Here is a 124,027-nt window from a genome sequence, read left to right as displayed (position 1 = left end):
ATCGGGCAGGTGATTCAGGTAAGACAGCATCTTCCCAAGTCTGTTTCTGCCACATTGCAGAATCTTCGCTGGGAGGCCCTTTTACAAACATGGTTCCGTAGGCAACCACAACATTTTCGCATGACCGTCTTGTCTAACGATGAGATTATTAACAGTTATGCCGCTGACTTTTGACGTAATAAACAATTGACGCCGGCCATTGTGACCGAGCGGTTATAGGCGCTACAGTCTGGAACCGTGCGACCGCTACGATCGCAGGTTCGAATCCTGCCTCGGGCATGAATGTGTGTGATGTCCTTAGGTTGGTTAGGTTTAAGTAGTTCTAGGGGACTGATGACCTCCGATGTTAAGTCCCGTAGTGGTCAGAGCCAGTTGAGCCAAACAACTGACTTACTTTTTTCCGTCTGTTTCTTTTTCATTTGATTGCCCATTGTAGATAAGACACCCGCTGGTAAACTCAACACTCTCGATCACTAAGTCAAGGACTCGTAAGATAATTACTAAATTATTTAAGAGCGCCAAAAATTAGTAAGATACTGTAAACCTCAAATACACTCCTGGAAATTGAAATAAGAACACCGTGAATTCATTGTCCCAGGAAGGCGAAACTTTATTGACACATTCCTGGGGTCAGATACATCACATGATCACACTGACAGAACCACAGGCACATAGACACAGGCAACAGAGCATGCACAATGTCGGCACTAGTACAGTGTATATCCACCTTTCGCAGCAATGCAGGCTGCTATTCTCCCATGGAGACGATCGTAGAGATGCTGGATGTAGTCCTGTGGAACGGCTTGCCATGCCATTTCCACCTGGCGCCTCAGTTGGACCAGCGTTCGTGCTGGACGTGCAGACCGCGTGAGACGACGCTTCATCCAGTCCCAAACATGCTCAATGGGGGACAGATCCGGAGATCTTGCTGGCCAGGGTAGTTGACTTACACCCTCTAGAGCACGTTGGGTGGCACGGGATACATGCGGACGTGCATTGTCCTGTTGGAACAGCAAGTTCCCTTGCCGGTCTAGGAATGGTAGAACGATGGGTTCGATGACGGTTTGGATGTACCGTGCACTATTCAGTGTCCCCTCGACGATCACCAGTGGTGTACGGCCAGTGTAGGAGATCGCTCCCCACACCATGATGCCGGGTGTTGGCCCTGTGTGCCTCGGTCGTATGCAGTCCTGATTGTGGCGCTCACCTGCACGGCGCCAAACACGCATACGACCATCATTGGCACCAAGGCAGAAGCGACTCTCATCGCTGAAGACGACACGTCTCCATTCGTCCCTCCCTTCACGCCTGTCGCGACACCACTGGAGGCGGGCTGCACGATGTTGGGGCGTGAGCGGAAGACGGCCTAACGGTGTGCGGGACCGTAGCCCAGCTTCATGGAGACGGTTGCGAATGGTCCTCGCCCATACCCCAGGAGCAACAGTGTCCCTAATTTGCTGGGAAGTGGCGGTGCGGTCCCCTACGGCACTGCGTAGGATCCTACGGCCTTGGCGTGCATCCGTGCGTCGCTGCGGTCCGGTCCCAGGTCGACGGGCACGTGCACCTACCGCCGACCACTGGCGACTATATCGATGTACTGTGGAGACCTCACGCCCCACGTGTTGAGCAATTCGGCGGTACGTCCACCCGGCCTCCCGCATGCCCACTATACGCCCTCGCTCAAAGTCCGTCAACTGCACATACGGTTCAAGTCCACGCTGTCGCGGCATGCTACCAGTGTTAAAGACTGCGATGGAGCTCCGTATGCCACGGCAAACTGGCTGACACTGACGGCGGCGGTGCACAAATGCTGTGCAGCTAGCGCCATTCGACGGCCAAGACCGCGGTTCCTGGTGTGTCCGCTGTGCCGTGCGTGTGATCATTGCTTGTACAGCCCTCCCGCAGTGTCCGGAGCAAGTATGGTGGGTCTGACACACCGGTGTCAATGTGTTCTTTTTTCCATTTCCAGGAGTGTAGTTTTTAAAGACGCCAATATGTAAAACAAACAGTACAAACATTCAAAACTTTCTTTTCAAAGGATCTGTGTGCCTTTAGCTTAGTAACTGACAAAATTTCATAACAAACTTTAAATTATAACCCACAGCTTATTTACAATCCCAACAATAGGGTAACAGACGAAGGACGTCGAGGACTTATCCTGGAATACTTTGTTCAGTAGCTGGTACAAGCATATTTACATTCTCACGGGTTCCGACAGACCATCCCACCAGATGTATACAATAAAACAGGTTTCAGAGCTCTAAAACAGAAAGAAATAATATTACTGCACCTGCCGTAACGTCTTAAAACAATTATACACTGAAGTGACAACAGTCATGGAATAGCGATGAGTACATACACAGATGGTGGTAGTATCGCATATACAACATATAAAAGGGCAGTGCATTGGCGGAGCTGTCATTTGCACTCAGGTGACCCATGTGAAAAGGTTTGTGGCCACACCACGAGAATAACATACTTTAAACGCGGAATGATAATTGGAACGAGAAGTGTGGTACATTCTCTTTCAGAAATCGTTAAGGAATTCAGTATTCCAAGATCCACTGTGCCAAGTGTGTGTGGGAAATACCAGTACCAAAGATGAGACATTACCTCTCACCACCGACAACGCAGTGACCGATGGCCTTGACTTAACGACCGAGAGTAGGTGCGTCGGCGTAGAGTTGTCAGTCCTAAAAGACAAGAAACGTTGTGTGAATTAACTGCAGAAATTAAAGAGGGAGGCATCACGGAAGTTTCCATTAGCACAGTGCTGCGAAATTTTGCGTTGATGCGCTATGGCAGCAGACGACCGAAGCTAATGCTTTTGCTGACGGCACGACATTGCCTGCAGCTCCTCCCCTGGGCTCGTGACCATTTCGGTTGGACCTTCGGAAAACTATGACCTGGTTAGATGAGAACCGATTTCATTTCGTAAGAGCTCTTGGTAGGATTGGAGTGTGGCGCAGTCCCCGTGAAGCCATGGACCCAAGTTCACAACAAGGGAGTGTATAAGCTATTGGTGGATCCGTAATGGTGTGGGCTGTGTTTACATGGAATGGGCTGGGTCCTTTGGTCAAACTGAACGATGACTGGAAATGGTTATGTTCGCCTACCTGGAGACCATTTGTAAGTGTTCATGGACTTCATGTTCCTGGACAAGGACGGATTTTTTTATGGATGGCAATTCGTCATGTCATCCAGCCACAATCGTTCGTGATTGGTTTCAAGAACATTCTGGATCATTCGAGCTAGTCATTTGGCGAGCCAGATCGCCCGACATGAAACCCATCGAACATTTATCGAATATAATCAAGAGGTCCATTCGTGCGCAAAATCCCGGACCGGCTACACTTTCGCAATTAGGGACGGTTATAGAGGCATCATACCTCAGTGTTTCTGCAGGGGAGTTGCGACTTGCTGAGTCCACGCAGCCGGCCGGAGTGGCCGAGCGGTCTAGGCACTACAGTCTGGAACCGCGCGACAGCTACGGTCGCAGATTCGAATCCTGCCTCGAGCATGGATGTGGGTGATGTCCTTAGGTTAGTTAGGTTTAAGTAGCTCTAACTTCTAGGGGTGTGATGACCTCAGATGTTAAGTCCCATAGTGCTCAGAGCCATTTGGATTTGGAGTCTAAGCGGCGTCGAGATGCTGCACTAATCCGGGCAAAAGGAGTTTCGACAAGATATTGTGAGTATCCCATGACTCTTGTGACCTCAGTGAGAGAAGGTACCGGAGTTGCGCTTTTTTCATAACTCAGCAGCGCACACAAATTACCAAAACAAGTTAATGTTGCGGCAAGATCCCATGTGGATTGCGGCGTTTGGTTCAAATAGCTCTGAGCACTATGGGACTTAACATCTGAGGTCATAAGTCCCCTAGAACTTACAACTACTTAAACCTAACTAACCTAAGGTCATCACACACATCCATGCCCGAGGCAGGATTCGAACGTGCGACCGTAGCGGTCGCGGACTTCCAGACTGAAGCGCCTAGAACCGCTCGGCCACAACGACCGGACCACCGATCAATAAACGACCTCCTTCATGAGGCTATCAATCCAAGTCTGGAAAGGACCTAGGAACGATATTCGCCTAGTGCGCCGCCTAGCTAAAGACGGGTGGTGCGGTTTATTTTAACAAATTGTTGGGCACAGTGTAAGCCCGGGCAAAAGGTTACTACTAAGGTGCTCCCTCGTTTTCTGGGACCGTGTGACGTCGTTATGGTTATCTCCACAGAGAATTCTCTGGTCCAGGACCGAGCCACTAAGAGGCAACTCAGGACGCATTTGAGTAAGCTCAAAATTAGATATAGCAATTATGCTAAAGCACAAGGTGTCCCAGCGTCTTGTACACGTCAGCCTCCCGCCCAGGTATGTGTGGGGAGGGGGGAGGGATTGAGAGAAGCGTGTGACGACATCGAAAACTACGGCTTTTTTCGTGTCCCGGTGGCCACCACCGACTCGGGGCGGCTCGGTAATGAAGCTCTGCTCCGCAAGGGACTTTAAGCACTCACACAGCTCAATCAAGGGCAGCTGTGACTTTGCTGTTTAGATGGAACCTTGCGTAAGATACCGTCTTGTATCTCGTAGCTGGGGTGGTTGCTTATTGTGTCTGCACAGTTGATGTTTAATTTGCGGGCCGAGCTGTCGGCTATTAGGGGCTGTAACTTTACCGTGTCTGTCCTGCTGCCTTGAGTGGTTGATGTGGCCTCATACACTATCCTCGATTTGCATCGAGTTGATACAGGAACTATGGCGAGCAACAATGTTTATTGAGTGTTGGTCGGGATCAGCGAGACAACGTCCCCTGCCTGTACAGTCATTTATGAGTGTCGTGTGTTATTTTGACATTCAACTGATTCATGTCACACCACTGGTCGTCTTTGCCCGATGCCTTTGTGTGCATCAGTATCTTGGCGACAAGAAGCTGTCTAAGACAAATATTCGTTTAATTACGAGAGGGAGTCAGTTTCAGTGGTTTTTTTAAGTAAAATTTTAGTGTTTGTTGTATCCTGTATTTATGTGCCTCTCAGTACTTATCTTCTTTTGATAGCGGCGAACCAACTCAGTCCATTGTTTCTCTTTTATTCTGTTGCTGTGTAAATTTAATTTGTACTCTGGTGCATGTTTTAGAATTTGTAGAGCAGCTGCCTGGGATGTTAGGCGAAATCGAGACGTTACTATATTTGCCTACCTTGTATACCTCAAGCCCTTCGTTTGCCTGAGATTTCGTTGCTCATAAATGTTAGAGGGTCACTCCAAAATAAATTCGAACTATTTTTGTAAAAATATAGTTTTCATTCTGCACGTGTGAAAGTTTTACAGTGTGTAGATACATCCTACCCACTTGTTTTCAAACTTAGTTCAACCTGTTCCCGTGAGTGGCGCCGTCACAGTATGTCTTCAAGATGGCTGCTACACTTGACGTTCGTCAGAAGCAACGTGCTGTCATAGAATTCCTGTGCTGTGAAAACGAAACAGTAGGAAACATCCACAAGAGATTGAAAAAGGTATATGGAGATGCTGCTGTCGATCGCAGTACAGTTAGTCGGTGGGCAAGCAGGTTACGTGATGAAAGCGGGCACGTCAATATTGAGGAATGTCCTCGCAGCGGCAGGCCTCGTACTGCACACACTCCAGACAATGTGCAGAGAGTTAACGTATTGGTGACTGCTGACAGACGCATCACAGTGAACGATTTGTCACGCTACGCTGGGATAGGGGAAGAAAGGGTCTGCAGGATACTGGAAGTGTTGGCGTTAAAAAAGTTTTGTACCAGGTGGGTTCCCAGGATGTTGACAGTGGCTCACAAAGAAACAAGAAAAAAGGTATGCAGCGAACTTTTGGAACAGTACGAGATGAATTTCTTGGAAGAATTGTGACAGGTGATGAAACATGGCTCCATCATTTTTCACCAGAAACGAAGAGGCAATCAATGGATTGGCATCAAGCAAATTCACCCAAGAAAAAAAATTCAAAACCACGCCTTCTGCTGGAAAAGTTATGGCTACATGTTTTTTGATTCCGAAGGACTCTTGCTTGTGGACATCGTGCCTAGTGGAACCACCATAAATTCTGATGCGTATGTGACGACACTGAAGAAACTTCAAGCTCGACTGAGTCGTGTTCGACCACATCGGCAAAATCAGCATGTTTTGCTGTTGCGCGACAATGCACAGCCACATGTCAGTCAAAAAAGCATGGAAGCGATCACAAAACTCGGGTGGACAACACTGAAACACCCGCCTTACAGTCCTGACCTGCCTCCATGTGACTATCATCTCTCTGGGAAACTGAAAGACTCTCTTCGTGGAACAAGGTTTGAAGATGATGACTCCCTTGTGCACGCTGCCAAACAGTGGCTCCAACAGGTTGGTCCAGAATTTTACCGTGCAGGTGTACAGGCGCTGGTTCCAAGATGGTGTAAGCTAGTTGAGAGAGATGGAAATTATGTGGAGAAATGAAAATATTGTTCCTAAAGGATGTATATACACACTGTAAAACTTTCAAACACGTAGAATAAAAGATGGATTTAAAAAAAATAGTGTGCATTTCTTTTGGAGTGACGCTCGTACTTAGTGAACCCCCCAGTTTGCTTCACAGGCGAATACATGTTAAATTTTCATGTTCTATGATTACGCATATCGGTGAAATAGGCTGTTTTAAAATTGTATGTGTAAAGTCTTCTTCACAAATGTGTACATTATGTTATATGCATATCAGCGAAACCGCAAGTCCACTTGGCTGCTTCACAGTAGAGAACATAAAGTTTTAAAACTTTAATATTAATTTTCCTATCTGAGGATTGATTTCATTTGTAGTAAAAGTCTGATTCACAGACGTTGACATAAACTCAAGTTTCTGCCTTCCCTGACTGTCCGAACCGGTTAAATAACTATTGTTATTTGCCTGTCCTTTCAGCTGTGTGCGTAATTTTTTAAATTTTGTTGGTATGTACTCAGACGACTGTCTCATCTGTTTCTTTTATGTGGCGAGCCAATATTAATTGCTTCTGTAATTAAAAGTCAGCCTTTGGCGTAAATAATTTTACTTCTAATATCACTTTTTTCATCTCAGTACTTTACTACTCGCAGTTCCTAGCTCCCGACCGGTTCAGTTGTGTGACTGCCTGTTACGTGTTTTACACATACAACGCGTTAAAGCGACCAGGGCTCTCTTTCAAGGGAGTGATTAATATCTTTGGTCTGATGAATTTAGCAACAAACAAAAACAAATAGCCGTATTCAAAAACCTGTGAATTTTATTTAGATCTACGTATATATTCAGCAACACACCGCACAATACACAGCGCAGGATACTTCTTACTAACATTATCTGATTGATGTCCTATTGCCTTATAGTAGAGACTGAGAGAAAACTGACTCTGTGTGCACGCTCGTCTGTTTTTTCTCATTCTCATGACACGTTCGCGATATGTACAAGGGTGATCGCAGAAACGATTATAGCCTTCCTCACAATCCGATTCTCTAAATTTACCTAACAGGGTTCCGAGAGAACTTCATTTTGCAAAGGTTTACATTTAAGTTAACTGAACATACCTTTTACACTTTCGTACGAGCTCTTCTGACCTGACTCTCATAGCTGCACTTTTCTGAATTCGTTGGATATCTGTCGTCATACCTACTCAATAAGGGGCGGTACAGTGTAACTGTTCAATCTAGCGATATACTTTAATAGATTTTCTGAACTTTCTGATAAACCCTTCCAAAAACAGTAAGCCTTCCAATTGCTTTGTCGACTACTGTTTTACCCGGCCGTTGTTTGTGGTTGTCGTCATGAAAGTGACTGTATACAAATAAAATACAACATACAACTGAGTCCCGTTCACTGGAACATTTCGCACTACGATAAAGCCAGGATTCTTTAATGAACGAATGTGATTCGAATTGATGTCGAATTTAAATCATTGTGAGGAGACTTGGTGCAACATAATAGCCGGCCGGTGTGGCGGAGCGTTTCTAGGCGCTTCAGTCTGGAACCGCTCGACCGCTACGGTCGCATGTTCGAATCCTGCCTCGGGCATGGAAGTGTGTGATGTCCTTAGGTTAGTTAGGTTTAAGTAGTTCTAAGTTCTAGGGGACTGATGACCTCAGATGTTAAGTCCCATAGTGCTCAGAACGATTTGAACCATTTTTTGCAACATAATAAATGATCCTGCTGGTAATCGTACATTTATAAAGAGTGATACAGTGATGATCTTATAAAGTTTCAAGATTTGTGGAGAAGGGTAAATATATCAATTTGTGGCAAGAGAACCTGGTCCGGAGATCACCGAGTCTAGAGTTATAAGGAAAATTCGCTCCGATACCTCCGAGAGTAGAATAAATATTCCCTTACTGTATTTGCTGAAATTGTAGCGTAGGCAGTTTTCGGAGGTGGCAGTATGGACCAAAACAATCAAAAAATATCTAGTAAACACGGCCTCTAAAATGCATAACTTAAAACCTATGACCACTTTATCTTCGTTTCTGTGATATACTTCCCTCATGTTGAACAGGTGCCCATAGTTCTTAAGGTATGCATTTAAGAGCCAATGTTAACTAGACTTTTTTGTTGTTTTGGTCCATACTGCCACCTCTGAAACTAGGCTACCCTACAATCTTAGCAGCAGCAGCACCGGTACATGTATTCCAGTATCAGAGCTATCAGAACGGTTTCCGCTTATGACTTTCGACTCTGGTGTGTCCGAACCAGAGGTTCTTACCTCAGATTGATACATTTACAATTTACCTCCTTGGAAGTTTGTATCATCGTCACGGAATAACACGAGGAGATAAATCTTTGTTGTTACGTACCTCGGGTAGCGCTGATCACTGGCCTGCATTTCCGCTGTCTGTCGAGTCGCTGATTAACAGGACATTTCTTGAGCCAAGGAAACTTGTCCGTGATCGACCGTCTAATGTGGCGAATGTGCGCTCCGTTTTCGTCAGAGGTTTCCGCATCTGCGAATGACTTTTCTCGCCAAGACCGGTTACACTCTAGAAGCACCTTCTCCTTCCTAAATCCATAAGTGAAGCGCACACAACCCGTCTGGTCCTCATCGAGGCGGCCAGCACCGGTAGCTCGTGACTTGTCGGAATTCACCTCCTCGATATTCATCGGCAAACGGAACGGAGAATTTGGCCCTTGCAGCGCCAGCGCGCAGACCAACCACGCTGTCGCCAGTCGATGAAACGGCATGCCGACAGCGACGAAGTTTGGTCCACTGCGGAGACGCTCAGGGCAGAATGCGCCAGGCAGTTATCTGCGTCTCTCGGCTAATCGCCGGTAGAGTCAACTGCCGGCGGGACGTGACACAACAGCCAAATACCTCTCATCGGAGGCGACAACGCAGTTTTTAGTGGCACGTAAAAATGAAGTAATCTATGAACGTAATATCTTTCCTGTGCCTTTCTTTTCATTTTCGTTCGTACACGAGACTGATTAATATTGCGGAATGAGACGAATTTTAGTTTTTCACTTGTATTTTGTAACCTTTTTTATCATTACTTCTATAATTCCTGTTCTACAGTACTTGTTGCTGGATGAATTTGTACTTTTGTTGGGATACGTTCAGTTGATACTTTTACTGGGACATGTTATTTTACTAACTACACTGAGGTGACAAAAGCCATGGGATACCGATACGCACATATACAGAAGGCAGTAGTATCGCAGTGCACAAGGTATAAAAGGTCAGTGCATTGGTGTAGCTGTAACTTGCACTCGTGTAGAAAGGTTTACGACGTGATTTTGGCAACACGGTGGGAATGAACAGGCTTTTAAGGCGGAGTGGTAGTTGGGGATAGGCGCATGCGACTTTCCATTTCGAAATCGTTACGGAATTCAATATTCCGAGATCCACAGCGTCAAGAGAGTGCCGTGAATACCAACACCAAACTTCAGACATTATCTCTCACCACGAACAACAAAATCAGCGTCTTAACGACCGAGAGCTACGGCGTTTGCCTAGATTTGTCAGTGCTAAAAGACAAGCAACACTGACTGAAATAACAGCAGAAATCAATGTGGGACGTACGACGAACGTATACGTTACGACAGTGCGGCGAAATTTGTCGTTAATGAACTATACCAGCAGACGACTTACGCGAGTGCCTTGAAATACAGCGTGGCGCATGAAATGTGTTACCAATTGTTTTTTTTCACAATTTACGACGCCCATTAGATATCCCGCTGGGATCTCTACAGCAGTACCAGCAGAGCTTGGAAAAACAAATGAGTTACGAAATGACGTGTAATTCACGATACTGTCGCTAGGAGACTAGTAAGCATCAATGGCTGACAATAGAAGACTGACGACACAGCAACGATCGGCAATTGTGTTACTTTTTCATGAAACGAAAAGTCTTGTTGTGACTCAGAGGCGTTTTGGGCAACAGTTTAACACACGATGGGTCGCTTGCAAGAAGACCATCCACAGGTTGTACGATAAATTTGTACAGGAAGGAACAGTACTGGAAGCGAAGCGACCTCGGCCTAAGCCTGTTTGTTCGGCAAGAGAATATTGAAGAGGTACGAGTTGCTGTACAGAGAAGTCCCGGGAAATCGTGTAGAAAGGCAGCAGTGAAACTGGGAATATCCAGACGCTCCGTTCAACGCATTCTTAAAAGTGACCTCCATATGTACCCATACAAGATTACCTGTGCACAGAAGCTCACTGGAGAACACAAGCAGCAGACACTACTGTTTGCTCAGGGGCGGAGGATAGGGAAGAAACTCTCAACAACGTTTGGTTTTCAGACGATGCGCATTTTCATTGTAGACGGTGTGGTTAACAAACAAAATGTACGCTTTAGGGCCACTGAAAACCCACAAGTGCTTCATGAACGACAACATTATGCTCCGAGGATTACAGCGTGGGCAGCAATTTCCAGTCACGGACTTATTGGACCCTTTTTCTTTGAAGAAACCGTGAACAGCGAGCGTTGTTTGAGCATGCTTCGCAAAAGCTTCATTCAACAGCTTCTTGCTACTGCCTTGCCCTTCAACACGCAGTGGTTCATGCAAGATGGAGCAAGGCCACCTACTGCAAACACTGTGTTGGAGTTCTTACACGAGCTTTTCGACATGCGGATCATTTCACTCAGGTTTCCAGGTCGCTTCAATGACGGACAAGATTGCCCCCCCCCCCCCCCCTAATAGTCTAGACCTCAATCCGTGTGACTCTTTTCTTTGGGGGTACCTAAAGGAAAAATTTTTCCCGAAACGTCCGCGTGATTTAATGGAGCTCAGAAGATTTATTCTTCAAGCTTGCAGTGAAATTACGGAAGAGAAGTGCCGTACGGTAATCACTAACTTCAGTGTTCGTTTGCAGGGAGTTAGGAAACGAAATGGTGGACATATTGAGCATATGCTGAGTTAGAACAAATCTCCATTGACGGCTCTTCATTGTAGTGTATGTTCCTTTCAGATTGTATTGACAATAAAGTTTATATTCAAAAACAAAATGGTAACACATTTCATGCGCCACCCTGTATGATAAGAATGTTAATGTAAACTAAACTGAAACTATGATATTATAAACGATTTATGTCTCTGATAGGCTTTATAAAGCAGATCGCTGATTTTGCACGGCCGCAGAGTCAAAGATACTGTTTCTGGTCTGAGATTGTAGTATTGGAATAGGAGAGCGCTGGGTGCACAGTTGTAGGTAGCTGTCTGTGAGCGAAAGAGGACGGAGTAGCCAGTTTTTGTGCTTTGTGACACCACGAAGTGTTACATTGATGTAGGTATGTCAATATTGCTGAATATGGAAGCAAAATGTTTCATACAAGCAAGGAAAGATGTTAAATAATTATGATTTTTGTTTTGCCAGCGCGTTAATAAAGATGAGTTGGCTGATAATTTGTAATTGTTGAGTAACCGCAGAATTTACGTAAACTGACTTGATAAAAGGCTAGTTAGATGTTTCACTTTTGCAATGTTTCTAAGATTTGTTAGCAGAGCTATATGTAATTTGATGATTTGCATTTATGCTGGTTTAGTGAGGTTAGATAATACTTGGCTGCATAAATCTCATTGTTCATGAATCACTTAGTAAATATGATGTATTTTTCTGAATAAATTCAATTGTCAAATGTTTTGAAAAGACAAGCTTAACTTGCAATATAATTTCGCTAAGAAAATCAGTGTTAGTAATTCACCACAGTCAGTACAGCCTCCCTGCCCAGGTCATGTGTTTTTCTAAGAAATTGAAATTTTCTCAAATGTTTTCATTTATCAGCCAAGGGAATTTCATGTGCAATTCAAAGTATTACGGCCAGCACTGCACACCGCTGAGACTGTGACTAGCATATTTTTTCATGAGAGTCCAGAATAAATCGCTTTCCATTGTTGCTGATTTAGAGGTAAGACAAATTAATTTATTCGTATCTGCACAGGGACCAAAGTTCCCAGTTTTGAACAGGGCGAGAGGATTCAGTACCTAAGGGACTGAATGCAATTTGCAGTGACTATATTCCTTTTTTGGTATTGGGAGTTGCATTGCCCAAACTGTTCGTCTGAAGGTTTTGCTAACAATAACACAGAGTAAGCACACCACTTGCACTTACAACACGCTAGACGATAATTCAAGTTCGGTACCCATTCCACAGATCAGACATTCATTAAACGTAATCGTAAACTTTTGTTTTTTAAAGAACGTTGTAGCCTCTGCTAACAACAACAACGCTTGTGGGACCTCTCTCGGGCTTGTGACCATACCGTTTGGACCCTTGACGACTGTAAAACTGTGGCGTGATCGGATGAGTGCCAGTTTCAGATGGTAAGAGCTGATGGTAGGGTTCGAGTACGGCGCAGACCCTACGAAGCCATGGAGCCAGTTTATCAACAAGGAAGGAGCTGTGAGGGGTGGTGCTGTCTCCATAATGGTATGGGCTGTGTTTATGTGGAATGGACTGCGTCGTCTGGTCGAACAGTACCGATCATTGACTGGAAATAGTCATTTTCGGCAACTAGAAGCCAATCGTGGACTTCATGTTCCCAACAACGATGGAATCTTGATCGATGTCAATGCGCCATGCCACCGGGCCACAATCCCACAACTGTTATCGACTGGTTTGAAGAGTATTCTGGACATTTCGACTGAATGATTTGGCCGACCAGATCAACCGAGATGATTTACATTTTCGCTACCCGTGTTCTAGAGGTAGCATCATTGATTAGTACTGAAAATGTCTTCGGCCTCGGGTTCGAATCCCGCCACCGCTTAAATATTGGTTAATATGCATCATTGGCCGCCGAAGACTTCCGGGATAAGAGCTAACCATCATTCTATCAACGGCTTCGTGGAAGAGGGCAATGTAGAGGGTAGAGGTTCGGGGCATTCTCTTGTCCTTGGGGTGGAAAACTGCCCGTGAAGGCGGAAGGATCAGCAATGATCAACTGTATCAGGATGCAGAAGGCAACGGCACCACTGCATTAAAGACACATAACGTGTACCCACAGGACATGTGGCCTGTAATTGAAAAAGGGTCGTGATGATCTCTCCATTGGCAAATGATTCCGGAACAGCCCTCCATTTGGATCTCTGTGAGGGGACTGCCAAGGGGGAGGTGACCAAGAGAAAAAGTTTGAATAACCAAAGAAAGGATAATGCTCTACGAGTCGGTGCGTGGACTATCGTAATCATGAACGTGGTAGAGAAGCTAGAACAAGCGAGAAGGGAAAGAAAAAGCTTAATGTAGATATAGTAAAGGTGAGTGAATTGAAATGGAAAGAAGACAAGGATTTCTGGTCATATGAGTATGGGGTAGTATCAACAGCAGCAGAAAATTGTATAACGGGAGTAGGATTCGTTATGAATAGGAAGGAAGGGTAGAGAGTGTGTTACAGTGATAGGGTTGTTCTTATCAGAATCGACAGCTAACCAACACCGACAAAGCTAGTTCAGGTATACATGCCGACGTCGCAAGCTGAAGATGAAGAGATAGAGAAGGTATGAGGATATTGAAAGGATAATACAGTACATAAAGGGAGATAGATATGTAATAGTCAAGGGGAACTGGAATGCAGTTTTAGGGCAAGGAGTAGAAGAAACTGTTAAACGACAATATGGGCTTTGGACAAGGAATATGAGGAGAAAGACTAATTGAGTTCTGTAATAAATTTGAGTTAGTAATAGCAAATACTCTGTTCAGGAGGATACGGGTAGATTTGAGTTGTAGTACATCATGGTCAGACAGAGATTCCGAAATCAGATACTGGGTTGTAAGACGTAACCGGGAGCAGATATAGACACAGATCACAATTTAGTAGTGATGAAGAGTAGGCTGAAGTTTAAGAGGTTACTCAGGAAGAATCAATACGCAAGTGAGATACGGAAGTACTAAGGAATGAAAAAATACTCTTGAAGTTCTCTAACATTATAGATACTGCAATAAGGAATAGCTCAGCAGGAATTACAGTTGAAGAGAAATGGAAATATCTAAAACGGGCAGTCACAGTAGCTCGAAAGAAAAGCATAAGTGCAAAGAAGGTAACTGCAAAGAAATCATGGCTAACAGAAAAAAATACTTCAGTTGATAGATGAAAGAAGGAAGTATAAAAATGTCCAGGGAAATTCAGGAACACAGAGATACAAGTCGCTGAAGAATGAAATAATTTCTGCTCCACGAAGTAAAATGGTACAGGATGTTCGAAATTCTGAGAAAAATAGTGGTAAGCTGTAGGGAGAGACGGGTAATGTACAATATGTACAAGAGCCAGGAGGAAATAATAAGAATGGACGACCAAGAACGAAGTCGAAAACTTAACATCAGGATTGATGGTCACGAGGTAGATGAAGTTAAGCAATGCTGGTACCTAGGCAGCAAAACAATCAATGACAGACGAAGGAAGGAGGACATCAAAAGCAGACTAGCACTGGCTAAAACGGCATTCCTGGCCAAGAGAAGTCTACTGGTAACAGGCGTAGGCCTTAATTTGAGGAAGAAATTTCTGAGAATGTACGTTTGGAGCACAGTATTGTAAGATAGTGAAATATGGACTGTGGGAAAACAGGAACAGAAGAGAAACGAAGCATTCGAGATGTGGTGCTACGGACAAATGTTGAACATTAGGTAGACTGATAATGTTAGGAACGAGGAGGTTCTGCGCAGAATTGGAGAGGAAAGGAATGTATGGAAACCACTGACAAGAAGGAGGGGTAGGGTGACAGGACAATTGTTAAGACATCAGGGAATAACTTCCATGGTAGCAGAGGGAGCTATAGAGGGCAAAAACTGTAGAGGAAGACAGAGGCTGGAGAACACCAGGCAAATAACTGAGGACGTAGGTTGCAAGTGGTGCTCTAAGATGAAGAGATTGGAACAGGAGAGGGTTTCGAGGCGGGCCGTATCAATCCTGTCGGAAGACTGATGAATCAAAAAAAAAAAAAAAAAAAAAAAAGGACGTAATCGAGAGGTCAGTTCGTGCACAAAATCCTGTACCGGCAACACTTTCGCAATTATGGATGGCTGTAGGGACAGCATAGCTCAGTGTTTCTGCAGCGGACTTCCAGTGACTTGTTGAGTGCATGCCATGTCGAGCTGCAGCACTAGGCTGGGCAAAAGGAGGACCGACACGGCATTAGGAAGTGTCCCGTGACTTTTGTCGCCTCAGTGTAAATACAGTCCTGGATGTTATTCAACCTGCATATTGAGCGGGTGTACAATGAAACCAAAGACAAATTTGGAATTAGGGGAATTACAGTTCAGAGAGAGGAAATAAAGACACTGGGGAAAACCGATGGCATTGCACTTCTATCAGGGCCGCGCGGTATTAGCCGAGCGGTCTAGGGCGCTGCAGTCATGGGCTGTGCGGCTGGTCCCGGCGGTGGCTCGAGCTCTCCCTCGGCCATGGGTGTGTGTGTTTGTCCGTAGGATACTTTAGGTTAAGTAGTGTGTAAGCTTAGGGACTGATGACCTTAGCACTTAAGTCCCGTAAGATTTCACACACATTTGAACATTTTTTTTTTTTTTACGTCTATCAGAGACGGCAAAGAACTATGAAGATCGGTTCACCGGAATGAGTAGTACCTTGAAAAGAGGTCATGAGATGAAAATCAACGAAAATAAAATAAAGGACAAAGTATTTCATACTTCGGGCATCCGCAGCTGTTGAAAAGCTTGATGTTAAGGATTCCGCCGACAGCTGATAAAATTCTTGTTTTATTGATAGACGACCGGTTTTGTGGCCTAAAGTCGCATCATCATGTGCGACGTACTTGGTAGAGAATAATATACGGTGTCTCAACCTCGTGGACATAAAAATTAATGAAGATGATATCTAAAATATACTCACAAAGTTAAAAGGTCGAAGATTTATTCATCGCTCCTAGTCAAGATAGATTATTCAGTGAATATTATCTACTTCGTATTGAAAAACGAAGGGTGACAAAGACACGGTCCATCAATTTCATAAAAATGCTGGTGAATGTATCAAGTAATTATAGACACAAGTTTTAAAATTTGTCTGCTTGTATAAAATGGTGAGAGGACACTAATTTTGTTTTAACACGCAGTTAGAATTAAAGCACTGTATCATTCTGGCTAACTTTGATTAAGTATTAGTATGTAATAAAATTCAGTATTAATCAGGTTTGTGAAGGCAGCGACACAACGCTCCAAGTCGTGATTATATGACGTCACTCCGTCCACAAGATAACCTTGGTGCCCCCAGTCTGTCAGTCCGTTCTCGTCGGTCGTACAGGCCGCTTCTACCCTTCCCAACACCAGTTTAATCTGTTGTCACACTTATAGCACACTGTAATTTGCTTTGTGCCCCAACTAATCACATTAGTAGTGATTATTTCTTATTGTCAATCCGTCTTTTTTTTTAAATGCGTCCTCTCACCATAAAATATTTCTCCTTGTTTTAAATGAAGACAAATTTAAATTACATTTAATATTCACTGAATAATATATCTTGACTAGGAGCGATGGGTACGTCTATGACCTGTTAACATTGTGAGTACACGTTAGATATCGCCTTCATAAATTTTAACGTCCACAAGGTTGAGACACTGTATATTACTCTTTACCATTTAGGTTGCACTTAAAGGTGCGCCTTGAGCTGTAGCAGCAGGTGAGTAAGATGAGTGTTGGTCACACTACTGCGCGGTCTGGAAATAGCTTGCAGAGCGCAGAGGTAAGGATACAGAAGATACTGAATTTTGGAATTATGGTTCGGTAATGTTGATTCGAGGATTATGAAGATATTCAGATAATGTTGTTGCTGTATTGCTTCCCCGTGATTAATTTATTATCTGTTTGGAAAATTGAAAATTGTAATGGGATTTTTCTTTAATGGCTCAGCTTATTTTGTTGTTCAGATTTGAATAAGGAATGTTATTTGTCCATGTGACTCGCATCAGAAGTTATAGATTTACTATTCCTTTACCATTTCAATAATTAACTTCATAGGAGAATCATATTTGTAATTAGAAGTAATTTTTGTAAAGATGATGACAGCTGTTAAGGTAACAGAGTTTCAATATAGTTTTTGGATGCTAGTCTCTTTTACATTATTCATTAAGTGCAATATCTACCACCGTCTCCTTATTAATTTTATTTTATGATTATGTATGTTGTCGCTTTGCACTTTTTAGAACACAGTGACACAAGCACAAACTGCTTAACATAGCTGCACGTCCTTGTAATCAATTGCCCAAGGTTTTCTTTCCTTTTCAGCTGGTTTTTCTGCTGCTCTGCATTTTTTATGTTCATTACTTTCGAGCAGTACTGAGTTTCCGTTGCCACGGGTAAGCCATGAAAATTTATTAGGGCCAGTTTTACAGTAGAGTCAAAACAATAATATCATTCAGAGTTAGGCTCTGCATTTCAAAATTAATATCAGGTTCAATTTAGGTAAAGTTCAGTTCAAATTACATTTATTACGAAGGCATTCTTATTCTCACAGTACAGTGTTACATTCTCCTGAATATTATTTAATGCTTAACATTTCATTTGATCAGTTTGTTTACATAAATTCACAGGGCGCTTTAAGAAAAGATTCTGGTTATTTGTTCTTTCAAAATTCGTTTCATGAAGTATTTTCACCCTGTTAGTTTTGTGTGTGGGAATTGCAGGTCACTTTTTGTGACGTCGTGCATTGTAGCACTGTCCACTGTACCGCATAATACACAGTTTTACGAGACAGTTAATGAAACATACACTTTGACGTTTTCTAATTGTTGTTGTTGTTGTTGTTGTTGTCTTCAGTCCTGAGACTGGTTTGATGCAGCTCACCATGCTACTCTATCCTGTGCAAGCTTCTTCATCTCCCCAGTACTTACTGCAACCTACATCCTTCTGAATCTGCTTACTGTATTCATCTCTTGGTCTCCCTCTACGATTTTTACCCTCCACGCTGCCCTCCAATGCTAAATTTGTGATCCCTTGATGCCTCAGAACATGTCCTACCAATCGGTCCCATCTTCTTGTCAAGATGTGCCATAAACTCCTCTTCTCCCCAATTCTATTCAATACCTCCTCATTAGTTATGTGATCTAACCCATCTAATCTTCAGCATTCTTCTGTAGCACCACATTTCGAAAGCTTCTATTCTCTTCTTGTCCAAACTATTTATCGTCCATGTTCCACTTCCATACATGGCTACACTCCATACAAATACTTTCAGAAACGACTTCTTGACACTAAAATCTATACTCGATGTTAACAAATTTCTCTTCTTCAGAAACGCTTTCCTTGCCATTGACAGTCTACATTTTATATCATCTCTACTTCGACCATCATCAGTTATTCTGATCCCCAAATAGCAAAACACCTTTACTACTTCAAGTGTCTCATTTCCTAATCTAATTCCCTCAGCATCACCCGACTTAATTCGACGACATTCCATTATCCTCGTTTTGCTTTTGTTGATGTTCATCTTATATCCTCCTTTCAAGACACTGTCCATTCCGTTCAACTGCTCTTTCAAGTCCTTTGCTGTCTCTGACACAATTACAATGTCATCGGGGAACCTCAACGTTTTTATTTTTTCTCCATGGACTTTAATACCTACTCCGAATTTTTCTTTTGTTTCCATTACTGCTTGCTCAATATACAGATTGAATAACATCGGGGAAAGGCTACAACCCTGTCTCACTCCCTTCCCAACCGCTGCTTCCCTTTCAAGCCCCTCGACTCTTATAACTGCCATCTGCTTTCTGTACAAATTGTAAATTTCCTTTCGCTCCCTGTATTTTACCCCTGCCACCTTTGGAATTTGAAAGAGAGTATTCCAGTTAACATTGTCAAAAGTCTACAAATGCTAGAAACGTAGGTTTGCCTTTCCTTAATCTTTCTTCTAAGATAAGTCGTAGGGTCAGTATTGCCTCGTGTGTTCCAAAATTTCTGCGGAATCCCAACTGATCTTCTCCGATGTCGGCTTCTACTAGTTTTTCCATTCGTCTGTAAAGAATTCGCGTTAGTATTTTGCAGCGTGACTTATTAAACTGATAGTTCGGTAATTTTCACATCTGTCAACACCTGCTTTCTTTGCAATTGGAATTATTATATTCTTCTTGAAGTCTGAGTGTATTTCGCCTGTCTCATACATCTTGCTCACCAGATGGTAGAGTTTTGTCAGGACTGGCTCTCCCAAGGCCGTCAGTAGTTCCAATGGAATGTTGTCTACTCCTGGAGCCTTGTTTCGACTCAGGTCTTTCAGTGCTCTGTCAAACTCTTCACGCAGTATCGTATCTCCCATTTCATCTTCATCTACATCCTCTTCCATTTCCATAATATTATCCTCAAGTACATCGCCCTTGTATAGACCCTGTGTATATTCCTTTCACCTTTCTGCTTTCCTTTCTTTGCTTAGAACTGGGTTTCCATCTGAGCTCTTGATATTCATACAAGTGGCTCTCTTTTCTCCAAAGGTCTCTTTAATTTTCCTGTAGGCAGTATCTATCTTACCCCTAGTGAGATAAGCCTCTACATCCTTACATTCGTCCTCTAGCCATCCCTGTTTAGGCATTTTGCATTTCCCGTCGATCTCATTTTTGAGACGTTTGTATTCCCTTTTGCCTGCTTCATTTACTGCGTTTTTATATTTTCTCCTTTCACAATTAAATTCAATATTTCTTCTGTTACCCAAGGATTTCTACTAGCCCTCATCTTTTTACCTACTTGATCCTCTGCTGCCTTCACTACTTCATCCCTCAGAGCTACCCATTCTTCTTCTACTGTATTTCTTTCCCCCATTCCTGTCAATTGTTCCCTTATGCTCTGTCTGAAACTCTGTACAACCTCTGGTATAGTCAGCTTATCCAAGTCCCATCTCCTTAAATTCCTACCTTTTTGCAGTTTCTTCAGTTTTAATCTACAGTTCATAACCAATAGATTGTGGTCAGAGTCCACATCTGTCCCTGGAAATGTCTTACAATTTAAAACCTGGTTCCTAAATCTCTGTCTTACCATTATATAAACTATCTGATACATTCTAGTATCTCCAGGATTCTTCCATGTATACAACCTTCTTTTATGATTCTTGAACCAAGTGTTCGCTATGATTAAGTTATGCTCTGTGCAAAATTCTACCAGACGGCTTCCTCTTTCATTTCTCTCCCCCAATCCATATTCACCCACTATGTTTCCTTCTCTCCCTTTTCCTACTCTCGAATTCCAGTCACCCATGACTATGAAATTTTCGTCTCCCTTCACTACCCGAATAATTTCTTTTGTTTCATCATATATTTCATCAATTTCTTCGTCATCTGCAGAGCTAGTTGGCATATAAACTTGTACTATTGTAGTGGGCAAGGGCTTCGTGTCTATCTTGGCCACAATAATGCGTTCACTATGCTGTTGGTAGTAGCTTACCCGCACTCCTATTTTTTTATTCCTTATTAAACCTACTCCTGCATTATCCCAATGTGATTTTGTATTTATAACCCTGTATTCACCTGACCAGAGGTCTTGTTCCTCCTGCCACCGAACCTCACTAATTCCCACTATATCTAACTTCAACTTATCCATTTCCCTTTTTAAATTTTCTAACCTACCTGCCCGATTAAGGGATCTGACATTCCACGCTCCGATCCGTAGAACACCAGTTTTCTTTCTCCTGATAATGACGCCCTCTTGGGTAGTCCCAGCCCGGAGATCCGAATGGGGGACTATTTTGCCTCCGGAATATTTTACCCAAGAGGACGCCATCATCATTTAACCATACAGTAAAGCTGCATGCCCTCGGGAAAAATTACGGCTATAGTTCCCCCTTGCTTTCAGCCGTTCGCGGTACCAGCACAGCAAGGCCGTTTTGGTTAGTGTTGCAAGGCCAGATCAGTCAATCATCCAGACTGTTGCCCCTGCAACTACTGAAAAGGCTGCTGCCCCTCTTCAGGAACCACACGTTTGTCTGGCCTCTCAACAGATACCCCTCCGTTGTGGTTGCACCTACAGTACGGCCATCGGTATCGCTGAGGCACGCAAGCAACGGCAAGGTCCATGGTTCATGGGGGTAGGTTTTCTAATTAATTTGGTAAATGTCAATTCAAATACAGTTATACAGTTTGAGATAGTTTTGGTGAATGATTCTTATCAAACAACATTTCCGTAATTACACTACTTGCATTGTCCAGGATTACAGCACGGACACACACGGAGTTTACGCAAAAGAGGAAAAAAGGGAAACCAGTTCAGTCCAACACAGTTATAGTTCACACTATTCAACATATTCTTTATTTTTATTCAGAAAACTTACAGTATTATATCCAGTTCCGAAGAGCGTTAAATAATTAGCGTAACTTAGGTTTTTTATCGGTCAATTTCACTTGAATAAATGTGGAATTGTTGCGGGACATCGTAGAATATTCCCGGTCCAGCCGCTATAGTTTCATGAAGTTCAGATGGGTTTCGGAGCGTTCCAAGCAGAATACTACCATTGAGTAGATATTCATATGCACTTGCAGAATGTCAACAGAGACCTGGCAGTGTACAAAAGCACTGTGAGTCGTTGGGCGAGGCGACTGTCATCATCGCGACAAGGTTGAGCAAACCTGTCCATCTCCCGCATGCCAGCAGGCCAGACACATCTGTGACTCCTACAATATAACGTGCATTCACTCTCACTCGAGGTTACGGCAAGAAAGGAAGAATGAATTGATTGTTGGTGTTAATAACGATCATCCTCCTTTACCTCCTCTGCATTACTGCAGATGACGTGTCACTGAGCACATTTGTTCTGATCGTGCAGTACACGTGAGGCCCCTAGTTGTTTCCACGGCACTGTGTGGAATACGAAGGTTCTGTTATAGTTCACTAACCTGCTGTCTTCAAATTGATGTCCCCAGCGCAGAAAACAGCACGCAGGTCGTAGGTTCTCTATCTTGAGGCTGAAACTGACTTTTAGCGAGGTTCTGTTCTGAAGTAATGTATCACTTCTTTGGGATGCCACTCGCGTATTTTAACATAGCCACACGAGAAGAGTACATGATCTTAATACAATACCTTCTCATACAGCAAAGTACATGATCAAACACAATGTTTACGAAAATATATCTTTACAGTATTTGTGGCACGTGTCTGTGCCTCATGACTACCGGAGTGAATCTTTTAATACTGAATACTGGCAAACACATCCTGCCACAGACAACATGACTGTACATCTCCACTGCCGAATCCAGAGTGACGAATAGGAACTTAAATAAAAATTGGAAACACATCCTACGACAGGCAACATGTCTGTTCTTCTCGAGTGCCTAATCCAGAGTGACGAACTGCCCGAAACACTTCGCGCGTCATACCAGAAAAGGCGTGACCCGAACGCTTCCGAAGTGCTTCGTCTGCAATTTCGTCAGCCTTTTGTTTTTGATTTAAATTGTTTCTAATAATTCTAAAATGACTGATTGATAGTCAGCAGTTGAGAGATATTTATATTAAAAAGTGAAGTGATTCCAGTGAGTAGTTTAACTAATAATAATAACTATATTTTAACGTTTTGGCGCCCTTGCTCCGAACACAGCAGCCAATCACAGAGCAGAAGCATTATGCAGGCGGTCTTTCTCACGGGAATAGTACCGAATCTAACATCTGTCACAGGTACCTCAGACCACATTTCGTCATCTGTATACTTCTTGCATCTGCACTGCTGTGGGAACAGCTTCTGAGAGCCTAATATGATGGTTGACTAAGCTATAAACATTAGAAGGTGATCGACGAACCCCAATCAAACATCTCGATGTCCGAATGGACGTCTCTGTTGATAGTGCTGACACACTCTTCCACCAACTGGGGTACGCAGACATGTGTGCTCCCTGGGATCTTCGGTTCTTCGGCGCTTATTAGCATAAAGAGCAACGAAGGACCAGCTGTGCGAAGTAGCTTACGCATTACGAGACTGATCACGACAGTTTTTGCCGAACATCACCACAGGTGAGGAAACATGAGTTCATCACTTCAAATAGGGAAAAAAATCTGTTATCTATGGAGTTGCGCTACATCACCTCTCCTCAGAATAAAAAGTTCAAAGCCACACTCTGAGCCGGTAAAGCTGTGGCGACGGTCTTCTGAAAATCTGAAGGGGTTATTCTGTTTGATTTCTTCCCTCATCGTGCAAAGATCAACTGTAAAGTGGATTGTGCTGCCCTCGGGAACTGAAAAAGCGACTTCAGCGTATTCGTCGTCGCAAAAACGCAAACGGTCGTGTCCTTCTTCACGACAACGCAAATAAGCCGTGCTGCGGCTCGCGTTGGTGCTGTTGTAGGTTCCCACGCTCTGTTGGAGGTCGGACGGTATCGTAAGTTGGCACGGTTGCGGTTGTTTGTCTTTTCCTCGTGTTGACTGGCGCCACTCGGTTTAGCTTGTGTTGCCAGTCCGCTAGTGGCAGCAGTGGCGGTTATCGATATGTAGTAACTGTCGCCCTATCTTTGGGGCGACGTCATCGTGTGTCCGTGTCGTGTGAGTCTGGTAGTTCGGTTGGGAACTCAGGAGGATCCAGATCCGCACAGTGCGGCAACACGCCGGGACCGCTGGCGGCGCGCGTGTACTGCCAGATCGAAGGGCTGTGGTCACGAGGACGCACGACCTCGTCGTAAATAGGATCCTGCAAGCCTTAAATTGAATGCATTTCAATTCAAATAAAGAAACCTCCACCATTGTGAGATCTCGCCATTCTCCAGTGACTTGGGTTTGTGTTGATCCTCGTAGCGCTGCCGAGGCAAAGAGCAGCGAGTGGAGTGCTTGGGGAAGGCGTATTGATTCGTTTTCCAGGACTCCTAATTACTATTTACTACCTTTAGCTTGTTACAATTTGTTAAGTTCAACCAGCAGTATTTTTCCTGCCTGGTGGCCGCTAACGCCCCCGTTACCTGTCCTGGGGTTTACTGTATGTAACTTCATTGTACGTTTCCTTGCCTTGCCGCTCCTGTCCGGTAAGACCTGTAGTTTTGACAGCTTTCCTGATTGTAGGCCGGTTGGTTATTCTTCTACTTTGGTGGTAGTGATTCCTTTCACGTTCCAGGCGCTCTGAGCACAGTATTCTGGGAACACAGTGCAGACCGCCGGTTCCGGCTTTGGCGTAATTTCCAACGTTGCATTTGGTTTTTCGGACGTCAGGTGGCTATTTTATTTGCTTTTTTACAGTATGCTATCTTAAATATTTTTATATAATTGCCGCTCTTGGCGTTACAGCAGGTTTTTAAATGGTTGTGTTACCGAGTTTACCATCATTTTATCTCCCCCGTTTGGTGACCAGTTGCTTGTCCTTTTAAATTAACCTTGCTACTGTATTTGCTGTTTTAGAGTATGTTTTTAATTTTGTTATGATTGCCGTTCTTGGCCTTAAAGGCCTTCAGTCGTGACTGTGGTTACTTGCCTTAAAATTCTAATTTAGGACAACATTGGCTTGTTATTAAAATATTATTTTCTGTGTTTGTATTTTACGCTGATTTGCTAGATTGCAATGCACTGACAGCTCTGATAATTACACAGTTGTTTATTCCTTTATTAATAACGTGCGATATTTTTTATTTATTGCTGAGTCTGAAATGACCGTTTTAAAATAAATGTGTGTAATTGCAAAAGTAAATCAACAGTAACTGATTACAGCTCCATCCACAATCGTAACTTAATCCTGCCTTCCTTGGCTCCCAGGTCTCAGCAAGGCCTCAAACAAGTCTGCGCATCCGAGAGGAGCTGACAAAACTTCACTGGACTGTTCTTCATCCTCCCTACAACCCGGATTTCGCACCTTGCAGCTTTCATACATTTCGCTCAATGAAGGACGCACTCTCCAGGAAGCAGTGCGTAGATGATGTGGACGTTATTGATGCCGCAAAACGTTTGCTCCGACGTCGACCAGTAGAGTGGTATCATGGGGGGGTATAGGCCCTCCAAGTAAGATGGTGTAAAGCTGTCGAACTGAATGGAGATTATGTTGAAAAATTGGGTTTTGTATCCAAAAGAGTGGGGGATAATATGGTGTATTGGAATCCTGTACATAACAACCTGCTTTCACAAAGAAAAAAAGAAAAGTGTTACATTACTTACTGAACGCCCCTCGTATTTGCGTGGGTTGATTTTTTTCCAACTGTGACTCACGGATGTTATAGTCATAGGATACTGTATTACGTATTTTTCTTTTTGTGAAGTGCAGAATTTTAAATTTAAGAACATTCTAAACGAGATGCCAAAGCATGCACCGCTCACATTTGTTATCAAGGTATGACAACATCCGTGCAGCCTTTTGTCAGACTGTATTTCATTGCAGGTAACTATTAATATTGTATGATAGTTATTAATATAAACCGTGGACAGCAAGGGTTTCAACACACTTTCCTGGGACATGCCGGGAAATACCGTCTGCTAGCACATCGTTTATGTTTGTCTTCTTTAGACACTGTTAGTTGTGGTCTAATTTTTAGTTGTTTAGCAAAACTGTGCATTTCTTATGTTTTTCACACCACACTTTTTCGTACACCAATGTTTACAAACAGTGATGTGCGAAAAAATGCACAGTGCTGCGGAACAACTAAATATTAGACAAAACGGTAGACCAATTAGTTTACAAACAGTGATGTGCGAAAAAGTGTGGTGTGAAAAACATAATAAATGCTTAGTGCTGCAGGACAACTAAAAATTAGACCACAGCTAAGAGCGCCTAAGAAGAAAAACGTAAACGATGTGCTGGCAGACGGCATTTCCCGATGTAAGCGAGAAATCAAGCGAAAATACCACCACTGGTGATGCTTTACCTCAATAAAGCGAAACGCATGTGCTGAAAAAAAACACACATTTTTGTAGTTGCAACGACAGAACATAAATGCCCTCGAAAATTGTAAAGCAACTGCGGACAACATGGCCATACAAATGAAGACTTTCATTTTACTGGAATGACGCATTTGAAATAATGAAAAAATATCTAATTAAATCCCAAAAGAAACCAATTGTGTACTTAGTGAAAACTTTTCACTGAAACTCAGTACTGAAGTTACATAACATCACGTGCTATGTCTTGAAATATTCACAAAGTAAAATACTTCTCAACCTTGAAGAAAATAACTGTTTGAAATTACCTTCACTGTTCGCTGTAAACTGCTCTGCTTACTTAGCACAACGTCTGAAAATTCTTTCTACGTATTGTTTGCTCAGAAGAATGCATAATGGGATCAAACGCAAAAGTAATTTAACTCCTGCTCAACATGCCAAATTATGTGTGGTGTACTGACGTTCACGAAAGGAAATTGAAGTCAGCAAATGCAGCAGCTAAAGAAAAGTAGTCTACTCACTACTGAGTTTTTCTTTGCTTGTCAGAAACAATTTGTTGCTGCGTATGGCATAAGGTGCAATGCACACATGACAAAATATATGAAACTTTACTAAAAATGATACGATCGAGTTCTTGAAAAATTTCTGATTATTGTCAGAGAAGACTGTGTGCAACATAAGAAGACTCTAACAATTACGAAATTCGATCATTTTAAAAATTACAGACATCTAAACCATTTGCATTATTTACGACGTAATGAAAACAAGATCAAATTCACAATAGTCATGAATATTATTAGTTATCTAAGCGACAAAGACTTCCTTCAATAAATAGTTAATTCTTGCACGTGCGTTCGTTATCTTCAAAGATTCTTCCAAAAATCTTCTTCATGCATACAGTCAAGAAAATATCTTTACAAACAAGTTTTCATCTCCATAACAAGGTAACCAGGCAACTTCTCCCAGTTTCACAAATATCAGATCCCCTTCTTTAAAACTCAACTGCTCGCTACTTTGTCTCTATTAAGAATTCCCTAGTGTTGCACAACTGACTGGCGATCAAGCGCACTACAGATTACATTAAACTCAGAGTTAAACATCTTTTCCGCTATTCGTGCAGCGTGCTCATGCATCTATGTCCCATCACAGTAAAGGTGAAATATTTACAATGACCCACTACGTTTACATGAGACACATCTCCCAGAAGACAAAAACTGAATTTCGGAGACCATTTTTCACTGTTGTTTTACACCTTAAGGTATGAAGCGGATTTGCTAGCCCAGTTAAATATGACACCTGGAAAACCGCTGTTACAGTTTCTGAATTTGTCAGCACAATCGCTGTTTATCTTCGATTAGACGAGGTGCAAACAGCTTCAGTCTAATATTTCTACTTGTCCTTCACTGCACAAAACGCCATTCCGCCCACATTAGCCGAAAATTTGTAAAAACAAGACGAGACCTGACAGCCCAAGCACGTTTAAAAACCGGTTGCACTTACATGGGAGCGAAAACTAATTGTGGATTTGGAAAACCATCAACCAGGAGCGGATATCCAGAAACGATTTTGAAGTTTTTACATGACCGCCCAGAAGGGCTATTGGGAAATCCATTTACGAAATTCGGTTTTGGGGGACCCATGGAAACGGAGTGACAGAAAACTTATGGAAACCTTACAGCGAGTAAGAGACACTGTGGTAGATCAGCATTTAACGTATGTTGAGAATTTCGTACACCTTTGTTAAAACGATCAGGTGCAACTTGGAGGAACTGGATACTTATGCAAATAGGCGTTGAGTGCCATAATGGTCTAATGCATGTGCTGTGTTGTGGGTCACACATTTTTATCGTTAATAATAATCATTCTCAGGTAGAATACAAGTTATTGAACCAAAATGGTAAATGAAGTAGAGCTTAGATAGGGAACGTTTGGTTGAAGAGACTATCTGACAGTCACAGTGTCAGCAATCTAGTGTCACTATGGCATATAGTCGCAGGACATGAACTACATTTTTGTCAGTCGAAAAGCTACTACCCTTCTTCTACACTCCTGGAAATTGAAATAAGAACACCGTGAATTCATTGTCCCAGGAAGGGGAAACTTTATTGACACATTCCTGGGGTCAGATACATCACATGATCACACTGACAGAACCACAGGCACATAGACACAGGCAACAGAGCATGCACAATGTCGGCACTAGTACAGTGTATATCCACCTTTCGCAGCAATGCAGGCTGCTATTCTCCCATGGAGACGATCGTAGAGATGCTGGATGTAGTCCTGTGGAACGGCTTGCCATGCCATTTCCACCTGGCGCCTCAGTTGGACCAGCGTTCGTGCTGGACGTGCAGACCGCGTGAGACGACGCTTCATCCAGTCCCAAACATGCTGAATGGGGGACAGATCCGGAGATCTTGCTGGCCAGGGTAGTTGACTTACACCTTCTAGAGCACGTTGGGTGGCACGGGATACATGCGGACGTGCATTGTCCTGTTGGAACTGCAAGTTCCCTTGCCGGTCTAGGAATGGTAGAACGATGGGTTCGATGACGGTTTGGATGTACCGTGCACTATTCAGTGTCCCCTCGACGATCACCAGTGGTGTACGGCCAGTGTAGGAGATCGCTCCCCACACCATGATGCAGGGTGTTGGCCCTGTGTGCCTCGGTCGTATGCAGTCCTGATTGTGGCGCTCACCTGCACGGCGCCAAACACGCATACGACCATCATTGGCACCAAGGCAGAAGCGACTCTCATCGCTGAAGACGACACGTCTCCATTCGTCCCTCCATTCACGCCTGTCGCGACACCACTGGAGGCGGGCTGCACGATGTTGGGGCGTGAGCGGAAGACGGCCTAACGGTGTGCGGGACCGTAGCCCAGCTTCATGGAGACGGTTGCGAATGGTCCTCGCCGATACCCCAGGAGCAACAGTGTCCCTAATTTGCTGGGAAGTGGCGGTGCGGTCCCCTACGGCACTGCGTAGGATCCTACGGTCTTGGCGTGCATCCGTGCGTCGCTGCGGTCCGGTCCCAGGTCGACGGGCACGTGCACCTTCCGCCGACCACTGGCGACAACATCGATGTACTGTGGAGACCTCACGCCCCACGTGTTGAGCAATTCGGCGGTACGTCCACCCGGCCTCCCGCATGCCCACTATACGCCCTCGCTCAAAGTCCGTCAACTGCACATACGGTTCACGTCCACGCTGTCGCGGCATGCTACCAGTGTTAAAGACTGCGATGGAGCTCCGTATGCCACGGCAAACTGGCTGACACTGACGGCGGCGGTGCACAAATGCTGCGCAGCTAGCGCCATTCGACGGCCAACACCGCGGTTCCTGGTGTGTCCGCTGTGCCGTGCGTGTGATCATTGCTTGTACAGCCCTCTCGCAGTGTCCGGAGCAAGTATGGTGGGTCTGACACACCGGTGTCAATGTGTTCTTTTTTCCATTTCCAGGAGTGTACATCCCTGACATTGCCTAGAACTTATTCGACGTTCCTGTGCTATGGGAGGAGCATTTTCCATTCTTTATTCCCAAGCTTCACTTTATTATAATTTTTTCACTATCAAGCCAAAGTTTGACAATCGATGATGATTTTTGTTGACTCCGGTATAGTTTTTTTTACCGACTTTCGAACAACGTTGTTTATATCGTGGCAACAGATAAGGCTTTCACAAAACAACAGGACGACCATCAATTACATGTTTTCGTCTACCATCTTACAAAATTTGAAACGATTCGCACAAGTTTGAAACACAGAAGTGGCACGCTTGAAAACCTCCCAGAAAAACCTGTGTTTTCCACGTAATATCCAAAGGACGAACAATTTCTTCAAAACGTTAAAACTTGTCTGAGGCCGAAGTCCGATACAACGGTGGACCAAATATGAACCATCGGTCTCTTTCCAGTCCAGAGTTAAAAGTGTGGCTATTTGAGGGCATAATACCCGAACGGTGCATATACGAATGGTGCCATTAACTGAGCATCAATTTGAGCCCAATTAACATCTTTTGCAAAAGAAATTAATAGACTCGCATGAACTGCTCGAGCGCCAACTCCGGTTGGTTGCTAGAACCTTTGTTTAACATACTGTAAACACAGCTACAGGAATACGTATGTTGGTATGGCTATACGAAAGGCAGCTGGTTCGGGCTAAAGTAAAAACATTTTACCCCAAGTTCCCAGCTCAAATGGGAACCGACCGCCAAAGTCACCTCCTAACGGCGATCCTTCACTGGCCCTTTTCATATATACTTGTTTCAGCGCATTCGCACTGTAACGATTGTACCATTATTCACAATAGAGACTTTCCAGAATGATATTTTCACTCTGTAGCGAAGTGTGTGCTGATATGAAACCTGCTGGCGGATTAAAACTGTGTGCAGGACCGAGACTCGAACTCACGACCTTTGCCTATCGCGGGCAAGTGCTCTACCGTCTTTTTTTTTTCATTTTGTTCGTTACTGTTCGTTGTATTTGGTCGTATTGGACGTCACACGACATCGGTTGAAGTTCGTTGTTGATCCCTGCACTCATTTCCTGTTTTTTTTTTCGTTTTTAGAGGCCAGCCAGTTCTCTGACCGAACACGTTGAGTGACAGTACCGACGTCAGAGCTACCCAAGCATGACTCACGCCTGTCAATGAAGATTTTCTCCAGGCACCTATTGGCTCCTGGAGTCATACAAACTATAAATTATTGGTTGCGTTATTACTGATCTTCTGCGTAAACGTCAAAAAGAAAAATAAAGAAACATTTCTCCGTCAAACTGCAGGAGTGGAAAATTTAACGGAACGACAGAACGTTGTGTTTGGTATACTGTGTGCTTGGTCTCGACCTCCTACGATTACGCTCTCAAGAATTCCGGGAACTGTTACGTCTCACAAAGGGGCAACGTCGTAGAGAATCTTCTACTGAATAACAACGCAGACGATACCGCTATCAAAATAAGCAGTTCCAAGGATAATTTAGTTTCCAGCCAAAGACACGAAAAGCAACGCTAAGTGTTTTGAGACGCAGAGGACGAACACGTTGAGCAACATACGGTCCTCACGAGAGATCGATGATACAGGCAGGTCACGGCCCAAGCGCTTCGGAGAAGACAGATTCTCGGTAGCACACTATCGTGTGTTTACTACCAGTTTTATCGCGTAATAAATTTATTATGCTTTTTTTTTTAAGAAGCGATCATTTTGAAACGAAGAATCCCGGAAACTGTCAATGATTGTTGATTCTCGCTTCGTTTCATACGTCCTGCGTTTTACAGAAAAGACTTAGATAGCACTGTACAGCACTAAAACAGAGTAAGTGTTGTTTTCTTGTCCATGGATGAATAAAAATATGAAAATATTTCAACATAACACGTTACCATGCCTAATACGGTGTAGGAAAACCGTTGACTTTCTAAACAAATTCCGGTCGTCTCGGAATGGATAAATATGAGTCGTGTATGATTTTCAAGCGAATGCTATACCGTTCTTCCTGCAAAACAGTGGCGAGTTCAGGTAACGATTATAGTAGATAGTGTCGGAAGTTCCATGCGGCTTTTCGCGGATGATGTTGTAGTATACAGAGAAGTTGCAGCATTAGAAAGTTGTAGCGAAATGCAGGAAGATCTGCTGCGGATAGGTACTTGGTGCAAGGAGTGGCAACTGACCCTTAACATAGACAAATGTAACGTATTGCGAGTACATAGAAAGAAGGATCCTTTATTGTATGATTATATGATAGCGAGACAAACACTGGTAGCAGTTACTTCTGTAAAATATCTGGGAGTATGCGTGCGGAACGATTTGAAGTGGAATGATCATATAAAATTAATTGTTGGTAAGACGGGTACCAGGTTGAGATTCATTGGGAGAGTCCTTAGAAAATGTAGTCCATCAACAAAGGAGATGGCTTACAAAACACTCGTTCGACCTATACTTGAGTATTGCTCATCCGTGTGGGATCCGTACCAGGTCGCGTTGACGGAGGAGATAGAGAAGATCCAAAGAAGGGCGGCGCGTTTCGTCACAGGGTTATTTGGTAAGCGTGATAGCGTTTCGGAGATGTTTAGCAAACTCAAGTGGCAGACTCTGCAAGGGAGGCGCTCTGCATCGTGGTGTAGCTTGCTGTCGAGGTTTCGAGAGGGTGCGTTTCTGGATGAGGTATCGAATATATTGCTTCCCCCTACTTACACCTCCCGAGGAGATCACGAATGTAAAATATGAGAGATTCGAGCGCTCACGGAGGCTTTCCGGCAGTCGTTCTTCCCGCGGACCATACGCGACTGGAACAGGAAAGGGAGGTAATGACAGTGGCACGTAAAGTGCCCTCCGCCACACACCGTTGAGTGGCTTGCGGAGTATAAATGTAGATGTAGATGTAGATGTAGAGGTGGATAGCGATCACGCATCCTTCTCTCGGAAGCAGACCACAGAGGCTCAGTGATATTGAGATCTGATGACTGGGGTGGCCAAACAAAGTGAGACGATTAATTCTTGCGCTCACAAAACCGGTAACGGACGATGCCAGCTGTGTGAACAGGAATCCTGTCGTAACACAGTATCATTATTGGGGAACAAACATTTTGATGACTCGTTCCACAGCATTACGATTCACCGTGCAAAATGATTCATGGAACATGAAACTAACTAACTGTCATTGTACCAGGGGATGGACTTGATCGCCGCGTGGGATTAGCCGAGCGGTCTCAGGCGCTGCAGTCATGGACTGTGCGGCTGGTCCTGGCGGAAGTTCGAGTCCTCCCTCGGGCATGGGTGTGTGTGTTTGTCCTTACGATAATTTAGGTTAAGTATTGTGTAAGCTCAGGGACTGATGACCTTAGCAGTAAAGTCCCATAAGATTTCACACGCATTTGAACATTTGATGGGCTTGAGCAGTAAAAATGGTCAAATAACGCTTGCCAGTAATGCGACCTTGTATGGTGACCAAGGATCCAATGAAATAACATGATCTGGCCGCCCAGATCATCACCGAACTCCCGCCATGTTTCATTCTTGGGGCGTAAACTCGCCCGAAAGATAGAAACAGTGTGATTGGTTGGTTAATTTGGGGGGGGGGGGGGAGGGGAGGGTGCCAAACAGGGAAGTCATCGGTCCCATCGTGTAAGGGAAGGATGGGAAGGAAGTCGGCCGTGCCCTTACGATGGAACTATCCTGGCATTTTCGTGGAGCGATTTAGTGAAATCACGGAAAACCTATATCAGGATGGCTGGACGCAGGTTCGAACCGTTCTCCTCCATAATGCGAGTCCAGTGTGCTAGCCACTGCGCCACCTCGCTCGGTGAAACAGTGTGAAACTTAGCTAATCCGACAAAATGACATTCTTCCAATACTCCATAGTCCAGGTTTTTTTGTCTTCGGCTCCACGTTTTCACATTACGGGCATCTGCGTCACTGAAGATTAGTTTTAGAATTCAGGGTTGTCCTTTAATTCCTTGTTCCTGTAGCTCCCTTCGCATAGTTTCGGTTCTGACAGACTTCTCGATTGCGACTTCCAGTTTTGGAGTGACTCCTACAGCTGTCGCCCTGTTATTCTTCGTCACACTCCTTTACAATGACCGTCCTTCTCGATCATTCAACAGACACTTTCGTCCCCAATGGGACTTGGCGGATGTTCCTCCGCTTTCGCTGTATGCCACATACGGTGCAAAACCAAGCACTTCGGCTGCCTTGGTTACGGAAGCACCCATCATGCGTCCATCAACAATTTGCCCACGTTCGAATTCAGTAACAGTATTTTACGGACTATAAAATGCACTGCTTTTCTTCGAAAAATTGCGCACAAAATTCAGGTGCGCCTTATACTCGAAATTGATATAAAAATGCCCAGTGTTTGATTTAAAATTCCCGCCAGTCTTAACCCATTACTGGCCATTGTCCCTTTTTTGGGACAGGTATATTTTACTTATTTCTACGTAAGCAATGGAGCTTTTAGTCTTTATTGTTGCACCTGTAGGTTTAACTAACTGCAATAATGCCTGTAAATGTAAAATAAATAACTTTTTTCTAAGTACTTCACGTCAGGAAAATTATAAATTTGCCGATTTTTTGTTCTCGCGCTTGGCAGCACTGTATGTCTGCTGGTAGTCCCTGGACGACAATGAGCTGTGATTTAGTTGTCTGGGCGTGTTTGTTATGAACATATGGATGTCCATGTAAGATTAAGCATATTTCAGATTTTTTCAAGAAAGTGCCATATCGATATATTTTATGGGTCCCAATAATGGGACAATGGCGTGTTACACAATCATTTATTGTTGATGTACCCTATTCTTGTATAAACGTATTATACAGAGATGAATTGCATTTTACGTTCTTTATATCTGATTTTTTTCATATTCTATTCGAATTTTACGATTGCAACAGGATAAAAACATGCCACGTGGACTTACACTTGAAGAAATTCTAGCAGAACTAGAGAACCATCAAGAGCGTGACGATGAAGATGATGACGTAGAATTGGCGATTATTCCACCGATGCAGATGTAATAACAGATGAAGACATTGACGAAAATGTACTGAACAATGAATCTGTCTTACAAGATGTAGCCGGTACTTAAGAGCTCATAACCAGCCGAGATGAAGCTAATGCTACAGTTGTACCACCAGAAGCCTAAAGAAGGAAAGCGTTAGGAGATGGAGCAGAAAGTGGTATGTTATCTACAAAAAAATATAAATGTAAGTGGTATAAATGTCAACCAACGATCACAAACACTAGTGTACCAGGGAAGAGCAACGAACATTATGTTGCAGAATGTCTAGTAAATAAGACAGTGCCCCAGGTGTTTGAGGATTTTTTTCTGAGAAACTAATGGATACTATTATTGAACAAAGCGAAATCTATGCTTGCCAACATAACAAAATAAATTTTCTGCTAACCAAAGAAGAACTAAAACCATTTATTGGCAACTTTTTCACCAGTGTTAATACACTGACCACACTCGGAAAGAGTAAAATGAAAGCTACAGGAACAATAAGAGAGATCCGAACTAATGCATGTCCTGTGATTGACTCGAAAAGAATGGCAAAAGAAAAGGAACGAGGATTCTATGACTACATGTTTGACAAAGAGAACGAAGTTCTGGTTGTGAAGTGGAGTGACAACAAACCAGTATGTGTAGCGACAGATTGCAGTACTATTACTCCTCTGAGTTCTACTAAAAGATACTCACGGGCAAAGAAAAAGGAAACATCTGTTACAATGTCACATCTCATTGAAGAATACAATGCCCATATGGGTGGCGTAGATCTACTGGACAAGCAGATATCACTTTAAAGGACGAGGATAAGGTCAAAGAAATGGTGGTGGCCAATATTCACACAGATGATAGATATCTGCGTAGTAAACACATGGCGTATATTCCAAATTGCTAACTCGAATGAGAAGCTCTCACTCTTGGATGTCCGACGGAGAATAGTGATGTTTTACCTGTCAAAGAAAACAGGATCAGTACCAAAACGCAGAGGACCACAAGGAAGCAAATTGATAGGAGGACGGGTGAGCACAGATGTACGACTAGATCCAGGAAATAATTTCGTTGTGCCACGTAAAACACAGAAGAGATGTGCTTACTGCAAGAAAAAAAAAAAAAAAATTTGTGATAGGTGCAATGTTGGCGTACACGACAAGTGTTTTGCTTCATTTCATAATGAACAGACATTCAATAATATTAAAACATTCTTTATTTATTGTTTGTGTTGTTTCTTACTACATTATGCATGGAGAATAAGGTTGTGAATTTGGATAGCGCATTTGGCCAATGTCCCAAAAATGGGACGGTCTGTAGTTTTTGTTCTAATAAACTGAAAATTTTCAAAACAACTTTTTATTCAGTTAATCACTCAATGTAACGTATTTATGTATAAAAGTTAGCAAAAAATGATCTGATAGAGTTTTGGCCAGTAATGGGTTAAAAATGGCCTTATATTCGATGCTGCGGCAAACCTATATCTAGCAACAGTGGATTCAACTGGCAGCAGCTGTGCATCGATGCGACGAACATGAGTTTCCGGGGTTCACAAGCTTGCTAGCACTGTCACCCTCCCACCCCGCCATCACAAACACAGAAGACTGTCTAGTCTATGATGTGTCATGGCAGTCTACGCTGCCAGTGAACTTGAACTGAAAGTGATTTGTGTTATCGGTAACAGTACAAAATTTTTGTTAGCAGTTAGTTTTGTTATCTAAAAAAATAAAAGGTTTTCTTGTGACGCTGGCTGTAAATTGAAAGTAACAGCATATCCAGAAGAACATGGAAACAGAGCATCTGGGCGGCATTTCGGTTCTCCACCAACAGAGAAAACCATTCGCGATTGGCGGGCTCGTAAAGAAAAACTGGAAAAAATGAGGAAGGCTAAATGCGCTAATGGAGGACTGAATGCAGAATGGCCAAAACTAGAAAATGACATATTGAAATGGATTCAAGGACACCGTCAAAATGGCATTGGGGTTACTACAAGAATAATTCAAATACACGCTCGTAAGCTAGTGGTACACTGAAAATTAACAGAGATTAAGGTTGGAATTGGTTGGTGCTACAGGTTTATGAAACGGACTTAGCATGTGAACCAAAACCAAAATATCTCATAAATGCCACAAGAGTATGCAGAGAAAATATTTCCATCGCTTTATTATTCAACATCGAAAGAAAACCAGTGTGGAAGTAAGCCAAATAGCGAATGTGGACGAAACTCCTCTGACATTTGAGGTGCCGAGTAACAGAACTGTTGCCATGAAAGTTGCTAAATCTGTAACTATAAAAACAAGTGGACATGAAAAAATGCACTACACTTTTGTCCTTTCACGTTTTTCTGACGGTACTAACCTTAATCCACTGACCATTTTGAGGCGCAAAACAATGCTAAAACCTTCTGAAATAGCGCCAGGTGTTGTTGTTCACGTGCATGACAAGGGTTGAATGGACGAGGCTGGTATGAAATTACGGATTAACAGAGTATGGAAGAGAAGAAAGGATGCTCTATTGAAGAAGAATGATCTTCCTGTGCCAGATCAGTTTAGTAGTCATTTGAAAAATTCTCTCAAGGAGAAATTGAAACAGGGAAACACAGAGCTTGCTGTTTTCCGTGCGGACTTACTTCACAACTGCAACCTCTCGCTATCTCGATAAATAAACCATTCAGCGTATTTATGAGAGAAGAATGAAACAAATTAGTGATGGATGAAACGCAACATGAATTCATTCCGAAGGGAGCTTAAAACGACCTACAATCAAACAAGTGTGTCAGTGGATAAAACAGTCGTGGTCTAGAGTGAGAGAAGACATTATTGTTAAATCTTTAAGACGTGCGGCATAAGTAACTCTCTCAAAGACAGTGAAGACAATCTTATATATGAATAGGAAAAAAATGGTTCAAATGGCTCTGAGCACTATGGGACTTAACATCTGTGGTCATCAGTCCCCTAGAACATAGAACTACTTAAACCTAACTAACCTAAGGACATCACACACATCCATGCCCGAGGCAGGATTCGAACCTGCGACCGTAGCGGTCACGCGGTTCCAGACTGAAGCGCCTAGAACCGCACGGCTACACTGAACGGCTATGAGTAGGACAATGATGACGATGAAGAGCAGAAAAAGATGAAGAAGAAGAAGAAGAAAGTTCAGACGATGAATGTCAGGGATTTTTAAGGTCAGCTGCGTTTTTTAAATTAAGATTTTTTAGTCTGGCTTCGCATTCTAATAACAAAAATGGTAAAAATCTTACTTTTTTAAAAAATTGTTTAAAATTTAATGTGCGTCTCACAGTCCGTAGCGTCTTATAGCTCTTAGAATACGGTAGCTCCAACACAATGCATTCGTAACTACACAGAACACTGTTCTGACCATGGCTGACACTTGAAACTTCTTTATAACTTCGTACAGGTGTCGTTCGTGGTCAAACACAACAGTGCAACTTGCACATTTGACTAACATCTGCTTTTATGTCAAGCATGCATTACTTGCGGTGTATCTACATTTTTGTCGAACCCCTGTACGTGACATGCACTTTCTGCTCAGTTCCACGTTCAGTACTCACAAGAAAGGTAGCTAGATTTCTTCCAGCATAATTGTGGATCAGATGGAGAAATGTCACCAAGAGTTGGTACACATATTAGCCTACCGGGAAAATCTTATGCTTTTGTGTGTGTGTGTGTGTGTGTGTCTGCCCAACAAGCCCTAGGGGTGCGAGTGGCAAATGAGGAGTGTATGCAGCAGCTAGATTCACGCGTAACTTTTTTTGTGGATAAAAGACTGGAAGGTGAGCCATTGCCAACACACGCTAAGAGAGGGTGGAAGGGGAACTGGAATCTGCGGAATAATTTTAACCAAATGTGATTCACTTACTGACTGGATATAACTGCTATGATGAGGCTCTCATAAGGGTTTTAAAATGTAGAAACTGTCGTAAACGAGCGATGTTAGTGTCAAGACACTGTGATTCTGTCAAAGACGACAAAGGATTTGCAAGATCAGTTGAAAGGAGTGGATGGTGTCTTGAAACACGTTGTGAGATGAACATAAAAATAAAGCTTGGGTAATGAAGTTTTGTCAAGTAAAACCAGGTGATCCTGAGGGAATTTCATTAATAGGATACCAATTTTCCTATTTTGGGCAGCAAACTACTGACGTCGGAAAATTCGCCATATTGTCCATTGTAGACCAACGATAATAGCACCACCGGGTATTAGGTTGGTGTGGGTACGTTTTGGTGGCCCGTCTCAGCTGTCTCGACGTTTATACGAAGATATGATGAACCGGGGCAAGGTAGAGAGACATATCATGTACCATAGTAAGTTGCCACGCCTAGTGTAATATACACACGCAAATACGAGAATAGCTACATTTGTTCACGTTGGAATTTGTTTAATCTTGGTTATGGTGGAGAAACTAAAGAAGTTCTTTTTAACCTAGTTTTTTGTTATATTAATACTACAGTGAATTTTCTAAAAGCTCTTACTTTATAGTATGTACAGTGTCCTTATACATTTGAAAATGTTTAAATTTCTTGACAGGTTCGGCGACGTAGCCGGCAGATGCAGAACAATGGCTGACTTTCGACAAGCAAGGGGTAAGGATTTGGAGTCAATGTGTCAGAAGAAACAATTGAGGTCTTCCATAGCCAACTAAAACCACTCATGGATATGTCGGATTTCTGATATCACTCAGTCCGAATACATTTCCAGAGTTTGCTAATTTCTTTCGAGATTCAATGTCTCTATCCCATGATGCAAGATAATAAAGGAAAAAAATTCAATGAAAATCTTTTTATGTAAAAAAAAGTACAGATGCAGTTTGTGACGCTGGTTAAGGCCATGAATCTGCCTCATTCTTGTGGCACCGTCAAAATTAAATTTCCTCTACTGTCAGACAGTAAACTGTTGCAGTTCCTTGAATTGACTGTCTCATGTGAGCTGTGAGGTACTTATTGCTAAAAATGTAACCGACAGAGATTAATATTTGTAAGTGCTTTCTTCAATTTCAAAGTATACAGACACGCAAAACGAGTGCTAGTACTCTACTGGACAACACACTGCTATTCATAGTTCAACTCAAATCAAGCTACAAAGTCACATTCCTATCACACACGTATTAACAATATCTCATACTTTCTAGTAAACATTGGCACAAAATTATGGTTGCTTATTCAACAGCTTCCATCAGGCAGGACAGTGCAAATCAGCCGATATCTAACAACGTACTTACTGTACAGTGTGAGCAAACTATACTATGACACTGAAATATAGTGCACTTACATTCAACTAACATTACTATTTAGTAATGACCACTCTAATATCTCTTCCTGAAACGAGAGGGTACAGAATCACAGTAGGCTCTCAAACACAAGAAAGAACAAATCGTAAAGGACAATCATTGGTAGAATGTCTAAAAATTTGAGACTATTTATTACGTACTCAGATTTCAGACATTCTTTATACTAAACACATGATATGAATATCCGTTAACCCAATCTTTAGAGCGATCCACATAGACGGTCTAACCCCATTACGAGACCTTCAAAAGAAAACAAAAATGTAAAACTTTTACGAGGTGCTGAACTGGATTTGGATCAATACGGTTCAAATATAAATCTGACAAATCTGTCTTGAAACATTAGTTGGTATGGGGCTCCCACTATAGGTAAGTTTCACATCACATTATGTATGAATAACCAAAAACTAAAAGTTAAACAAGCATGAATTTATAACAGGTCCTAATCGAAAGGAATCATAGTTCACTTGTCCCCCCCCCCCTTAAAGAAAACTTAAGGGCGCTTGGCAAGCTCAAAACGGTGGCCATAGAATCGTCCTAAAGTGGAAGAAACTTTGTAGAGTACGCGCTTCTGATGTATGCAATCCATGACAACTAGTATCATAGGATTTCTGCGATTCAAGGTCCAAGGAAAGAAAGTACTCTTTTGGTCTGTAGCGGACCTGAATATGGCGGAAGCATTGTGACGAAACTAATTGTTTGCAATAAATGTCTTTGATGATACGGCTTTGGGATGCACGTCTCCTTTATTTATATGAACAGCTGCCGTCTTCCACAAAAAAAAATTCTAACGTGTTGTAGACTATAATAGCATTCAATGACGGGACAAATAACAGGGAGTAATGAACTTTTGTAACAAGTGCGGCTAATTTCAGGGTACTAATTGCCTCATTTGTTTATGAGTCTTTAACTGTTTAAGAACAAACTTTCATTATCTTGATCGCAATTCACAGTTAATAGCTGGCTGTTTGAAGTTTTAGGTGACTCATTTGCATATTCGAAATAAACAATTACAGTATTATAATGTCTTTGGACGTTTGTTTACATTTATTGAATTTGTTTGCTTTTCGAAAAATATGACTGATTCTGACAACATCCATTTTCTTGGAAATCAGTTTAATGTTGATGAGGAATTATTCTTGTTATAATGTGCAATTCTGTAGACACACCTTTTATGTGTACGTCATTTTCACATTTAAAATTCTTCTGACAACATTTTATTTGATTTAGATTGAAGTTTTTTGTGCACTAATTCTTAAATGCTCACAGCTTTTACACCGTGCTTATATTCACGATTGTTTATCATTAGAGCGCCATTTTATAGTGTCGCATTTCGCTGTATGGATTGTAAAGATCGTACTGATTTTAGTTTTAATTTTCGTAGAATGACTAGCTGATTGTTAAGGCCATATATGTAGTCTTTAGCGTATGATTAGCAAAAAATTAACAAAATTTTATGTGGTGGCCGTTTTCGCAGCAGCTGTATGCAGAGTGCAGTTATTTAAAAGAAAAACGCCTTCCGCATGCTGCACATTATTTTTTTTATTACGGGTCCTTGGCCGTATTTTTCTTTTAAATTAACAAAAATTAACTTTGACTCTTAGCTTAATTATTGATAATAATCGTCAACATTAGTAATTGGGCGTACCACATCTGGTTCCAGGCGGGAGAGAATTTGTCACAGCATTCGGTATTAGTGTTTTAATTCAACCCAAAGGAGAATTAAACAAAGTTCATCTGCGCTAGAGGCAAACAGCACAATACTGCCAGTAACAGGAACTTAATTATTGATAATAATCGTCAATATTAGTAATTGGGTGTACCACATCTGGTTCCAGGCGGGAGAGAATTTGTCACAGCATTCGGTATTAGTGTTTTAATACAACCCAAAGGAGAATTAAACAAAGTTCATCTGCGCTAGAGGCAAACAGCACAATACTGCCAGTAACAGGAAGGAGCTTCTTCCGTTAACACGAATTCGTTTATCGTTTTACCACCTTAAATATCATCAAAATTCTACGTTGTGTACTGAGAGTAGATTCTACAATACGGTATTTCCTTGTATGCGGTCTCTTTCTGTTCTAAAACTCTCGCTGTCCTGATTGTGTGATTCTTGAACTTTTCTCAGCGGATTGAGTATTCCATGAAGTTTCGGAACTGCAACCGAATGACGTCGACATCTTGCCACGATATTCTGGCTTGACATCCATTCAGCCTTTCGGTCATCCGACAGTGTAAACCTCACGTGAAGATAACTGAATGGCTGTCAGCCGAAATATCGTGGCAAGATGTCGGCGTCACCCGGCTGCCATCCCGCAATCTCATGCAATATCCTCATGACGTCTGATAGCTACTGCAGCCTTGATCTTCACTTCTTTCAGCACACTAACGAGCACTAAGGTGACAAAAGCCATGGGATACTTCTTAAGATAGTGTCGGACCTTTTGCAAAGCATAGTGCAGCAGCCCTGACTCGTTCCATGACCATGGAGACTTTTCCTTAATTTGGTCCCACGGAACAATAAATAAATAAGCAAGCAGTTGGAAGTCCCCTGCAGAAACATTGAGCCATGCTTCCTCTATAGACGTCCATAATTGCGAAAATGTTGCTTGTGCAGGATGTGGTGCACGAACTTACCTCTCGATTATGTCCCATCAATGTCCTGTGGGACTCATGTCTGGCAATCTGGGTAGACAAATCTTTCGCTCGAGTTGGCCAGAATGTTCTTCAAACCAGTGGTGAACAACTTTGACCCGCTGATATGTCGCATCGGCATCCATAAAAATTCCATAGATGTTTGGGAATATGACGTCCTTGAATGGCTGCAAGTGGTCTCCAACTAACCGAACATCCAGAGCACCCAGTCCATTCCATGTGAACACAGCCAACATCGTTATGGAGTAGACACCAGCTTTCACTGTGCATTGTTGACAACCTGGCCTCTGGTTTCGTGGAGTCTGTGCCACACTCTAAGGCCACAGTCATCTCTTACCAACTGAAATCAGTACTTATCTGACGAGGTCGAGGTTTTCCAGTCGTCTAAGGTCCAACCGATATGATGACGAACCCAGGAGAGGTGCTGTAGTAGATGTCGTACTGTTAGCAAAGGCACTCGCGTCGGTCGTCTGCTGCCATAGCCCATTAACGCTAGATTTCGCCGCACTGTCCTAACGGATACGTTCTTCATACGTCCCACATTGATTTCTGCGGTTATTTCACGCAGTGTTGCTTGTCTGTCAGCACTGATAACTCTACCAAAACTTCGCTGCTATTCGTCGGTAAGTGAAGGCCGTCGGTCACTGCCTTGTCCACAGTGAGAGAAAATGCCTGAAATGTGGTATTCTCGACACACTGTCGCACTGTGGATCTCGGTGTATTAAACTCCCTAATTATTTCAGAAATGGAATGCGCCATGCATCTAGCTCTAGTTACCATTCCGCATTTGGAGTCTGTTTATTCCCGTAGAGAGGCCATAATCACATGGGAAACCTTTTCACGTGAATCACCTGAATGTAGATGACAGCTCCGCCAACGCACTGCCCTTTTATACCTTATGTATGCAATACTACCGCCATCAGTATGTGTGCATGTCTTTATCCCATGACTTTTGTCACCTCATTGTAGTTTTGAAGCAGTGCCCTGCTTTTCAAGTGGTGTTAGTAAGTTGTATAATACTGGTCACGATTAACAACTGATCTGTTGTGTTATAGATTCCAGAAAAGCCCATTTGTTATGTTTTATGCGATTGCTAATACTTTGAAAGAATATCGTGTACACTGTGGAGAGGAGGCAACATCTGAGATCCCATGATAACCTGTTACTGATTGCCATGTACTCTGAACCTGCTATTATTTGATATAACAACCATTAACCATTTATATTGAGCATGTACGATAGGAGCAGTCATGCTACTGCAGCTAATCGTTAAGAGCCAGATGTTCAAAATACTTCCAAAAGACATATCATTATTAGATGCTTTTGAATGTGGTATGTGCTCAATTATGGTCTTATTTTTTATAATTTCATGAAAGGTAAACCAGATACGTTGGATTTCCAGACCTTGCTGGCTTCACTCTATAGCTTCCACATAATAAAATATTTTTAAAGACATTTATGTGGAATGTCCTGACATACGGATGTGAAACCTTTGATATAGGTGATGGTAAGTCATTGTTTAAATCAATGTGCAGAGTAATGCTTGACTGGAAGGACTGGCTGTTAATTTACATTATGTACAGAACTCAAAGTACTGAACTGGATGTTAATGATGGTAAGGAAGAAGCAACTCTCAGGACAGGGGCACCCTCTATGAAAAACGTTCGTTTTTGGGGGTGTCCGTATACCTTTGCTCACATAGAGTATGTGGAATGTCGCGATATGTGGAAAAGAAAGCTAGACATTAGATAAGGAGGAGAAAACTCGCCTTGAAGCTGCAAAAACTTGCTTCTGAAGGAGAATTACAGGAATTACCTGGCCCGGCAGAGAAAAGAGTAAGATGGTTCTACAGGAGACAGGAAAGAGGAAAGGACTACTGGAAGTTACAGGTCAACGCCAAGTAAAACTTGACACTCAACCAGACACGGTATTATTCTGTAAAACATTTTCGAAAGCAAATTTATAGGTAAGAAAATGAGGAACGACCGATAACACCCCGTTTAAAAAAATATGATCAGTTAGATAGGATGTTCTTCATACACGTATATGAAGAGCTAAAGAGAGGAAGCTGTGGCTGCAGAGATAATGCTTAGCGTTCTGCACCTTAAAACAAACCGTCCTTTTGGTAGCAGTCATTTTGCAAAACAAAGTATAACGTCCGCCTTCTTCTGTTAGGTCTTTTTCGGAACACTTTTGTTCAGCCGTTAACCCTTTATCTTTGTCCACTATTGCAGCATATGCCCTGTGTTGCACCTTCCTTCTTTAACCAATGTGTCCATTGCGTCGTAGAACGTGTCAAAGCAAGAGAAGCGAAAGTACCACAGTGTGACAGCGTTCAAAAGTTGGAATAAATCTGTTCATGTAGACACGTCCGTTCATTTCAGTTCTCCGTAAACTGACATGCGTAATGAGCACAATAAAGTTTAATTAATTTCCACGACATAGTGCACCAAATGTTGGAACTTTTTCGTGACTGAAGCCTTCTTTATTTGTAATCTTTGTGCTGATTTTCGTAAAGCACGCTACCAATTCGTCCTTCATGTTTACTTTTTCTCTAGTGATTTACTTTCAACCTTTCTTACCATTCAATACTGAGTGGAAAATAATCTGAATTAAGACCTGATTCCACAAAATTGTGGTTTGTCGAGAGTTCAGTCTTCTCTGTTGTTCACGCTCGTTCAGGCTAATTCTGCGCTGATGCAAAAATTACACCTCAGAGAATACGATACAAAAAGGTTAAAATACCGTAGCATACAGAGCAAAGTTTACACGATTCACAGACGGTTTCCCACCCTTACGTTACGTTGACGGCAATGGCGTTAGGGAGAGCATCCGGCCACAAAGTTAACTAATAAAATGAAATTTGTCAAATTCTGAAAAAGCAAACCTCTTACTAGGTGGGATAAATGCTATAGGAAACACAGTAGGACAGGTACGAAGACAAACAAAGGTAAGAGATCAAACTAAATTCAACTATACTGTAACGAACCACAGGTGACCGTCTCCTGCACAAAAATACGCAGAAAATATCGCTGAACATGTTCCGCAATTTGTTTGGGGTTGTTCGGGATCAGCCTGTACGAATGCACGTTGATGGCTGCATGAGTCCATAGTCAGGTGCTTAGTAAGGAAAAATTCTTACACAAATCAGCTATACACTTCTCATTCCGGAACACTGTTACATGTGATACCTCACAGCGGTACAACTAATTACACGGCGTCACAGAATTTTAAGATTCTGTGTGATGTCCGGGCTTCTGCGTAGTTTATTAGGTAGAATATTTTAATGCGTTTCCAAGCTGACTGGTTCCCTGTTACATTATTTTAGCTGTTGTGCTGTTATTGTCTATTTTAACAATAAAATTTTGGTCATCTGTGTGAAGGTATCAGTGCTAGTAGAGATAGTGTAACAGAGTGGCTGAGAATTATAATTTGTTCCAGCTGTTCCCGGCCACACACTGCTGTGGCTCAGTCTGATTAAATGGAATAGAAAGAAAAGATAAAGCATACGTTTCTAATATGCACGGGAATTTGATCTCCTCTCTCTTTGTCGATCTCCTCCCCTTTCCCTCCCTCCCCGTCCGTCACCTGCTCCTGCTTTCGCTGTCCATCTTCTCCATCCTCTCTCTCTCTCTTTCTCTTTCTCTCTTTCTCTCTCTCTCTCTCTCCATCTACTCCTTCTCTCTCTTTCTGTCCTTCACCTTCTCCCCCATTTCTCTGTTCATCTTCTCTTCCCTTTTTCCCTTCATCACCTCCTGGCCTCTCTCTCTCCACCTCTCTCTGTCCTTCAACTCCTCCCCACCTCTCTCGATCTTCTCATGCCCTCTCTCTCCTCCCATCTCCTCCTTTCTGTTTTCTATGTACATTTCCTTCTACCCATCTGCCCATTTTCTCTTCCCTCCTCTAACTGATCTCGAGCCACAGTTACTGCAAATTCAGATTCTGTAGTAGTATTCAGATCATAAGCCGATAAGCCATAAATAAAACTTTCCTGTCTGCTAATATCGTTTCACTATTATATGTTTTATAGATATATTATTATATTACGTATATTAAACGTATATACCGTATGTCCACCCGAATGTTCATTAGAGTATTGCGTAAAAATTTGAAATAAATAGATCAAGAACTTTTCGGGATTTTTGATAACAACGATTCCCCTTTCCATATAACATATTTATTTATATATTATATATATTTAAAAAGAGGCATATAAAAACACGCTCGTACTCGAATACTACGTTGTATAAAAATTTCAAATCAATCGGCAAAGAACTTTCGTAGATTTAAGATTTTAACGAAGGAACATTTACATTTTTGTTTATATGGATGTAAATGTTGTTTTACATTGTTATCAAAAACCTCATATTCGTTAGTTGAAAATCTTATGTCTCTAAGTTCTTCACCGATTTCTTTGAAATTCTGACGCAACGTTTCATTCGAATGCGTGTGCTTGCAAATATTTCAATATGTTATTCGACAAGCAAATCTAAAGAAAAAAGTTTGTACAAACATAGGTCCGCAAATGTTTAGTTGCGGAGTTACGTGCTAATAAAAGATTTTGCTTGAAATTTAGCAACTTCGCTAATACGAAGCCATCGCAAAACTGTTGGAGGTTAAAGCAAAGAACGATTTCCATTTATTTTGTTGCTATTGATCTGGTGAATCTAATACAACATGTCCCAGGTGTGTAACTGTTGTGGTTTTCCAGAACATCTAGAGAAGCAAAGACGTAATTTCGTAAAATGGTATTAATAAAAGCGGATAATCTGACACATTCATATAGTTTCAGTTAACGTTATTACCACCATTTTTCCAAAATTAAATTCTCTACAACTTCTGTTGCAAACTTTGTGCAATTGTCTGGAATTTAAAAAAACAAATTGTACCAAGTAGTTAATAAATTAAAAATTTTACGAAATTGCGTCATTGCTTCTCTGAATTTTCTGGAAAACTACTGCAGATACGAGTCTGGGACATGTTTTATTAGATTCACCAGACCAATAACAACGAAATAAATGGAAATCGTGCTTTACTTTAACCTAGTACAGTTCTGCGATGGCTTCATATTAGCGAAGTTGCTACATTACAGACAAAATCTCTTATTAGCCGTAACCCCAGAACTAAACATTTGCGGACCTATGTTTGAAGGACCTTTTTTCAAAAATGGTTCAAATGGCTCTGAGCACTATGCGATTTAACTTCTGAGGTCATCAGTCGCCTAGAACTTAGAACTAATTAAACCTAACTAACCTAAGGACATCACACACATCCATGCCCGAGACAGGATTCGAACCTGCGACCGTAGCGGTCGCTCGGCTCCAGACTGTAGCGCCTGGAACCGCACGGCCACTCCGGCCGGCCAATGACCTTTTTTATTTAGTTTTATTTGTAGAATAACATATTAAAATATTTGCATCTCTTCGTGAATCACCCTGTATACAAGGTGGTCCATTGATCGTTACCGGGCCAAATATCTCACGAAATAAGCGTCAAACGAAAAAACTACAAAGAACGAAACTTGTCTAGCTTGAAGGGGGAAACCAGATGGCGCTATGGTTGGCCCGCTAGATGCCACTGCCATAGGTCAAACGGATATCAACTGCGTTTTTTAAAAATAGGAACCCCCATTTTTATTACATATTCGTGTAGTACGTAAAGAAATATGAATGTTTTAGTTGGATCACTTTTTTCGCTTTGTGATAGATGGCGCTGTAATAGTCACAAACATGTGGCTCACAAATTTAGACGAACAGTTTGTAACAGGTAGGTTTTTTAAATTAAAATACAGAACGTAGGTAAGTTTGAACATTTTATTTCGGTTGTTCCAATGTGATACAAGTACCTTTGTGAACTTATCATTTCTGAGAACGCATGCTGTTACAGCGTGATTACCTGTAAATACCACATTAATGCAATAAATGCTCAAAATGATGTTCGTTAACCTCAAAGCATTTGGCAATACGTGTAACGCGACATTCCTCTCAACACTGACGTTTCTGAGATTTCCGATTCTCGCGCAGTTTGTCTGTTACAGCTGTGCGGATTAGCCGTGACAGCAGCTAAAACACCTACTTGCGCATCATCATCTGTTGCAGGTCGTGGTTGACGTTTCACATGTGGCTGAACACTTCTTGTTTCTTTAAATAACGTAACCATCTGGCGAATGGTCTCTTGGATGATGTCGTCCAGGATACCGAGCAGCATACATAGCACACTCCCGTTGGGCATTTTGATCACAATAGTCATACATAAACACGATATTGATCTTTTCCGCAATTGGTAAACGGTCCATTTTAACACGGGTAATGTATCACGAAGCAAATACCGTCCGCACTGGCGTAATGTCAGGTGATACCACGGACTTATACGTTTGTGACTAATACAGCGCCATCTATCACAAAGCGAAAAAAGTGGTCCAACTAAAACATTCATATTTCTTTACGTACTACACGAATATGTAATAAAAAATGGGGGTTCCTACTTTTAAAAAAAGCAGTTGATATCCGTTTATTCAGGGTAGACAAGTTTCGTTCTTTGTAGTTTTTTCGTTTGTCGCTTATTTCGTGAGATATTTTGCCCGTTCACTATCAATGGACCACCCTGTATATGTGGCGCTATAGTGTGTTTATAAAAAAAACACGCCCGACACGAATCCAACGTTGCGACAGAATTTAAAAGGAATTAGTGAAGAACTTTCGGAGATTTGCGATTTTGCAAAAGCGAACATTTATATTTTTATTTGTAGAGATTTTACACTTTGGCGCTAATTTTCAAAAAATCGTAGATTGTCGTCTCCGGTCTACTGTTGATCTACCCGCGCATTACTGCAGCCACCACCAGAATTTGTCATGTGTACGAAGCGTCTGCAAAAAAACGGCCCGCTGCTTTTGTCCTTCTCCGCAGATAACGCTGACGGCGCCAGAGTCAACGCTCAGACAGCGGTTATCGCCTGCCACGGTCCTTATATAACGGCACGTTGTCCAGCCGGTGTCACCCAGTGAACCTCGCGATCGCCTCAGACGCGCAGACATGGCACGATCGAGACTTGCGCTGCCCCTTCTCGTCTTCGGCTTCGTCCTGTTGGTGGCCTGCTGTGCGAACGCCGGCAGCAGCTCCTCCGACTCTTCGGACTCTTCAGAGTCTTCCGACTCCTCAGAGTCGCGTGAGCACCGTTCCAGGAAGCACAGTCACAGCCACGTCAATGTCGGACACCACTACAGCGAAGCGGAAGTCACCGCCCTGCTGAGGTCTATCGTGTTCAAGAAACCTACAGTGTAGGTCATACTTGCTAATCATCTAGTTTTACACTCTTACTTATAAGCTTCTCAGAGAATACCGACATATTACACATAGTTCTCCCAAACAAGACTGGAACAATTTTGTACGATTCCAGAAGTACGACGGCATTTCGAAAAGTAAAGATACAATGGCTCGCAGTCTTTAAATAGAACATTTATTTAGAAAACGTCAGTTACATCTTATTAACTGGGTTATTTGTTATTTTTCTACATAATCACGCCTGTTATCCAAATATATGTTAAGTCGGTGCACAAGCTTTTGTATCTCACAGTCATAGAGGGTTGCCACCTGTTGTCGGAACCACATTTCAACTTCATCTTTGATCTCTTCATCGTCGTGGAATGATCTTCCACCAAGATGTGACTTCAGGTAACGGAAGACATGGAAGTCGGTGGGCGCAAGGTCCGGGCTGTATGGCGGATGGGCCAATACGTCCCATTTGAATTGTTTGAGTAGTGCTTTGGTTACGAGCGCTGTGTGACGCGGAGCGTTATCATGAAGCAAGCGGACTCCACTTGTCAGCATTCCCCTGCGTTTGTTTTGAATTGCCCTTCGAAGACATTTCAAAGTCTGGCAACATGCAGCAGCATTAATTGTCGTTCCAGGAGGCATAAATTCCAACAGAAGAATGCCTTGTCTGTCCCAAATAACAGAAGCCGTGATTTTCTTCGCTGAAATCGACGATTTGCATTTCTTGGCTTTTGGTGAATTCGAATGGCGCCATTGCATTGATTGTTGCGTGGATTCAGGTGTACGGTGATAAACCCACGTCTCGTCACCTGTCACAATGTGAACAAGGAACTCATCAACTGCTTCAGCATAGCGTGTGAGGAAGTCGAGTGCGAAGCCCATCCTTTTCTTTTTGTGTTCTTCCGTTAACAGTTTTGGAACCCAGCGCGCACACAATTTCCTGTGCCCTAACTGGACAGTCACAACGTCATAAAGAGTTGTCATTGACACGTCCGGTATGATCTGATGCAATTCTTTCAATGTGAGACGTCTATTCGCACGAATTGCTTCCTCCGTTCTCCAAAGAAGGGCATCACAGATGGCCGACCTGTTATTTGTTCGTCATGAACATCGGTCCTACCTTCAGACAAATGACGACACCATTTCGTTACATTTTGTCGATTCATAATGTTCCCATAAACAGAAACAATTTATTTGTGAATATCTGCTGGTGGGTGACCTTTTGCATGAAGAAAACGTATGACGGAGCGCACTTCGCATTTAGCGGGATTCTGAATGGGCGCAGCCATTTTGAAGACGACCTACTCCAACCAGAAGCAACGTTCAACTGCCGAACGACCGCTAAGAGAAAGCTAACGGTTCAAGGTTAACACCAGTGTTGTCAACTTGCTCGCCAAAACTCTTCTGTTCCTCTCGCGTACGGTGTATCTTTACTTTCCGAATTACCCTCGTACATCACCATTTGTCAAGCAAAGCAACTACAATTTCCGAACTTATTCTGTGACTAATACTCAGTTCACTCCAGTGCCTACAACTCTATCTGCATCTTTACTCCACAATCACTTTATAAAGTGTGAAGCGTATTTCGGGTACTTCTACAAATTCACCCTTTTCCTGTTCCATTTGTGATGGTGAAAGAAAGCTCTAGGTTCTCTGATCTACCGCCTTCTCATTTCGAAAGATGCACACTGACGGGAAAAAATTCTCAGTACCAAGTAGGAGTCGCGCGAGATAAACGAAACTTAGTAGGCCTGTTTTTACATCTGAAAGATGATGCCTTTCCAATTTCGCACCAGCGGATAAGAGTAGCACTAGTAGCGCCACCACGAGGGCACAAATCAGGTTTGCTTTAAATACACGCTGTAACTGTAGTGAACATAATTTACCTTTGAGGTTGGACGTGGTGGGTTGATGTTAGTCAAGAATGCCTTCAAGACAACGAAGATTCCATCATATGCAGCTCACTGACTTTGAACCAGGTCATTCAATAGAGCCACGAATAACTGGATGTTCCTTCCACGATATTGCAGAAAGACTTGCCAGGAATGCAGCTACTGTACATGATTGCTGGCAATGGTGATTACAGGAATGTACGGTCGCAAGAAGACCGGGCTCCGGACGGCATCTTGGCACTCCAAAAGGAAAGACCGTTGTGATCGGCATACGGCTGGCGTATTCCGTCTGCAACAGCAATTTGAGCAGTATCTGGGATCACAGTGACACAACGAACTGTTCCAAATCGGTTACGTCAAGGACAGCTCCGCGACAGACGTCCTGTAACGTACATTCCACTGACCCCCAGACAACTGACGTTCGCGACGTCAGTGGTGGCTCTGAGCACTATGCGACTTAACTTCTGAGGTCATCAGTCGCCTAGAACTTAGAATTACTTACACCTAACTAACCTAAGGACATCACACACATCCATGCCCGAGGCAGGATTCGAACATGCGACCGTAGCGGTCGCTCGGTTACAGACTGTAGCGCCTAGAACCGCACGGCCACTCCGTCCGGCGCGACGTCAGTGGTGTCAAGTAAGAGCCACTGGAGGGCAAGGAGGAGACCTGTTCAGTTTCCTGATGTAAGCTACTTCTTCGTCTGTGGCAGTGAGGGCCGTGTGTTGGTTAGAAGATGGCCAGTTGACCGCCTCCTACCTACCTGTCTATGTCCTAGAGACAATTGAGTTACGCCTGGAGCTATGGTCTGGGGAGCGATTTCGTACGACAGCAGGAGCACTCTCGTGTTTGTCCCACCCATCCTGCCTGCAAATCTGTACATCAGTCTGGTGATCCGACCAGTTGTGCTGTCATTCATGAACAGCATTGCGGGGGTGTTTTCCAGAAGGATAATGCACGCCCACATGTTGCTGTCGTAATCCAGCATGCCCTACAGTGTGTTGCCAAGTTGCCTTGGTCTGCTCGATCATCAGATCTGTCTACAATCGAACACGTATTGGTCATCGTCGGACATTAACTCCAGCGTCATCCACAACAAGTATTAACCGTCCCTGTACTGACAGACCAAGCGCGAAAGGCAAGGGACTTCACCCAAAAAACTGACCGGCACCTGTACAACACAATGCATTCACGTTTTCATGCTTTTATTAAAAATTCTGTCGGTTACAGCAGTTATTACTGAATGAGCATGTCACATTTGCATTGTCTTTTCTCGTGCTTACGTGAACTTGTCACGTAAATCACTTTATATATTACTAGACAGATATAGCCAGAAATTTCATTACTTTTACTTTACATGTGGCAAGGGCCTTATCGGCCATACTCCTGCTCTATGAGCCTCTTCCACTTCTGCCTGTCCAATGCACTGTTTGTCCACTTGCTGTTGCTGTTCATCCTACTTGTGTCCTCCCTAATGTTATCCCGCCATCTGATTCTGGGACTCCCTCTTCCTCTCATTCCATCTATTGTTCTGCTGAATGCCATTCTAGGTAGTCTATTCTCTGTCATTCTTGCTATATGGCCTGCCCAATTCAACCTTCTCCTCTTGAGCACTTCGACGATGTTACGGTGTTTGTACAGCCCTCTTAATTCTTCATTTCTTCTTATTCTCCATTCCATGTTATTTTCGTCGTATACAGGTCCGAGAATTTTCCTTAGTACTTTCGAATATTAACAGTCTCTTATCATCTTTCTTTCTAAATATTAATGTTTCACATCCATATAACAACACAGGTATAATGATCGATTAATATAAGCGGATTTTGAAGTTACTGCTAAGTGATATTTTTCTTAGAATTTTGAAGAAACTAAAAAGCGTCTTGTTTGCTGTTGATAAACCAGCATCTATTTCTATATCAGTTCTGTTGTTATTACAAAAAAGACTTCCTAGGTACTTGAAGGGGTCAACAGTCATGAAATTGAATCCATCTACAGTCAGACGTGCATCTTTTCTGGTTTTCTTACTTATGGGCAGGTATTCTGTCTTTTCTTCATTAACATGTAATCCTTTTTTTCTCAGCAATTTTGTAGTAATTTTGCATCATTCTGATTAATTCTCTTTTGGAACTACTTATTAGTGCTACATCATCTGCATAGGCAAGTCTTGTAATGTTCAGATGCTGTAGCATGTGGACTGGTTTTAGAAAATTCTCTATCGATCTTCTCTAGGACAAGGTTAAATAAAATAGGTGTCTCAGTCCAGTGTACACGTTAAAATCTTCAGTTTCTCCTACCGGTGTCTTTATGCGACACCAAGTTTCACCTATACACATTTTAACTAATCTGTTTAATTTTGATGGTATTTTAAATTCCTTCATTATATTTAGCAGTGTCTGTCGATGTATGCTATCATAGGCTTTTTTTAAATCTACGAATAATATGTGGACATCTACATTGAATTCCCACGCCTTCTCAGTTACTTGTCTTAGAGTGAATAAGTGATCTAACGTGGATCTGTTTCTGCGGAAACCGCATTGATAGTCCCCAATCAGTTCTTCTGTTTTTGGCATCTACCTGTTCAATAGGCAGCTCGGTAAGATTTTGTAGGTGACATCCAGTAAGGCAATTCCTCTGTAGTTATCACAAACTAGTGGATCATTCTTCTTAAATATGGGGCACAGAATTGCAGTTTTCCAATCTGCAGGAATTTCATAACTCTACTTAATCATTTTTTGGTGTTGGATTTTTTTCCGTCAGTGTATATTACAGCAATCAATACGCACTTCATTCTTACAAAGTACGCACTCAGAAATAGTACGCCCCTCCGCGATGCAGTGGGCTTGTCTTCTGTCGCCTGTCACGACGGCTGCATAACAATATTTGTGACGCTCTCGTGCTGACCCGTGACGAAATGTGTCGTTTTTCTTTGACCTTTCTCTATCTCCGTCATTAATCGTATTTTGTGAGGTTTCCAGACTATCGAACAATGCCCAGGAATGGATGAAACAATAGCTCTTCTTGGCTTCCTCTTTCCTGGCGAATCACATTTCCCTGGGATCCTTCCAACGAGTCTGTCTGGAATCTCGTTTCTGGCAAACTAGTTTCATGTAGTCGTTACAATGCTACAAGTATGAGTCATTCCGTACACTTAGTCCTAGATATTTTATAATGGTTATTGTTTCCAGCGCTCGATTATTTAACAGTAGTTCGTCGGGCCACTGCCGCACTTCGCTCAGTGCATCATGTTTTCAATAGTATTGCACGTCTTTGCTGGACAGGCCTTTCCACAATCCACACAAAAAAAAAGCAACCATGTCAAAGTGAGAACGGAACAAGTTCCAATTTCAGCGTATCAGGAGTTAATGTGAAGGTTTCACTGAAGATTAAACGCCGTATTAGTAGCCAAAGAAAGAATTACTTTCATAGAGGAAGTCACTGGAAGACATTGATTGTAAATAGGTGCACGTAAAGGATGTTTCACTATCCCTATTGCAGGCTACAAATGTTTGTAGAGCGGACTTAGTAGATAAAGTTTTGACAAAGAACTTAGGGCCGGAAATATAACGTTCGGATGTAAAATAAGTCTCAAGTCCCCCACCCCGTTACCCATCCCTATGGTGCACACACAGCGGGCCTGTGTGTCCTGCAATATTTCGAGTACTCGTCTTTAGGTTCTCTTCTACAATACGAAGGCCGTTCTATGTCGAGAGCGCGGCACGTCCGCGGAGTACCACAGTCAATCCCCCTCTAGCCTGACGAAATGTTATGTAATGTCACAATCACAATGAATGACGACGGCACTATCATCTCAGTTTGTATGCGTACACTGAAGAAGCGGGAGATTTTAAAACGTTCTAATCTGCAAATTTACGTTGTATCCATGAGGTACCTTTCCGGAAATCAATTCCTAATCAAAATTTTATTTAGTAATTCCTCTCTGTAAACCGTCGAAGCCAGTAATAGGAATTGTGAAACAGCCTGTGTAGTTCATCTTCCGGTCCTGACATACTGCTTTCGTTGCGTGCTGTGGTGTGCGTTTCTACCTAGCGACTGTCGGTTCGTCGGCAATGAGATGCTGCACTGTTGGCGTCAGAGACCGTCTGCGATATTCATATCAATCATCCCCTCCACGTCCCCCACTTTGCTGTGCCCACTCCACCTCGCCACTTAAACTACGCAATCACGCCTGAGTAGCGTCAGGGAAAGATTTTTTTATTGCGACCAAATGAACGTTTTTCTCTCGAATAAAACAGTTCATTCCGTACTTCCTATGGTGCATACTGAATAGAAAGTCTTCGCTTGTTTTGTTTTGTTGTTGCTGTTTACGAGAGGAAAATAATACGGCTTGAAACTACTTAAGATTTACTGTCCTGTTTTCTGCACTCACGTCACAGGACGATCTCTGAATTCGCGGGCTCTCACGATAGTGAGTGGCTGTAAAGCTCAAAGAGGTAACCATCATCTTTTTCATTGTTGGTGATCTTGTTGTTGTTGTTGGTGGTGGTGGTGGTGGTGTTGGTGGTGGTGGTGGTGATTGATGGTGATGGTGGTGGTTGTGGTGCTGTTGTTAATGATGAACATCTCGCAAATAGAAGAATAGGGCTTAACATCCAGTCAACGACTGGAGATCCACCTCTGATATGACGAGAGGAAAATCAGCCACGTCCTTTTTAAAACAGCCCCATCTACTTTCGCCTTCATCGATTTAACGAAAACATTAAAAAACCTAGATCTGACAGACCAGTTGCGACTATTGTTGCTGTTGTTGTGGACGATGACGATGATCATTGAATATGTGAAGGTCTGTAGTTAAGCTGGCTGAATCGCATTAAAAGACATACAGCAGGTGAAGAATAATTTTATTGATCACAAAGTTTACATGGCAGGTTTCGAAATTATTTCCATTTTCATAAATCCAAGTGCAAAGGTACCACAGGGACAAGAACGTTGCCAGATGGAAACAATTCCGAAACGCTTCATGGGTGCTTGGTGATCCACAAAGTCATTCTTCACCTGCTGTATGACTTCTTACGCGACCCAGGCAGTTCAGCTACGCATATTTACTAGAATGGTAGCTAGCCTCCCACGTGAAGTTATGTCTCACATTTATGATTACTGAATGATAGCGCATGGAGACAAGATAGTATTCGCTCTTCGCAGCTTTGCATTTCACACAGATAATTTACAAACACTAGTCTATTTAAAATGGCTCTCTCTCTCTCTCTCTCTCTCTCTCTCTCTCTCACACACACACACACACACACACACACACACACACACACACACACTTGTAGGTTTAATTAAGATGTAAACATTTTTGAGAACTCTTTGATGGGTTCGATTGCTTTACCAGTAGTAAAGAAAAAACAATTCTTTTGCTCTCTAAATTTAGATGGTAAACATATTTTAATGCTGATAGCACCAATATCGTCAGGTGCTTATATACAGGGTGAGTCACTAACTATGGCCACCTAGAATAACTCCGAAAGTATGATAGCAGCTGAAAAGTGTGTGGGACAAATGCTTCATGTGACAACGTAGTCCATAATATGACGTTGGTTTTTTTGTTGCTAGGGGGGGTCGCATCAGAGATAGGAAGGTCAACTTTGTTTTTTTTTTTAATGGGATGCTATAGTTTGGTACTTATTTTCTGATAGCGGCTATCAAGACGAATCTAATAATGTGTAACAGTAAGGTCTTTGAGGTCAACGAAGGTCAAAAAGGTGGCATGAACGTTCATTTACAGAAGATGTTCGAAGTGATGACCGTTGGTATCAATGCAGTGCTGCAATCTTCTTATCAAGGTTTGAGTGGTATTCCTTATCACTTCTGCACTCATGCTCTGACAATTCTCCCTCGCATATCGTGCAAATAGTAAATATTCGAAGAATACGGCGTATCCATCTAACGTGCCATTGACATGTAAACACCATTCGACGGTTTCGCAATACAACACCAATAGCAACGGTAAGACTAGTATCGTCGAATTAAGCGAATGTGAATGAAGTATTCCTTCGAAGAACAAGTCGATATGCTTCTCACTTATGGAGAATCACAACGAAATTCAGTGAGAGCTAGAGACTTATACGCTGAAAGATATCCTCAACGTACTCGCCCTACACGTGGTACGTTTAAATATATGTATAATAAATTGAGAGCAAATGGATCTTTAACGCGTCGGAAAGCTACTAATGAGGAAACGGAAACTGATACTCTTGCCACTGTGGTTCGAGATCCTTGTATTAGTTCGCGTCAAATCGCAAGGGAATCTGGCATGAGCCAGAGCAGTGTTAGTCGTGTTCTGCATCTCCACAAATATCATCCTTACCATATCAGCCTCCACCAAGAATTAACTGGCACGGATTGTATGCGTCGCACTGAATTCTGCCGATGGGCTGAACTTGAGATTTAGAAGGATGACACATTTATTATCTTGATTTTATTTACTGACGAGACTACATTCACGAACCATGGAAATGTTATTTGCATAACATGCATTATTGGGCAACTAAAAATCCATGTTGGCTGCGGAAAGTTGCACACCAAAAACCGTGGCTGGTGAATGTATGGTGTCGGATTCTGGAGGACATAATTATAGGCCCCTATTTCATGGAAGGAAATCTTAATGGTAGGCGAAGTATACCACACTCCTGCAAGAAACATTAGGTCTGTTATTGGAAGAAATACCTCGAGTGACAAGGAACAGAATGTGGTATCAACACGATGGGTGCCCGGCACATTTTTCACTTATGGCTAGAAATGAGTTGCACAGACAATTCCCAAATCGATGAATTGGACGCGGAGGAAATGCGTCGTGGCCAGGTCATTCGCCAGACTAGACGCCTCTGGCTTTTTTCTTGTGGGGATTCGTAAAAGATATTATTTATAAAGAGGTTCCAGTTACACCTGAAGATACGCGAGAGAGAATTGTCAGAGCATGTGCTTCGATAAGTACGGATGTGATAAGGAATATCACTCAATCCATGATAAGAATATTGCAGCACTGCATTGATACCAGTGGTCCTCACTTGGTACACCTTCTGCAAATGGACGTTCATGGCTCCTTTGCGACCTTCTTTGACCTTCAAAGACCTTAATGTTACACGTCATTGGATTCGTCTCGCTAGCCGCTATCAGAAAACACGTATTAAACTGTATCATACCATTTAAAAAAACAAGTTGACCTTCATATCTTCGAAGCGACCCCACCTAGCAACAAAAAACCAACGTCATATTACGGCCCAGGTTGGCCCATGCAGCTCCTATCATACTTTCGGAGTTATTCTAGGTGGCAACAGATAGTGACTCACCCTGAATTCATTTACATCCATTTAAATCTACATGTTTAATTTAATGTATGTGTTTTATATCAAGAACTCCTTAAACATATAAATTTGGAAAAAAAGCAGAAATTAAAATAAAACAAGTGCCACGAATTTACTTACTGTAGAGTTTCCGAGCATACTTAAAAACTTACTATCTTAAAAATTATTCTCCAAACATTTGTAATATTCTTGTCAATAAACATTTTTCAGGAGTATACTATTCTGATAGATGGCAATGTTTCCACTGGTTTGCAGAAACTAATAATGTGCGTAACAGGTACACCAGAATGTGGTAGAGAAAAATCATCAGCACAATATAGTTTCATTAGTTCCTACTGCAATGCCTTTTTGAGCTTTCTACGTGATTTTTATTTGTAATCGTGGTGCTGTGTTTTGCTCTAGTGAGTTACTTTTAGTCTTTCTTACCATTCAAATAGTAAGTGGAATGAAATCTGAATGAAGATCTGTTTCCACAGAAGTGGTCTTCTCTGTTGTTCGTTTGCTTCCCACTTCTTTCCTATCCTTTTTTGTGGTTATTGTTGTTCTTCTGTCAATTGCTTCCCTATCACTGTTTCTTCATGTTTTCCTTGTCGTCTGATAACAGCCCTCTTGAATTCTTCACCTTTTTTTTCTCTTTTTCGTGACATGCCTTGATCTGTGTGCTGAATGGTGGGAATAGTTTCAAGCTGGCTAGAAGAGTTCTCAGTTACGCCCCAGCAGCACAGTTGGGCGCTTTCCTCCCTCGTCAGTTTTTTGGCGTCTTACAACGAGGGCTGGAAGTAGTGAAGTGGCTTTCGCCTACGTGTTAGCGGTAGGTGAGTACCAAGGCCAATGTGATTTTTGCTTACGGAGCTTACCGTTACAGATACTTTTTTGATAATGACAAATACTGTGTACGCAACTGCTGTACCAAACATCCAAGTAAATTACAATATTCGACGCTCATGTTATAGATCTACTGTTCATGTGACATATTACACATTCAGGAACAAATGACTCAGTGACACTTGACGCAGTCATATCGTGACATAGACTCAACGAGACACCGAAAGCGTTGTAATTCCATCGTGATATCACGTCACCGCATAAAATATTACTGTTTTCGTCTGGCAGCCAAAGACCTTGATGTCGTTCGCCAAAACGACCCTACCCATCCATCCATCTATTCAAAGAGCAGACACACATTACATGATGTAAAACTGGTACCAGATGGTCATTTGACCTAACATGGCAGTGAGATGTTGTGTATGTGAAAATTAGTTGTATGGAGTCAGTATAGGAACATCAGTCACAATCAAGATGTAACGGAATGGCAGGAATTAGCCTCCCTGTTTGGAAGTCCCCGTGATCACACCGAGAGGTTCCCCGTTTGTTGGAGTGTTTGGTATACCAATTAGGGCTGCCTGACGTATCTACAAAGAATAATGCACAACTCACAGCCATGTAAAATCATCGTAGAAAAATCCTAGTGTACAGGAACCCGTGGCAAGTGTCACGCCTTGCCAATGACATTCGGTCTCAAACCAGGAAGAAGTTGAATCCTGTAGACAGTTAAGCTGCGACGTATTTCTTCTACAGGATCGACGTTGCGACTCTTCTGCTGAGATCTTCTTCAGGATCTTGACGTGTTCACTGTTAACTGAACATTGATCGGAATTGCTACTGTCAGGTTCATCTCAAAACAGATTCCGAGTGAACATTGCGAAGGTAACTGCAAGCAGTGGACATTTGATGTCAAGTACGTCGCAAAAGGCCATTGTCCACAGTGGCAAATAAAATTCACATCATACGTAGGCCGCAAAGCACCTACCATTACTGTGGAAAGTAATGGACTGGGCTCGTTTAGAATGGTGCGACAAGTCTTGAACTTGCATCTTTTCAAATAGTGCGAGGTCCAAAGTCCACCAGCATCTCAATGAGACCTACAGCTCACTATATATTGAGACTATTTTAGTAACTCTATAACATTTTGGGAGTGCTTTCAGTACCATGAATTGGGACCAGTCTCAATTGAAGGTGATTTATTTATTTACCATTTTCGAGCTTGTGCCCACCTTTAAGTCATTATACCCTCACCTTTTCGTTTCTACATTCATTGTTGAAGTTCACTGATTAAATAAAAGACAAATTACGTGATATTGACTAAATAGACACAAGTGAAAAAATTGGAAGTGGCGAAGTGACATGTGTTGATAATATTAGTATACTTGCATTTAGCTAGAGCATCCAGTTCGTAACTGCACATTTGTCATCTTTTGTACAAACACAACGGACGGCCTTGCCGCAGTGGTAACACCGGTTCCCGTTAGATCACCGAAGTTAAGCGCTGCCGGGCTGGGCTAGCACTTGGGTGGGTGACCATCCGGTCTGCCGAGTGTTGTTGGCAAGCATGTCACTCAGCCCTTGTGGGGCAAACTGAGGAACTACTAGAGTGAGAAGTAGTTGCTCCGATCTCGTAAACTGACAAAAAGGCCGGGAGAGCGATGTGCTGACCACGTGTCCCTCCATTACCGCATCCAGTGACGCCTGTGGGCTGAAGATGACACGGCGGCCGGTTGGTATCGTTCGACCTTCATGGACTGTTCGGTCGGAGGTCTTTTCTTTTCTTTTACAAACACATTTAGATTCTCATACAGTGTAAAAAACGTGACCAATGTGCAATTACGATTTGGACACACTAGCTATATAAGTATACAAATATTTCAGCACATATCACTTCGCCACTTCCAATTATTTCAGTTGGATCTATTAAGCAAATGTCACGTAATTTCCCTTTTATTTAAAAATTGGACATTTGTGGCAAGACGCCTCAAATGGTTCAAATGCCTCTAAGCACTATGGGACTTAACATCTTCAGTCTTGAACCGTGCGACCGCTACGGTCGCAGGTTCGAATCCTGCCTCGCGCATGGATGTGTGTGATGTGCTTAGGTTAGATAGGTTCAAGTAGTTCTAAGTTCTAGGGGACTGATGATGTCCGATGTTAAGTCCCATAGTGCTCAGAACCATTTGAACCATTTTTGAACTTAAAATCTATGGCTCTAAGCACTATGGGACTTAACATCTGAGGTCACCAGTCCCCTAGACTTAGTACTGCTTAAACCTAACTAACCTAAGGACAACACACACATACATGCCCGCGGCAGGATTCGAACCTGCAACCGTAGCAGCAGCGCGGTTCCGGACTGAGGTGCCTAGAACAGTGGCCGGCAAGACGCATCAGACCGCACGGCTACCCCGCGCGGCTTTTGTTTAAACAGTGGACGCCAATACTAAATGAAGGAACATGAAAATGAATGTGTAGTTACCTGACGATGGACACAAGTGCGAAATTGATCGTGTCTTAAACGAACGACCTTCAGTTGTGAGCGGTAAAGCGGTTCTCATTCTACACGCTATAAAGAAACAGTCCAGGAGTTCAACACATCCGTTATGGGTAAAGCTCACATAAACCGGGATGTTTATGTCGCATTCTCGGCGATGAAAATGGAGCCTGATGTCTGAACATGTGCAGCTCTTTGTTCGATTACGGCAATGTTTAGACGACCCGTGACTGCAAAATGATAAGACATCATCCTTGCCGTTACCGAATAGTTTGAAAAAGCAGACGATGGACATGAGGGTGCTACTACGAGCCCCTAGTTTACGTCTTCTGCGTCTAAATGACGAGTATGGTGTGAACATTCCCGTCTTCAGAAATGACAACAGCCTTGTGAACAGGGTTGCACACAACGTTCGTGTCTGATGAACTATTACGCACCCTATCGCACTTCAGCTGCCCAGCTACATCACCCGACCTGAATCCGATGGAAAATACCTAGTACTGTTTCGAACAGCGGGTGACACATGTCAGTTAATATTCCAGCAATGAGTGGCTTTAGCTGGATATGACACACCTGAAGACATTTGTGCGTTCCCATCCTCAACTAAACGAGGCCACTATCAACACTAGAAGTTGTGTACTACGATACTAGCGTGATATCTCCTGGGGTTGACTAATTCTTTTTGCGATGTACCTATGACCCCTCAGCCGCGGGAATTGGTCGGAATTGGGTCAAAGGTGTATACACCTTGCTTCATAGGATCTAATACACTCCTGGAAATTGAAATAAGAACACCGTGAATTCATTGTCCCAGGAAGGGGAAACTTTATTGACACATTCCTGGGGTCAGATACATCACATGATCACACTGACAGAACCACAGGCACATAGACACAGGCAACAGAGCATGCACAATGTCGGCACTAGTACAGTGTATATCCACCTTTCGCAGCAATGCAGGCTGCTATTCTCCCATGGAGACGATCGTAGAGATGCTGGATGTAGTCCTGTGGAACGGCTTGCCATGCCATTTCCACCTGGTGCCTCAGTTGGACCAGCGTTCGTGCTGGACGTGCAGACCGCGTGAGACGACGCTTCATCCAGTCCCAAACATGCTCAATGGGGGACAGATCCGGAGATCTTGCTGGCCAGGGTAGTTGACTTACACCTTCTAGAGCACGTTGGGTGGCACGGGATACATGCGGACGTGCATTGTCCTGTTGGAACAGCAAGTTCCCTTGCCGGTCTACGAATAGTAGAACGATGGGTTCGATGACGGTTTGGATGTACCGTGCACTATTCAGTGTCCCCTCGACGATCACCAGTGGTGTACGGCCAGTGTAGGAGATCGCTCCCCACACCATGATGCCGGGTGTTGGCCCTGTGTGCCTCGGTCGTATGCAGTCCTGATTGTGGCGCTCACCTGCACGGCGCCAAACACGCATACGACCATCATTGGCACCAAGGCAGAAACGACTCTCATCGCTGAAGACGACACGTCTCCATTCGTCCCTCCATTCACGCCTGTCGCGACACCACTGGAGGCGGGCTGCACGATGTTGGGGCGTGAGCGGAAGACGGCCTAACGGTGTGCGGGACCGTAGCCCAGCTTCATGGAGACGGTTGCGAATGGTCCTCGCCGATACCCCAGGAGCAACAGTGTCCCTAATTTGCTGGGAAGTGGCGGTCCTACGGTCTTGGCGTGCATCCGTGCGTCGCTGCGGTCCGGTCCCAGGTCGACGGGCACGTGCACCTTCCGCCGACCACTGGCGACAACATCGATGTACTGTGGAGACCTCACGCCCCACGTGTTGAGCAATTCGGCGGTACGTCCACCCGGCCTCCCGCATGCCCACTATACGCCCTCGCTCAAAGTCCGTCAACTGCACATACGGTTCACGTCCACGCTGTCGCGGCATGCTACCAGTGTTAAAGACTGCGATGGAGCTCCGTATGCCACGGCAAACTGGCTGACACTGACGGCGGCGGTGCACAAATGCTGCGCAGCTAGCGCCATTCGACGGCCAACACTGCGGTTCCTGGTGTGTCCGCTGTGCCGTGCGTGTGATCATTGCTTGTACAGCCCTCTCGCAGTGTCCGGAGCAAGTATGGTGGGTCTGACACACCGGTGTCAATGTGTTCTTTTTTCCATTTCCAGGAGTGTATGTATGTACCCTATAGGATCACGATCATGTAAACTAGAAGCTCGTAGTAGCATTCTCACGCCCATCGTGTGCTTTCTCAAAGCATTCGGGAGCGGCAGGATGGTGCATTGTCATGTTGCAGTCACAGGTCGTCTACAGATTGCCGTAATCGAACAAAGCGATGCACATGGTCAGACATCAAGTTCCTTTTGCGTTCCGCAGCGAGAGATGATGGCATATGTACCATGGGCCAAATTTCATGTGATGTAAACATTCCCTGCTCTAGAACATCTCCCACACCATGCTATCAGTGAGAGATACTAGTCGAGTTTTCCACTTTTCGTTGTACTGGATTACACACTCACAGAAAGAACAGTCGGATCGCTTGGCCCAAACATTCGTTGGTGGTATTTTGTTGAAGGTCTAACATTATTTATTATCGTTTGAAAAACAGCCTCATCATCATTTAACCCTGCTGTTCTGTTCACTTTTACTTGACATATATACTGTTCGGGTCAATATGACCCGACATATCAAAATGCTTTAGAAACATAAATTTTGGTACAGTTTTAGCTATCGACATTGTTGTTCTATTCCAGTACCTTGTTAGTAATAATAATAATAATAATAATAATAATAATAATGGTAATAATAATAATAATAACAATGCATACAACTTTATTGAGGGATATTTTTCATTTAAATATGCACATAAATTTGAAACAACAGACAGTTTCCATTACAGGCATTCAACTTAGAAAGCACTACAGTTTTTCCATACTTCTATTCTTATTGTTGACAGTTTAGACGTAAGTATTGACATTTTCTAACAACAGACAGTTGTCATTACAGATATTCATCTTAGAGCACACTACAGTACAGAACACACTACAGTTTTTTTATTACATTCCAACATAGAAAGCACTACAACTTTAGAATCCTCTCTTCTTACTGATTGTAGTTTAGGCACAAGTATTCACATAAATTTGAAACAACAGAATTTTCAATACAATCATCTTATAAAATACTACAGTTCTTTTCTTACTGCTTGCACTGTGGACACAAGTAGGTTACATGTTTCTTGCAAATATGTTTACTACATTTTCCACACACCATGTTTGTTTTATTGTCATTACTTGATGGACAGAACTTACAGCGTGCACGTTTTGTAGATTTTCTTGTTGTTACCGATTCTGACACACCACCCACATCATTCGGGTTTTGGATGCTTGTGACCATTCTCAAAGAATCTTCTGTTCTTGGGAAATGCGTTCTTGATGCAATATGTTCTTTTATCAGTGACTTTCCAAGTTCCTCCAAGAATATTCTCCTTCTAGTCAATTTGCTTGCATTCCAATTAGGGTCAACCGAAATCCACAAAACGTATGCATTATAAGCAGAAACATCAAGAATATTGTAGAAAACTATCATTGGCCACCTATTACTTTTTCGTTTGCATGTATATGTACCTAATAACTGATCAAGCGTGTCTACAGCACCTTTGGTTGAATTATAGTCCAAAATCATTTTTGGCTTCTTATCAGCCCTGTCACTGATTTCCGCATCATGGTGGAGAGTGCTCATAAGTACAACATTCTTGTGTCTCTTAGGAATATAATTAACCACAGTAGTGTCATTTGTGAAGTAAAATGAAGAGCTGTGTACCTCCTTGTTGGTCATTTTGTGTGGAAGCTCCGGCTTATTTTTCCGTATAGTTCCCAACATAGTCAATTTCCTTTTCAGAAGCAGCTGCCCCAAATTGTACGACGTAAAAAAGTTGTCACACGTGATATTCTGACCACGTAACTCAGAAGTGAGATCAGATACCACCCTCATTCCCTGATTTCTTTCTGGTGCCGCTCCACTCACCTTTCCTGTATAAATTTGGGCTTTCAGTACGTATGAAGTTTTGCTGTCACACATGGTCCATATTTTGATCCCATATTTTGCCGGTTTACTTGGGATATACTGCTTGAATGGACAGCGACCTCTAAATGCTACTAACTGCTCGTCAACAGTAACATTTTCTCCTGGATTATACAGTTGAGGAAGGACCTCTACCCACTTCTCCCAAATACTACGAATTGCGGCAAGTTTGTCAGTACGTCGTCTTTCCTCTCTAGTAGATTTCTTGTCAAATCGCAGGACACGTGATATCTTACAGAATGTTTCATGAGACATGGTTGCTCGAAATATGTTTCGCCCAGTATCTTTATCCCACAAACTTTTTGTAGACTCCCCATGAGATCGATATACACCCGCTAGGAGTAAGAGTCCTAAGTATGCATGGAAAACAGAACCATCAATATCTGTCCACTGTTCACCATAAACTCGCTGCCCTTCAATATTTGTCATCTCTATTATTTCATTTTGAAGCGCTGTGTGAAATACTGCTTCAAATGAACATTTTACATCAGATATTCTGCTGACTGCATACCTGGTAACTCCTGGGGTACTCTTGATGATGTTCGAAGCTGGTAGGCGACCATGTTGTGCTGGTGGATGCAACTGCCATTCTATATTCCCATTTTTAGAAAGAAAAGTCTCTACACTATTTTGTATGGGCTGTGGACTGTCGTAACTGTCATCGGAACACTCGCTTTCAGATGCATTGCTGATGTGATCTTCAAACTCAGAAAGTGATCCTTCATCTGGTGAGGCATTTACTATTTCTTCCAACTCACGATCATTCAATGGTCTCATCGCCATGGTGTCACAAGTCAAACTGGGCAGAAACAAAGCATTCCAATTATTGAGAACTGCCAATTATTATTTCCTGGGGAAAGCAACAAACAAGCCCATTGTTGTGAACGCATGGAGCTTTAGGTGATTGTTGAGAGTAAGTTGGAATGATGCAGTCACTATTCCCACACAACACAACAAAAATAATTTTCGCCATTTCCAGATTTTAGAAATAAATACGAGTTACACTAAACATATTTGTGTCGGGTCATTATGACCCGAACATTACATATGCAACTATTACAGTTGAAGCCCAAACTTCTTAAACTTTTTTAAAACCTTTTAAAACACATGCTGCTCATCCATTTTCAGACAAAGTCACAAAGTTTCATAAATATATATTGGTATTTACATAATGTAAAATAACGTTCATATTCGTTTCGGGTCATATAGACCCGAACAGAACAGCAGGGTTAAACACGTGATCCAACTTGTTACAGCTGCCTACGTCTTTTCCACAGCTGTCGTCTTCACCACCATATCTCATGGGTTTGCAACACCACTGTAGCACTACTATATTCAGGATTGTGCTGTAAATCCTACATTTCGTTACCATTCTAAACATATAGCTCTCCGAATGATTTCTTTTTCGTCAGAGCAGTGATTTAACATGTACCGCTCACCATTTTAATGCTTCGTACCAGCACTTAATCAGAGCTTCATTATTTAGAAACAAAATTTACCGTAGTCTGAGTTCTTTGAAATTATTGCTTCCTTACCCTGTGCAAACGATTGTTCGTGCACCTTCTAATCGATTTAGAAAAATTTACTTAAAACCTATTGATCCCATCTTCGTATTCACAACGTTATGGTCTCATATTCTAAAATTTTAACTTTGTCTCCTTTTATTAACTTCAGACATGCACAGTAACTGGTGAATAATAGTCTATGGAGAAACTTAAATTGATAGTCTCTAACATAGAGAACAAATAGATCAAATGATGTCAAGAAAGGCAGGCGTACCCTATTAAAGCAACTGTATCCACAGTATGAAGAACCCTGTTGTAAATTAATGTGCGTCATATGCTGTCATTTTTTAAGAAACTTCGCCATTTGACTGTTGGTTGTTCATTTATCTTACACAATCATGATTTCGTCTTTGTAGCCATTCTCAAGTGGATGATGAAATGTTAAAAATATCTGACCTGTCTGTGCGATCATCGACCAGTTGTATTACGGGATACAAGAACATACCAAAGACACATCGTGCCAGTGAAAAACAATTCCTGCGACATACATTCATCACTTCTGTTCATCAACCGACACTGACACTTACTCTGACATTCACATTCGTCTATGTCAGTTGATCAACAGAAGTTATGAATGCAGGTCACAGCAATATATTGTCCATTAAATATGCTATACTATATTGTGCACAATGTCAGAGAATTAACAGTCAAATGGCAGAATTTTTTGTCAAAAACTTCCATATGACTGTGCCCCCCCCCCCCCCCTCCAGGAAGGAAAGAACAAACTTAGTGACTTCGAGCTATCTACGTACACGAAATCGTACAAACGCACCAGTGTGCATCCTAATGGAAACAGCTTGAATGCTTTTCTCACAATCTACATGCCTCAGAACGACTCCATAGACACAAAAAATTGTTCAAATGGCTCTGAGCACTATGCGATTTGACTTCTGAGGTCATCAGTCGCCTAGAACTTAGAACTACTTCAAGCTAACTAACCTAAGGACATCACACACATCCATGCCCGAGGCAGGATTCGAACCTGCGACCGTAGCGGTCGCTCGGTTCCAGACTGTAGCGCCTACAACCGCACATAGACACAAACCTAACGCGTGTGGGCCCGTGATCGGATGGACGATAGAATGGACCAGCCAATTGGACAGCCTCATTCTATCCCTCTACCACGAAAAAGGGCCTCGAGAAGCATCCGCACCGAAATGCCGAATTCAGCTTGCTTACAATTATATAGGAGCCATATGACCGTGTGGCCAAAGATACTTTCTTTCGTCGGGTAAGAAAGTGTGTCCTGTAGCGAGTGAGCATACGCCTTATTTGTGATGCTGCATGAAAGAACGATGGGACCCATGGAACCTACCGCCAGTAATTTCCAGTCCCATGGAATCTATATGGCCCCTTCCAAAAGTTAGTGCATGTGTGAGTTAGGTGAAGATAATGCCTGGTAGGAATCCCGATATGGTGGTTGTCTGTTGAATACACTACTGATGGCCTATACATCGAAGAAGCAGGTTCAAGAGTGGGATTAAAATTAAGGGTGAAAGGGTATCAACGATAAGATTTTCTATGATAACACTGTTGTCCTCAGTGAAGCGAAGAAGAATTACAGAATCTGTTGAATGGAATGAACAACCTAAAGAGTGCAGAATATGAACTGAGAGTAAATCGAAGAATGAAGAAAGTAATGAAAAACAGCAGAAATGAGAACAGAGAGAAACTTACATCAGAATCGGTGATCACGAGGCAGATGAAGTTAAGGAATTCTGTTTCATAGTCAGCAAATTAAACCATAACGGAGGGAGCAAGGAGGACACAAAAGCAGACCAGCACTGGCAAAAAAGGGCATTCCTAGGCAAGAAAGTCTACTAGCATCAAAGATAGCTCTTAATTTTAGGAAGAAATTTGTGTGAACACACGTTTGGAGCACAGCATTGTACAGTAGTGTAACAAGAACTGTGGGAAAACCGGGACAGAAGAGAATCGAAGCATTTGAAATGTAGTGCTACAGAGGATTGTTGAAAATTAGGTGCACAGGTAAGGTCAGGAATGAGGAGGTTCTCCGCAGAATCGACAAGGGAAGGAATTTCCGGAAAACACTGACTCGAAGAAGGGACAGGATGGTAGGAAATCTGCTGAAACATCACATCGTAACTTCCCTTGTACAAGAGGGATATATGGAGGGTAAAAACTGTATTATCTTGAATGGAAAGTCATCGGGACATGTAGCAGTGCAATATCAGACGTGATCCAGGGCAGGGTACTGAGACTGTTGCTTTTCATGTCGAAAAGACATCATTAATAGTAACCTCAGACACCTGTTTATAACGAAGTAATATCTGAAAAGATCTGCACAGATATCGAGGTAGATCGAGGTAAGATTTAAAAGTGGTACGAAGACAGGCAACAGAAATGTGAAAGGGAGACTTCAGTTACGTAGAAAAGTTAGTATCGTATAACTAAAATATTAATGAGTCAAAATTGAAGTCAATTAACTCATACAGATATCCTGGTGTAACAGTGTGTTTGGGTAGAGGAAATAGAATGATCACGAAGGCTTAGTCGTAGGTAGATCAGGTGACAGACTTTGATTCGCTGCTTGGATTCCGAGGAAATACAATCTTTTTACAAAAGAAACCTATTACAAAATGCCCGTGTTTCCCATCTTGGAAGCGTCACCGAAATTCTGAAAAATCTGAACTGTCAGACGTTTGAAGATAGACGCCCATTACACTGTGAAAGCCTCGTATAGAGTTTACAGAACCGGTGTTATGTGAAAAATTTAGAAGTATACTATAGCCCCCTACGCATCGCAACCATAGGGACCTTGAAGACGATATTAGACTAATTAGACTAACTCGCACAGTCGCATTTAAACATTTATTCTTTCCGCGGTCCATAGGAAAATGTAACGGGAAGAGATCCTAACATATTGTATAATTGTAGGATCCTATGCCACGCACTTCAATGTGGTTGTAGATGCAGAAGTAAGTCGCGCGGTAAACCAGCCCCCTCGTGCTAATGAAGGGTATCATAGTCCATTTGCTTCATCACATCATGAAGAATAGTACCACACTTTGTCAGGAAATGGGAGCTTATTGTTCACAAGAGAACCGAAAACAATATATTTATAGTCATATGTTCATTAGAACTTATGTAGTAGCCTTACACTTTTTCCGCATTATGTTCTTATTTCCAACCTTAATTAGACACGACTCCATAACATGTCTGCCAAACATAACAGAATTCATCATTTTCGACCTCTGTTAGCACTGAGTCTCCATAATTAAGGAAGTTATATTCTTCTATTGATTTTCCACCGTACTTCCATATTTGCATTTACGAACTGAATATTCTTGGTTAAATATTTATTCGGTAACTAGATATACTTTTGATTTCAGTTTCTCTAATGGGTGAGTAGTGGGTATATAATTACTTTAACGCTGGCAACCGCTACTATGAACATACCGTACGCGTATGTGATCAGATGAAACTATCGCAACAGCAAAACTAACGAACGACGCATTCTACTAGATAAAGAGCAACACTTGTATTACCTACATAAATGTTTTGATCCCACACAAGGTCTAGGATTTCCGCAAACGATTTTATTACTTGCCTTCTTTGCCGAACACATCAGACTATACAAGTTTTGTATTTCATTATTGTAGCTCATAAAGTTCCTTCTTAATTGACTCGTTCAGTTCAATACTGCTCTGTCGGTAGGTTCAATTTTCCTGAACTCATTCTGTGCCTTATTCAAAACGATATTCTTCTGTTTCCTCGTTCATGCTAATTATGAAAATCAATAGCAACAACATTTAATTACGTTAACATAAATATCATCAAACCCACAACTATTTTAGGTGTTTCATTTTGTTACATCTTTTATCGGAGCAACAACAGACATGCCACCATAGTACCAAAAGCAGTTCATAGCTGTTATTCTTCTGATAAATCAACAGTTAGCTTTGTTGTCGTTTACATGTTGGTTTCTGAATCTACTTATTAGAGCTCGTTGGCATGGTTACTTACATTACACATTCCTTCCCATTTTTCTAATCACTGTAATGCTGAAACCTATCTAAGGTGCCGCGAATACCTTCATCATTGTTGTACTGCTTCCTAATTTTAGAACACTTATCTTAATTTCACTATACATCTTCTTCTATGTTACTGGCATTGTAATAACAGTTTTTTTCCTCTTTGATTACTTTTTACTTTGTTCTATTAGTTCTGACCTTCTTTTGTGCTTTTGAAGACAGAATTAGCCAAAACAGTATAGTAAAGTCGTCGCCAAGTAGAGGCAACGGTTAATTGTGTTCAGACATTAGCAAGAACATAAGCAGTCGTACATTTCGCACTTGTAAATATCACAGAGAAATTGCAACTTACAGATAACAAGTGTAAATGTTCATACCGTCTGCACTGATCCGGACATGGTGTGATTCTATCCCATGCTATGAAATTGATTCGAGCAATTAGCATCTATGCTTTGGTCTGACATCGAACGATGGACACACCATTGTTATCCTAACCCCAATGACGCGGAATTAAAGGCGTTAAATCAGGTCAATGCGGTGGCAATCCAACACGCCCTGCTCGGCAAATCCAATTATCCTCAAAGTCGATAGTTGGCTGTGTTCACACATCGACAACGGAAATATGCACGAATTCCATCATGTTGGAATCGGAAAGAGCTGCGCACAGCAAGCGATTCTGCATCTAGTAGTTTTGCAAGTGTGATATACACAAACAAAGGGTAAGCTACACCATTCACGCTTGTTTGTAGCAGACGGTAGCGAGTCGATACCACTCCATAATTACTCTGAAATCTTCGTCGGCGGGGCGTAACAGTAATCGCATATTGGTTATTATAGTCCCAGGTGCGACTATTCCCACTGTTAAAACCAGCACAAATAAAATATAACTCAAGTTTGTTTGCGTTGCAAAATTATGCACGTTTTGATGAAGAAATCACTTGAAAATTTTCATAGGATATAACAAAGTTGGTGACTGTAGCAAATGAATCATCATATGATCGTACACGCTTGTAAGGCGTAACCCTGCAGTACTCTGTAGAGTGTAAGCTGTTAAGTACCTTGCGTCCACAGCTCGCGCCACACCGCACGTACTGGCCACGGTGCACGTACTGGCAGAAGGTGCATTATGAACGTCTCTTGTAAGGCAGCCTCAGAATCGCCTATCCCCACAGCGATCCATCAATCTCCGACACATTCGGAAAGCTGATCACCTGTTCCTAAAATGCATCAGTAATAATGTAGTGTCAATGTCTGCAACTGAATTCTTCCTATAAAATGCGCAAGGGCACGTACTGCTCTGTCTAACGCGTAATGCATTTTTACATCAGTTACTTGGTATCTGAAGTGAAGTATTGCCTACGAGTAGTTACGTCACCACTCGACGTCGTACCACATTTGGTCTATTTTGGCTACAGAGACACACACATAAGTATTGACAACGTCACATATGCCTTTCAATTTCCTACAGCATATACACAGTAAAAATACAAGGCAGTTATCTGAAGCACTAGATTTTCTATTTTAATTTACAGGAGTAAAAACACTATACAGATTGTCACATTCGTAAATTATGTAAAGGAACGAATTATTGTGATATATAGTCGTCTTGTAATGAAATATTGTAACATTGTGCTGGACTGATAGTTCTGTGCTTCAAATACCTTTACAGTAAATGACATAAGCTTCATAACCAGAAATAGGTAAATAATCCCTTAAGACATGGAGAACTGCGGACAATTTTCGGATAACTATGCGGACAATGCAGTTCATAGTATTACTCATTCACACTGATTTTCTGTACTCAGAGACCGGAGTTCTGCGTCAAGGTAATATAACACTGATGTCTCCGGATAGCAAACACGGTAATTGATACAATGGGCGCCTCTTCCATTGCTCCTCGCCACAGTGTAACACGTAATCATGACAACGAGCTCTAATAATTATATACAGAAACTAACATGTAAACGACAACAAAGCAAACTGTTGCTTATCAGAAGAATTACAACTATGAACTGCTTATGGTACTGTGATCATAAATGACGAGTTGAAATTGATATTTACATGGACCGATCAAAGCCGGCTGGTGTGGCCGAGCGGTTCAAGGCGCTTCAGTCTGGAACCGCGCTACCACTCCGATCGCAGGTTCGAATCCTGCCTCGGGCATGGATGTGTGTGATGTCCTTAGGTTGGTTAGGTTTAAGTAGTTTTAAGTTCTAAGGGATTGATGACCTCAGATGTTAAGTCCCATAGTGCTAAGAGCCATTTTTTGGACCGATCAAGGGACACATACTGACCATCGTATAACTGCTGACTAATTGCTTTTAGTAATTTCTTACAAAAAAGGAAGTATTATGTATTAGAAGAAGACTTTTGTATTGCAGTGTGTTCCCTTCCCATAAATTTTTATGAGCGTTTCTTTTCCAGCGTTCTGGACTGCGATGACCGAAAAGGTGCTTGCAACGGGATCTCGCAGACCATCGTACACTAACTCCGCCGTACAAACAGTCACATTCTCAGAGATGGAACTTGATTTATGATTTTGTTTTTCTTTTCTTTTCAATTATTATACTCATGTAGGGATGGACTATCACCTAGTATACAGTTATCTATGTTGTAAGTGCTTGTAATAAAAAATATTTAAAGATCTTAACATGGAAACCTGATATCTCGCACATTTATCCTGTTTGAACCAGCCTCCCTATACCACCCACCCAGATCTCCTCTAATCCCATAATAAGAAATTATTTCCTTTTTATGTCTTCCATTGATCATCCGAAGGCAAAAACTGCGTCACGTCGTTTTTTGATACAATGATAAGAGTAGTGTATGGTGTTGTGCCAGGGTGACAGAAAGGAATAAACCCACGCCGTACTGACTCGGCAGATGGACTTAACGTTATATTTCATTCCCTTTCCGTAAATTATTATAATGTCATTAATTCCTTACATTTCCTTTCCAGCGTTACGTACGACGTGAACTGCAATGAGAGAAACGGTGGTTGCAACGAGATCTCCAACGACTTCAGGCGTTAGCTCCGTAGTACAAACATTCACAGTCTCAGAGCTGGAACTTGCATTCTAATTTTGTCCTTTATAGTTTAATTGTTATCCTCTTGTATAAATAAACTGACTTCTAGTATTCTGTTATATATTTTGTAAGTATTTTTAATTAAAACAAGTAACAAAACATTTAAAAATCTCCAAATGCATACTGCGGGCGACGTCAATCTCAGTTGTCTCTCTTATTTAAACAAACGCCCCAATACTGCTGTCCTAAACTTCTCTAATACCATGAAGATTAAGACTTGTGTTTTTGTATATTTTATTTAATTGATAAGGTCTGAAACCATCCCAGGTTATTGTTAGGTACAGTGACAACAGCAGTGCATGGACGTCGAGCTGTTTGATACAATCTCTTACAGATACAGCGAAGGGATAAATCCATTCGCCACTGATTCGACACATGTACTGAAGATCGGCATGGAGAAATATTTACTTGCACTCATCAAAAAAGACTGTGACGTCTTCCTAGTACAGGACCCTTCTGATTAATTCTGTTTCTAAATCTTCTGAAGTATTTCACGAATGAGATAAAGTCATAAAGTTCCAGAAATTGGTTAAAAATAAAATATTAACTTCAACTACGCCATTTTAATTTACAGTTTCGTCAAAGTTGTACCCTCCTTCACTAACAAAATTGTGCCAGTTTCGGTACAACTTGTTACAGCAGCTCTGAATTTCTTAATCACAAAACTTATATCGATGACGCGACAGAGACGCTTTCTTCGTGAGTTCTTTAAAACAAGCTAAATCTGGACCCTTTGAAACCGCTGAGAAAGAAATCAGTAAGTCTTTCGACATTCGGTTAAGTTCGTTCCCTTTTTTATTTACCAGTAATCTAAATCCCATGTTTTAAAACGACGGTAATATGCACATTATTACCTGCATTAGAGGATCCTGGAAAAGTAAGTTAGTGTTTGCAATGAAACGCCATAAAAGCACACCAGAGATTTATACAGCGCTATAGCCAATATATCCAGCGTAATGTAGTTTTACCCATAAACGTTGAGCAACAGGTTGCAACATGAGAAGAATCAGCATATTTCATGGTTTCCCTCATTTTTCGCAAAAATATATACACATATAATTTCATCGTAGATTTACAAGGAAAATATATGGGTTACGAAAAAAAATATTTTCTGTAACCGTTAACAGACAGGAAACATGGTTGAGTTGCTCAGAATCAGTTACTGGAAATTTTCATGACGGGAAATTTGTCATGTCGTTATTGAATGACTGTCATGATACTATACCTAGTGGGAGAGGTTAGCACTCAAACGAAAATTGTGACAAGCTCCAACAGTTAAGTTAGAAGAATGATAACAGAAAGGCAATCTCTTAGCTACTTCGCAACACATTCTGCACTGGTATGGTGACATCTGACATTCGGTGAGATTACAGTTGAACTGCAGTGACACATCTTTGACAGGCGACTATAAGTAAGTTTTGTAACATAGTTTTTAGTGTACATTCATTTACATTTTTGTGGTTATTTTTGTATTAGCTTTTAAAGAAAAACAAGTTTCAGATTTTTGGTTATTCCAGTTCTTGAGGATTGTTTCACATCTGTATAAGGAATATTAGCATATCAGTTCCTTTGGGAATTCGTGTTATGTATTTTCATTTGTTGTGAGGCATTGTACATCCTACGAGATCTCATCACTATGGATCTTTTGAGCGAGAAGTAAAGCGATCTTCTTGTTTTGTCTATGTAATAATTTATGCATCCGTAATCCATAAAGCGACGGCTCTCCATGCCGCCCTTACGCACCTGCTCCACAACCTCGTCATTAATGAGGCATAGTTTCCGACTACATTTTTCAACATGGGTATCTTCGTGTATTCCGCGTGGAAAATTACCTGACCATAAGCGTACTATCTGCGGGTCTCAAGGCATCGAGCCCACACACTGGACAGAACTTGAAGCTCAGTTTTGACAGGAACTACTCCGAACTGTAGGATGGCAGAAATGTATTGAGCATTACAGAGCATGGTTCGTAAGTCACAGAAATTGAAGAAATGCATCAAAACGGATAGTATTCTATTAATGCATTTGTAATATAAGGAAAATGGGGTTGGCTACTTACACAAACAGTGGAAAAAAGTCCCAGGCCACAGATATAGACTGGTATTGCACTGAACTGTCCTCTGAGTACTGTACTTCAATAACTGATTTAGAAACAAACTAGACAATGGTTCTGACAGTGTGGAGCAGCGCCAACAGCGAATGTTTTACGTTACATGAAACAGTTACAGACCGTCATAAAAAAATTCGTTGCATATGGTGAGTTCAATACTGATTTCAGAACGAGGGCATTTAAAATAACTGCTTTTCATAATTACTTTTCTCCACACAGTAACATTAAGAATACTAACAGAAGAATATAGCGAAACAACAATTGAAAATTTATTTTTGAACCAAATCGTTTTCATCAAGCAGATGTCAGTCACACAAAAATGGTTTACCTGGTCATGGTCAAATGCCAACAATCAAGTAATCTCATCGATCAGGTATAGCAAAGTACAGAAAAGTTACAGTTTCACAGAATCACTAAAATGCTGACACAGTCACACTACTCGGAGACAACTATGGAAAGAAATTTACCTACTGCATCCAGCAGGTGAGAAAATTTAATTATTTTCTAAGAAGTATGCTTAGAAAACAATGAATCCTGTTTTCCGTTACAACGGTTTATATCAAAGTATGCTGTAATAGGAAGAGAGATTTATTAATGCGTTGGAAAAAATCTATCCAAGAGTTAAAAGTGCACCACGAGCACTGTTGCAAAATTAGATCACCGAAAACCAGTAACACTTTTCGTTTTAATAGTATTTCACCCAAAGAACTAAAATAATGTGCTGACTTGATAGTGCCTCTTTGAGGTTCCTTTGCAACCAGCAGATGAGTGAAGAATTTTCTGAAAAACTAAAGTAAATACTAGCGACACCAATTCATGAAAGTGTATATAAGCAAGCGACCACTAATAGGGGACCCATCTTTCTCCTTTCCTTGCAACTTTGGTCAAAATAATATTTTGCTACAGATGCAGGCAAAAAGTATATTACTTAAAGTTGATAACGAAACATCAATCGGAAACCTTTTCAGGGAATCTGGAATTATTACTCTTACGTGCCATCACGTATACCAGCTATTGATATTTGTAGTTAATAATAAGAGCGAATTTAGTATGAACTCTGAAATTCAAATTTTTATGTTAAAAGTAAAACAAAATAATTTTCACAAAGACTACTTGCTCCATTCTCAAGTTCAGAACGGAGTTTTATATTCTAGTGCGAAAGTCAGTAACAATTTGTCAACAGACTGGAAATCGGTAGATATCAGTGATTGAACTAAATAAAAGGATACCTTATTAGACAATCGTGTTATTAATAAGAATATTTTGACATGGGGACGTAAATTATAATTATAGTGAATATTAATGTTCGTAATACACAGTTTTTCAAATTCTGCAGCATATGAATAGCTGTGTTGATATCTGAAATCAGTTAAGTTACAAAGATACTTACAATTAGTATGAAAGGGAAGAACAGTTGCTTGTTACCAAGTAGTTAGCTGTCTCTCTTCTACTTCATTCCGCATTCGTGAAGCCTCTCATTCATCGTGGGAATTTCGACACAAGGTATGTAAATGAATGATGACAAGAGATAAAAAGTCAGCAGTTCCACTTGCATAAGCCGCACTGATAATACCAGGAGCGAGCAGGGAGTACCATAAGCATGACTCCGCTGGCTGTTGATATTCACATGGCATTTGTCTCCGTTAGAGGTCATGTGGCGATTCAAGATCAAGCTGCTTAAGTGATCAATGGGGTAGGAATGTCAAAACCGACCGGTTAAAACTGATATCGCATTTTAGTTCCGAATAACCGGTATTTTCGATATTTGTTTGGTCTCGGTTATAATAAGTTTTTTTTATTTTTTACTAGTAGCCAAACAGAAAAACCGAAATATCAAGTACCATAGCAACAGTACTAATATTTTTCGCTTTTAAATAAACCTTACTTAAAAAGAAGTAATTTTGATACGTAAAACTAGCATTATTTTGAAATATTGTGTTGTTACAGAAAACGATAAAAGTGATCAGCGGCATTTTAATGACAATGCCGACAGAAACAAGCAACAAACACATGGCATAAGAGCTTACAGAGGGTTTCTGAGACAATAACGTCCCTGTTGCTTTGTGTAGACGGTGGTGATCACCCAACTACAATGGAAACAAACTTAAGAACACTAAAATCCTGCCACAGCCTATCAGCAAACTGTTTAGACCGTTCGGCGGGTGCAAGTCTTTCGATCTGACGCCACTTCGGCGACTTGCGCGTCGATGGGGATGAAATATTGATGGTTAGGACATCACAACATCCACTCACTCCCTGAGGGGAGAAAATCTCCAGCCCAGCTGGGAATCGAACCCGGGCCCTTAGAATTGACATTCTGTCGCGCTGACCACTCAGTTACCGGGGGAGGCCTGATTATTTCCTATGGGGATATCTAAAGTCACTTGTGCATTAGACTCCAGTGGATATGGAGATGGAATTAGTTGCTAGAACTGTAGCTGCCTGTGATGTGATTCGAAACACACCAGGGATATTTGTCAGGGTGCGTCGGAATCTTGTTCGCCGATCTCATACTTGTATTGAAGTTGATGACCGTCAGTTTCAGCACATTTTGTAAGATACATTACAAACGGTACGTTCACTGTGTCTGAGGGTATTTCCAGTTAACAGTAACTAATGTAAATAAGAAAGTACACAGTAATCTGCTTTTTGTTCCTATTATCTCCTTAAGCTGGCTTCTCCTACCCCAGGTTCCCTAACTCAAACTGTTCAGTGGAGCATCTTCTGTGTCCCGTTAAATTTTTGTACACTCTTACGGAAACACCCTGTTTAATAGCAGGTAAAGTACGAGTGAATTGAGCGATAGTCAAAATTACTTAGCACATGATGCACCTTTGTTCATTACAAACTAATTTAGCAAATATGTGTCAACAAAAATTTATTGGCAGAAATGCCATGTAGCTGTTGTAGCCAGATTGTCTGTCTAATGGCAGAACATTGAATAATACCCCAAGCCTCGAGCTGACGTTCATCACTAGTTGACGCTCTAGCACCAAGCAAGTAAAGAATAAAAAATATCTACGATGCGCGACTACAGAAAAGAAAAATAAACAACAATCTAAGGCTGTTGTCTTCCGTCGCCGTCCAAATTGCAAAACTATCTGAATTTTAATAACACATTTTCCTGTCAAGACGCTGAAAAACAAAGAGTGATTATACCGGTACTTATAAACGGCTAACTAACTAGAAATATAAATAAAAGAAATAAATGTTACCGGTACGTCAGTACTTGATCACGTAAACCGAGGAGTACCCAGCTACTTTGGTCAGCATTATATCTTCGCGTTTCCCGCCTTATGTGCGTAAACCCGGTTGTGAAGCGAAAGAAAAGTTTAAATAAATAACAGCCCAGGTGGGAAAAATGCCGCATTCTTTCAGTAAAATAATAATACCACTACGTAACAGGCAGTACGACCCTACAAAAATAGCTTCTCATCTCAGAGAACCACGTTTCTTGGCGATTTTCCAACGAAACTTTCCACATACGATATTACAGCTCAGTAGATCGATGTTTAAATTGCTTAGGTGCATACACCGTGTGATCAAAATGAACCTGCGCCTCCTAATCTTGCTACACTCGAAGTTTAACCTGCACCCAAGCAAAGAAACGATTTTCCAGTCTACTTCCTGACTAGAATCATAGGTCTGGTGCACATAAAATATGAATAAAAAATTAAAGCCTCTGAATATTGAGTGGAAATAGATTTAAACTGCATATCCAATTAGGTCTCGAACTGCACACTTAATTTTCTACAATTTTTTCTTAGAAGAGTTTTTCAGGGTAGAAAATGATCCATACGCATAAAATATGTGCTCTGAGGGCACCCTTTCAGCGCCCATTTCTGCTATGTGACGGTAAAAAAACCGCTCCCAGCTATTTAATACGACCGCAGAGATGAAGAACTGCCTCCATAGAACTTTTATTCAGGATGATCTGGTTCCAGAAGTAGTGATAGTCTACTGTTGACAAAAGAAATGCTTAAAAGACCATGGAAGAAATAGTTGATTTATAAGTTTCCAAAACGTGTGAACAGTGATACTGGTTAAGGGGAAAAGTGATTAAAATACTAGTATCATCCAATTAATACCAAGTTTCGAAAAGTTTGTTACACTGCCTGTAAGATAATCACTGCTCGCAATTTATTTGAGATCAGCTATAGCGGTGATAAGAACGATATTTTGCGATCATTGACTGTAAAATCCTTTTTCGTTGGCTAAAAGTCAACTTCGTACGCTAGTACAGAGTTACAGATATAATATATAGTTTTGTGTTCAGTATGTTTCCGTTCCGTGAAAACCTTTTACGTCCTGCACATTGTTTTGCGAGCTGCACTGTTCACAATCTACGATCACCTATTAGTTGTCGTTTTCTGATAGCTAATACACACTTCGAGAGTTTTTCTTTATAGAGTAGAATATGAGAAGTCAACATATCTGTCGATTGAATGAGGCTGACCTCAACAGTATTACGAAATACACTGAAAGCGGATACAACAATACAGATAAACTATCGAGGCTGGAGTTATGATAGCAGTGGTATATGTACACAGTGGAGACAATATTGAAAACAATCACGGTGTCGTTATGTAATCAGAAAATCAATGAAAATATGAAAGTGAAGAATCTAGAAATGCCTAAAATCTTGACAGTCTTACTCTACTTAATATAACCATTTTTCGTGCTATTGGATCCTGATTACGGATATACCAGAAAGTTTCGGTAGTCTACCCAAAGTGTTACGTTACAAAAAAAAGAATCATGCACTTTTCATGTTCGGTACGAATATAACGATACACCTCCTGTTGAGACTTAAAGGAAAACCTTTAAAATAAAATATCCTCGAAATACTTGTCAGATAAATGTCGTGGCTAAGATTTCCGGCACAGTACAGTTTCGCTTGCTTTGCACGTAAACAATTTGTACTGCCGTGGAGCGTTTCTTTTGACAGTCTTGTCCTCCACGTTTTGTATATTTTGGTTCCACTTTTTAACTTCTACTTTAAACTTTAATAATTGTTATATCACCAGTTTCATTAAGAGATTTCCAATGATGTATTAAAAGAAATTATATTCGTGACTTTCATCTCCAAAAAATGTCTATCAATGTAAGTTAATTAAACTAATAACCTTCGAAGATATAATTAAAAGAACAATATTTTAGGCCTTAGTAAAACTTGAAGCGTCCATATAATATTGTCGGTCTGCACGATACAGGATCCATCTAGTATGTGAGATACTGTTTAAATTAATAACGTGCTAGAGCAGCAAAAAAGACGTTATTCATCCAGTTATAGACCTCGATCTCTTGCCATCTGTTATACAGACACTCCATTGTCAGAATCTTTACGTTCACCAGTGTCAATCGTGTTACCATATACGTACACAGTACATGTCATTTTTGTCGCTAGAATAGAACATGACCTGCTATCAGCCGCTGCTTCAGTCTCTGCTTTGGGTATCATTTGTCAATAAGTACAGAATGACCTTTAGTCAACATGCCGACTTCTCTATTGTAAAAATTAGCTTCATACAGTCGATAGATCCGCAGTTGTTGTTAGTGTGTTAAGAGGGTTCCGCTTCAAGCGGACCAAAGAGAAAAACTGCGGAATCGAGAGCAGAAAAGATGCTCAATCAAACACGGACGTGGAGAATCATACTTAGTGAGTAGGGTAAAGTCTTATAAACTGTGTACTGCCTACTAAATTGTACCATAAAAACATATCTAGTAAACTATCTCTGTGGTAAAGTCGCATGTTGGACAGAATATGTATTAGGTTGTATCTAGCCGTTGCACGTGACCAGTTCGACAGTCCATTGATAATTATGGCGTGGAATGGCTCAGGTTTATTTTGTTCTCTGGGGAAGTGAATATTTCTTTATGAAGCTAATCCTCTGTACTCTTACGTAAAGTCTATTTGTATTTATAAGACATGTAACTCTACCTATTCAGTGATGACACAGCGAAGAAACATACAATTTCCCAAGGCTCTGTGCAGTAAAAGTTTACAAAGTATGACGTTGTCTTATAAATAGCACCATCATATTTTCTTCGTATATTACCGATATATTTTAAAATAATGGTCACTATAGATGTTTTAACAACTGATTTCATTAAATAATTGATGTAACAGTTGTACATGTCCTGCCTGCTATAACTAAATCTTCAGCTTTTTGGAGTAATCATGCTTTACCTGCCTCCACACACCACTCATAGGCTACAGTCAGAAGTCGTTGTATCTTGAAGCAACTTGCAGTTTATTACAACCAAGCAGCAGACAAATTGCTTCGTACAAACCGTAACAGTAGTGTCAGACAGACAAGGATCGCTCAGCTGTTGAGAGACACATATGGCAGAATTGTGACCGTACGAAAAGCTATCAGTGTCTTCTCCAAAATTGGAATCTGGGCATTGGGTCCTCCCTTTTCTGGGATTCAGACTTCGTAGCGAGTAAATCCAAACCATAACCATAGGCTAGAAACGAGGAAAGAATGAGTGAACAGACAATTAAAGTACTTCCATAAAAGTCAAGTCAAACTAGTGGAAATGAAACAATTCTGAATTCTACAGCTCTCAAAATACGAACCTGTATTTCAAAATTATCCTAATATTTTAGACGGTGAACAAGGATTAAAAGTCAAAACTTGCTTGACAATATCTTAATAATTAATAAATATTTGCTATACCGACGAAATTTCTGTATTTCTTCCTACAGTAGAAAAAAAGTTTTAGTTCTCCAGTTGATAATACCAGCGGTACAATACCTGGGAACACAAAAGTCATTGGATACCTCCTAATATGGTCTCGGACCTACTTTTGGCCGGCGTAATGCAGCAACTCGGCTTAGCACAGACTCAAGAAGTCGTTGCAAGTCCCCTGCAGAAATACTGAGCCACGCTGCCTCTACAGCCGTCCATAATTGCGAAAGTGTTGTCGGTGCAGGGTATTGTGCACGAAATGACCTCTCGATTACGTCCCATAAATTTTTGATGAGATTTACGTCGGGCGATGTGGGTGGCCAAAATTTTCGCTCGAATTGCCCATAAAGTTATTCAAACTAGTTACGAACAGTTGTGGTCCGGTGACATGGCGCATTGTCGTCCATAAAAATTCAATCGTTGTTTGGGTACACGAAGTCTGCAAATGGTCTCCAAGTGGCCGAATACAGCCACCTCCAGTCAATGGTCGCTTCGGTTGGACCAGAGGACCCAGTCCATTCCACAGCCCACAATATTACGGAGCCACCATCTGCTTGCACAGTGCCTTGTTGACACTTGACTCTATGGCATCATCTCTTACCAACTGATATCGGGACTCATCTGACCAGGCCACGGTTTTCCAGTAGTCTAGGGTCCAGCCGATATGGTCACGATCCCAGGGAAGGCGCTGTAGGCGATGTCGTGCTGTTAGTAAAGGCACGCACGTCGGTCAGTTGCTGCCACAACCGATTAACGCCAAATTGCGCAGCACCGTCCTAATGGCTACGTTCGTCTAAGTTCCACATTCATTTCCGCGATCATTTCACGCAATGTTCATCGCCTGTTAGCATATAGAACTCCACACAAAAGCAGCTAATCACGGTCGTTAAGTGAAGGCCGTCAGCCACTGCGTTGTACGTGGTGAGCGGTAATGCTGAAATTTGGTACTCTCAGATCACTCCTGAAAATGTGGATCTCGGAATACTGAATCCCCTAACGATTTCCGAAATGGAATGCCCCATCCGTCTCGCCGCAACTATCATTGCGGTTTCAAAGTCTGTTAATTCCCGTCGTGCGGCCAAAATCACGTCGGAAACCTTTTCATGTAAATCACCTGAGTACAAATGACAGCTCCGACAATGCACTGACCATTTATACCTCGTGTAGGCGACACTACAGCCGTATGTGCATATTGCTATCCCATGACTTGTGTCACCACAGTGTACAAAAGATGTGTTTATAAATTGCACTATTTTGCACCTCTCCATCTACTGTATCATGTTTCTTAAATTGTAGAAAATGTACACTACTGGCCATTAAAATTGCTACACCAAGAAGGAATGCAGATGATAAACGGCTATTCATTGGACAAATATATTATACTAGAACTGGCATGTTATTACATCTTCACGCAATTTGGGTGCATAGATCCTGAGAAATCAGTACCCAGAACAACCACCTCTGGCCGTAATAACGGCCTTGATACGCCTGGGCATTGAGTCAAACAGAGCTTGGATAGCGTGTATAGGTACAGCTAGTCATGCAGCTTCAACACGATACCACAGTTCATCAAGAGTACTGACTGGCGTATTGTGACGAGCCAGCTGCTCGGCCAACATTGACCAGACGTTTTCAATTGGTGAGAGACCTGGAGAATGTTCTGGCAGGGCAGCAGTCGAACATTTTCTGTATCCAGAAAGATCCGTACGGGACCTGCAACATGAGGTCGTGCGTTATCCTGCTGACATGTAGGGTTTCGCAGAGGTCGAATGAAGGGTAGAGCCACAGGTCGTAACACATCTGAAATGTAGCGTCCACTGTTCAAAGTGCCGTCAATGCGAACAAGAGGTGACCGAGACGTGTAACCAATGGCACCCCATACCATCACGCCGGGTGATACGCCAGTATGGCGATGACGAATACGCACTTCCAATGTCCGTTCATCGCGATGTCACCAAACACGGATGCGACCGTCATGATGCTGTAAACAAAACTTGGATTCATCCGAAAAAAATAACGTTTTGCCATCCGTGCACCCAGGTTCGTCGTTGAGTACACCAGCGTAGGTTCTCCTGTCTGTGATGCAGCGTCAAGGGTAACGGCAGCCATGGTCTCCGAGCTGATAGTCCATGCTGCTGCAAACGTCGTCATACGGTTCGTGCAAATGGTTGTCGTCTTGCAAACGTCCCCATTTGTTGACTCAGGGATCGAGACGTGGCTGCACGAACCGTTACAGCCATGCGGATAAGATGCCTGTCATCTCGACTGCAAGTGATACGAGGCCGTTGGGATCCAGCACGGCGTTCCGTATTAAAATCCCGAACCCATCGATTCCATATTCTGCTAACAGTCATTGGATCTCGACCAACGCGAGCAGCAATTTCGCGATACGATAAACCGCAATCGCGATAGGCTACAATCCGACCTTTATCAAAGTCGGAAACGTGATGGTACGCATTTCTCCTCCTTACACGAGGCATCACAACAACGTTTCACCAGGCATCGCCGGTCAACTGCTGTTTGTGTATGAGAAATCGGTTGGAAACTTTCCTCATGTCAGCACGTTGTAGGTGTCGCCACCGTCGCCAACCTTGTGTGAATGCTCTGAAAAGCTAATCATTTGCATATCACAGCATCTTCTTCCTGTCGGTTATATTTCGCGTCTGTAGCACGTCATCTTCGTGGTGTAGCAATTTTAATGGCCAGTAGTATGTTGTCGAATCTTTCGCCATATATGTTGGACAGCTTCAGGTTATCAGCATTCTGTTGAGATAATACAAATTATATTTCAGTAAAATCAGAAAAAATTGTGAAAGAAGTATAATTTATGCGTCTTTACCCCCACAAGCAACGCTGTGATCCAACCGATAATTAGCAGCTTCTCCTGGTCTCGAAAATTGCAGGCGACTAGGAAAGTGAAGCTAACCTGTGCTAATCACATTTCTTCACAAATACATAACCTAGCCATCAAGTACAACCCTTCTTGCGACTTTCAGAAGATAGAAGCAGATGTTTTACTGTTTTACTGCAGTTTTCCGAACCACAGAGAAATAGCTTACTCGAAAATCTTGGGAAAGTGTCACAGTTGCTCTGGGTTTACTGCAAAATGAAAGTTCGAAAATGTAAAAACCTTTTTTGATGTTAGAGAGATAGTTCCGTTTTATTATGAAATTTAGTTTGCTATTATTGCCTACATAAACATTTCGTGTGAATCGCCACGAATTCGTTTCCTGTTCCCTCCTCGTCTCAGAGTAGCACATACGACCTAAGCCTTCAATTATTTGCTGGGTGTATTCCAGCCTCTGTTTTCCTCTGCAGTTTTTACCTTCTACAGCTACTTCTACAACCACGGTAGTTTCTCGGTGATGTCTTGCCGGATGTCCTATCATCCTGTCCCTTCTTCTTGTCAGTGTTTCCCATATATTCCTTTCCTCGCAGATTCCGCGGAGGACCTCTTCATTCCTTAGCTTATCAGTTCACGTAATTCTTAAGCAACGTGTATTAAGTCTGTGGCGATACTGTAAATTATTCTGAAATCATTTTTCAAAATCTTCTCGTTTCTCTGAACAGATGTTTTTAAATTAGCATCACGCTGTTGGCAGTATTTTTCAGTAAACCAATGTCAATTAAAAACACAAAAAAGTAAAAAATATTACCAGAAACATTCTATTTTCAGTATTTTATTTTATAAAATGGTGACGAACAAATGAATGATAAATATGTACAAGATGTTTCGCATCCTGAAACGGGTGCAGATCACTCATTCACACAATCCTGTGGCACCGGCCATTATGTCCCGTTCTAAAACCGGAGCCGCATTTGACTAGGTTAGGGGCGATGATGAAACCTTTGGACTGTGAATTATTCGAGCTGGCCGTGGTTACATCATCTGGCAGTGACGTCACGGACAGCGTCGAGTTGTCAACAGCGAGCTGTGGGCCAGAGAGCGGCGCTGCAGTAGTCGCATTGTCGCCGGCGCTGTGGTTGGCTGCTGCAGCAGCCCCCTCTGATGACGTGGAGGCAGTCGGAGGCAGCGCCGTGGTCGTTGTTCGCTGGAGCGGCACGAACTTGTTGACGAAGCTGCTGATCTTGTCCAGGATAATGCCGCCGTCGCAAGGCTGGTGTGCCAGAAGAACCAGCGAGAGGACAATGAGCAACGTCCGAGGGGACATTTGTACCACTCTGGCAACAACCTGCAACACACCCGACAACAATTTCGTTAAGACTGTTGCTTAAGTTACCATGCTTACTATCTAATACAACAAAAAAAATTAAAAAATTGCACAGATGCGAAAAGGATTCACGCATTGAGGGTTCTGTACAAACTTAATAACGTTTATAGACAATTCACCCTTTCCGGCACTCGAGGATTTCGACGATTTTTGCCTTTTATCGACACTGATACTGGCAAGATGGGGGTCCCAGGGATTCCAAGGCTCTCGGGAAAGTTTTAATTTGAAGTTGGAAATAGGATAACAAATAACAAAAGAAAAAGTTTTTCATGTGGTATAATCACAGATTTACGATGTTCTAATGTTTTTCCATTACTTGTACTGTGAAATCTCTCTTCTTGGCAAATTTCATGACTACATCAACGGGGAGTACCTTATAAAATGGTTCAAATGGCTCTGAGCACTATGGGACTAAACATCTAAGGTCATCAGTCCCCTAGAACTTAGAACTACTTAAACCTAACTAACCTAAGGACATCACACACATCCATGCCCGAGGCAGGATTCTAACCTGCGACCGTGGCGGTCGCACGGTTCCAGACTGAAGCGCCTAGAACCGCTCGGCCACTCTGGCCGGCAGTACCTTATACGTTTTAGGAACTGAGTGTGAGAGTATCAAAATATGTGACATAGTGGCCGCGTCTTTCGATTACACTGAGTTATAAACGTAACATTTGTACACCAGTAAAGGCAAACCTTAGTATGCGACATAAATTTCAAATTCCCAAGAGGTCTTAACATACGGATGGACAGGTACACAGTCACAGAACAGATGCAAAAAAATTTTCGTTTGATATAACTACAAACTCATAATTTTTGGATTTTTTCCTTTGGTTGTAGTGTGCAACCTTACGTCTTGCCGAATTTCGTGATTCTAGACCAACGGAAGGTCAGTGTAGGTTTTGATGAGTGAGTTAGCGAGTATGAGTATACTTGACATAAATGGCCGTATCTTTTTGGAAATTGGATATTTGTGGTAAGGTCTTATGGGATCATCGGTCCCTAAGCTTACATACTGCTTAAGCTAACTTAAACTAAATTACACTATGGACGCCGCGAGGGATGAGCCGAGCGGTCTGAGGCGCTGTAGTCATGGACTGTGCGGCTGGTCCCCCGGTGGAGGTTCGAGTCCTCCCCTCGGGCATGGGTGTGTGTGTTTGTCCTCAGGAGAATTTAGGTTAAGTAGTGTGTAAGCTTAGGGACTGATGACCTTAGCAGTTAAGTCCCATTAGATCTCACACACATTTGAACATTTTTTTACGCTAAGGACAACACACACATCCATGCCCGAGGCAGGACTCGAACCTCTTACTGGGGGAGCCACGCGAACCGTTTCAAGGCGCTCAAGACCGCCCAGCTATCCCGCGTGGTGCCCTATCTTTTGATTGCATTGATGTTGAAAATAACGTTTGTTACACCTTCAAAGGACAATGACCTTAGTATATGACATAAATTTCAGCCTCATCCGTTTACCCATTCCTGAGTAAAAGGGGGCTTAACAGACGGACGGACAGACAGACAGACGGATTTCAAAGCAAATACAATCTTTCGTGTGATAAATTAAAAATTCGTAATTTTCGTTTTTTTTTTTTTTTTTTTTTTTTTTTTTTTTTTTTTTTTTTTGCTTTGGTTTTGGTATGAAACCTTGCTTCTTGCTGAATTTCACGATTCGAGACTAAGAAGAAGTACTCTACAGGTTTTGATGAGTGAGTTTGCACCTGTGAATATACGTGACATAAATGGCCGGCATTTTGATTGCATCGTCTTAGAAACTAACATTTATTATATCGCCAAAAAAGTATTTGCCTTCGTATGTGACATAAATTCCAACTTGATACGTCTACCCGTTCCTGAGAAAATTGTTTTGAACAGCCGGACAGACAAACTGACAGACGGACAAACTGAAGTACGGAACTGTAAGAACGCCCTTCTAAAAAACTTTACTTCTATTTAGAGCCAAAAACATTTGGTAGGATATAGTTGGGTTCCTTTTAATGAACAACTTTCGGAATTTACAGCTTATATTTTTTAAAGTTCCCTTTCACTAAGCCATATGAAATGGCAAATATATTTTTAACGGGTCCATTCATGGAACTAAGAGTTATTAAGAGTGAAATAATCCATATTTTTCAAACTACTGTACAGTGTAATGCGAAAACTCAAAGTGTATAGTAAAAAGCCGAAACAACGTTATGTAGGATTAAAAGCAAGGGAGGTTACATTAAGAGTGCAATTGGGATTTCAATGTTAAACGCAGAGGAGAGAGCGGATGGATAGAAAGAATACATTAAGGGCATCCACAAGAGAGGGGGCTTGTCTCACGACATGTTGGAAGAAAAAATTGGAATCTATGTTTAAGACACAGAGGATCTAGTACTAGAATCAAAGTGTAAAAGAGCTTTGGAAGAATTAAGGACAAATAAGGCGAAAGGAATAGATAACGTTCCGTCAGAATTACTAACATCATCGCGGGAAGTTGAGACCAAACGACTATTCAACTTAGTGTGTAGAATCTATGACTCTGGCGTCATACCATCAAACTTTCGATAAAATATCATCCACACCATTCCGAAGGTAGCAAGAGCAAAAAGTGAGAGAACTATCGTACAATCATGCATCCTAATTGATTACAAGAATAACATACAGCAGGATGAAAAAGGAAAACTTAAGATCTTTTAGATGATGATCAGTTTGGCTCTAGGAAAGGTAAATGCACCAAAGATTCAGCCCTGGCGTTGCGTTTGATAATGGAAGTAAGACTGAAGAAAAGTCAGGAGACGTTCATAGGATTTTTCGACAATGTAAAAAAGCAAGATGTTCGAAATTTTGAATAGAATACTAGTAATCTATAGGGAAAGACGGGTAATACAGAGTATGTACAAGAACCAAGAAGGAACAAAAAATTGGAAGACCAAGAACGAACTGCTCAGATTAAAAATTGTGTAAGGTAGGGGTATAATCTTTCGCCCATTCTGTTCAATCTGTACATCGAAGAAGCGGTGATGGACATAAAATAATGTTTCAAGAGTGGGATTAAAATTCAAGGTGAAAGGATATCGATGATAACAATCGCTGATGACATTTCTATCCTCAGCGAAAGCGAAGAGGAATTACAGGATCTGGAATGAACAGTGTAATGAGTTAAAAATATCGATTGAGAGTAACCCGGAATCAGACAAAAGTAATGAGGAATGTGAGAAAGGAGAATAGTGAGAAACTTAATATTAAAGTTGTCGATGTCAAAGTAGACGAAGTTAAGTAATTTTGCTACCTTGGAGCGAAATAACATATGATGGACCAGGCAAGGAGGATACAAAAAGCAGGCTGACACGAAAAAAAGGCATTCTTGGGCCAGAGATGTCTACTGGTGTCAAACATAGATATCAATTTGAGGGAGAAATTTCTGAGAGTGTACATTTTGAGCACAGCACTGTATGGTAATGAAGCGTGATAAGTGGGAAAACCGGAGCAGAAGAGAATCGAAGCGTTCAGATGTGGTGCTACGAAAAATGGTTCAAATGGCTCTGAGCACTATGAGACTTAACATCTGAGGTCATCAGTCCCCTAGAACTTAGAACTACTTAAACCTAACTAACCTAAGGACATCACACTCATCCATGCCCTAGACAGGTTTCGAAGCTGCGACCGTAGTGGTCGCGCGGTTCCAGGCTGAAGCGCCTAGAGCCGCTCGGCCACGCCGGCCGGCTGTGATGCTAAAGACGGACGTTGAAAATCAGGTGGACTGGTAAGATAAGAAATGAGGCGGTTCTCCGCAGGATGATAGGGCATGTGTTAAGACAACAGGGAATAACTTTCGTGGTACTAGAGGGAGCTGTAGAGGCTAAATCTGCATGAGAAGAGAAAACTTGGAAAATATCCGACAATTAATTGAAGACGTAGGGTGCAAGTTCAATTCTGGGAAGAAGATGCTAGCGCAGAAGAGGAATTCGTGAGAGGTTGCATGAAACGAGTCAGAAGATTGATGACTCAAAAATAATTACTTTCATACAAAATATGAATGTAATAACAAAATTACGTCACTTACGTGGAATATCTGTTGGTAACATCTAATAAAATTTTGTTACATTAAATTAACCTCTGATATTGTTATGCATATTAAATTTTGAAACAATACCTTACCAACATAACCAACATTCCTCAATACACGAAAGCAACCATTACAGTTGACTTACTAGCCCCAGTCAACTAGCAAGGACAAACGACTGTTAACAAAATAATAAATGTATCCAGCATAAGCTCGTCAAAAAAGTTTTGGAGCCCTGCTTACTTAGTTGGTATAAACATTAAATAATCAAGAGTACCTCGATACCTATTAGTGGATATTAATATGGGGTGTGTCCGTCTTTCGCCATTATGACGGCTTTAACTCTGCCGGGGGCTCTTCCAATGAGGAGTCCGACTTTCTGTGAAGTAGTGGCACCACAGTCTTGTTCAACAGTCGCAACCAGAGACGTGTTGCCGTTGGACGGTGGGGTCTGGAGAGAAATTTACGTTCTAAGTCATCCTAAAAGGACTTTCATTGGCTTCAGATCGGAACTCTGGGCATGTCAGTCCATTTCAGGAACGCTACTGTTACATACAAATGCCTCAAATATGCTGCTTTCTGACTGTGTGAATTTTCATGCTGAAGAAAGAAAATTACCGTCGTCTCCGAACTATTCCTCTACTGTACACAATACACACTGCTGTAATATGTGTTCACATCCTTCCGCATTTACCGCTTTCTTATGTGCAATAAGGAGACCACGTCCTAACCACGAAAAACAATCTCATATCGTAACACGACCACCACTGTACATCACTATACATCACTGTTGACACTACACGTAATAGCAAGTAACGTTTCCTAGGCAGTCGCCAAAGCGAAACCCATCCATCGGATTGCCGCAGGATGTAGCGTAATTCATTACACCAAATCATCCCTTTCCAGTCGCGTCGCTCTCTACGTCATTCAAGCGGCGTTTAGCAGTGACCACAGAAATGTGTGGCTCATGAGGAGCTGCTCGACAATTCTGCCCCATTCTTTGTAAATCTTTACGTACGGCCATGGTACTAGCTGGACTACTGGTAGCACTCTGGGACTCATGAATGGTTCTTCCAGCTGATTTCATGCATTTTTTTACAACCATCCTCCACAATGAACAACGTTCCCCGTCTGCCAGTAAATGGAGTCTGTCTCATCGGTTCAGTTGCGGTTGTTGCTTCGTGGTTCCACTTCGCCGGCCGCTGTGGCCGAGGGGTTCTAGGTGCTTCAATCCGGAACCGCGCTATGCTACGGTCGCAGGTTGGAATCCTTCCTCAGGCATGGATGTGTGTGATGTCCTTAGGTTAGTTAGGTATAAGTAGTTCTAAGTCTAGGGGACTGATGACCTCAAATGTTAAGTCCCATAGTGCTTAGAGCCATTTGAACCATTTTTTTGTTTCCACTTCACATTCACCAACAGGCGACTTGGGCAGCTTTAGAAGGTTTAAAATGCCCTTAATTTATAGTCATGTGACACCCAATGACTAGCCCATGTTCGAAATCACTGAGCTTTTCTGATAAACCCACTCCGCTGTTGCTTCTCTGCTCACAACACAATAATCCCGGCCTCGTTTTATTTTGCCAGGTCCGCTTCTCGTGACATACTACACATTAAATTGGGACATCCGGATACTCTTCATCAGATAGTGTACACTGAGGCTGACCAGGTCACCAGGATGTTCTTATTCCTGTTTTCCTAAGTACTACGAGTAACCCAACCACATTTCCAGATTTTTACCATGGATCGAATTACAGGCGGGCAGGATTGAAAATTATGTCTGTGTCTGGGTATACTTAGACCAAAGATATAATTCACAGTAAAATTCAATCGGTGAAGTGTAACATTACCGTTACTTAGCTAGTTATACTTATAGCATCATAGTAAACGAACTGTCAAACAAATGTCAAATCGTATTTTGAAGTAAACGAACCATCAAAAATATGTCAAATTGTATTCCATACGTTTATAATTACCACATATCACGTCATCATTACGAATTAGATAACGAGAGTTTACTATAGATGCAATATGGATGTCGAATCAAACTATATGTAAGTACCAATGTATAATTCCAATGTAGAATTATTCACATGGACAACCATCATATAGCCTCACCAGTACTGTATTCGCTGGTTTCTTTAGAATGGCAATGATGACGAAACAGCTGTCACAAAAATAATAAATTTATTGCAGTTGATCTTGACATTTCCTTTCCAAAAGCAAAGATTCTTACTTATCTCACTCCTCTGCTGTACTCGTCTCAAACTAATAATTGTTACTGTATATTAATCCCGATTGGTTAAGGAGACTCAGTTGCCACTATGTAAGCGTGCTATCAGTTCATTCCTAGTCATTAATTTCTCATTCTCAGAGAATGATCTGAAAGCGGCTGCTAATCTAAAGCGACAAAAATTTGAAAGAAAAACAGCGCAAGAGGCGGATCGAAACGGTTGAGGTCAGCCAATAGAAAACAAGCCTGCTATCAGCTGTTATTCGACCTCAATGCCTTGTGTCTTTATATTTCTTACTGATATTAGTCTGTAGGAAATATCTAAGAATATAGCACAAGTTCAATTGCTGTCTGTCATTAGTTACAGCTTTCAAAGGCACATCGTTAATACATAGAAATTTCTCTCGCATAGTATGAAATTTTAGATTTTATAAGCTTACAGGAAAACACCAGAGATGGAATATAAACAACTGTGTGCCACGTAATAATGCCTACAGCAGTCGTAGAATCTAATTTAGAAATGATTATTAACGAACAAAGAGCAAGCACTAATAGAGCAACTGAAAATGCACAGCTTATTCATTATTATTCAAATAATGGACTCACTGAAATTTTAAACGCTTTATTCTTCCTCACATTTGGGTAATTCTGTCTTTTCTTTCATTCACTCGAGAAATACAATTAGCAGTAAAAAATCGCTTTAACTTTCTAAAAAGTGATGGATTGGATGTGTAATTCAGTTGTAAGGTGACTGAGTCTCCCGCCGAAGATTGTGGAGGAGGTTTTCAATTGGTAGGCCCATTTATTTTATTCGAAGGCAACGGCCTTGCCGCAGTGGACACACCGGTTCCCGTGAGATCACCGAAGTTAAGCGCTGTCGGGCGTGGTCGGGACTTGGATGGGTGACCATCCCGGCCGCCATGCGCTGTTGCCATTTTTCGGGGTGCACTCAGCCTCGTGATGCCAATTGAGGAGCTACTCGACCGAATAGTAGCGGCTTCGGTCAATAATACCATCATACAGGCCGGGAGAGCGGTGTGCTGACCCCACGCTCCTCCTATCCGCATCCTCAACTAAGGATGACACGGCGGTCGGATGGTCCCGGTAGGCCACTCGTGGCCTGCAGATAGAGTACTTATTTTATTCAGATATTCTTTAATGAAAAGAACTGCCATGACTAAAACAGTTTCAAATGTCTGAATACATTACAAATGAGCTAATGTGTTAAGTATTCGACTTGAAGCACATAACGGAGAAAAAGTTAGAAAGAGTTTCAAATTGTGTTCTAAGTGCTCTGATTCTTCAATAAGAGTACTATATGAATAGAGTCCAGGTAATTTGGACGCTTCGTGTTACGCTGCCTCAATACGTATACACAGTTTCACGTTGATATATTTTTCGTACTGTGTTAAACCTTTAATGTAAGATTCTAGCTCTTAATGAGCTGCTTGTGACAGCATTTCTAATTCTTAATTTCTGTGAATAAAATCAAATATTTTTGCCAATCCAAGTCGTTAGATTGGCAGCTTGGACTGTGCATGAACCAATTTAACCTTTTAGTAATACAGATACCACAAGATTGGAGTGAAGTAACACGTTATGACACTCATTTCACTGAAAATATAGGTCAGCACCAATGTCTTAGCTCTGACTAACAATTTTAGCAGTCTGCTCTTCCTATCAGTGAATTTGGTGTGTACTACTGCCGATGGATGCTCATTAATGTTAGCATTGTCTTGCGTAGTTATTTGTCTTTGGTGCGTTGCGGAGGTTCTGTTTTGCCTGATACATTATGTACTGCCCTTCGGGACGTGGCGTACTTTGTACGCTGTTACCGTGCAAACGCTTTTACCCCATCATGCAAGATACTGGTGCAATGGTCTCTAAAAATTAGTGGGTACGTTAAGCTGAAGTAGTCACGGCGTTTCCGCCGTTGTGTATTTCCTACACAATGTCCTTAGAAGCAACACGGTACGCGTCTTGTCTGCTGTTCTTGCTGCCCTCACTCAAAAGCTTCATTATCTTCTTCGCCGGGATTGTATTGTACTGTTTAGAAATTTAAACAAATCCAACTCATCGCAAGCAACAAACACTGTTCGCACTGTTCGGACAATGGGACCCCTGCTGTTAAAATTTTACAATGTCGCACTTCATTTCTTTCGGATCTGCTACACCCCTAAACAATTCCACTGAATAAATCGCCAGGTCATCTTGCAACTGCCGTCATACAAATTACTTTAATTCCGTTGCGACTCAGCCATACCCACAGGATCTAAGATGACAGATCAACTCCATCTACTATCTATCGAATTCCTTTGCACTAAGGACTACTGCTTCAAACTGAGTTCGTGTTCAGTTACAGTATTAACGTCTTATCTTAAAAACAATTACTCCAAGAGGATTATGTTATGGTATTGATGGTAGCCGGCTACAAACACAGTAAAGGTTTAATTTCTATCTTGCTCAGTATGTTACTCACCGGATGAGAAGAATTTCTCCAGAAAACTACGCGCTTCCTCGGCAAGATCTGGTCGACTGAGTACACGAGTTGCGTTGCTCGGTCTGTTGGCGAAACGGAGATCCGGTCACCTTTTATTGAGAGTTCCTCTCCGTGCGCAAACTGAGTCCAAGGGTACCCCATGCGATACAAGAGACTGGAGCGAGGTTTCAGGAACATCTGCACAACAACAGTGTCAAGGAAAAGACGCGCGCCTTCACATCGTCCCAATTTCCACTTAGAAGTGTAATCAACATGTTGTGCCAAAGTGCAATCGATGCGCGTTGCATTTAAACAAGATTCGAAGTAGTGCACCGCGCGTACGTTCCAGGTGAAAATTTACTAAATAGTTAATTATCAAATTAAATCCTGAACCCTGCTTTATGTAATGGAAACCGACCAATCTTGCGTTCTTCAAACTGATTCCAAGTTCTCAACGTGTGTCAAGTTCTCTTATTTTCTTTAGGTGTGTCTTGAAGCATTTCTATCAGATATTTTTCATCACTTTATTCCTACTTCGTGTATAGCATTTTATAAACAACAGTTACCAATAGAGAGAGAGACCTGCGTATTTGTAGAGTTCACTTTACCGATGATTTTCATCGAAAAACAATATAGGACACCATTTCAAATACAAGTATACTAATGTATTGAATACAGTTCACGTGTCGCTACTATGAGTGTTTTCGCGTTGCTCCATATGGCATACCAGTGATGTTAATTGTGATAGTAATGAACAGCAGTCTGGTTATTGTCCTACAGTGTAATTTCTTCATGAAAATATTTCTCTTATAGGTCAACATAGCTATCAAGCAAACCCGTTAACATCTGTGCAACGTGACAAAATGATAACCACAAACTACCTCTTACAAAAGTTCTGTTAATAAAGCTGATGATACTTCGTATATTAACCGTGTTCCGTGAGACTGCCGGATATGACAGTGACAAAAACGTTGATGGTATTTGTGTATCTATGTGCGCGTGTGTAAGTGTGTTTGTGCAAATAAAGTACAAATATCCAGAGTTATAACAGAAATATATGGAAACTGGGAAACAAAATGAGGACGCATGTATTTGGAACCAGTAGTTAGCGATATAAATACTGTAGGGCTGTTCAGGAATATTTGTTTTGGGTTATATTACTAGTTTCATCTTACCATGAAGAAAATGGCTACACCTCTAACTCCCTATGAAGATTCAATTCTCAATAAAATACGAGGGAAGCTCGGAAAGTATCGCACTATAATTTTATTACCAAAAAGATTTATAGCTAACAAAACAAAAAATCACAAATGAACATACAACTTTTACGTACTTTCCTACATAGTCATCAACGTTCTCAACACATTTCTACCATAGTGGTACCATTTTCAATAAGCCCTATTCGTAGAAGTTCGTTCGGTTAGAGTACAGCCATTTGCGGACTGCTGATTTCACCTCCGCATCTGTCGCTATACGTTGGCCGGTTAGGAATTTCTTCGTCGGAGCAAACAGATAAAAGTCCGACGGTGCTAGGTCAGGACCGTATAGTGGATGCTGGAGCATCTCCCACCCAAATCTGTCGATTTTCTCACTATCAAGAGCAGCAACATGGGGACGAGTATTGTCATGATGAAATCTGACACCGTCAGTATTTATGTTGTGGCGTTTGTCACGAAGGGCACGACGAAACTTTGCCAAAGTTTAATCTAGACTACAGAATTCACAGTGGTCACGTTTTCAGCAAATTTCACCAATAACACACCATATATATCCCAGAACACTGTCACAAAAACTTTCCTAGCAGATTCATTCACTTTGGATTTGTTTCGTTCTGTGGCACCGGCATGTTTCCACACCATAGAGGCCTGCTTAGTTTCGGGCGTGTCGTGGTATGCCGATGACTCATCAAAAATGACAATTCCTTTCAAGAAGACTTGTCGTTCCATGGCGTTACGCGTTAAGTGATCCAAGCTTGTCATCATTCCCTGGCCCATGTCATTGTCTGTCAGGTTCTTAGGCACCCCAGGGAGCACTAACATTACGAAATTTCAACGCGTCATGAACAATATCGTACACCGCATCATAGGAAATGTTGAACGGCTTGCGATAAGGTTCGCAGTTGTACACGCCGGTCGCTCAGAATTGTTGCGTCAACGGCTCCGACATTCCCTTGGATTGCAGCTCTTACAGGCCGACCGCAGCGTGGCGAATCACATAGGTTCACAAGGCCCTCTTGGAGGAATGCACACCACCTGGAGACATTGCTACAGTCCATACAGTCATCTACTGACACGCCACGCATTTCTCTGTGAATTTCACTAGGCTTATACCCTTTGGCCCACAAATATCAAACTAAACTTCGTTGCTCTTCACAAGTTGTAGAACGTGCGCGCCATTTTTGTTTCGTAATTCATTCTTCTCTCGCTAGAGCTGCACATAAAGACAAATTACCCTCTGTAGCACAAACTTAAAACTGTATCGTTCTGAGATTTCAACATTCTAGCAGCAGTACCAGGTGGGAAAAATTATTGTGCGTTACTTTACGATCCTTCCTTGTACATATAAAGCCACAATATTGTTTATTAATGAATTCTGAAAGCTGTGTATTCATTTTCAGATTCTACATATAACATACGCCTTTAATTAAATTGTATATAAGAATCTAATAATGACAGCAACAAAGAAGCAGGCGTTGTCAGGTGTGAGAACCACAGAATCAGAAGTTTAATCAGTCACTGTAGCAAAATATAAGTAACACTAAAATGAAAACGAAACAGATGGAAATATGTGAACTGTCTATTATTTCAAAAGTAATCAAGTGAGAATGAAATTGGAATGGAGAGAGGTGAAGGCGCGCACGTTCGACATCTTGTGAAAGCAACGAAGTGTAGTTTGATATTTGTGGGTCAAAAGCTTTAATCCCAGTGAAATTCACAGAGAAATGCGTGGCGTGTATGGACGATGTGTAAGAACTTTCAAGCTCAATTTCTGTAGAATAATCGGGAGAACGTTGGAAACATGTGACCGGGCATTATTCTGCAACAGAACTGTGCAGTCCGTCAACATTCCTGGGCGTTTAGACTTGATGCAGCGTTTAAATTTTTGCAAATTATCCTCTTACCACAGAGCGTTAATTGTGGAACCGTGTTCCACAAAGTCAACTAGGAGTGAGCACTTGCAGTGAAAGCCCTTACACATCCCCTATACATACCTGATTTCTCTCCATGCCGTTTCGATATTTTTGGAGCCCTGAACATAAATATTCGTGACCGTCGACTTGCTTGGAACGAAGAGACGCACACCTGGTTCCATAGACAGCTTCATACACTTTTTCATGAAGGCATAGACCATCTTGTCTCACACAGAGATAAACGTATTAACAATTATGGTGATTACTTTCAAAATAATAAATGTTTATTTACTTTTTTCCATCTGTCACGTTTTTATTTCACTAACTCTTATACCAAAACGACTTACGTACAGAAGAATGGAACGTCTGCTGAAGTGCGATCTGTGGAAAACATAAGCTGGTATTCGGAACGAATGGAGAAACACGCCAAGCCAAACAATCCCTATGTCTAGTCTTGTACAACACACTGAAGAAAGGAAAACCTACATTTCTAGTATATGCTGATTTATGAGAGACTTTCCGTAATGTTGGCCGGACTATATTCTTTGAAATTTTGAAAACAGTGATAAAACACAAGGAGAGAAAGGCTATCTACAATTTGTACATTTACTGTACTGCAGTTTTAAGATACGAAGGACATGAAAAGTGGGCAGTAGTTGAGAATGGAGTAAGACATGGTTGTAGCCTATTACCCGCATTATTCAGATCGTATACAGAGCTAGCCGTGACGGAAAACAAGAAGAATTAGGGATATGAAACTATAGTCCAGGGAGAAGAAGCAAAGACTCTGAGGTTTGCAGGTGCGTTGAGGAACTGTCATAGGAGGCAAATGTCTTGAAAAATCAGTTGGGGAGGGGGGGGGGGGCAAATATAACCTCGTGAGAAGAGGTTATAAGGTGAACATCAGCAAAAGTCCAACAAGGATGATGGAATAGAATCAAATGAAATCGGGAGCTGCTGAAGGAATTAGATTAGGAAATGCACTGAAAGTAGTGGATGCCTGATATTTGGAAGCTGAAATGAGTGGAGTAAGGAGGACTTAAAGGGTGGACTTTCAATAGCAAAAAAACGTTTCTGAAAAAAGTCTTCATCAAATACAAATTTAATTGTTAGGAATATTTTAGTGAAAGATTTGTCTATAGTGTAGCCTTCTACGACACTGAAACAAAGATAAACGGAATAACCGATAAGAGAATAGAAGCCTTTTGAAAAATGCTGTTTCAGAAGAATGTTCATTATTTGACGGTTATATCAAGAAACAGCACCGAACTGAAGAGAAAAGAGCTTTATGGCACAAATTGACTACGAGAAGGGACAAGTTGACAGGAGATATCGTGAGTGACCAAGGAATAGTTATATCGGCAATGTATGGAAGTATATGGGGGGAGGGGGCGTAAAAATTATAGACGAAGGTCAAGGTATAACAACCAGGTTCGAGCGGGAAAGGCTGCACTAGCTGTGCAGAGATACCACGCACAGAATTTACTATCATAGAGAGCTGCACCAAACCCGTCACGAACTTAAGTAAACAATGACAACAACAACATTATGTTGTTATTAATTATATTCTAATGAACTGGACCTTGCCGTCGGTGGGATGGCTTGCATGCTTCAGCGATGCAGATAGCCGTACCGTAGGTGCAACTACACCGGAGGATTGTCTATTGAGAGACTAGAGAAACGTGTAGTTACTGAAGAGGGACATCAGCCTTTTCAGTAGTTCCAGGGGCGACAGTCTGAATGATTGATTCATTTGCTCTTGTAACATTAACCAAAACGACCTTGCTGTGATGGTACTGCAAATTGCTGAAAGCAAAGGTAAACTACAGACGTAATTTTTCGAAAGGACATGCAGCTCTACTGTATCGTTAAATGAGTATGACGACCTCCTGGGTAAAATATTGCTGTGGTACAATAGTCCCCCACTAAGATCTCCAAGCGGGAAGTACTCAGGAGGACGTCAACATCAGGAGAAACAAAACTGACATTCTACGGATCGGAGCGTGGGATGTTTGACCCCTTAATCGGACAGATAGGTTAGAAAATTTAAAAAGGGAAATGGATCGGTTGAAGTTATACATAGTTGAAATTAACGAAGTTCGGTAGCAGGAGGAAAGGACTTCTGGTCAGGTGAATACCGGGCTGCAAATACAAAATCAAATCGGGGCAACGTAGGACTAGGATTAATATACAATACGAAAATAGTAATGCGGATAAGTTACTACGAAAACCATAGTGAACGCATTATCGTAGCCAAGTCAGACACGAAGCCCACACCCAACAAAGTAGTGCAAGTTTACATGCCAACTAGCTACGCAGATGATGAAGAGATTGAAGAAATATATGACGAGATAAAAGAAACTATTCAGACAGTTAATGGAGACGAAAATTTAATAGTGATGGTTGACTGGAATTCAATAGTAGGAAAAGGAAAAGAAGGAAAAAAAAGGTGAATATGGACTTGGGGGAAAGAAATGAAAGAGGAAAACCGCCTAGTAGAGTTTGGCACGGAGTATAATTTAATCATCGCGAACGCGTGGTTTAAGAACCATAAAAGGAGGTTGTGTACTTTGAAGGAACCTGTACACACCGCAAGGTTTCCGATTGACTACATAGTGCTAAGACAGAGATTTGGGAACCAGACTTTAAATTGTAAGACATATCCGGGGGCAGATGTGGACTCTGAACAATAGTTATTGGTTCAAATGGCTTTGAGCACTGTGGGACTTAACTTCTGAGGCCATCAGTCCCCTAGAACTTAGAACTACTTAAACCTAACTAACCTAAGGGCATCGCACACATCCATGCCCGAGGCAGGAATCGAACCTGTGACCGTAGCGGTCGCGGGGTTCCAGTCTGTAGCGCCTAGAACCGCTTGGCCACCTCGGCCGGCACAACTTATTGATTATGAACTCTAGATTAAATCTGAAGAAAATGGTAAAGGGTAGGAAATAAAGGAGATGGAGCCTGGATAAGTTGAAAGAAGGTTGACGAGATTTTCAGAGAGAGAATTAGGCAACTGTTGACTAGAAAAGGGGAAGAGAATACGGTAGAAGACGAATGGGTAGATTTAAGAGATGAAATAGTGTAGGCAGTAGAGGATCAAATAAGTAAAATGACAACGCGTAGTATAAATCCTTGGATAACACAAGGGATACTGAATTTAATTTACGAAAGCAGAAAATGTAAAAGTGCAGCAAGTGGAGCAGGCGAGAGGGGATACAAACGTTTAAAAACTCAAACTGACAGGACTGCAAAATGGCTAAGCAGGAATGGTTCATTGATTCAAATGGCTCTGTGCACTATGGGACTTAACATCTGTGGTCATCAGTCCCCTAGAACTTAGAACTACTTAAACCTAATTAACCTAAGGACATCACATACATTCATGCCCGAGGCAGGATTCGAACCTGCGACTGTAGCAGTCGCGCGGTTCCGGACTGAGCGCCTAGAACCACTCGGCCACCGTGGGCGGCCAGGAATGGCTAGAGAGCAAATGTTAAGATTTAGAAGCATACATCACTAGGGGAAAGGTTGATACCACACACTGGAAAATTAAAGAGGCCTTTGGAGAAAAGAGAAGCAGCTGTATGAATATCAAGAGCTCAGGTGGGAAACCAATCCTAAGCAAAGAAGGGAAAGCTGGTGGAAAGAGTATATAGAGAGTCTATACGAGGGAGATGTTCTTGAAGGCAATATTACAGAAATGGAGGACGACGTGGATGAAGATGAGATGGGAGATATGATACTACAAGTAGAATTTGACAGAGCTCTGAAAGCTCTAAGTAGAAAAAAGGTTCCAGGGGTAGACAATATTCCGTCAGAACTACAGACACCTTTGGGAGAGCCAGCAATTACAAAACGTTTCACCTGGTGTGCAAGATGCATGAGGTAGGCGAAATACCCGCAGACTTCAAGAAGAGTGTAATAATTCCAATTTCAAAGAAAGCAGTTGCCGAGAGTTGTGAAAACTGCCGAATTATCAGTGTAATAAGCAGAATGGAAAAGCTGGTAGACGCAGACCTCGAGGGATATTAGTTTCCAGAATGAAATTTTCACTCTACAGTGGAGTGTGCGCTGATATGAAACATTCCTGGCAGATTAAAATTGTGTGTCGGACCGACACTGGAACTCGGGACCTTCGCGTTTCGCAGGAAAGTGCTCTACCAACTGAGCAATCCAAGCACGTGACTCACGACCCGTCCTCACAGCTTCAATTCCGCCAGTACTTCGTCTCCTATCTTCCAAACTTCACAGAAGCTCTCCTGCGAACTTTGCAGAACTAGCACTCCTGGAAGAAAGGATACTGCGGAGACTTGGCTTAGCCATGAAGTGGATCCTGACTCCGTTTGGAATGCCCGTGTGATGTTCTGGATAGATGTCTGCCTATTACACATTACGACCCTCTTCAACTGTCGGCGGTCTCTGTCAGTCAACAGACGAGGTCGTACTGTACGCTTCTGTGCAATACGTGTCACTTCACGTTTCCACTTCACTATCACATAGGGAACAGAGGACCTAGGGACGTTTATGAGTGCGGAAATCTCGCGTACAGACATATGACACAAGTGACACCCAAGCACCTGACCACGATCGAAGTCCGTGAGTTCCGCGGAACGCCCCATTCTGCTCTCTCACGAAGTCTAATGACTATTGAGTTCGCTGATATAGACTGTCTTCCCTGGTAGGTGGATCGGACCAGGCATGGCCTGCTCGTTCACTGGATCTCAACATCTGAGAGATCTGGTTATTGGGCCTTCTCAAAGTATCGAGTATCCAGAAGCCATTCCTGATGTGGTGTCACTGCAGCAGTGTACTCATACTGCCTTTGACACTGTTCGGATGTAGCCTGGCTGATGTGAGAGTATGAGACAGAACATGCTACGGCACGTACACGCATACGTTGAGGCACATTGAAACCATTTTCAACACATACTGTAACTGTGGCTAGTACAGCGCGTATTAGACCGCAGTCTCTGTAACGCTGTATGATGGGACCAAAAGGACGTCATTTTGGTCGATTTTCTGCTTCAGGCGGAAATCATCAGTGTATAATGATAATCCTGTTAGAGGAACATCCGCAACTGAGCATTATACCAGAGGTTGAAAATACCGCTTCAGTTGCAAAGTTCTTTTATTATCACACTATCCGTTTCGGGCTCTTATAAGCCCATCTTCAGGTGTAACTTAGTGCTGTGGCCCCCGAGCTACCGCGATGGACTTGTACTAGGCGAGGTGTGCTACCTATGAGCACAGAACAGGGAGTTAGGTTAAGTAGTTGTAAGTTCTAGGGGACTGATGACCTCAGATGTTAAGTCCCATAGTGCTCAGAGCCATTTGAACCATAACTGATTATTTACATACATATAGTCGTTTTCCATAACAGACAGCTAACTTCTCATTAATCATCTTTACAATAGACTTCCTGGTATATCTGTATTTATATTCATGTGTGAATGCATTGTTGTTGTTGTTGTTGTCGTCTTCAGTCCTGAGACTGGTTTGATGCAGCTCTCCATGCTACTCTATCCTCTTCATCTCCCAGTACCTGCCGCAACCTACATCCTTCTGAATCTGCTTAGTGTATTCATCTCTAGGTCTCCCTCTACGATTTTTACCCTCCACGCTGCCCTCCAATACCAAACTGGTGATCCCCTGATGCCTCAGAACATGTCCCACCAACCGATCCCTTCTTCTAGTCAAGTTGTGCCACAAACTTCTCTTCTCCCAAATCCTATTCAATACTTCCTCATTAGTTATGTGATCTACCCATCTAATCTTCGGCATTCTTCTGTAGCACCACATTTCAAAAGCTTCTATTCTCTCCTTGTCCAAACTATTTATCGTCCATGTTTCACTTCCATACATGGCTACAATCCATACAAATACTTTCAGAAATGACTTCCTGACACTTAAATCTATACTCGATGTTAACAAATTTTTCTTCTTCAGAAACGCTTTCCTTACCATTGCAAGTCTACATTTTATATCCTCTCTACTTCGACCATCATCAGTTATTTTGCTCCCCAAATAGCAAAACTCCTTTACTACTTTGTCTCACTTCCTAATCTAATTCCCTCAGCATCACCCAACTTAATTCGACTACATTCCATTATCCTTGTTTTGCCTTTGTTGATGCTCATCCTATATCCCCCCTTCAAGACACTATCCATTCCGTTCAACTGCTCTTCCAAGTCCTTTGCTGTCTCTGACAGAATTACAATGTCATCGGCGAACCTCAAAGTTTTTATTTCTTCTCCGTGGATTTTAATACCTACTCCGAATTTTTCTTTTGTTTCCTTCACTGCTTGCTCAATATACAGATTGAATAACATCGGGGATAGGCTACAGCCCTGTCTCACTCCCTTCCCAACCACTGCTTCCCTTTCATGCCCCTCGACTCTTATAACTGCCATCTGGTTTCTGTACAAATTGTAAATAGCCTTTCGCTCCCTATTATTTACACCTGCCACCTTTAGAATTTGAAAGAGAGTATTCCAGTCAACATTGTCAAAAGCTTTCTCTAAGTCTACAAATGCTAGAAACGTAGATTTGCCTTTCCTTAATCTTTCGTCTATGATAAGTCGTAAAGTCAGTATTGCCTCACGTGTTCCAACATTTCTACGGAATCCAAACTGATCTTCCCCGAGGTCGGCTTCTACCTGTTTTTCCATTAGTTTGTAAAGAATTCGCGTTAGTATTTTGCAGCTGTGACTTATTAAACTGATAGTTCGGTAATTTTCACATCTGTCAACACCTGCTTTCTTTGGGATTGGAATTATTATATTCTTCTTGAAGTCTGGGGGTATTTCGCCTGTCTCATACATCTTGCTCACCAGATGGTAGAGTTTTGTCAGGACTGACTCTCCCAAGGCCGTCAGTAGTTCTAATGGAATGTTGTCTACTCCTGGGGCCTTGTTTCGACTCAGGTCTTTCAGTGCTCTGTCAAACTCTTCACGCAGTATCGTATCTCCCATTTCATCTTCATCTACATCCTCTTCCATTTCCATAATATTGTCCTCAACCACATCGCCTTTGCATAGACCCTCTATATACTCCTTCGACATTTCTGCTTTCCCTTCTTTGCTTAGAACTGGGTTTCAATCTGAGCTCTTGATATTCATACAAGTGGCTCTCTTTTCTCCAAAGGTCTTTTTAATTTTCCTGTAGGCAGTATCTATCTAGCCCCTAATGAGATAAGCCTCTACATCCTTACATTTGTCCTCTAGCCATCTCTGCTTAGCCATTTTGCACTTCCTGTCGATCTCATTTTTGAGACGTTTGTATTCCTTTTTGCCTGCTTCATTTATTGCATTTTTATATTTTCTCCTTTCATCAATTAAATTCAAAATATCTTCTGCTGCCCAAGGATTTGTACTAGCCCTGGTCTTTTTACCTACTTGATCCTCTGCTGCCTTCACTACTTCATCCCTCAAAGCTACCCATTCTTCTTCTACTGTATTTCTTTCCCCATTCCTGTCAATTGTTCCCTTATGCTCTCCCTGAAATTATGTACCACCTCTGGTTTAGTCAGTTTATTCAGGTCCCATCTCCTTAAATTCCCATCTTTTTGCAGTTTCTTCAGTTTTAATCTACAGGTCATAACCAATAGATTGTGGTCAGAGTCCACATCTGCAACTGTAAATGTCTTACAATTTAAACCTTGTTCCTAAATCTCTGTCTTACCATTAGACAATCTATCTGAAACCTGTCAGTATCTACAGGCTTCTTCCATGTATACAGCCTTCTTTTATGATTCTTGAACCAAGTGTTAGCTATGATTAAGTAGTGCTCTGTGCAAAATTCTACCAGGCGGCTTCCTCTTTCATTTCTTAACCCCAATCCATATTCAGCTCCTACGTTTCCTTCTCTCCCTTTTCCTACTACCGAATTCCAGTCACCCATGACTATTAAATTTTCGTCACACTTCACTATCTGAATAATTTCTTTTATTTCATCATACATTTCTTCAATTTCTTCGTCATCTGCAGAGCTAGTTGGCATATAAACTTGTACTTCTGTAGTAGGCGTGGGCTTCGTATCTATCTTGGCCACAATAATGCGTTCACTATGCTGTTTGTAGTAGCTTACCCGCATTCCTATTTTCCTATTCATTATTAAACCTACTCCTGCATTACCCCTATTTGATTTTGTGTTTATAATCCTGTAGCCACCTGACCAGAAGTCTTGTTCCTCCTGCCACCGAACTTCACTAATTCCCACTATATCTAACTTTAACCTATCAATTTCCCTTTTTAAATTTTCTAACTTACCTGCCCGATTAAGGGATCTGACATTCCACGCTCCGATCCGTAGAACGCCAGTTTTCTTTCTCCTGATAACGACATCCTCTTGAATAGTCCCCGCCCGGAGATCCGAATGGGGGACTATTTTACCTCCGGAATATTTTACCAAGAGGACGCCATCATCATTTAACCATACAGTAAAGCTGCATGCCCTCGGGAAAAATTGCGGCCGTAGTTTCCCCTTGCTTTCAGCCGTTTGCAGTACCAGCACAGCAAGGCAGTTTTGGTTAGTGTTACAAGGCCAGATCAGTCAATCACCCAGACTGTTGCCCTTGCAACTACTGAAAAGGCTGCTGCCCCTCTTCAGGAACCACACGTTTGTCTGGCCTCTCAACAGATACCCCTCCGTTGTGGTTGTACCTACGGTACGGCTATCTGTATCGCTGAGGCACGCAAGCCTCCCCTCCAACGGCAAGGTCCATGGTTCATGGGGGGGGGGGGGGATGAATGCATTAGTATTCGATATTTGTAACAATGTATGACTGTGAGAGATTGCTTATCCCAATCGGTCATATGAGGAAATCTAGCCACAGGACGATGTCATAGGTAGCAAGTAACCACTCTCGGAGCCTTGACTTACACTAGCCTGTTTGGTACCTGATTCCCTGTTGCACTTCACCAGAGGTCAGTACATCCACCCTCCTCCCACCAGAGCAAAGATACGTAATGTAATAACTGAAAGTTACGCAGTTACGAAAAGACAGAGTAACTACAGGTTGTCCAGTTTTATTTCCCTAATGACCACACAAAAATGTATTAACCATAGAAAAATGATTTACATGTGAAGAAAAACAACATAATAAACCACTGATAAAGAAGTGGAAATTACTAGGTCACATTACAGACGTTATCGGTTGGGCCAAGTGGAACTGGGAGAATAGACAAGAAAAATCTTCATTACAAACAATCTTGTTAAAAGTAACTTTCTTCGCTCAGACGGACATAATTGTACCGGTCATGCTGTATGTTAGCATTACTCCAGGATGCGAGGAGCTGATTGTTCGAACTGGACACCGTATGGGCAACTTCGCTGAGAAGTGCGAGGGCAACGATCGACTAAGATAACTACAATCCAAATATCAAATAAAAGAAAACGTTACCGCGGTCCTACAAATAATCACCTGTCCCGATAAGGTCCCTCAGAGAATCACAACGCCAATTCATGTCCTGTTCACTGATTCTATCCATCAAGGACGAGAACTGCACCCACCATCGAAAAGACGTCTTAATGAGCCAGAAGCCGAGGTCTGCTCCCGTCAGAACCCTGAGCTCCACTTTCGTCGGAGTCTGGCGCAGTTAGCAAACATCTGTGCACTCGTATACCAGAATCTAACAGCCAGAGCACTCATCTTGGTGACGGAACAGGATTGTTCTTCTCGAAGATTTTAAACCGGAAGCCCATTAAAATTGCCTTTCGGTACGCTCCTCGACGTCTCAAAGGGAGAAGAGTCCAAAAACTGCTTTTTGTCCAGTGAGAACCGTATACCTGTTGTCAGCCCGGGACTCTATGCCCCAAAAATATTTCGAGAAAACATTACAGTGGATAATTCCATGCAGAAAAGAGAGAGAGGGGAAGAGAGAGAGAGAGCTGTTTTACCCAAGCTGGCGTCAGGTTGTCGCGGCATTCTGGTAAACAGAAATGCTCAACATTCCTTTGTCCATTTGTGTCAGTAGGGCTAATAGGTCTCTAAATATAGCCGTGCGCATCCGCCTTGGCGGTACTGGAGCGAACGCCCACATATCAATTTGAAAAATCAGCTTCATCTCATAATAGTTAAGTTCCCCAGATCGGCTCTTCAAAGCTATGCCCTTTACGAGTCTTAAGCGGCGAAGCTGCTCTGTATCGGAAACCGCAGCGCAGGCCAATCTCTACATAAACTCCGTAAAAAATTTCCACAATTTACGGTTGGCGAGTTCTTTTGTAGGCACCAGAGGTAAAGGGCGTTTCTTGTTCTGGATGCCGGCGGAATTGTGCGACGAAGGCACATCAGTTTTCCAAATAATAAAAATTAGTTTCAATATAAACAAGAACAGGAAAGGTTTAAACTGAACTGAAGACCGAGATCCAAGCTGAACAAAGCCAACTTAAACAAAAGATCGCAGCAGGGCAGGTTAAGTAAGAGTCATTGTCGACGTGGAGTCAAAATTGAAGAAAGAATTCAAAAAGAGGTTGACAAGATAATCGGAGGTGCAAAGGCACACATAGAGAAGACAACTGAAAAGAGAACTGGGAATGTCACCCAACTGATGGGAGCGAAGGCGGCAGAAGGGGTTAGGCGAGCAGAATAGAAGCAAGAGGACACAAAAACGGAGCTTAAGGTTATACAGAAGCAAACCACGACAGCTGAGCAGCAAATCAGTGAAATGGATCTGTCACTACAAGAAGGGTAAAAAATGTTCTCACGTGTGGAAATTTGAGTGAGAATTTTCAGTGTCGTTGCGAGAAAACGAAGTTCAATAGGCTAGAATATCGAAAGGGAGGGGCTGTACATCCCAAAGAATTTGTGGTAGGGTTGAGGAGGAAAATATTAGAAACAGAATCAGGCTAATAAAACAGATTCGACATGTCCTTTAACGAAAGATGACTGTTAATGTTGGGCAAACAACGATCACAAATACTGTCGAAACCCTGTGGAATTTATTTAGAAGTTCATGTAGAAGATTTAGTCAACAGAAATTCAAATAATTCGATAACGGATATTCCATGGGGTCCAGAATTTTTTTTGAGTCATCAGTCTTCTGAATGGTTTCATGCGGTCGGCCACGAATTCCTCTCCTGTGCCAACCTCTTCATCTCAGCGTACTACTTGCAACCTACGTCCTCAATTGTTTATTGGATGTATTCCGATCCCTGTCTTTCTCTACAGTTTTTGCCCTCTACAGCTCCAACTAGTACCATAGAAGTCATTCTCTGATGTCTTAACATATGTCCTATCATCGTCTCCCTTCTCCTTATCAGTGTTTTCCACATATTCCTTTCCTCCCCGATTCTGCGGCAGAATCTCCTCATTCCTTACCTTATCAGGCCACCTAATTTTCAACATTCGCCTTTAGCACCGTATTTCAAATGCTTCGATTCTTTTCTGTTCTAATTTTTCCACAATCCACGTTGCGCTGCCATACAACGCCGTGCCCCAAACGTACGTTCTCAGAAATTTCTTCCTCAAATTAAGGCCTATGTTTGATCCTAGTAGTCTGATACTAGTAGACTTCTCTTGGCCAAAAATGCCCTTTTTACCAGCACTAGTCTTATTTTGATGTCCTTCTTGCTCCTTCCGTTATTGGTTATTTTGCTGCCTGTTGTTGTTGTTGTTGTTGTGGTCTTCAGTCCTGAGACTGGTTTGATGCAGCTCTCCATGCTACTCTATCCTGTGCAAGCTTCTTCATCTCCCAGTACCTACTGCAACCTACATACTTCTGAATCTGCTTAGTGTATTCATCTATTGGTCTCTCTCTACGATTTTTACCCTCCACGCTGCCCTCCAATACTAAATTGGTGATCCCTTGATGCCTCAGAACATGTCCTACCAAACGATCCCTTCTTCTGGTCAAGTTGAGCCACAAACTTCTCTTCTCCCCAATCCTATTCAATACTTCCTCATTAGTTATGTGATCTACCCATCTAATCTTCAGCATTCTTCTGTAGCACTACATTTCGAAAGCTTCTATTCTCTTCTTGTCCAAACTCTTTACTGTCCATGTTTCACTTCCATACATGGCTACACTCCATACAAATACTTTCAGAAATGACTTCCTGACACTTAAATCTATACTCGATGTTAACAAATTTCTCTTCTTCAGAAACGCTTTCCTTGCCATTGCAAGTCTACATTTTATATCCTCTCTACTTCGACCATCATCAGTTTTTTGCTCCCCAAATAGCAAAACTCCTTTACTACTTTAAGTGTCTCATTTCCTAATCTAATACCCTCAACATCACCCGACTTAATTCGACTACATTCCATTATCCTCGTTTTGCTTTTGTTGATGTTCATCTTATATCCTCCCTTCAAGACACCATCCATTCCGTTCAACTGCTCTTCCAAGTCCTTTGCTGTCTCTGACAGAATTACAATGTCATCGGCGAACCTCAAAGTTTTTATTTCTTCTCCATGGATTTTAATACCTACTCCGAATTTTTTTTTTGTTTCCTTTACTGCTTGCTCAATATACAGATTGAATAACATCGGGGAGAGGCTGCAACCCTGTCTTACTCCCTTCCCAACCACTGCTTCCCTTTCATGTCCCTCGACTCTTATAACTGCCATCTGGTTTCTGTACAAATTGTAAATAGCCTTTCGCTCCCTGTATTTTGCCCCTGCCACCTTTAGAATTTGAAAGAGAGTATTCCAGTCAACATTGTCAAAAGCTTTCTCTAAGTCTACAAATGCTAGAAACGTAGGTTTTTTTGCTGCCTAGGTAGCAGAATTTGTTAATTTCTCATCTATTTCGTGACCATCAATCCTGATGTTACGTTTCTCGCTGTTCTCATTTATGCTACTTCTCATTACTATCATCTTTCTTCGATTTACTTTCAATCCATATCCTGTACTCGTTAGACTTTTCATTTCATTCAGCAGAACATGTAATTCTTCTTCACTTTCACTCAGGATAGAAAAGTCATCAGCGAATCGTATCATTGATATCCTTTCACATTGAATCATAATTCCACTCGCCAACCGTTCTTTTATTTCCATCATTGCTTGTGTGTGTGAAATCTTATGGGAATTAACTGGTAAGGTCATCAGTCCCTAAGCTAACACACTACTTAACCTAAATTATCCTAAGGACAAACACACACACCCATGCCCGAAGGAGGACTCGAACCTCCGCCGGGACCAGCCCCATCATTGCTTCTTCAATACACAGATTGAACAGTAGGAGCGAAAGCACTTAGTTCTTGGACGTTCACTCTAATTTTTCCCTCTTGGCTCTTGTACATATTGTACATTACCCCTCTCTCCCTATAGCTTACCCCTATTTCTCTCACAGTTTCGAACATCTTGCACCATTTTACGTTGTCGAACGTTTTTTCCAGGTCGACTAATCCTATGAACATGTCTTGATTTTTCTTTAGCCTTGTTTGCATTGTCAATCACAATTTCAGAATTACCTCCCTGGTGCCTTTACCTTTCCTAAAGGCAAACTGATCATCACCTAACACATCCTCAAATTTCTTTACCATTCTTCGGTATATTATTCCTGTAAGCAACTTGGATGCATGAGCTGTTAAGCTGATTGAGCGATAAATCTCGCACTTCTCAGCCCTTTCAGTCTTCGGAATTGTGTGGATGATTTTGCGAAAGTCAGATGGTATGTCCTCAGACTCATACATTCTACTTATCAAAATGAATAGTCGTCGTTTTTTTGCTCCTTCCCCCAATGATTTTAGAAATTCTGACGCAATGTTATCTATCCCTTCTGCCTTATTTGATCTTAAGTCCTCCAAACCTCTTTTAAATTCTGATTCTCATACTGTATCCGCTACCCCTTGTAAATCGGCTCCTGTTTCTTCTCCTATCACATCAGACAAATCTTCCCCCTCACAGAGGCCTTCAGTGTACTCTTTCCACGTATCCGCTGTCTCCGCCAAATTTAAATGTGGAATTCCCGTTGCACTCTTAATGTTACCACCTCTGCTTTTAATTTCACCGAAGGTTGTTTTGACTTCCCACATTCCGAATCACTCACACTGACACTCATTTCTTTTTAGGTTTCTGTGCATTTTTCATGCAGTCATTTCGTCTTAGCTTCCCTACACTTCCTATTTAGTTCATTCCTCAGCGACTTGTATTTCTGTATTCCTGAATATCCCTGAACATATCTGTACTCCCTTCTTTCATAGATTAACTGAAGTATTTCTTCTGTTACCCATGGTTTCTTTGCAGTTACCATCTTTGTACCTATGTTTTTCATTCCAAGTCTGTGATTGCCCTTTTTAGAGATGTATATTCCCCTTCAACTGTACTGCCTACTGAGCTATTTCAATAGCTGTATCTATCGCCTGAAAGAACTTCAACGGTATTTCGTCATTCCTTAGTATTTCCGTATCTCACTTCTTTGCGTATTGATTCTTCCTGACTAATCTCTTAAATTTCAGCCTACTCTTCATCACTACTACTTTGTGATCTGAGTCTATATCTGCCCCTGGGTACGCCTTACAATCCAGTGTCTGAATTCGAAATCTCTGTCTGACCATGATGTAATCTAACTGAAGTCTTAACGTATAACCTGGTCTTTTGCAATTATAACTCCTCCTCTTGTGATTCTTGAACAGAGTAGTCTCTATTACTAGCTGAAATTTATTACTGTTTTGGAAGTATGAACGCACAGTGCGATAACGTACTTAGAAAATTACATTATACAAATCAGTTTAGGAACGGTAAGCTAAAATTTACAGTTTTATGCAGAAGTCAATGGAAGGAATCACGCATTAACAAGCGATCTAAATGACTGAGGATGGCGTACCCACATAAGGAGAAGAAGAAAGACAAAAGAGGGGAATGGAGAAAAAAACCGAACAAACAGGAAAACTAAGAAACATATGTGATGGCCCACGCTTATTTGAAACGGCAACCGGGACAAATTTTTTGATTTGGGCAACACGGACACACATAGGTATGAAGACCAGACAGTTAGGAGAAATAGTTATTTACAAACACTGACACCAACACAGAGTGATTGGTGAAGTATGACAGTGTTTACAGACTGAGAGGCCAACAAACACATGAAGGGGTTGGAAGTTGTAGACATAGAAGACGGCTCTTTCAAAGAGGCACCCAGCAGTGGAGGAGCGAAGCTGAAGCCAGGCGGGGCGATGTCATTCAATAAACACGAAGCAAAATACTGTGTGGGTAGAAATAGATACAGCAATAAATACAACGATCCATGGGGGCACAGTTGTGCGCATATTGGCACTATAGAGCAAGCGAGAATGCAGACGAATGAAGATCTTAGGGATGGAAGTCGAATACCCAAAACTCTAAATGCAGATGGAATTAGGAAATAGTTAATTAGATAGTTAATTAAACGTGAAAAAATATAAGAGTTGAAGTTAATGTTGAAATATCAGGAGGAAGGAATGAAGGAATACATCAATCAGCAGTGTTGTGAGGACAATAGGGATGAGGCAGAGGAACTGTGAGAGGAAGACGATTATGTTATGGAAAGAGGCAGAAGAGAATCAGGAGAGTGAGATGGAGACAGTGAGCACTGAAGAGAGGAAGGAGGGTAACGAAGAGAAAATGAAGATGATACAAACAGTGAAGGAGAAGAGGACTTCAGTGAAATGTAAGATGAGCAGAAGAAGTGGGAAGAGAAGGAAAAACAAAAATGGAGGCAGAGAGAGGTAATGGGGGGAAGGAAAATAAAAAAGAAGAAATGGAGTATGTTTTAGATCTAGAAGAGGAGAAGGCGAAGCAATGGAGGCACAGTAGCTCGGTAGATGCAAAGGAAGAAGAATACGATGCAATGATTGGTTTAATAGAGAATTGTGTCAGTTGGAAGGAGAGGGGAATGTTTGAAACCACAAGTATATAGCTAATGGAAGATGAAGATTTTACTTTATTTGGCATACGATCAGACTTGTGCGAATGTTTCGTTGGAGACGAAGGAAAAGTGGAGTTTAGAGTTAGCCATGTACCAAGCAAGGAACCAGTGGTTGTACTGCAGCCAGCCTCGAAAAACCGCTGGATAAATGAGACGAACTGACAAGCCAGGAATTTCAATTATAAGTGCACGTGAAGAAGCTGTAAAGTGTTAAAAGAAGATGAGAGGAATGGGGAGACAAGTGATAGTTTTCAACCTCTATTAGGAATCTGAATTGTGGAATTTTGAAGACTAATTTATTGACAAAGGCAGGCTATCTCGAATATATTGTTTCAGCATAATACAATAAACTGTAAACTATTCTGTATCCAAAATCAGAATAAAAAACGTCACTGGAACTTTAACCAAAAAATTATTCATACAGCAGATTACTGACGGTTGAGAAAATATATCTGAAATTTTACAATAGTTTGAAGGGGTTTTATTTATGGTCAATTGCAATTTGACACCCAGGTGCTGGCAAGAAACTCTGCTGAAAGAGATTCAGAAGTATGCAGCTTTCTTATTTGATGGAAAATGTTACCCATTTAATGTTGTGCTCTTTGGAATTAATTTATCTATGTCAGTCTTTATCAGAGTCTTGGATGCTGTTTTTGAAGCCTAGTTAAGTTTAAAATTATTCAAAATTCAAATCTATGTAGACAATCTGTTGATAGTGGCAGGACAATGGGAGATGCCTGTCAGATACTTGAAGAGCTATTTAGAATACTTATTAGAGCAGGAATGATGCTGAAAATGCGAAATCAGAATTTTTGAAAGAAACGATAAAGTTTTTGGGGCTTTACATTTGACAGGGGGAGAACTCAGCTGGATCTGGAAAAGATAAGAGCAACCAGGGAAGCACCTTCTCCAATAGACAAAAATCAGTTAAAAGCACTATTCGGAATGTGGAAATTTTATCATAAGTTCACATAGGATCAAGCATTCAACAACCCAGAAGTAGCAAAACTGGGTAAGGAAACAACATCTGGATATTGATTACTGAACCCCAGCAAGCATTTGAAAAGATCAAGAAAATGTTAACTAATGCCATACCATTTAGCTACCCTAACATGACTGTACCATTTTATCTAGCACCAGGCGCTAGTGGCCACGGGATAGGTCGAAATCTATTTCAAGAAACAGAAGAGAATGGGAAAAAATAACAGAAAACAACGGTGTTCACCAGTCGTGGTCTAACGAACTGTGAAATGAGTTACAACATAACTGAAAAGGAAGCTCTAGCAACTACTAGGGTTTGCAGAAGTTCATCTACTACGATTTGGGAAATCGAACAATAGTTATCACTGATCATAAAGCATCATATACAGGTTGTACATAAAGTCTGGGAACATTTTCAATCACTTATTGCATAAGAACTAAACATTGTACAGATGTCATACATATTGAATTTCGAAGAGAAACTCTGACTTTTTTTTTTTTTTTTTTTTTTTTTGCAAATATTCGGCATGCACGACACACCGCTTTCTTTGGAGTCCTTATGAGTGTCTCTCGCACGCACTCCACGTTCACTTCACTCACACTGGGACGTCCGCTTCTCTTTTCCAGGCACAAGCAACCCGTCGTAACAAATTTGTTGTGCCATTGGTAAATGGCCTTCCTTGTTGGTAGCTTCTTACCGTACTTGGTTCTAAACATCCGTTGAACAGCTGCAGAACACTTAATTCCAACAGAAAGCTCGCTCCGCACCTGAAGTCACCATGTTTGCGACTAGCGGTGACTAGCGGCAAATTCCCGAACTACGCCGTGGCGGTGTGAAAAAAAATCTTTCAGGGTTTCTCTCCAAAATGACATATGTATGATGTCTGTACAATGTTTGGTTCTTGTGCAATAAATAATTGAAAGTGTTCCAGGACTTTTGTACTCCCTGTATATGAAGGAATACGAATTTTTACATGATAAATCGAGTATTGTTTCTGCAGTATTTTGATATCAAAATTAAATATGCGCAGGTAGAACACAATGTGATACCTGGTACACTTTCTAGAATGCCTATAGGTACATAACGAGGAGACAATGCGTTCAATGTCAAAGCAGAAGTCAAAACCATGTATATCATAGAAAATTAACAAGAAATAGAGATAAGAAGAATTTGTAAGGAACTACACCTATTACAGGAGGAGAATCCTTACTTGAGAATGATACAACACAGAATTCAGCAAGAAGATCATAAACTACTGAGACACTGCCTCATTCATTGACAAATCTTATTTACGAGAAGTAGAAAAGAAAACTCCGACTGAAGAATTTGTTGGCTCAAAAAGTTAGTGGATGAATTAACTGATTACATGCACATCAGACATGGTAATTTTGGGGTTATGATATGTTTGAGAAAACTGCAGGAAACTGTCATTTCCAAGGACATGAGGAAGAGGACAAAACAGTCTATCAGCACCTGCGATCAATGTCAGAAAGTGAATAACCTGAATAAAACTGTTCGAGGAAACATACAGAATACTGTAGTAAATTTTACAATTAATGTCGGTAGATCTGTTCTGCAGCCTCCTTAGAACTATTGGAAGTAGTCGGGTCGGTTTATCTTTGTTGTATCTGAATATTCACCAAATTCATAAAACTGTATCGAATCAGCAGAAGTATGATGTCCGAGAGGTTCTAGGCGCTTCAGTCTGGAACCGCGCCACCGCGACGATCGCAGGTTCGAATCCTGCCTCGGGCAGTTAGTTAGGTTTAAGTAGTTCTAAGTTCTAGGGGATTGATGAACTCAGATGTTAAGTCCCATAAAACTCAGAGCCATTTGAACCATTTGAACCAATTAGCAGAAGTAAGGGAAGAAATGTAGTGGCAAAGGTTGACCAATACTTGCAATTAGAAATGGACGCATCTAAGACAATCTTGTCTGATGGCGATCTGTGATTTATGTCATAAGAGTGGAAGAGTAGTCTAACAGCTCTTGGTATCAAAATATTACATATTACACTCTGCCACTCCGAAATCAATCCATCTGAACACTGTATGATAGAGATACCATGCATAGCCAAAACCTACCATTCGGTTTGACACACCGCTTGGGGAAAATATGTCCGAAAGTTTGATGCACTAATCTTGAAAATACTGCTCATAGTTGTTGATGGTGAGAGAACTACCACACGATTTCATTAGAGAAAAGAAGAATATAAGTAACTGAGTTGAGGGGGACCATCTGAGGAAGATGTGAGAAGGCAGCCGCTCGCTAAAAAAGGTGTAATTAGAAAATGGGACATACAGAATCCCAAATTGGAGATTGGGTTCTGGTTCCGAATCACAGGTAGTCCAGTGAGTAACCTGGAGAGACTGAGAAGTGTGTCGACTTGTCTGAAGAACATTTCGTATTAGCAGAAAAACCTGTTGAAAAATATACAAACTAAGCAAAACTGATTCAGCCAGACAACATGAAACTAGAAACGTCACTGAGTTAAGAGAATATTACAAAAGAAGAGATCAAACAAGATGAAGATCAATCTGGAGAGTTTGTTAGGAAAAAAGAGTTTATAACGTTAACATAATTTTAGAAATTTGTTTGTTAGTTACCTCTATATGTAATGTAGTGAGTCAGTGCAATAATTTTATGTAAGAGAAAGAATGAAGTCCTGTACGTCTGGATCCTACACTGAAGTTAAAACAATCAGCCTACCGACGAATATTAGAGATTATTGGGAAGAGACGGACTGATGATTGACGAGCAGAAGTTGGTTTATCTACACGTTGGAAAGCCTGAAACAGCGGTGGGAAGAATGAATAAACACAGAGGTGTTGACTATGAGACGTCTTTTGCTGCTGGGAAGGCAGAACAACTGAAATTCGTAGCGACACGAGTTATTAAAAAAAAAAAAGAAAGAAAGAAAGACAGCGGACAGCTCAATAAGACTTGCGGGCGCCGTTACAGCTTTCGTTGGATTAGATTAGTTAGATTAGCACTTGTTACAAAGATCACGAATATGACAATTCGTCATGATCTGGTACGTGTGTTACGCCATTTACTGTACAGAACTATGAATACTGTGTGTTATTAAAATTTAATGAGAGTCCATTTGCAGAAAACCACTTAATCATTTTCTTGTTTGTTGGGTATGATTAATATAGTTGCGGAACGCAAAAACAGGAGCAGAACAATTACAGGTCACATCCGTCACAATTACGTGATGACAGAAATAATAACTGGACACGACAAGGCTATTCTTACAACGTAAATCGTGACCAAAACAGACACCACCCGTATGACAACCGTTGGCACAGTAGTAAGAATTACAGGGAAAGATCACCTCTCCACGGTAATAACTATCACAGAGACAATCAGAGAAACAGATAATATGGGAACCAAAATAATTATTATCAAGGGAGACAGGATAACTTCAGACGCAACGGTCCACCGTGCAGTTACGATTCTGGGAGAAATTCTCCACCACATAAAAATGGAAATGTCGTGTGGCTAAGGCCTCCCGTCGGGTAGACCGTTCGCTACTTCGGCGACCTGCGCGTCGATGGGGATGAAATGATGATGATTAGGACAGCACAACACCCAGTCCCTGAGCGGATAAAATTTCCGACCCAGCCGGGAATCGAACCCGGGCCCTTAGGATTGACAGTTTGTCACACTGACCACTCAGCTACCAGGGCGGACCTCCACCACAGGACCAACAAAAAAGAAACTATGTAAACTACCGACAAAACGACAGACCTGAATTTCATCAGAACTGGCGGGATTCAAACACAGCAGGGCCCTCTCGACAAGGTGAATTTGTAGAAGTTAGATCTCCAAATCCCAATAACGACGCACACCAACAAAGAGACAATAGGCAATGACTCACACCGCTGGCAGCCACAAAACGTACATATGAAGCTGACAACGTAGGTGCCGTGGCTAGTAATCAGGTAGAAATGGAAGCCATTAGGGACATCTTACTCCAGGAACACGACGTAAGACATAACAACATTGCATATCCTGTAATTCACATTACAGTAAATGACATAAAATTTACAAGAGTTCTTGACTCTGGCAGTCCCATGTCAGTAATTAGTGAAACAGCCTTTAGCAAATGCAACAAATCGAACGATTGCCCCACACTTCCGTTACGTAAGATTAAATTACAAGGTGCAGTCGTTGGAAAAAGTGTAGATGTACGCCAACAAACCAACTTACAATTCTTTTGTCATAACCACAGCTTCTCTATGAACTTTCTTATTGTTCCATTATTGTCGACGGAAATTATATTGGGAGTAGACTTTTTGAATGAATACAAAGCAATCTTCAACTATCACATTGCTGAAATAAGTTTAGAGAAAGAAGGTAAGTCAATAGCTTTGAAATTTGAAGATTGGCTCTCAAACTATGACGACGAAATTAATCGGCTTTACCTCCACTTAGGCAACAGTTCGGAATTTTCGACGGAACTTGACACCAACAATCACTCTGCAAATACTGACAGGGATGATTCGACGGCGTATTTGATACTAATGAGTTAATCCGGCATAAAATTCAGACAATTGAGAATTGTAATGACACTGACAGGCAGGACCTTTTTGAGATTTTACAAGCAAATTCCACAGTTTTTACTCACAAAATAGAAACAATCAAGGGATTTCAATACCAATTTCATGTTGGTGAGCATACTAAATTTTGTGTTAGACCATACGTAATTCCGGCACATTATAGGGACCGTGTTAGAACAGAAATACAATCTATGCTTGACTAGGGCATTATTGAGCCTGCAGTAAGCTCATACAACAATCCATTACACGTTGTTCAGAAGAAAAATGGATCGATCAGGCTTGTCTTAGATTCGAGATAAATCAATACTATCATCATTCCTGAAACAGACAAGCCGCAAACGTTGGAAGAACTTCTTCAAAAGTTTAATGGTGTAAAAGTGTTGTCTTCTATTAATCTCAGATCCAGCTTTTATCAGATCTAACTTCATCCAGAATGTAGAAAATACACAGCTTTTCTTTGTTTCGGCGTTTGTTATCAATTTCGGAAACTTCCTTTTGGTTTGAACATTTCTTCGGCAGCATTCATTCGTGGGCTAAATTTCATATTACCTGTGTTCTTAAAACGTCGCATTACCTTATATGTGGACGATATTCTGATAGCAGAAGCCTCATGGGAACAACACAATCGCATCCTCAACAGCGTGTTACATATTTTTGCAGAATCTGGAATTACAGTTAACTTGGAAAAGTCTGAATTCGGTAGGACAAAGGCGAAGTTTTTGGGACATATTATTTCGTCTGAAGGCATTCAGCCGGATCCTGAAAAGTTAGAAGCAATCAGAGCCATTCCAGTTCCATCCACAAAAAAAAACAAGTCCGCAGTTTTCTAGGTCTCGTAAATGTTTACCGTCGTTTTCTGAATATGGAAATTCTAGTTACACCAAAACTTTGTTCTCTCACGGGAAAAAATACTATTTGGAACTGGGGCGAACAAGGGCAGTTGGAATTCAATTCTTTGAAAGAATCGCTACTTAACGCGCCAATACTAGCTCATCCAGATCTGTCACAAGATTTCTGCCTTAGCACGGATTCTTCTAAAGTCTGTCTTGGTGCCCATTTATTTCAAGAAGCCATAGAAAATGACACTGCTGTTTAGAAAACCATTGATTTTGCTAGCGGAGTGCTAACAAGATCTGAAAAAAATTATTCCACTACTGAATTAGAAGCTTTAGCTATCGTTTGGGCACTTAGCAAATTCTGTTTCTTTCTTTCTGGTAAGCACGTAAACGTATGCAGTGATCATCGTGCATTACAATTTCTTATGTCTTCAGAATTAAATCATGACAGGTTAAAACGTTGGGCATTGTTTCTGTAAGAATTCCACTTCACAATAGTCTACTTTCCCGGCAAGCAGAACATTGTTGCGGACGCACTGTCCCGCGCACCGGCTGGGCTTGAGAAAAGTAACACAGAAGGCAACCTCGAGAAAAATTTCAGTATTCTTTACATTCAGAAAGTCGCCTTTGAAAACTTCATCACCACATCTTTGAAGGACATTGCTCATGAACAAGATAAAGATCCGATTTCGAAAGACATCAAAAGTAAATGGCATGAAAGGACACACACTCAGATTCAGCATTATTATCTGGTTAGAAACAACATACTCTTCAAACGCTGCACTGTTGATGACAAGCTATGGGTACTTTGCATTCCTGACGATTTTGTTAATAAGCTCATTTGGTACATTCATTTCAGCTACGTACATTTTGGTCCAAGAAAATGTTATCATATTCTTCGGACGACTTGTTATTTTAACAATATGAAAAGAGAATTCGAAGAGTCTTGTCTATTTAGTCTTTGCTATAAAATTTTTCACTTCACGTTACTAGTACTCTTTGTCTCACTTAGAAACTGTTAACATGCAACTATGTTTTAAAAAATCCAGTTGTAATGGTACTTGAATTACGCAACCATTACGGCACCTGACCTGAACCTCTCGATACCAGCAATATTCTACTGGATTTCTGTAAAGTAGTTGACAGAATTCTGAGACAATATTCAGATATGATTTCATTTGTGATACATCGATATGTTTATATTGCAATGATATTATTCTTATGTGTATTCTTTCCTTTGTCACTATGATCTTTGACGTACTTATAACTCTGATTTTTGGGCGCGTAAGCGATAGTTAGTTGTTGAGTTGTTAGAGAGTCGGACCTTGAGAAAGTCAAGTCTTGGACGTCATGTTGGAAAGATGCATATTGTAGTTGGCTTATAAAATGTTTAATCTCCAAGAATGGTTTGTGAAGCGCATCTACATAACTTTTGAATATAGCAGGATAAAACCTAGGCCTCTTTGCATCCGAGCTTGGAATCATAACCACCTAGATTTTCAACGATTGAGCCATGATTTTAAGTCGAGACAAGCGTGGGGAACATAAAAAGATGAGTGCCTAGTTTTTTGATTATTACATGAAATGGCTTTATTAACTGTGCTCTAATGACACCTGCCACATAATATGACTGTTGTTGCCCGAAAATGCAGTATTTAGCAGCGTGAGCAACACCACAATCGT

The 124,027-nt window shown here is 41.7% G+C and overlaps 2 protein-coding genes and 2 pseudogenes across 3 annotated transcripts; 3 read left to right on the top strand and 1 right to left on the bottom strand.

Moving 5' to 3' along the window:
• Positions 1-49,638: 49,638 nt before the first annotated feature.
• On the top strand, positions 49,639-75,244 carry LOC126175504 (uncharacterized). 2 transcript variants are annotated; one of them, XM_049922328.1, is made up of 2 exons: positions 49,639-49,931; positions 75,058-75,244. In XM_049922328.1, exons 1-2 carry the CDS (start codon positions 49,687-49,689, stop codon positions 75,128-75,130), a joined length of 318 nt encoding a protein of 105 aa, XP_049778285.1. In that variant the 5' UTR covers positions 49,639-49,686; the 3' UTR covers positions 75,131-75,244. The 2 variants fall into 2 exon arrangements, with proteins under 2 accessions (XP_049778285.1, XP_049778286.1); XM_049922329.1 differs by lacking the exon at positions 75,058-75,244 and adding an exon at positions 74,523-74,748.
• On the top strand, positions 61,415-61,532 carry LOC126177699 (5S ribosomal RNA; annotated as a pseudogene).
• Positions 75,245-87,748: 12,504 nt separating the features above from the next.
• Positions 87,749-97,143, bottom strand: LOC126175502 (uncharacterized). Its single transcript, XM_049922325.1, has 2 exons — positions 96,978-97,143; positions 87,749-88,183 (listed from the first exon to the last, which is right to left on the bottom strand). Exons 1-2 carry the CDS (start codon positions 97,137-97,139, stop codon positions 87,755-87,757), a joined length of 591 nt encoding a protein of 196 aa, XP_049778282.1. The 5' UTR covers positions 97,140-97,143; the 3' UTR covers positions 87,749-87,754.
• LOC126177283 (5S ribosomal RNA) lies at positions 95,315-95,432 on the top strand (annotated as a pseudogene).
• Positions 97,144-124,027: the final 26,884 nt, after the last annotated feature.

The sequence above is a fragment of the Schistocerca cancellata genome, chromosome 3 (genome assembly GCF_023864275.1).
Source record: "Schistocerca cancellata isolate TAMUIC-IGC-003103 chromosome 3, iqSchCanc2.1, whole genome shotgun sequence".
NCBI classification, from domain to species: Eukaryota; Metazoa; Arthropoda; class Insecta; order Orthoptera; family Acrididae; genus Schistocerca; species Schistocerca cancellata.
The sequence above is the reverse complement of the archived record's forward strand: the minus strand, read 5'-3'. Positions and strand labels throughout refer to the sequence as shown.

What these genes read in the sequence shown, in the direction of transcription:
- LOC126175502 (XM_049922325.1), bottom strand. Translation starts at nt 97,139, where the DNA reads ATGGGGTACCCTTGGACTCAGTTTGCGCACGGAGAGGAACTCTCAATA. An exon ending in GGAGAAATTCTTCTCATCCG is followed by an intron (nt 88,184 to 96,977) that starts GTGAGTAACATA and finishes GGTGTGTTGCAG; the next exon opens with GTTGTTGCCAGAGTGGTACA.
- LOC126175504 (XM_049922328.1), top strand. Translation starts at nt 49,687, where the DNA reads ATGGCACGATCGAGACTTGCGCTGCCCCTTCTCGTCTTCGGCTTCGTC. An exon ending in GTGTTCAAGAAACCTACAGT is followed by an intron (nt 49,932 to 75,057) that starts GTAGGTCATACT and finishes TTTCCTTTCCAG; the next exon opens with CGTTACGTACGACGTGAACT.